Below are 144,179 nucleotides of genomic sequence, written 5' to 3' on the forward strand. Positions count from 1 at the left end.
ATTACTGAGGAATTAATGAAAAACTAATGAGTAGAGTAGTTACTGAGGAAGTAATGAGGAAACAATGACAAACGTACATACATTTAGAGTAGTTACTGAGGAACTAATGAGGAAGTAATGACCAAGGCACATACATTTAGAGTAACTACTGAGGAATTAATGAGGAAACAATGAGGAAATAATGACAAACGTACATACATTTAGAGTAGTTACTGAGGAACTAATGAAGAACTAATGAGGAAATAATTATTCAAGTGCATAACACTAGAGTAGTTACTGAGGAACTAAGGGCTACGGCAAATACATTTAGAGTAGTTACTGAGGAACTAAAGAAGAACTCATGACTAAGGCCCATACATTTAAAGTAGTTACTGAGGAATTAATGGGAAACCAAAGAGTAGAGTAGTTACCTAGGAACTAATGAAGAACTAATGAGGAAATAATGACAAACGTACATACATTTAGAGTAGTTACTGAGGAATTAATTAATAACTAGCGAGGTGCTGATGGCTACAGCAAATACATTTAGAGTAGTTACTGAGGAACCAATTAATAACTAATGACTAAGGCACATACATTTAGAGTGGTCACTGAGGAACTAATGAAAAACTAGTGAGGAACTGGTGGCTATGGCACATACATTTAGAGTAGTTATTGAAGAACTATTGAGGAAGTAATGACTATGGCACATATATAGAGTAGTTACTGGGGAATTAATGAGAAACCAAATGAGTAGAGTAGGAACTAATGAACTAATGAGGAACTAATGACAAAGGTACATCCATTTAGAGTAGCTACTGAGGAACTAACATAGAACTAGAGAGGCACATACTACATTTAGAGTAGTTACTGAGGAACAAAAAACAACTAGTGAGGAACTGATGACTAAGGCACATACATTTAGAGTAGTTACTGAGGAAGTTATTTATGAGGAATTTATGAGGAATTATGAAGAATTTATGGGGAACTAATGAGTAGAGTAGTTACAGAGGAACCAATGAAGAATTCATGAGGCGCTAAGGAGTAGAGTAGTTAAAGAGGAAGTAATGACGATTTAATGAGGAACGAATGAGTAGTGGTTAGAGTTAAGTAGATTAATTCTTACTACTACTGTAATTGTGTGTACCTTCTAGTAAAGTGTTACCATTGTTGTCCACTTCCTGCTGTGTTCAGTGATTGATTAGCTGTGGCGACCTCTGAAGGGTAAAGCCTAAAGAGATGATGTCATCTTCTCTACTGTATTAGTACAGTTCTTTCATGTCTTTGACAAGCCGTATGTTTGAATCTTGCCCCCCCCTCTCGGCAACTGGAGGATGTGTCACTTTGGCTCTGATTCCACTTGATGTCTCGCTATCAGTATGCTTGTTTGCGTGGAAGTCCCTTGTGAAGTCAACAAGCGTGCTAATAAGGACTTATCAGGACGTTTACTACCTTCTGTGTTTTCTTTGGTCGTCTCCGGCTAAATTCAATTAATGTGTCAGCGTCCGTATTTTAATAAAGTAGAAGGTCTTTGATAAGACTTGCTTTTAATTACTAGCAATAAACCCTTGGACTTTTGGAACAAATTGATATTGCTAACCAAGGTAAAAGAATCCAAGCATGGACTGTACATGGTTAGATTCCATTTGTGCAGCTTTTGTGTGAATAATATGTCAGATGATGAAACACTTTGACTGTACAAAAAGAGTTTTCTTGCTAAAAGCTACAGCGGCGTGTTTGCTGACTGAGTGTCATATTTTGTGATTCATGCTAAACAAACATTATGAAACCCTGCTTGTGTTTCTTCATGGATAATCATCCAGTGACTCCATGCAGGAGCTTCTTGTATTGTTTAGACAGCTACTGAATAAAATTATTCATTCATTCATTTTCTACCGCTTTTTCCTCACGAGGGTTGGTGCGTAGTTATGCCATAACTACTTACATACATTATTTCATTAATTCATAACTACTCACTTACATTCTTTCCTTCATTTATAACTACTTTGTCCTAGATCCATAGCACCCTATATAGTTTTCTTAAATTATAACTACTTACATACATTCTTTCATTTTCTACCGCTTATCCTGACGTGGGTCACAGGGGTGCTGGAGCCTATCCCAGCTGTCTTTGGGCGAGAGGCGGGGTACACCCTGGACTGGTGGCCAGCCAATCACAGGGCACATATAGACAAACAACCATTCACACTCACATTCATACCTATGGACAATTTGGAGTCACCAATTAACCTAGCATGTTTTTGGAATGTAGGAGGAAACCGGAGTACCCGGAGAAAACCCACGCATGCACGGGGAGAACATGCAAACTTCACACAGAGATGGCCGAGGGTGGAATTGAACCCTGGTCTCCTAGCTGTGAGGTCTGCGCGCTAACCATTCGTCCGCCGTGCCGCCCTGAATAAAATTATTCATTCATTCATTCATTTTGTTCCGCTTTTTTCTCACGAGGGTCGCGGGGGTGCTGGAGCCTATCCCAGCTGTCTTTGGGCGAGCGGCGGGGTACACCCTGGACTGGTTGCCAGCCAATCACAGGGCACATATAGACAAACAACCATTCACACTCACATTGAATAAAATTATCTTCTTCCAAAATAATTCCAAGGTACTACCAACCGTCACTGGATTTTATGGGGGGACAAGTGAAAAACCAAAGCATCTGAAATGGTGTCCTAATTAGCGGACTCTTCTGCAGCTGTTCCAGGAGGACATACCAGCTCCACAGTGTCATGACCAGTTGTGTTCCAGTCCTTAAAGACAACGATGACAACTAATAAACACTTCATTCATTTAAGCAAGACCGAGTCCTGCTGCGTGCGGTGAGAGTCACTTCTCAAGCCCAGGAGAGACCATGTTCAAGTGTCTCGGTGCTGTCTCGTATCAGTGACTCACCGGGGGCCCATGCGCCCCCCCAGGCTGTCACTGGCTTGTCTCTCTGGCTCACACACACACACACATACTCACATCAGAAACACACACTCAAGCCTTGAAAAGCTTCAAAGCTCCCCAACGCAGCCCTTTTTACGCCACAATGTTTTCAGATATTCATGAAAAAGGAGACATCAGACGTGGTGCACATACATACAGCATCACTATCGCAGTATCACCCATGCATTTGCCTAAAGGACCACAAGTTTTGCCGTCGTGTGACAGTGTTAAGTGACCCAGTGGCCGCTGCAGGGTATCAAATATTTAAAATGATAACGCGTGGGTGTGTAAATACAGCAAATGAAGTAGGGTTAGATTTCTGATCCATATAGATGGAATACAGTGTGACAGTATTTTACAGAGCCTCCCTCGGGGATGAAGGGATATAAGTGGAATCATTCTCTGCATATCTTATATCAAATATTCAAGTTAGATGTTGAAGCTTTGTTGAAGCTGTGACCATTGAAACAGACCATTTGGACCTGATTCATTAAGGCCGGTAATGAACGGGTCTTTGGACAAGACTACGTGAATCACTAAATGTGTTTTTGTATCCACTGCTGAGCTGTTTTCAATGCATAGTTTCTGGATTATGCTTACCATCATGGCGGCCAATAACTCTAGAAATCTTCATATGCTGAATCATGCTTCAAAATTTAAGACAAAGTCAACATAGTGAGAAAAGACCAAGGCTCCACCACTGTCTCCTGGGGGTCTCCTGTTCCTGTATCCTTGATTATTCCCTTATCCATCCTTTCAAGCCAAAATGGCTGCCCAGGAGTGCCCTTTGCTAGGACTTGTAGTATAGTATTAGCAACTGCATAGAAAGAAGTAATAATCCGGCCCAAAGGAAGCCTTTCTATTCATAATGAGCCATTTAAAAATTCAGTAGGCAGTGTGTGAGGAGGACTAGCATGAAAGTATTAAAGCTAAAATGTCAAGGAATTTGATTTTCTGCCTGCCGTCATCCACCTGTCAGTCTTTTTGACGTCTGAACTGCAAAATCTCATTTGATCCTTTATTGTGGATTCATTGCTCTTGTCTGACTCTCTTTGATACATTTTTCATGGACTCACTGACTCAAGGCTGACAATCTTTTCCACGGAAGACATGAGCTTTCCCGTGGATGAATATGAATGGATATGTCCATCTTTGGCTTTGAACCACTGCCGAGAATACGGAGACGCAACAAAATTTGGCAGAGGGGCCGTCTATATACATAGATGGCATCAAACAGAATTACATACTTGCTCACTGTGCAACAAAACGACAACACAAGGCATCCACAGCAAGTTAACGTATCACATAAATCAACAACAAAGCACTAAGCATAACACATAACTTAAAACTGTTATTTCCAAATGCCCACAAGGCATGCTGGGTAGCCCAGCTGCAATAACAATATGAACTATGATTGGATATCATATATAGATAGCATATATTCATATTAACTCCTTGTTTACTTTGCTGACGACCTCCTTGACATATTTTACAATGTAACACAAGCTACCCAGCATGCCTTGCGGCAGAAATATATGAATGTAGAGATTTGCTTATATGCCCATATGGTGCAGTAGGGTGCTTACATTGTACATCATGTGTCGACATGTTGTGTTTGGATTACTTTTTTGTACAAGCTACAGATTCCATCTGACTATTTTGGTAATCCAAGCAAGCTTATATTGAATGCATCACTTTGCCAGTGTTTTCCTGTCTCATGATGTGTCCATGAGTGACTTATTGCATATTTAATAAGCCAACAGCCATGTGGTCTGAACTGTTACTCTTAGTGGTTCCCACGTCCAGCAGCACCACGGCCATTATATGCAGTAACTTGACACATTTCACATCTTAATGATGCTTAATGAAACGTCTGCAGGAAAATCAAACATGCGCTCACCTAAAAGGCAGGCGGAGGTACTTTGAGGGGAGTGGCGGAGGTGGGGGGGGTATAACGTCACTGTGGTGCTTCATCTTCCTCTGGCGCCGCCAAGATGACCACGGTGTCATTATCCTGAAATGTACGCAAGGCTTTTAGGGAGTGTCTGCGTGCAAAAAAGAGGAAGGAGGAGCAGAACAATTCCCTTATGTCATTGAGCTAAAATGATGAATACATCACTGCATATCATAGCAGTCCTCAGATACCATTCAAATATGGTATCTATCCTGGCTGCATAGGGGATGACAGCAACCTGATTGGACATAAAGTCCTCCCTTGTTTACAGCCGCTAATTGGTTACAGACTTCAGCTTTTTCCTGATTACGGAGTCGCTACAGCGGATCTTTTTGATCTGCATACTGATTTTTGGCTTAAGCCCTTTAACGAATACCAATGATGCTTACTAGTGGAGATTCAAACCCAAGGGTTCCGCTCCAAAGTCCAGAACGCTAACCACTACACCATGGCAGGCTGGTTCATTTTTTAATATCATTAGAGCCCTCCAGATGTGAAATAACACCCCTATAGTTACCTTTACACCCATATCCTAAAAGCTAGCTCTAAACCAGCATGCAGAACGTCCATGACATCTGTAGCCCAGCAGTTCAACTACTATTAGTTACACTTAGTGACCAGTATAGTGTAGAATACTACATACTTTGAAATACTACATATTTGTACATTTGAATGTGCCTTCTGAATTGTATTTTTACATATTTAGCCATTTTTATTCTTGAAAATGATTGATTTAGGACAACAATATGTACAATTTGCTTAAATAAATGAAATATTTGGGATGTCTGATGATTATCGGTATCCGATATCAGCATAAAAATGCAATATCAGGAACCGCTATTTTAAAAATGCTGTACATACACAACACATATGTCATGTTACACAATTTTGTCATATCATATCATTATCCTCACAAGGGTCGCGGGGGTGCTGGAGCCTATCCCAGCTGTCTTCGGGTGACAGGCGGGGTACACCCTGGACTGGTGGCCAGCCAATCCCAGGGCACATATAGACAAACAACCATTCACACTCACATTCATACCTATGGACAATTTGGAGTCACCAATTAACCTAGCATGTTTTTGGAATGTGGGAGGAAACCGGAGTACCCGGAGAAAACTCCACACAGAGATGGCCAAGGGTAGAATTGAACCCTGGTCTCCTAGCTGTGAGGTCTGTGCACTAACCACTTGACCGCCGTGCAGCCATATCATTGGACATCCCTAGAAAATATGTTCAACTACGCTTTATCAATGGATGTTTTTTTTGCAAAGCAGCCATATTTTACATATAGAAACGTTAGAAACGATGAGACGAAAACATCAAGAACAGGATTAAGATTGGGAAACTGGTCTTGGACTACATTTCTATATATTTCTTTGTCTGATTAGCAAGAATACTGTTGTCATTAAATACGTACATTAAAGACATTACACAGGTTGTAGAAAATCATGGAAAAAAATACTTTTTAGTTATCGTGACAGGCGAGGCAGCCTCCCCCGACCACACGGTTCACAGCGTCACATGTTCCAATATAATTGTCTGAAATATCCATGTTTTTTTTTTTCGTCCAAGAGTGTATGACCCTCTCAGTGTAAAATCAATGAAAGTTGCTTTAATGGCGACTCGTCATGGCCTTATACTGCTTGTATGAGGTTGATGAGGGTGTGAGCGACCTTCAGGTAGTGTGCTAATGACCCCTAGTCAAAGTTGCAGCGGTGATGTGCTGCATACGTCATCCAGCCCTGCTCACCCTCACCGCTCAAGCCTTGCAATGCTAATTCAACATGTATCTAATTCAATAGGGATTGAGCTTAAAAATGTACCCTGAAACACTAAATGTGTCCCAAATGGATGATAAATAACAACAATGTTGTTTAGAATCTTTATTAAAAACCTAAAAAGTGCTGCATGTTCTTAGTCCTCACTGGCGGACTGAGTGGGCTCATCGGCAGTCGTCCAGGTGAAATAACTCGTGTGCTGAAATCGAAGCACCTCGTTGCCCCAGCTTGTCCAACCCGGTTGGAGGCTTCGGGCAAACAGTTCTAAGCAAATGGCTTCCGTTCCAATGTACGGCTTCAGCACCTCTGTGGAGGAAAAATGCATCATCAACCATGAATGTGTGAGAAGCTTTCATAAATCTAGTGAACTTTTATTCCTTCAGCTTGATGACCATCTGCTGAGGATGTGTCGTGCTTGGAACAGAGAGAGACGCCCCCCTCCCTCCCCTCGTGGCGAGCAAGAATGGCAGTGACAAGAAGCCCCATGTGAGAGGGAAGGAGAGTTGGGTCAAGTCTGCCCACTGGTGAGCATGTGGGAAAGTTGAGAGATGCTGCCCCCCCCACCAGTGTGCCAACAGTACAAATGATTCTATGACAGCACTCAAACAGAGCATGCAAAAAGACACAGCCTTGAGCCACACAACTTTTTAACCATGATCTAGAATAAAGAGCAGCATACTTAAATGGAGTTGAAGTGCAAGCTGAGGCTGTCCGCTTATATGAATTATTAATCAAGTCACTGACTTGATTATATTTGACATTTATTAACTCAAAAGAAGGGGATGAATTGACGATAAAAAAAAGGATCTAATCCACTGCAGAATCAATACGCAGACACTTTCTTTATAGCCGAAAGGCAAACTCACCATGCTTAATAAATTAGATTCCCCAGAGAGGAGGCAAAATGACGTCAAACCTCTTCTTTTTCAAAGAGGCTTTTGTAGATCATAAGTATAATTAGTATAAAAATAAGTACAAGTAGGAAATGTACACAAATATATGCTGGGACTAAATAAAAAAAACTGTCCACCTGCAGTGAAACACTTAAATATAAATCTGCATTTTGGCAATATCCACCAGACACAGCTATCAGTTCAATGACGCTGCAGCAGCGCCCTCTAGTGCTAGTGTCTGGAAACTACACATTCACCTGACAATGAGGGCTTATGGGAGTGAAGAGCTGACGGGACGCTGACAATCAGGCGATGATCCTCCACGGGGGCAACGAGCGACTCAGACGAGCTGCTGACAAGACAAGCGAGCGGATGTTTGAACACATTCCATTTATCCATCAAATATTTTCATAGTTACAGCATTGTCTTTTTTCTACAATTACCAATTAAACCACATAAAAATTGGAATTGGGCCTGAATCACATGATTGACAATTAGCGACAACAATATAACTATAGCTGGTTATCCATTTACTGATTACTATGCCTTTATTAGTCTCACGAAACGGAATTTATATACACTATTTACAGCTGAGTACACATCTTTATTGCACGGATATGGCACAGTTTATTGCACAGTTATTGTGCTGAATTTTTGGAGCACTTTTTGTCGTTACGTACATGCCATCATTAAGTCATTCAAAACTTAATTTTGGCCCATGAAACACTTTTTACAGCTGTGTACACAGGTTTATTGCACAGTTATTGCACGTTTTATCGCCGTTATTGTACAGAATTTATGGAGCAGTTTTTGTTGTGGTGTCTGTTGTTTTGTGGTTACATACATGCCCCCATTAATTAATTCCATATTTAATTTTGGCCCATAAAACACCTTTTACAGCTGTGTACACAGGTTTATTGCATAGTTATTGCGCAGTTGTTGTACAGAATTTAAGGAGCATTTTTTGTTGTGGTCTCTGTTGTTTTGTGATTACGTACATCCACCCATTGATTAATTCAAAACTTAATTTTGGCCCATAAAACATTTTTTACAGCTGTGTACACAGGTTTATTGCACAGTTATTGTACAGAATTTTTTGAGCAGTTTTTGTGATGGAGTATGTTGTTTTGTGGTTACGTACATGCCCCCATTAATTAAGTCCAAATTTAAGTTTGGCCCACAAAACACTTTTTACAGCTGTGTGTACAGGTTTATTGCGCGGTTATTGCACAGTTGTTGTACAGAATTTATGGAGCCGTTTTTGTTGTGGTGTCTGTTGTTTTGTGGTTACATACAAGCACCCGTTGATTAAGTCAAAACTTTAGTTTGGCCCATAAACACTTCACTCACCGGAGAACTAGTTACAATGGAAGAATACACTTCACACTCCTCTCACCACCGGACTGTCGCGACCATCGTGAAAGATAAAAGAAGGTATTTTAACGTCTAGCCGGATGCTGTAAAAACGACGAGTTGGTCGTCCATCAATCTCAACAATGTCTTTTTATTTCTATGTTGTTACTTTATTATAGCTTTGTTTAATTCTTGCATCTAGTGATTTACTGTATTTGATGTCCTTCACATGTTCTGTGTAATGTATGAGTGATTTAGGAGTCGGTATAAGATCTGACTTGTACTTGTACCTAACCCAAGGACCACCTGTAATGCACTTGCACATGTTATTGCACAACATCGGGCGTAGCTTGCGTGCTCAAAACAGGAAGATAAAAGCGAGTTTCCCCACCTCGTCTGGGAGCAGCGATATCGGCCCAGGACCAGCACCTCATAAGGCTTCTTGTGTGGTGAATCCAGTGGGAACACAAAGTGGCCTTCTGTCGTAACCTGGAGGAAAAAGAACCAACATAGAATAAAAAACATTGTCAGTGCTACCCCCCCACCCCCATCACCACCATGTAGTAATAACTACAGTACCTTAACCCAGAACCATTCAGCCACAACCTCCACTCCCCAGTGTGGGTACAGCTCATCTCGCACGAATCGCAAGTGCCTTGCTCGGTTTGTAACCCAGGTGACCACCAAACAGTTTGGCCTTGCCAAGTAGGGCAGGGGGAGTCTTTTCAGCTGCGATGAAGGCAGACTACGATATCTTCAAGGAAACAAAAAAAAGGATTGACTTTTTACGACAGCTCATGAAGCTTGCACAGGTGTGAAGGAAAGTCACCTGCGACTCCTCTTCACAGACTTGTTTTCCCACGGCGGATCCATAACAATGACATCAAACTTGCGTCCATCTGGGTGGAAAACAAATCAATGAATTTGACAGCAGTGATTTCCTGGTGATTTTCCACAATAGTGGAAATTTGGAATGAAACATTTTTGCAAAGAAAAGGTCAATCTGCATGCGAGCGGTCAGGATGGAGACCCTGAGCTGAGGGTGGTACCATCATTCATACCCGAAGGTGTCAAAAGATCTTTCAAACTGTCTTTTGGAGGGGGGGGGTGTCCTTCCTTTTTTTTGGAGGTTTTGGAGCTTTGAGCGACTCCCTTCTGCATAAGGATCTGTTTTTTTCACAACACCTCCATGGGGGAAGGAGAGACCCTTTACATTATAATAACAGTGGGGGTTCAGTGGCAGACATGCAAATACTGAGAATTTTTAAAGTTCCAATTATGGTGGGGGAGGTCAGAGAGTGTGAATACAGAGACCTTTTCAGAATTTACTTCCAGCAGGGGGGGTAAGATAAAGAAATGATAAAACTGCCATTCCACCACCAGCACTCACATTGGAGCAGAGGCTGCATTCGGGAGAAATCAGAGAGCAGGAAGGCCGCATGTGGAGGTATCACGTATTCTTCTCCCATAAGCGGGACCACCGCCGCCCAGTTTGACGTGTTCTCCGTTACCCTGGAGAACAAATCCAGATGTGACGTGCAGCCATCCTCATCAAGAAGTAACTGGGCATGGTCTTGCTGGTCCTCGCCATCCTCGTCATCCACTCCAACCAGGTCTTTGGCCATGTCACAAAGACTAGCCAGGTTGCACTCTTGACCAGGAAGAGGGTTCTCTGATGTCGCCGGCCCTCCTTGCAGGTACCCAAGAAGTCTGGCAGACTCCACAAGGGATTTGGTTCCCTCCGAAATGGCACATCTGACCTAAATGATCACACATTACAGCTTTTGTTTGTCCAAGTTAGCTTATTATCAGCATGGGAGATATGACAATAATAAGTTTGAAACAGGAATGTACATAATATACCTTCTCATGAAAAGCATGCGAGTCAATCTCTCCCTGATTGAGTTCACTGTGCTTTCGTTTCCGCTTCTGAAAGTCAAGAAGTTGTAGTTTTCAGAAAATTTGGTAAAAATTACAATATTACAAAGTCAAAAAATATCATGAAAAAAATAATAAAAAATGTTACTGAATTAAAAAAAAAAGCAAAAATTATCAATTGCATTCAATGTGCAGGCCACACAGCCAGGAGAACCAGGTTTGATTCCCCACTCAGGCATCTGTGTGGAGTTTGCATGTTTTCCCTGTGCATGTGTGGGTTTCCTCCCACATTCCAAAAACATGCTAGGTTAATTGGCGACTCCAAATTGTCCATAGGTGAGAAAGTGAGTGTGAATGGTTGTTTGTCTATATGTGCCCTCTGATTGGCTGATACACCCAGTCCAGGGTGTACCCCACCTCTCGCCCGAAGACAGCTAGGATAGGCCCGAGCAACCCCCGTGAGGATAAGTGGTAGAAAATGAATGAATGAATTCCATGTAATTTTGAATGTTCAGAAGGTCGAAGCAGGTGAGTGATGGGTCATTCACAAACGAATCCAACGAACAGATCGGTTCGCTTAAGTGAATGACGTAGAGTCAAAATGTGTTTAGTTTTAGTTTTGCACATTTTATATTTGGGTGTACAAAAATGTTTGGTTGTGAAATTCACTGATGTGTTGGAAATTTACAAATCATAGAAACAATAAGCATAGACCTTTTTTATGTTTGCACTTAGTTCCCTGAAACCAGGACGCTTAAAAGAGCCGAAATTCCTATCAATAAAGAAGATATTTACCTTTGCCGGCCTTTCTATGTCGGTTTGTTCCTGCACAGCATCAGCACATGCTTTCACAGCACAATGGCTCTTCATAACATTAAAACATTGACTTTTGAAACAGCCTTTCAGGTTGGACAGCGGGTTAGCTTTCTTTGTCAAACACCTTTCATAGCCCCGATCGATGAGCGCGCATGCGTCTAAAAACCATCCATATTTTCCCTCCACGACCACCGACATCGTCCGTGTGCAATAGAAGGGTCGGCAGGTTCAAAAGGACTCAACCCACGTGATCGATTGAGTTTCGACACTACCAGTCTTCACATTTCCTGGTTGTGTCACGTGATCTTATGTTTACCGTGACGTCATGACGGAAAGCGATAACTGCCTCCCGGACCTCAAAGCAGACGGAAAAAAAGAAAAACGTCGTGAATTTACGTTTTTATTGCCGTAAATTTACGACTTTATTCTCGAAATATCTATTTTTGTTTCAAACGTTTAATAAAAACGTGACATTAAAGAAGCAATGTTTTTTTGTACTTTTTTTTGTACTTTTTTGTACTTTTTATTATTAAATATAGAGGCTTGGAGAAGGCATTCGATTGTTCCTTGAGGAATTCTGTGGGGAGTATTACTGGAATGTGGGCTACCAGACCACTTTACTCAAGGCGGTTTGCTCATTGTTTACTGGACTTCTAACATGGCCACACTTGCCCGTCTACTTCTTGAAGAAGAGACAAATTTCAAAGGAATTCTGGCAAGTATGGACTGTGTGGAAGTGCATGTTGTACATGTTCTCCTTCAGATTTGAGGACTGACAAGAGAAGGTGCTTACGTAATGTCTGTTCAACGTGGCTGAAGACAACACAGGACAGCTTTGACTTCTTAATACACACCAAATGTAAAAAAACAAGTAAAAAAAACAAAGTACAATTTTTTCTATGTTTTGTACTACTCTGCATCCGGATAGGCTTCTTGGTACAGTAGTGTGTACATTTTGAATTTCGCAGCATCCCTTTTGTTCTCTGGGACTTTTTTCAGTAAACTCGCCACAACAGAGGCAAACCTAGTCTCCTCTGCTTTTTGTTGGTCAATGGCCTTGAGTCTCTTTAGAATAGAACCCTGAAGCTCCGGTCCTGGCAAATGCACGCTCCTTGGGCACTCTTTTGTTCTGAGCAGAGACGCAAAATTGATATAAGCATTACAATATTAAATATAAACCAGTACAATACTGCATATCATTTGAATAAGTTGCCTGTTGTGAGCTACTACATATTCATATGCCTCATGTTTACATTGCACAAAATACGATTCCAGTATGGATTTACATCATAATTACTCAAATGAAAAAAAAGAATCACCTATCACCATTGACTTCAGGAGACCTGTGTTCCTCAGCTGCTACTGGGGTGCAGATGTAGTCCAGGGATGAGGAGCCGTTTGTGGACAACCCGGAAGATGGGGAAGGGCTGGGTGAAAGGGTTGAGGCCAGGTCAGACACAGTCATTAGGCCATTAGGGATGGGTTATTTTTGTAATCGGTTAGCATAGAAAAACTTTTTTCAATACATTGATTAATCTAAGGTGGCACGGCGATCTAGTGGTTAGCGCGCAGACCTCACAGCTAGGAGACCAGGGTTCAATTCCACCCTCGGCCATCTCTGTGTGGAGTTTGCATGTTCTCCCCGTACATGCGTGGGTTTTCTCCGGGTACTCCGGTTTCCTCCCACATTCCAAAAACATGCTAGGTTAATTGGTGACTCCAAATTGTCCATAGGTATGAATGTGAGTGTGAATGGTTGTTTGTCTATATGTGCCCCGTGATTGGCTGGCGACCAGTCCAGGGTGTACCTCGCCTCTCGCCCAAAGACAGCTGGGATAGGCTCCAGCACCCCTGCGACCCTTGTGAGGAAAAAGCAGTAGAAAATGAATGAATGAATGATTAATCTAAGGAATCATTTTTTAATCAGATTTGATTCGATTATCTCCCCATAATTTGACCAATATAGCAATAATTGCTAATTTATCTCCGTGAATAAAACACAAAGTTGAAAATGTACCTTACTTTATCCACAAAAGGGTGCTTCCTCTAAAGGTGATCGCGCATTGTGGAAGTGCTTTTATGGTACGCCATTTCCATTTTGCACACGTCACAGACCGAGGAATCGTTATCTTTAATACTAAAGTACTCCCATACTTTTGACATCCTTTTGCGAGGTGTTTTGTTCTCCTCGCTGCTACTTGATGCCGCGACTGTTAGGGTTAAACCCAAAACATCATCACCAACTGTGAAAGAAGACACAAAGACGTGAGATATAAGCTTGCAAGGAGAGTGTTCAGAGACTGTTCAGTAACATTCATCCGACCCACTCTGAAACAGTCTCTGCTCTCCATCCTTTTATTAAAAGTTAGGTATGCCCTATTACATAAGTCTCAACCTTCTAAAGGGAGGGGGAGCAATACAAATTGGTTGAGCCTTTTCAACATTAAAGCATATCTTCAGATAACAGAAATAAATGGTTCAAAGAGACATCCTGGTACTGGGTGCCTACTGGGTGCCTCAAGGAGACATCCCGCTATTGTGTGCCTGTATAAACAAGATGAATCATACAGACGTGTGATCTATGTGTGTGCAATAGTAACTTGGATAATATAAGGCGATATAATGTAATTAAATGATATATACAGCTTTTATTCCAACATTTCCCTCCTGTTTATCCAATTTACTCATCGTAGAACATCATTTATTGATCACTTCACAAGGATTTTCGATCATAAAATCATAAACACATGAGAAAAGTTACACCTAGAGGAAAAAGGGTGTCAATCATAATCACCTGGATCTGGAAAAAGATCAGGAATGTTAAAAGATGTTTCATTGTCATACACTATCTTATTAATGTTAACACTGTCCTCGTCGTCGTCATGTTGTGGAATGAGTGTGTAAAGCTCCTGAACGTGTAACTGAATAGGTGAAATAGCAGAAGATATCATCTGGGTGCAAATCCTGCGAATAATGGGGACACAAATACATCCACACACTGCCAGAATGCTGACAAAAACTGTCACTGCCAATGCAATTGTCATTAAAAGTGGCTTCCACTTACTGAAGAAATCAGCAAACCCAGACCACATAGAGGTATCAACACCTGAATGCTCTTTCATCTTCTTGTTAAGGGACTGAAGCCCATCCAAGGCCCTGGTGAGGCTGCCATTTGCTGCTGTATTGTTCGGAATGAACGTGCAACACTTCTCACCAAAAAGGGCGCAGACATGTCCTTTCTCCGCCAACAACATGTCAAGAGCAATGCGGTTCTGGAAGGCCATCAAAGATGTCGCTGACAATTGCTCATGAATTGCTTGAAAACCATCTTGAGTATAATTTCCTAGCCTCTGCACATTGTAGTGGATGTAGTTGATCCTGTCTACATTTTTATTTATCGTTATCCAAGGTACAATAGATTCCCACCCAGCTGCTATCTGATTAACCAGTTTGTAATCATCAGGAACACCTCGTGGAACACCTATGGCATCAATATAAGTTGGATCATTATCATTCCATCCCAAGCCTCTTTTAGTCCTAGTCCATAAATGTGGGAGTATGGTATCGAATGCATTTAATAATTCTGTTGCTGTAATTTGGAATATCTGTACAGGTAAGATTAAAGTGACTGAAGCACAATATCCTGTGGTATTGAAAGGTAATCTATCATATATGGCATTTTCACCACACCACCACCATATGTCACTCCGTGATAAGGGTGTAAAATATTCATCCACAATTTCAGTTTCAAAACACTGAGAAGCACTTAATGAACCCAATATTGTACCAGTTCCAATCCTGTTGATACACGTGAAATTTCCCCTTGCAACTTTATTAGAAAACAATGGTTTCTTCTTCTCTGGACCTGTAAGAGGGAATGTTTTATCAAACATGGCACAACTTCCTGTAGGATTGGTCTTGGCCATGACCTGTAAGAGACAACTTTTATTCAATACAGAAGGAACTATTTGTAGTAGTGGTCTTGGTCCCATGCAAACCACGCAGTCCTGGTCGGTGGTGTTTGCAGCTTGTTCTGCCATGAGTAACCAGTTGTTGTTTTGGCCAGACACGCCAGTAAAAACTTGGAACCAATCATCATTAGTTTGAAGCATTGTCACTTTAACTCCTGCTCTAATTGCCGCTTTAGAAAGTTCTGGCTTTTTCAGCTTAGCCGTATAAGTTTGACATAATCATACAGACGTGTGATCTATGTGTGTGCAATAGTAACTTGGATAATATAAGGCAATATAATGTAATTAAATGATATATACAGCTTTTATTCCAACAGCGACTGCCGCCATTTTTTGATTCTGAATGACGACACTTCCACCTGAAGTTCTTGCGTCAACGTCGCCATGTTTGCAGAGTCCTGCAGTGGTGGAGATGGGACGTCCCTGTCCAAGTCATCCACAACAATTTTTTAAATAAAAATGATTCGTTTTACAGAATATTTACATTTGGTCAATAAAGGCTGGTCAGTTCTATGAGGATACTGAGGTTTGTGTGTCCTCCTGGGTCTCCAATTTGCCGGGTAGTGCATTTCTTGGCTTTAACAAATCTGTCACTCAAATTTTTCCAAGCTTTTTTTTTCAAACCTATTCCTAGCGTTTTCCCAGCGTGTCAAACTTCGTCCGCTTTGGTTTAGTAACGTGGGTAGACGTGTGTTTTTGATACACTGCCCCCTGCAGTTTGGGAGCAGACGCCACGGAGGCGTGTCTCGAGCGGAAAGTAGGCATAAGCAATAGTACTTTTAGACTTTGCAGTAACTGTAACTCTTATCCAGAATAAAATTCAAAGTAATTTTAAGAATACACTCCCTATTTTTTAACCCCTGCAACTAAGTCAGTAGATTTCCGGGGTTCATCGATGAACACACAGGGGTTCATCGGCAGCAGCAGCATTTTCAGCAATATTCATATCGTAAACCTCGGATATATCGGATTCAATTGTTCCCACTGGTTTTGTCCGATATAAGTGAAATCCGTTATATGCGTATACCGGAAAATGTCCGTTTTACACATATCAGATTTATATCCAGTATATGCGTAAATCAGATTTTATCCGTTATAAAAAGGCACTTCCTTGACTATGTTTCCAATGTACCTGGACTGGGCAATGAAAAGAGACGTAAGGTAATGAGAATTTAACTTTATTGGACTCTGAGCATAACAAATTGTTAATTAAGCTAGGCCCTGTTACACCCGTCAGGCCTACATTATTTCCAATAGTGAGGTTAAGATCTCATTCACTGCTGTGCTAGTATTATTGCCGTCACTCACTTTTATATTTGTCCAAAATCTGAGTAATAAACGTGAATATAAATCGCGCAGGCAACGCTGCAAATGACGTTGTATAGCGGCCTGTCACGATTCGGCGAATCGGAGCGACGCGATGCGGCCATCCGATATATGCGAGGGAAATTTAATGGAAATGCATTGGAACGGGACTGGAGATTTTGTCCGAAATAGGCGAAATCCGTTATAAAAAAATCCGATATATGCAATGAATTTTTATTGGAAATGCATTACAGAAAAATCGGTTCTTTTTTATCTGGCCGTTGTGAGCGAATTTCCGATATATCCGAGTCCGATATATCAGCATTTTATTTGTCACTCCTATTTCCTCCAAATTCTACAAACATTCTGCTAAATATTCAAAGTTTAGCCACATAATTTCCAAATAAAACATGACGTACACAAACAAATCTTACTTCACTTTGTTCCATGTGTGTAGGCACGTGCAGTTAAAGCATATCCGTTATAAAAAGCAAACTATTGACAGTCATAGATTCGAACCTTATTTGTACAACAGGCTTACACAAATAAATCGACACAACAGACTTACACAAATAAATCGACACGTACAAATAAATCAATACTTAAGATTGCACAATAAAAGTGTTGACATTTTTCAGAGCTGCATGGACAGCACCGCGCATAGGTTGTTGGGACATGTTGGCCAGTGAAGGATGGTCTGAATTCACAATGAAAAAAAAAACAAGGAAAACACAAACAAGTAAAACAACATGTGTCGTGAAGGACTTCATATATATTTGTCTCCTATTCTTTGTGTTTCATATATGTTTGTCTCCTATTTCTTGTGTCTCACTCATATAACTATGCACTACATTTAATCAAGTAGAACCAAGCAGCCTTGGGCAAATCACAGGACACATAATCGCTTTCAGGCACATACAGTTCCGGAGCTCTCCTACACATCCACAATTTTAACTAACTACAGATAACGGGAGAACATGACGTCGGCAGCCATGGCCTGTCGATAACGGCTGGCTCCACCGCTCCACCCCGCCCACCCTGCGTTGGTGAGAAGACAGCGGCCGAGGAAAGGAGGGGGGCCACCTGTGATGCGCCAGAGATCTACCGACATTTCTTAGCATAATAAAAGCCGGGCAGGGACAGTTAGCTGTACTCATTTGTTCTGACCTGTAAGTAAAGCCTACGTCACTGCAGGTGTTAGGGGAAAACGGGCCCGGAGCTCCGTGTAATCTGACTGGTCTGAGAGTAAACCATATAACTGACAAGTTCGTTGTCATCTCTTGCCTCCAACACGACACCCACAGGAATCACTGACCTAAGAACAGGTGGTCAAATTCCAACAGTCGGCACAGTGAAGGATGCAGACACTGCATCTATAAACAGTTGTGGCCAACTTTGTCGAGTGAGTGAGGTTACTTTCGTTTCGCGTTAAACCGGAAGTACCCGGAGGATACTAAATTGGGACACGCCCTCCGTTCTTGTTGTTTTAATGAAGCAATTGGAAGTAACACTACGACCCGAACATGTCCAACTCTCACGATAAATGTCTCCCGGAGGAAAAGGGGGTCCATAAAAGGATTAACGTGTACGACTGTCGCCAAGGATCGACGCAGGATAAACACACAGTCATTGACGCTCGTAGCTTGGATTACAAACACTTTCTACTGGCGTTAAGGAGGGTAAGGACACCCATGTAAACTCTTCAATATACACATAGTACACCCCTTACATATTTTATAATATTTTTTAATGGTACAAGATAAAACTAACGACACTTTAATACATTCTGTAGTATTCCGTGCACGGCTTGGATAACGGTGTACAATAGCTCACCACATATGTCAAAACCGCTGGTCACAAAAGTTAATAAACTCCAAATGGAATGTCCGAATTGGGTCCAAAATGTCAATATGGTGTGTGGATACCGTTTAGGTTTCCAACACTGCATTAACTGTCTTGGATTTGGAGTTCATTTGCGCTTGGCGGGTTGCCACTGGAATTTACTTTCTTTCCTCCATGACGGCATAACGGGAGGTGTTGGATGTTAGAGACCGTGTTCTTCTCCATCCTGAGATGCTTTAGTGTAGAGTGTAGAGATGTTTGGATTCTGCCCTCATGCTCAGCTTCAGTATGTCACAATACATGTTGGCATTCATACTTCTTTAGTGAATTGGATCTCCCCAGTTCAGGCAGCACTCATGCAGCCCTAGACCATGACACTTCCTGAATCGAAACCAATGTGAAGGAACCAATGTGATGGGAAAATATATTTAGTTGTTCTGATATGACCTGTGATATGTGAAAGTCTACAGAAAACACGTATATAACTTGTATTTCCTGTGATTGGCTGGCGACCAGTCCAGGGTGTACCCCGCCTCTTGCCTGAAGACAGCTGGGATAGGCTCCGGCACCCCCGCGACCCTTGTGTGGATAAGCGGTACAAAATGAATGAATGAACTTGTATTTTGAGAGGCGCCTCTGAGTCCTTGGGAATGTCTTCCCGTACAATATAATCAAAGAAGACTTGTTTTTGTGGAGATAAGCCTTGGGAGCGCTTTATTGTTTTGGGAACATGTTGTATGGGAATGTTTTCCTGTTTTAAAAAACATGTCGGGATGGGCAACTCACCGCAGGCATGACTGTTTTCGGGGACTGGACCTCCTCGCTTGCACTCAGGTCTTGTGAAGGAATAAAAGGGGGAGAAGTCCGGCAGTTAGGGTAGAGTCTCCTGCGGGTTGCGATCGAACGCCCAGCCTGGTTGAAGCTACTCTTCCCAAACTGACAGCTCTCCAGTCCTGTGAGATAAGAGATTATAACTTGTGCCTAAAGTGTATCGCTTCCCACTGTTTGATTGTATGTTTGTCACTGTGCTATGTGGGGATTAAATTGACACAATATTCTAGCAAGCCAGTGCGTGTGTGAGTGTCTGTGAGTCATCTCTCAGTGTGCTTATCTCCTGCGAACCTGAAAATATTACATTAAACAGCATTCATGCTTTAGTGAATTGAATCTCTCCAGTGCAGGCAGCACTCATGCAGCCCCAGATTATGACACTTCCTGAATCAAACCAATGTGAAGTGAACAAATAATAATAATAATACATTTTATTTGTATAGCACTTTTCAGAGTACTCAAAGACACTTTACAGCAGAGAAAAAGAAATAAAAATAGAGTTGAGTAAAAACAGTAAAAGATGCATTAAAATACAATATCCAAACATTCATTTAGATCTAAAACAAGGCTAAAAGTGGGGCGGGGCGCAGCAGTCATGTATAAAAAGTTAGACATTAAAAACGTATTTAAACAGGTGGGTTTTGAGTTGTTTTTTGAAGGAGGGAAGGTCAGGGCAAGCACGGAGTGAATGGGGCAAAGAGTTCCAGAGGGTGGGGGCAGCGATGGAGAAGGCTCTGTCTCCCCAGGTTCTGAGCTTGGTCTTACAGGGAAGTGCCAGGAGGTTAGAGTCTGAGGAGCCAAGGGGATGCGGGAGATTGTGTGGATGAAGGAAGTCTGTGAGGTATGGAGGGGTCAAATTGTGGAGAGCTTTGTAGATGATGAGCCGGACTTTGAAATGGATATGTTGGAGGACGGGAAGCCATGGAGGTTTTTAAGGACATGGGTAATGTGTTCACGGGAGCGGGTGGAGGTGAGGAGGCAAGCAGCTGAGTTCTGAATATATTGTAGTTTGGTGAGGGTTTTGGATGTTGTACCGTAAAGAATACTGTTGCAGTAGTCGATTCTGGATGTGATAAATGCATGGATCAGGGATTCAGCGGCAGAGAATGGAAGTGATGGACGGAGTGGGCTATGTTCTTAAGATGAAAAAATGCTGGCTGCTTCTCTACACAATCTACCATCTTGTCCCTGATGTCTTTATGCTATTGGTATGCTATTATTACAGTAATAATGATGTCAAGCAGTGAGATTTTAATTACTGTAATTGTATGGCTGTAATTGTGTTTACTATCACGGTTCATGTCTTCATTGTTACTATTTACTGTATTTATTGCTACTGGTAAGTTTGACTGTTTCAATTCAGTGATATCATCTCCATTGTGACGCTTAGCCATCATTGACATTTAACTGATGCAGTTCTGTTTGTCACTGTTGTTGTTATGGGAATTGTTGTTGCTGCTGTTTTTGTCTCTCTTTCTACTGTGAGCGGGGATGGCCATGTCCAGTTTGAGTTATGGGCGGATTTTGTGATGTTTTTAAATACACTCTACTGTTTACAAAAAACACAATGGCAGATAAATTGTCTGCTGTTTTGGCCCCTGATTGGGTTTTGGTTAGCCTACCTGTCGACATATCATGTTCCTGTGTTTGTTTGTTTTTCAGAAATTTTCAATCACCTCGCCTGAGTCGTGCGTGCTCACTGACACAGATCGAAATAATCTGAATTCTGACAAATTTGGTAAGGAAAAACATGCTCTGAGTTGGTCTCTCGTGTTTACCATATTGCATTCGAGCAGATGATAGTTGAGCATTTCCTGTGTTTTTCTTAAAGATGAACTTCGAGATGGAGGTACCCTCCTCTTATTAGATCATACCAACCAAGAACTTCCATTGCCAACTGAGGAACGCATCAATTTTCAGCCTCATTACGACACAGTGACCAAGAGTGGGGCGTATGAGTACTATGACAGCGAGGGCCAGAAGTCCTTACGTGAGCGTTCTTATGATGAAGACCTTCCGCTGTTGGTCCAAACACATTAAACCTCCAAATGTTTGTCTTCCAGCCTACGCACTGGCCGAGTTGCTGGACAACTCCATCTCAGCCACAGCTAAAAACACAAGTGTTCGAACGATTGAGATAAGAATGGTTTGTCCTGTTTCTGTACACCCAGCCATATTTTGCTCCTTTGCTTTGTGTCTGTAATGCATTTTATATTCCTTTTCCCTCCAGCTGCTTGATGAAACTCACGGGAAGCCTTCGGTTGTTGTCATGGATAACGGCTGTGGGATGACCGTCAAGCAGCTCAACAACTGGGCCGTATTCAGGCTCTCAAAATTTAGGTAAATATTGGGGAAAAGACATTTGAAAGTCTGAAATTAGCCACTAATATGTGGTCCTGTGTTCTCATCTACAGCAGCAAGCGTGAAGGTTATGTTCCACCGGAGCCCACTGCTTTTAGTCTCAACAGTGACATATCCTACTTTGGAGTCGGAGGAAAACAAGCTGTTTTCTTCATTGGAGACACCGTGAGGGTAAGGCCTCCTAGAATTGCAGTGCATTAAACCAGTGATTCTGAAATTGTGGGTCGCAGAGCCCGATGCACAATATCAGTATAAATGTTGTGTGATATGTTGTTATTGGTATCAGATTTTGCTGTATACAACACATGTGTTCATTCCAACACAGGAGTTATGTCATGTTAGACATACCGGTATCAGAAATTGAGAGTTGGGCAATATCAGCATAATATATTGGCATTTCATTCATTCATTCATTCATTCATTCATTTTCTAGCGCTTATCCTCACGAGGGTTGCGGGGAGTGCTGGAGCCTATCCCAGCTGTCTTCGGGCGAGAGGCGGGGTACACCCTGGACTGGTGGCCAGCCAATCACAGGGCACATATAGACAAACAACCATTCACACTCACATTCATACCTATGGACAATTTGGAGTCGCCAATTAACCTAGCATGTTTTTGGAATGTGGGAGGAAACATTCCTTAACATTCATTAAACTTTCAGACCGTTTTAGTGTAGTAAATACATCTGCATCTTATACTTTTGATGATGTGTGCCTTTATTTGAGGAGCCCAGAGAGGGGCTAACGTCATTGCAGCGCCCCAATGAATGCGTTGCTCAGATGCAATACAGTATGGGAAAACTTGGTTTTTTTATATTCATATTGGTACATGTTTGTATATTTGAGTGTGAAGTTGCTGTATGATGACTTTAATGACTGTTATATTGTTGTATACAATATTTTTATATACTATACTGTTATATACAATCACAGGGCACATATAGACAAACAACCATTCACACTCACTTTCATACCTATGGACAATTTGGAGTCGCCAATTAACCTAGCATGTTTTTGTACCCGGAGAAAACCCACGCATGCACGGGGAGAACATGCAAACTCCACACAGAGATGGCCGGGGGTGGAATTGAACTCGGATCTTCTAGCTGTGAGGCTTTCGTAATATCGGCATGTCAGTTTTCTGAAAAAAAAGCCAATATTAGACATCTGTAGTCGTGGGTCTTTGACAAGGGGGAAAAAAGTAACCACTCTGTCATGTATTTTGTGTAATTCAGGCTTCCGTGGTATTGCGGGACGAAGGCAATATGGGTATTATCACGCAGGAAGTGGAAGTTGTGATGCTCGCTATGTGCAAGCTACATTTAGAATGCAGTGCAGGTCACTAAATGAGAATAGTGAACATTTTGTACTCCTGGAAACGAAGGGACTCAGATACCATCTGAGCGCCTGTACCTCACATGAGAGCGGAAACCTCACCTATTCCTATTCACGCCTCAACCTACTCCAAAATAGGGGCAAAATTATGTTGTAGATTATGTCGTAGAGCAGTGGTTCTCAGTCAAGTCATGTGCTTCACTTGTGTAGATGATCACCAAAGCAGTAGGATCTCCAGATGTTCATGAACTGGTCCTGTCTGAAGAGCAGTTTGTTCAGAAAGAGAAGAACCAAGAAGAAATTTACAGCGATGTTATCAGAAACAGGAAGGTAAATGCTGTCATTTCTTTAAAAAAAAACCCAAAATGCTCTGACACTTGAAAATGGCTTCTTCTGCCCCTGCAGCCTTGTGACTCTTCACACATATATAAAAGTGAGGAGCGCTTCCTTCATGCCATGATTGCTGAAGAATCTGAGAAAGAAAGCTTCACGGCCGTAGTCATCACAGGCGTCCGTCCACAGCATATTACTTCCCTGAAAGAAGACTTTGAAGGATGGACAAAGCAGCTTGCGTGAGTTCAGCATCCTAAACCGTCTCATCCAGAGGCCAACATTTCAAATTAAGGAGTGTTTTGTCAATGTCTCAGTCACACATACCACTATTATATCCATGGAGATATCGGAAACATGAAACCTTCAGGTCATCACCCTGCAATTGAAATACAGGTGAGATGCTTGCACCTTGCTGGGCTTTATTGTTAGAGTTGACTCACTCCCATAAATCGCTTGTAGATCTCTCTACAGGAGAAACTAACACGATGTCCTCGCGTGATGAACCTCAAGGAAGTGGATGACGACATGCAGGCCTTGTACATAAACGCCGCTGCTGACAAGTTTTTCTTTCAAGCCGAGGTGTCCGGTGTCATGGTGGAGGGAATCATTCGTTATCATCCCTTCCTCTACGACAGGGAGACGTACCCGGAAGACCCCTACAGTGCACAGGGTATCCACACGTCAGGGAAATCTCGCAAAGATCACCAACACAAGTGTTGTCAGTTAATATTGTCACGTCAAAGAGAATAATCTCACACCAGCCAAGATTGTCCCACTCTTCCGTGCTCGCTCCTCTGAACTGTGGAAACTTCGCTGTCCTTGTTCGCTTTTTATTGAATTAAGCAGCAAGTAAATCATGAGGCAAGGGCAAAACATATCGGGAGTTCATTTCCTTGAGGTTAGCTGAATCGCACAGTCTACAGCAGTGATTCCCAAAGTGTGGGCCGCGGCCCTCTGTTGGGCTGTGGTGGTACTGCAGGTGCAAATCTTTTATATTGCAAAAATATTGCATTTTTGCAAATATTCATTCATTCATTTTCAACCGCTTATCCTCACGAGGGTTGCGGGTGATGCTGGAGACTATCCCAGCTGTCTTCGGGCGAGAGGCAGGGTACACCCTGGACTGGTCACCAGCCAATCACAGGGCACATATAGACAAACAACCATTCACACTCACATTCATACCTATGGACAATTTGGAGTCGCCAATTAACCTAGCATGTTTTTGGAATGTGGGAGGAAACCGGAGTACCCGGAGAAAACCCACGCATGCAAACTCCACACAGAGATGGCCGAGGGTGGGGTTGAACTCGGGTCTCCTAGCTGTGAGGTCTGTGCGCTAACCACTCGACCGCCGTGCAGCCCTTTAAAAAATATATTTATAGGCCCAAGGATTAATCTGTTGAGTGTTATTGACCTGACACAACATTTTAGGAACCTTATATAGTTTATGATTGGAACATAGCTCTCTGGCTGGGGGGTCATTAACGGAGGAGCACGTAGTATGTAGTGGTGAGAAAAATGGAGCCCAGGTGAGAAAAAAAAGTTGAGAATTAATTCTGTCTTGTGTGTACACCACAGATTCAAAGTTTGGGCTTCCTTTACCCCTCTGCTTTAATTTCAATCCTGAATCTTTATAATAATAATGATAATAATAATAATAAGTTAGGGTGGCATGGCGGACGAGTGGTTAGCGCGCGGACCTCACCGCGAGGAGATCAGGGTTCAATTCCACCCTCGGCCATCTCTGTGTGGAGCATGTTCTCTCCGTGCATGCGTGGGTTTTCTCCGGGTATTCCGGTTTCCTCCCACATTCCAAAAACATGCTAGGTTAATTGGCGACTCCAAATTGTCCATAGGTATGAATGTGAGTGTGAATAGTTGTTTGTCTATATGTGCCCTGTGATTGGATGGCCACCAGTCCAGGGTGTACCCCGCCTCTTGCCCAAAGACAGTTGGGATAGGCTCCAGCACCCCCCGCAACCCTTGTGAGGAAAAGCGGTAGAAAATGAATGAATGAATAATAAGTGCCCTGAGAACGCAGTATTTCGCCTATGTATATAGGACAAAGGTGGGCCGCGGACATTTTTAGATTTTCAAGTGAACCCTGTGTTCTTAAAGTTTGGGAACCCCTGGTCGACAGTATTGTTTCACTTCCCTGTCAAATGTGCTGAATACCAAGTCTGACATCTTACTTTTCCTGTTTTCGCCCGGGTTATTCTTCGAGCAAGGTTCATGCCCTTAAGGCCATCTGGATGCAACACATTTTCTCACAGGGGAAGTGGTTAGGTGCTTGTGAATTTTCACAACAACTCTGTCTTACAATACAATGGTTTAGTCACATGATGCAATAGGTTCCTAGTACAACTGTTAGGGATAGTTAGTTAGTGATAGTGCTAAAGCTTTTAATTTCTTTCACACCACGCTATGTAGTAACAGACAAAATCAATCCATTCATTTTCCACAGTGTTTCCATACACTATAGAGTCTCCAATTAACATAACATGAATGTTTCTGTAATTCGGGACGAGATTGGAGAAAACCGATACATTGCGAGGTCAACACACTAACTCCATAACAGATTTTTAGCCAGATCTGAGGCTACTTAGAGGCTACTTGCGTCACTTGATGCATGCCGTGTAAATCCAGTCTAAGTACTACTTCACTCTGTCAAGACGATAAGCGTACATGTTTTGCTTCTTTGCTCATCCTCAGCACCTTTTGACGAGGAAGATGACTACAATGAGTCCGGAACCCGAACTCAAGCAAGAGGGAATAGACCCATATTTGAATGTTTCTGGAATGGGCGGCTCATCCCATACACCACAATATCAGAGTACTACTACTATTATTGCAGTATTATCCCTGTCATGTGCCATGGAAGCAATTTTCTCATTTTCTCTTTGCCGTTGCTGCAGGTTTGAGTGGTGTGCCTTTCCCAAAGGCTCCAAGGTGCCTGCAGAGTGCTACAGTCGCTTTTCAGGCGTGCTCTTCACCAATGACAAATTTCAGGTGACCATGAACAAGCTCACCTTCATAGACCTGGAGGTGAAACTAAAGAGCAAGGACACCATCTTCACGTGCACGGTGAACGGACAGGTGCCTATTTTTTTGTTGCGCCTCTCATCAGAAGATTGGAATTGCACAAGGTTGAGAATAAATGGCTACATAATGACTAATCAATTAATGAGCCCTAACATTAAGTGGCGGCAAAGACCAAGTTTTAAAAATGTCAGCTGTGGAACCTGACGGTAAGTCTCTTCTGTGACTCCCTCAGACACGGAGAAGAAACATCCAGAAAGAATTCACGCAGTGGCTCCTCCACTGCCATGAGAAATTTGACAAGCAGGTGAAGTTCCTGAACTACACAAACGTCATCACACGGACAGATGTGGCCGTCAAGAAACTTCAGCATCCTTGGACCACCTTCACTGCTATCCAATGGGACAACAGAACCTTCATTAAGGGTCAACTGGTGAGAATCTACATGGACAAGCACTGAGATTCACACTTATGCATCATGGACTTCACGCAGGTGAAGACGCAAAGAACGGTGCCAATTATGCATGGTAGTGTTGTGCGGTTTTTGCTGTATGGAACGTACGACAGCGACGTCTTTGCCACAGGAGGACACATAGAAATCCAATTGGTAAGTATGTGTGTGTGTGTTAATACACATGTATTAAAGGCTATCCATTTAATCAATAAGCAAATATTGCTCCTAGGAACCCAAAGAGCTGTACGACCAAAACAAGATCATACCCATATCCAAAATCGACAGGACTGCCACAGATGAGGCCATCCAGATGAACATCAACAATGACCTCGCCAGGTCCGTAATTGACATTCATTTATTCATTTTCTACCACTTATCCTCACAAGGGTTGCGGGGGGTGCTGGAGCCTATCCCAGCTGTCTTTGGGCGAGAGGCGGGGGTACACCCTGGACTGGTCGCCAGCAAATCACAGGGCACATATAGACAAGCAACCATTCACACTAACATTCATACCTATGGACAATTTGGAGTCGCCAATTAACCTAGGTTGTTTTTGGAATGTGGGAGGAAACCGGAGTACCTGGAGAAAACCCACACATCCACGGGGAGAACATTCAAACTCCACACAGAGATGGCCGAGGGTGGAATTGAACCCTGGTCTCCTCCGTAATTGACATTTTACCAAAAATCACTCAAATCTTCACAGTCTCTAACGTTTCTGTCCCATATTCCAGGGTTCCAAACAAGCTGAAAGTGGAATGGGAAAAATGCAAGCCCTGGTCACAAAACTCTGTGTTCCCAGCTGGGACTCAATTAGGTATACGATCCTGAATGTGTGCGTTCATAAACATCTATAAAACTCTAAACAAGCTTTTGATTTTCAGGTCCACTCAATGTGCAAATTGTCAACCAAAGGGAAGAATCTCTATCCAGGATGCCGTCAATGCGACAGAGATCAGTGAAAAGACTCAGTATCATGCTCAGACTGATTTTCCATGGTAAGTGTGATGTTAAAATAATGAAATATTGTTTCATCTTTCACAATAATTACTCAAGCCGGTTAATTTCTCACTGGCAAAATTAACTGTTTATACTTCCACACAGATCCTAAAGGAGAGGAAGAGATGGCGTCATGTGTTTGCCAGTATGCTCAGCAGTGGGGATTCTGGTTCAATGCAATAAGTAGGTATTGTTAGAGGAAAATACTTTCCCATCTGACCAGAGGAGTGTGCATACTACGTACTACTCACAGAAGGAAGTCATAATATATCACATTGTTGAACACGTGTACCCATAGTCTAGTCAAGGACAGCACTCCGACTCATTTTTTTTTATCTTGAGCACATAGTCTAGTTGAAGGACATACCTCCAGTGTTTTGAGGAGAGACAGCAGTATCTGGTTACGCTTGAGGAAGTCGATACAAAAAACCCAATACAAACAACACTTATTATTGAAACCCAGCACCCACTGGGGAGTGGAAAGCGGAATATGAAAATCGTCTTCCCTCCAGTGCGCCGACATTATAATTGCTTTGCTCTAATCCAGGGATCTCAAAGTCAATTTACTTGGGGGCCACTGGAGCTAGGGTCTGGGGGAGGCTGGGCCGCATCAGGTTTTCAAAAAAAAAACAAAAACACTTTTTCAGTGTTTTGATCTCAGTCATGGATGATGAGAGAAAAAGCACAACAGGCGGGCTCGTTCGCTTGCGTATTGCCAGGGCAAAATCGCGTCAATTGTGTGCGGTGTGCACACAACTTTAAGCTGTCATTTCTGGGTTCATGAAACCATATGGCATCCATATCAAACTAGGCGGGGGCCTCAAACTAGCATCTTGCGGGCCGCAAGTTTGAGACCCCTGCTCTAATCCCTGTACAAGGACCAGTCCGGACAGTCAGTACTATCATCTTCATCACTTATTATTTTGAGAAATTTGTTCATGTTCTCCTTAGACAATCTCATGAAACTGGGGGAGTACACACTGTTTCTAAACACCATCTTAAGTGAAAATAACTCCAGCACCTTTGGAGGCCAAATGCTTCCAAGTTTCACACTCAAGTTCCGTATCAAAGGTAAGACACAAACACAAAGCATATAAGACAACTTCTCCAAAAAGTACTTATTGTTGTGTCTTGTACTCTTCTTAGAGGGAGAAGCTGAACGTTTCAGAGTTGTGGATGTTGGCGACTCCACCGTTCATGTTGGAGAGCCGTTTGACATCTCTCTGCAGTTCAATGATGCCTATAATAATCCAACTGTGCCGCTGCCCAATCTCAAGCCTGCCCTTGAATGCAGGTGAGACTTGGTGTTTGTTTACTCTTTTGCACACATGTTGCCTCTGCATTGTCCCACAATTTCAATGCGTGTCATTTATTTATTCATTTATTTATGGCACAACTGAAGCGTGAAGACTAATTTGTGCACAGTTTGCAATTTTTTTGCAATTGTTGTTTGTGACTGAAAATGGTGCACATTAGCCAAAAAAAGACAGTGCTTTCACACGACTTACTTCCACCTTACTGTTTACATCTGGTACACAACAATAGCATGCGCAACACGCATGTGTATGCATTGTCACAACCACTTCCTGCATCCGTGAAACACTCACGGCAGTATTTGGTCCCATTTTGTCCCGCTCTATTTACAAGGGACCTACAAGATGTTGAATTCCAGAGAAGAAATCCATGCAAAAAAGAAAGGTAAGTCTATATTAACTCGCAAATGCAGAAAATGAATGCGCAAAGAGCACAAAGGAAGCAATAAACTAGAAAAAAAAGAGGCACTGACAGTGTGGGAGAGGGAATTGCTGACTAGAAGACATCGCTTTCACGACAAAGATAAACATATGCCTTTATTCGACCCACAAAGGGAAAAAAGCAGAATTCAAAAGCACAAAAGTGCAAAATCTTAGTTATAAGATTAGTTAAAGTTATATACAGTACACTATTTGCAGCTGTGTACATGGTGATCAAGCCACGGGTTTGTTGCATGGAGTTCACAGAAACGATGCATGCCACAAATTTGGAACGTTTCGGGCAGTTCACACATTCTTCACACCTGTTTACCACCAATTCACTCACTGACACGCAAAATTGGGTTCCACTACGGGAATGAAATGCATACAGATTTAAATGATATATTGACTGCAGAGTGTATCTCCATTTACACATAGGGATCTGGAACTGACGTACGACTTTCTGGACTACAGTGGGCCCCCTTTCATCATCAGAGGCGTCAAAGCATTCGGGAAAATTCAGAATCACCACCAATATAAGGTTAATATCTCATTTGGATACACTTTCTTCAACTGTATTCATTATTATCATATCTCATGCTTATCAGTGTGTGATTATTTCTGCAGACATTTGAACTGAAAGTGACCCTACCTGGCCTGAAAGAAGACTCACAGACTCTAAAGTTGAATCTTCTCCCTGGTATTTATGCTTTTTCTACCCCTATTGAGACTTTCATTTCATGTGGGAGGATTGAAATATCAAGAAGAGGATCTCATCCTGCACATTTAGGGTTTTGGTTTTGTTTTGACTCACAATATAATATCATTTTTTGTGTGTTTCAGGCAAACCACATGTTCTCCGTGTGATGCCGGAAGATGAGGTCATCACGATGGAGAATGGAAGCCCCATCAGGTTTAGCGTTGAAGTTTGTGATGTGACCGGAAACGTCACCGCTCACCCCAACCAAGTTGTTCACTGCCAGGTAGCTTCTGTTTATACAGTTAGTACAGTGGATCCTCGCTTTTTGTATGCCAACAATTATTGTAAAAAAATATGTCACAGATCGATAACCATACATTGTTTTAATACCTAATATCTGTAGATGTACTCATAATGGATGAATAGGTAAATTGTGATTCTGTTACATTTGGGACACTATAGACAGACTTGCTGGACATACTCCTTTAATCATCTTTAACATGTGTGTGAGTTGTTTATTTGTTCATACACATACACGGCTGCACGGTTAGCGCGCAGGAGACCCGAGTTCGATTCCACCCTCAGGGATATATGTGTGGAGTTTGCGTGTTCTCCTCGTGCATGCGTGGTTTTCCTCCCACATTCCAAAAAACATGCTAGGTTAATTGGCGACCCCAAATTGTCCATAGGTATGAATGTGAGTGTGAATGGTTGTTTGTCTATATGTGCCCTGTGATTGGCTGCCGACCAGTCTGGGGTGTACCCCGCCTCTCGCCTGAAGACAGCTGGGATTGGCTCCAGCACCCCCTCCTGAGGATAAGCAGTAAAAAATGAATGAATGAATGAACAACACACACACAATTGTGTTCCTCATGCATGCACAGGGAGAACATGCAAACTCCACACAGAGATGCCCAAGTGGAGAATCGAACATTATTTCCATGTATTTTGCATTATTTCCACATGTAAAACTATTGTTATTCTCTATAAAATATGTGTTTTGTTAATATTTCTGGGTGTCTGACATTATTGCTTATGGGGAAAAATGGCTTAGGTTTTTGTGTTGGACCTTTGAGAATGGATTAATGACAAAAACCGAGGTTACTATAGTACTGTAGTTTCCATCAGTGATTGCTTGCTGTTCCGCTCCATTCCTGTAGGTGGTAATAATAGACTACCAAACAGGTAACAAGTGTTTTTCACAGCATCACTGCTAAACAAGAATGCTGTCATAGCACAAAGTGGAAAAAATAAACTTCCATGCATGTGACTGAAGATGCTTGATAATTTAGTGCAGAACTATTTATAGATGTGTGATGGATGTGTTTGGGTTGCCAGGTGGAGTCTTTTCCAACAGCTGTGATTGACTGCAGCAGCACTGGAGCTGGACAGATAGTGACAGAAACCATCAAGCTCAAACTAACTCGGGGAGAGTCTCAACATCTGAAAGTTACATTTCAGATTCCGGTTGGTAGAAAATCGCTTTGCTTATAAAGTCTTCTTTTTTATCTTTTGGCTTTTCCCTTGAGGGGTCGCCACAGCAAATCAATCTCCTCCATCCAACCCTGTCTTCTGCATCTGTCTCTCTCACACCAACTACCCTCATGTCCTCCTTCACTACATCCATGAACCTCCTCTTTAGTCTTCCTCTACGCCTCCTACCTGGCAGCTCTAATATATTCACTATCTCTCCTCTGGACATGTCCGAACCATCTCAGTCTGGCCTCTCTGACTTTATCTCCAAGGCCTCTAACATGTAATGTCCCCCTGATGTACTCGTTCCTGATCCTATCCATCCTGGTCACTCCCACTGAGAACCTCCGCATCCTCATCTCTGCTACCTCCAGTTCTACTTCCTGTCTGGTCTCACTTGCTTATACAGTATGTACAGCAAAATTAAAAATCACTCTTGCTTTTCTCATTTGTGTTGTCAAGGGCCAGAAGGACACATTGAAGGTTGTGAAGGAGATCGTGGTGATACCTAGCACAAGACTGACACAGATAGAGGTCTGGAGCCAAAACAACGGGAACCTGATTTTTAGAAACAACGACAAGATAGAATGGCCAGCTGGTGGCCTCCTGGATCATCTGTACTACAGGCTGTATGACGAGGGTGGAAGAGAAGTATCTCCCACGCCTGAAATTGCCTCCACTATCAAGGTGTGTAATATCAACATCAATAACTTTCTTCAGCTGTTTATTATTCACAAATGTTCTTTAGGTGAATTGGACAGCAGATGTCTGTCTTGAAGATCTGGTGAGGGGCAAGCTGCCAGCCATAGAGGTTCCCACACAGGTTCAGGAGGGACGATTCTATCAAGTGTCTTTGCAAGACCAGAGCATGTCTATTTCCTTTACTATAGAGTATGTCACTTCTTTATTTGAGACTTTGAAGCATCCCCCTTCTCCCCCCGATCTATTAGTTTCAGGAAATGTTGTCTTTTTGTACAAAGTGTTTGTCCAGGCAAGCCAGCACAATTAAAAGTGAAAATGCCACAAAGCACAGTGAGGCTTGGGGAAACTATCCTTGGAAGTATCAGTGAGTCCCAAAAGGAGGATGGAATATTACAATGGTGGATGTGCTTGCAAATGAATACATGGCTTTTTTTATCCTGTAGAGATGGTGCTATTGGACGAATATGGCAACATGACCAAGGCACTGAGCCCCACCAGTGAGAATGACATCACTGTGGAAGGTGAGGGTCTGGTCAAGTCAGCCCTCGTCTACACATGGAAGGTTTGCTCACTTTCTATTTTACTCTTATATGCAATAATTACATTTAATCATGATTGACATTACTTTGTGTCGGCTCCAGGAAAGCAGCCAATGTGTTTGTGTCACGGGGGTCCGCTTCCAGTCTGGATACCCGGGTTCTAGAGAGTTGTGCTTCACCTACACAACGTTTGTGGAGCGTGTCATCATCAAAGTGACCACTGGCCTTCCTGCACAGCTGGTACTCCTCAGTGGACCCGAGCAGGTAGAAAGGACCTTTGTGTGATGCACAGAGAATATATGGCTTTATTTCATTTGAACATGCATCAGATTACAATTGAATGCATCACATAATCAGTTCACATTTCCACATGTCCAAAAGGAGTAGGAAGAAGCAAAGCTTATTAAATCCTACCCCTCCATCTGGTACTTGTACAAGCAGTAACATTTGTTCACTTCCTGCTTTCCATGATACAGTTTTATTTTTAATATTTTTATTTTTAATTTTTGTCCCGTACCGAAGTACGAGGTGATATGACCATACAATGACATAATGGGTACCATAGTAAGTGTCAATATAGTGATATGTATAGCACATCATGACTGCTATGGCTTTTTAACGTAGTCCTAGCATATAAGTGTTTCAAATTCAGTTCTAGATCATATTTCTCCTCTCTTGTAGAGAAGTATTGGATGACATTTTTAGGCAATTGGTTGTTTTTAGCATTATGCATTATTTTAGCTGTTTGAAGATGAACTATATCAGCAAGTTGAAGTATTTGTGATTTTAGAAATAAGGAGTTAGTATGTTCTCTGTAGGCGGCATTATGAATTATCCTTACAGACCTTTTTTGCAGTACATTTAGCGAGTGAACATTGCTTTTATAGTTATTAGCCCATATTTCCGCACAGTAAGTAAGATATGGTAGAACCAGAGAGCAATAAAGAGTCTGTGTGTATATATATATATATATATATATATATATATATATATATATATATATATAGTCTTTACAGAGAGGTTTAAACAACATTACAGTGTATACCAGTGTATACATTTTGACCCGCGGGCCACACAATGTACTTATTATGCAACAAAGCGGAAAAAACAACATGGCTGACAACCTACGTACAATCCACAAGCTACCCAGCATGCCTTGCGGACGGAATATATAGGTGTAATGTAATTGTGTGCAGACATTTATATGTATGATAGGTAGACTATGTTGTGCATAATGTGTGTGTTGACGTGTTCTGTTGTTTGGGTTCCTTTCTTTAGCGGAAATTCACTTAAATGAACTGTTCTTTGGGAAAGCCATTGCAGGTGTTGAATGAACACGGCATCAACACAAAGTTCGTCCTCCAACTGTGTGACAAGTGGAGGAACTGCTCCACGGACCAGAGGGTTGTGGTTCACATCAAGCCCTCTACCGATTTACTAAAGGTGAGCTTGGGCTCAATACAGACACATGTTGACTTTATGGCAGGAAATGTGACCAGTTGGTATTATTATTTTAGGTGGCAAATTCCGTTACTTCCCAACCAGTGGATGTGAACGGCCAGGCTACTTTTGATGTGAACCGAGTGAGCGGACCAAAGTGAGTACCACCATAATCCCATAATATCCATCCAAGTGTGTGTTCTGTGAGTGTTCTTTCACTGCTCGTCCACTAGGGGGAACTACCAGCTAATGTTTAAAGGTGTCTTCAATCTGAATCCCATTCCTGGTCCAGTTGTGGATATTACAGTCATCCCCGATGGCAGCAGACCAGTGGGACTGTCAGTCCACTATGACAAGAATGTCAAATTTCCAGCTGGGGGCGTCTTCTCAGGTTAGTTTTAGTACTTTTAACTTGCAGCTCAGTGGTATGATATGTTCCTGTTCTTTGTATGCAGTGTTTACTGTGACCGTGGTGTCCGAGGAGGGCATCCCCATTACAACCTGCAACCCAGCTGCTATCACCATGCTTCTGTGGAGCGGGGGGCCATCAGGACCAGAACCTCCCGCGACAGTGAGTGACAAAGGACGTGTTTAAATGTCTGCACCACGGATACATGATGAATGATATCTCTTCTTATGTCTCCAGGCAGACCAGCTGACATGTAGTAAACCCCCGGCAAACCAAAAAAAAGATTGCTTTCACTTCAGGTAAAGAACAAACAAACCAAACAATAAATTGTTATTTCTGCTCTGTTTTGGTCGCAATAATTCTAAATATCTTTGTGTGTACATTACAGAAATAAACCCATCCCACAGCAAGTTGGACAGTACAGCATCCAGTTTTGTCTGTGTACTAGTCGAACCACAAAACTGTTCAGCGATCAGGTTGGTTTAATGTTAAAGTAGTCACAAGCGGTATTCCGGAATGCATTAACCTTCCTCTTGTGTTAGCTTTCTGGTATCATCTCTTATGTTACCGGGGCTGTTTTGACCCATGTATTAAATCAGCTAGAAAATACACTAAAAACAATAAGTTACCATCAAATTTGCTTCTCATGTCTTGGTTACCTTCTTAGGCTTCCTCATCCATGAAAATGTTGGTTTTAATACTTTTGGTGTGGGCATACAGGCCTTTTTTGTCACTATACCCCTCCATTTCAATTTCCAAAAATGGTAAACTGAACCTCAAAAGAATCATATCAATACATTGAAGGTTCTTTTGTTACCTTTGGTACTATTACTGAGGGCTATAGAACATATCTCTTAAATCAATTAGTTTTATTTATTTTCTCATTTTAGTATTAATCACTAAAGAAACATCTATGGTGTTCGGGGGAATTTTGACCCATATATATTAATGTCAAGAAAAGGTAGAAAAAGTTATTGCTTTCAGCAACAGAACTTTAGTATAAACTGAAATCAAAGAAGAACAGGTCCAGATCTTGGTTCACTGTACTTCTTGCCATTCTTTCCATGATCCAAATTGTAAATGTGAATTTTACCGGTCAAAATGAGAATCCCCTGAAGCTTACATGATGAGAAAATGAGCTGGTTGTCATTGTGTTGGCTAATTGTACACTTATGATTTCAGTTGTGGCTCAAAATATTGCTTTATAGTCATATTATTATAACCGGGTCGAAACCGACCCTAACAATACAGTGGTCATAATTTCAACCAGACCATTTTAAAATTGAGTAAAAACAATTTTTTTGTTTTATTTTGTTGAAATAGAGTTTCCTGACAAAATCAAAAAGCCTTGATGCAATAAACAAATGTCATGTGATTCTTTTTATGCATTAAAATGTAAAACGGGTCGGTGCTGACCCTAACACAAGAGGAGGGTTAACAGCTAGAGCCAAACAGGGAAAACGTAGACGCTACTAAACAAAACAATTAATCATGAAATTGACATATAAGATGCTTATCTTAAAGGGGACCTATTATGCTCATTTTTCATCCCTTTGTATTGAGTTGTGGATTCCTAAAGAGCAGATAACCCGAACAGAAAGCTTTCTAGAGCTTCCAGAATCTGCACCTATTCCTTGGATTCTCCAAAACGGTCCATTTTAATTTATTCCACCCACGGCACGCCCACTCCGCTGTGATTGGTCACAATTCATCATGAATGAATTAATTTGGAATTGTTTTTTTGTGATTCCTTGAAGATTCCAGTAAAGGTGGTGGCCAATCACCCTACCAAACTGGGACCTGACATCCAACCGCCCACACCTTTGGTTTTCCACAGTAAGGACATCGCCAACCGAACCCTGGTGCAGAATATGACCCTGAGGATATTGGTGAGCTGAACATCATGCCAGAAGAGCATCATGCATGTTGTTCAGCTGGACTAACAGTCACCTTGATTGATGCAAGGATTCCTATGGGAACCCAGCAGGAGAAAACATGGAGGGGACAGTGAGGGTTATCATAAAGAACTATGAAGATAACTCCAATAAGGTCCTTCCTCAACTTGAAGGCGAAAGCAGCTGCAATGTAAGACTGTCAGAAGGAAAAGCTCATATCAACGTAAGTAGATGAATTCCTAAATAAAACAGCACCCCCACAGATGGAACAAGGCTGTTTCTCCTCCATAGATGCTGGCCATCATGGAGAACAGCCCCGGTGAGGACGGTGCCTCTTACATCCTCCTCTTCAAACCTCAAGTCCCAATCAACCCCACTCCACTCGCCCCCTTTCAGCTCCGGTTCCATTTTTATAACGGTAGAAGAAAAAACACACTCAAGATGCCGTGACCATGTGATAGATGACCACGTGATAGATGACCGTGTGATATTTTTCTTAAGATGCCGAACATCAAACAAAAATGTCTGAGCTGTCCAGGAAGAAAGACGAACTATCTACGGCCATTGAGACTTACCGAGGCCTGTTGGCGACATACAGTGAACTCTATAATTGCTTGACAGGTAGGATTTCATTTTCTTGGTAAAAGTTGCTTCTAATCAGTTATGGTATGTCTTTATTGTGATATATTTGTGATATATATCCCTTGCCACAATGCGCTTGGAATTTCACAGCCTTACTCTGTCACAGGTTTTATATGTCATGCAGTTTTGTGGTTGACTACTGGGTACTATCAGTCCAAGATTATGCATTTTTAAGCACCTTTTTTGCCTAAATTTTTTTTTTGCCTAAACATTTTCAAGCATAAAAAATTGATAAATGAGCTTAGACTAATTCGGACATGAGCTGTTGTATTCTACACTGACCACTAGATGTCAGTAATTCTACTGTAATATTTGATGTGACAAACAAGCGTCACACTGTAACCCAGGGCAAGGCTGGGGGGCTCTAATAACGTTAACTGTATTTAGAAGGTTGTAACCAGGTTTTCTATGCTCTAACTACAAAAATATTAATTAATTCATTCATTCATTGTCTACTGCTTATCCTCACGAGGGTCGCGGGGGTGCTGGCGCCTATCCCAGCTGTCTTCGGGCTCTAATAATGTTAAATATATTAAATATGTATATTAAATATATTTAGAAGGTTGTAACCAGGTTTTCTATGCTCTAACTTCAAAAATATTAATTAATTCATTCATTCATTTTCTACCTCTTATCCTCATGAGGGTCGGGGGTGCTGGAGCCTATCCCAGCTGTCTTCGGACGAGAGGCGGGGTACACCCTGGACTGGTCGCCGGCCAATCACAGGGCACATATAGACAAACAACCATTCACACTCACATTCATATCTATGGACAATTTGGAGTCGCCAATTAACCTAGCATGTTTTTGGAAGGGAGGATGTTGGAGTACGTTGGAAACCCACAGATGCACGGGGAGAACACACAAAGATGGTCCAGGGTGGAATCGAACTCGGGTCTCCGAGCTGTGTGGCCTGCTCGCTAACCACTCGTTTCGCCATGCAGCTTACAAAAATATTCCATTTTATAAATAAGGAATGCTACATTGCGGAAATTCACTTATCACTGTCAGGTCTGGAACCAATTGACCGAGATAAACGAGGGATTACTGTATATAGAATCATGCATATTTCTGTCACTGTTGGCTTTTGTTGCATTTTTACAATGTGTTGTTCTTTCTCACCAGTGCGATTCCAAGATGCACAAGACAAAGAGGCTATTTATAGAAGCCAACTTAAATCGAAAAACATAAACCTGAGTCAAACAGTCACTGTAAGTATTATTAAGATATTATTATCTTATAGCCACACTTGATTTACTCTTGTTCATGGTGTGCACAGTTTTTATGCTTGCAAGTATTTAGAGCAGGGATATCAGTTTGGATGCATTCTTGTCACTGGGGTGCATCTGGTTTCCCAGCATGCTTTTCATCACTTGCAAGTTGCTCAAGTTGCATGTTTAAAGTTAACATAATTATTTCTTTTATGACATCATGAGTAATAATGGATTTTTGGTAGAGAGTGGAATTCATGGATCCATTTATCACACAAGTCTTCCAGGTCCTGAAGCAGTAAAACAGCATCAGGCCATCACACTACCACCACCATGTTTTACTGTTGCTATGATCTTCTTTTTGTGAAATTTTTCTGAGCTATAATGGGACACACACCTTCCAAAAAGTTCAACTTTTGTCTTGCCAGACCACAGAGTATTTTCCCAAAGGTCTTGGAGATCATCAAGATGTCTTCTAACAAAATTGAGACGAGCCTGAATGTTTTTTGTTCGGCCATTTTTCCCCAGTGTCTTTCTTATGGTGGACTCATGAACACTGACCTGTAAAAGGGACCTGTTGTGCTCATTTTCAGCTTTTTGTATTGGCCCATATAGGCCCAGAAAGCTTTCCACCTTTCCAGAATCTGCACCTATTCCAGCTGTTTACTTGGATTTCCTGCTTCCAGCCAAAACGGTCTTTTTAATTTATTTCACCCACACCCTATCTGCTGTAATTGGTCACACTTCCAAGAGTCCAGAGGACTTCCGAACAGTTGCGAACCCCACTTTCTAATTTTGTTGGTATAGTAGTTGATAATAAATTAATCAACCTATCGGAGATCTTCATAAAAAGTGGTTAGGAGCTACGGGTAGCTTGCAGTTCTTTGGGTGTTTTGGGGGGTTTTTTGTGACCTCTTGGATGAGTTGTTACTGCGCTCCTGGGGTAATTTTGATTGGCCGACCACTCCAGGGAAGGTTCACTACTGTTCGATATTTTTGTGGATAATGGCTCTCGCTGTGGTTTGCTGGAGTCCCAAAGATTTAGAAATGGCGCCATAACCGTTTCCAGATGATAGATCTCAATTAATCTCAGTTATGTTTTCACAGTGGAGTACAATCACTTGTTCACATAGGGTCATGTGTTCAATTGTGTTGTCATTTGCTGATCTGGAACATTTAAGTGTGACAAATCAGGAAGGGGGCTAACACCAGTGGTTTTTAATCATGCTTAACTAATCATGGTGCAAACAGCGTAGATAAGTACAAGAAAACGTTTGTGTTATTCTCTATAGATCAAAGCAGTTGACCAGCTGCTGAGCCGAAAGCGGTCTGAAGCCGACCAGATTAAGAAAATGCCCAGAAGAGTCTGCTCCATTCCTAACCACTTGGAGGGGCAGCAGGATGTTTTGGGAAAGGTAATGGGACACCGGTTTCACTGACTCTTAAACAGTCCTGACACCCTGGTCTTTTTGAACGCAGGTCGGCCACCTGGCCTTTGTGCAGGATGAAGATGAAGCCAGGGTAATTTCCTGGCACATCAGGGGCGACATGGACTGCGTGGTCGCCAAGACAACAGCAGCAGCCAAGAGGCTCTACGACGCCACGGGAGGCATGCAGCAGGTCTTACCCCTGGACAGTATTTATGTAGCACCCGGGCGCAGGTATCTTTTCAATAGTCACTTCTTCTCCAGTCTTAACTATACCCTAACACAAAAGAAGCTCTCTGAACAGTCACATGATCTATTTACATGATGATCACATACTTGCAGCTCACTACCACACATCCGTAACGGCCATCCTCTGTTCCAACCCCTTGGGAATCCTGTTTTTGCAAGGGAATGCCTTATTTACCCCCAAAGCAACATCAACTATAGCATGGGTGAGTTCTTCCTCCACTTCTCACATGTTGGATCATACTGTATTATTTTCTCTTTGTAGCTTACTTCTTACTTGACTTAAATTAAGTTCATTTTTGATGCTTTGAAATGATGGCAGGCTCTGAAAGTTGATGATTGATGGGCAACAATGCGTTAAAATAAATTCTACAGTAATCCCTTATTTATTGTGGTTAATTGGTTCCAGACTTGACCATGATAAGTGAATATCCGCAAAGTAGGATTCCTTCATTATGAATGGAACCTTTTCATGGTTGGTGTAGGGATGTAACGATATGGAAATTTGATATCCTGATTATTGTGACCCAAATTTATCAAGGTTGTCATCACAATATTGTTGAATATTTTTGAGAGTAAAAGCATTTGTGTATCATCACTCTTGGTGCTTTGAGGGAGATAACTAACTAACTAACTAACGTAACTAACGACTGCTTCTCCAAGAAATGAGCAGTGTCACTGGTCCGTGAGTTTATCAAAGTATGGTTATCAATCACAAATTAATTTGAAACGGTAATCGCTGAGAGTTGTATCGCAGTTAATCATTAATACCGGTAAACGTTACATCCCTAAGTTAGAGCATAGAAAACATGTTTACAAGCTTCTAAACATTATTAGAGCTCTCTAGAGCTATAGTTACACTTTACACTTATATCACCCAATATAGTAGACATAATTTATTTATTCGTCCCTCAGTGGGGAAATTTGTAATAAATGCAAATAAGCCATTTAAGACATTATAAAAAGACATGCGTTTGTGTTTGTTTTTATAGTAGAACTGGAGATAGCAGAGATGATGCTTAGTTTCTCATTGGGTGTGACCAGGATGGATAGGATCAGTAACGAGTACATCAGAGGGACATTACATGTTAGCGGCCTTGGAGATAAAGTCAGAGAGGCCAGACTGAGATAGTTCGGACATGTCCAGAGGAGAGATAGAGAATAAATTGGTAGAAGGATGCTGCGTTTAGAGCTGCCAGGTAGGAGGCGTAGAGGAAGACCAAAGAGGAGGTTCATGGATGTAGTGAAGGAGGACATGAGGGTAGTTGGTGTGAGAGAGACAGATGTGGAAGGGTTGGATGGAGGCGAATGATTTTCTGTGGCGACCCCTCAAGGGAAAAGCCGAAAGAGAAAGAAGAAGAAGAACCATCGGGAGTTTTATCGCAGTTAATCATTAATACCGGTAAACATTACATCCCTAAGTTAGAGCATACAAAACCTTTTTGCAACCTTCTAAATAGTTTTTTTAAACATTATTAGAGCTCTCTAGACATTAAATAACACCCCTATAGTTACACTTTACACTTGTATCACCCAATATAGTAGACTTAATAAGTGCAAATATAAGCCATTTGGCCATTTGTATGCTTGGACATGCTTCATTTAGGTATAAAAATATGTAAAAGTCGAATATTAACTATCATAAACAATGCAGGCCGAGTGGTTACCGTGCAGGCCACACAGCTAGGAGACCCGAGTTCGATTCCACCCTCGGCCATCTCTGTGTGGAGTTTGCATGTTCTCCCCGTGCATGCGTGACTTTTCTCTGGTTACTCCGGTTTCCTCCCACATTCCAAAAACATGCTAGGTTAATTGGCAACTCCAAATTGTCCATAGCTATAAATGTGAGTGTGAATGGTTGTTTGTCTAGATGTGCCCTGTGATTGGCTGGCGACCAGTCCAGGGTGTACCCCGCCTCTCGTCTGAAGACAGCTGGGATATCCTCGTGAGGATAAACGGTAGAAAATGAATGAATAAACTATGCAGTTTCAAGAGGACCCTATAAATACCTAAATAATATAAAATACAGTGTAGAAAGCTTCCTTCAATCTGTCACACAGACTCATGCTGCACCGTACATAAACCCCCACTCTGGTTTGTATTGAAGCCTCATCTTCCTTGAACTGCTGTGATGTATTCTTTATGATCATGATAATTATAATAATGAATAATGGCCCTCATGCCATAGTTTTCTTGAGTCTGGTCTATATAATTCTGTTAAGTAAACAAAAAAACAAACTTGTTCCCTCTCAGTATTCAGAAATCTTCTCGGGGACACGATTGTGATGGACGACTTGGACGCTGCAACCAACTACAGACGAATCGTGAGTACCGCCTTCTTTTGGTCACTCCACATCTTTTATCCCAACTCTGAGTGATCTCCTGCCGTCGCCAGTTGGTCGAAAGTAAAATCCCCTGCCCCACCATCCTGACGAGACAAGGGGAGCGCGTAAGTAACAACGGCAAGTTCGGAGGCGCGCAGAACAAAGCCCCCATAATCTCAAAACTGCAAGTGTTTGGAGCCCCCCTCCCGCAGAGTTTCCACACCCTGAAGGAGCAAATAGGTATGATTTGACATTTTGTTCCTATTACGGAGAAAGCTTGTGTTCATGTTTGTTTTTTTTTGCTCCAGAACTCCTCACCAAGTACCGCTTAGCCCTGCAGAACAAGTTGGAGGCACAGGAAGAATACGAGGAACAGATGAAGCAAACGGATGAAATGCAGATAAAGCAGCGAGAAATGGATGAAAAAGTCATGGAGCTGCGGGAAGTTGAGAAACAACTCGGTAGGTTTGGTCACGTTTGTTCTTGTGTTTGATTCCTCATAGCCTGTCTCCTTTCTAGCGTCCACATCGCAGCAGCCCAAGAAGCGAAGCCTCCAACATGCTGGCAGGCCTCCAGGGACAGAGAAGAGACACAAAAATGTCTAAGTTCAGAAAAGGTTGGGTTTTCTATACATATATATTTTTTATTACATTTAATTACATTTATTTTAATTAAATTGTCAAAGAAGGCTTTATTTTCTATGCAAATATATCTTTTTTGGGTCATTAATGCAACTTTTCAAAACACATCATTAGGTACACTTGTGTTATATAGGAATTCCGTATGTAATAAATATGTTTCTATTAGTTTGTTTACCATATGGCCACATGAGTGAACGTTACTATCCATGTCAATTTCACAGTTGTACCTAATGTTCATTCACATGTATTGCTAAGCTTTAGTGGCTTTTTGGCGAAACCAACAGGACCCCGGTGTGATTTAGTACACGGGGAATACTGCCTGGAGGAAATATTCAAGCAAGCAAAAAGTAGGAGAAAAAGGGAATATTCTCTGGCTTCACACAGGTTGAGTTGATTCTGGTTGCACATGATGACTCACAAATAAACTTCAATGATGTATACACCATTCAATCATTTGTGCATCTGTTGAAGGGTGCTTTATTTTAGACAAACAAAAGACACAGTTTTTCATTCCATAATGCTCCAAAAATCATTATAAAACGCAAAAGAATACATTTGATTGTTGCCAACACCAAGAAAAAGCAACTGTTTCAACTGTTGCTTGCACAGCACCATTAACTCTCTTTAACCAAAAAAAATGGGTGGGGCTTACATCGATAAGTCTGACGTTACTCCGTGTGTACTGTGTATGTGTGTACATGATCTGTAATACTTTAACATTGAATTATTCATTGAATTATTTTTTTAATGAGCGGTGTGGCGGTCGAGTGGTTAGAACGCAGACCTCACAGCTAGGAGACCAGGGTTCAATTCCACCCTTGGGCATCTCTGTGTGGAGTTTGCATGTTCTCCCCGTGCATGCGTGGGCTTTCTCCCGCATTCCAAAAACATGCTAGGTTAATTGGCGACTCCAAATTGTCCATAGGTATGAATGTGAGTGTGAATGGTTGTTTGTCTATATGTGCCCTGTGATTGGCTGGCGACCAGTCCAGGGTGTACCCCGCCTCTCGCCCAAAGACAGCTGGGATAGGCTCCAGCACCCCCGCGACCCTCGTGAGGAAAAGCGGTAGAAAATGAATGAATGAATGAACTTGCTAATTGCACCGTGTATGTAAATGAGGCACCATTCAGCTCCTCTGCATTTTCTTTAAACACGGCTATGGATAATGACAAAATGTACTCGTTTCATACTCATATCTGGCAAAAATGCCTTATCCATAACGGATACTCTTTCATAACAAATATCCGGCTCATGTCTAGTATTTACTTATGTACACGGAATTACAAAAAACTAAATACATAACATCAATAGACGCTGTATATCTCAGCTTGTAGAGTACTTAATTCTTAATCTGGAGGTTACGAGTTCAATTCCGGTATCAAGCTCAGTGTCACGTTCCGGCTTGAGAGCTTTACGGTTCAACCCCAGGATGCAGAGATGAGGACCCAATTGCAGGTAGAAATATATTTAATGGTGCTATGCAGCAGAACAACGCACTCGCATGTCCAAACAAAAAATGACAATGACCCAACAAAGAAAGAAACGCGCACCTGAACTAAATCGGCAACACAAATGAAGAGCTTGCAACCAAAAGGCGCTAAATCCATTTTGACTGATTTCGAGAAAATCAATGATTTTTAATTACGCACATATCAATCTATTTGGCCATCAAGTCTATATTGCAAATGAAAGAGCTATCAATATAGGTCATAAAAATGCATGCTATACACCACACACCATGTATTTTATATATTTTTTTTATTATTTTTTTCGGATTTAGCGCCTTTTGGCTGAAATAAATTTGAAGTCACCTTTAACTTCTTCAATGGCATTGTTCAATGGCATTGAATGTAAGGTGCTTTAATGTGCTATGCTAATAAAATAATTACAATATTATAGCACACGTTAACGTCATCCACATTCCATGATGATCAGCTTTAACACAACTCAACATACCCAATTATACAAGAGGCATAAGGGCATGAACGAGGAACAGAGGAAAAGAGGAAAACTAAGAGCTGTCACAAAGTGAAGCCGGATCGTGACACTCAGATACCAAACTAATTAATATGGTACTATGAATAATATTTTCCTGTCCAGAGGCAGGCGGGAGAGGGGGTCGTCAGCAGGGATGGGACAACCAAGCATGATTACGGCATCAAAAACATACTTTTGCTTACTTTTTTGTTTTCATAATCAGCAAATGTACAGCAAATTATTGGCAGTCATTCTTTTATTGTAGAAAATAATGGCTAGTAAATACTATGGACACGTGAACTACTGAAACAAGTCGATTTAACACATTTAAATGAAAATAATTCCACGAATAATACACACATGCTTTCATAGAAAGAAGTCATATCGAGAGATATTCAGAGTGACTGAATGGCATAAAAAAGGCAGAAAAGATGACCTGATAGTAGACTTTATTGAATGTGAAGTGTGGTTCCAGACCTGCTCCATTTGTAAAGTGCTAAGGTGACTTTTGTAGTGAATTGGCTTCAAAAACGGCTTAAAATTTACTGTTGCAACGACACATCATCAGTAGGGTAAAACTAACCTGTCTCACGACGGTCTACTTGAGTCCTACTTGAGCTGGTCGGGCCAATAAGTCGATTTAAGAGTCCACTACTCCTGCTTCTTCTGTAGCCTAAAGCAGTTCCTCCAAACACAAAGGGGGAACGGGCTCCCTCCAATACGAGAAGGCGCTATACTCGGGGCAGCTGAAGGCGGCGCTGTGTTGGCATGTCCGCAGGGGAAAGACATGCTCAACCAGTTCACTCAGTCGACTGTATCTGCCAAAACACACGATGAGTGATCCCGTCGGACTGAGGCGTTGCTGTTATATACTCAATAATATTAATAAAAATACATTTTATTTGTATAGCGCTTTTCAGAGTACTCAAAGATGCTTTACAGTAGAGAAAAAAAAATAAAAATAGAGTCAGAGTCTGCAGAGACTTGATATTTTTAAAAAAAGGTTAAAGACGCACCTTTTTAATCAGGCTTTTAACTAATATTTTTAAACGTTTCTTATGTTTTTATCTTTTTGTCCTATTTTATGCTCTTAGTCTTCAGCTTTTAACTCCAGTGTTATGTTTTTATCTTTTTAGTCCTATTTTATGCTCTTAGTTTTCAGCTTCTAACTCCAGTGTTCCCTAAGGGGGGTCCTCCACACTGGGGGCTGTTCGGGTCTGCTGAGGGGGTTCCATCCTTGGGTCCCTTCGACACGGCCGGCTGGGGATTCCTCCCTTTAATGTGGGGGTCCGCCCGTCTGTTGGAGTCGGGGGGCCCGGGTGCTGGTCCTCTGATGGCACGGCCTGCAGCTCCTCCCAGTGTGGACGGCCCCAAAGGTGGCGTTTCCTTGTTCCTCAGTGCCATGCCATGTCTCCCTACTGCGTGTGATTGTGTGCTTGCGTGTGTGTGTGCGTGTGTGGGTCTAGTATGGAGGGTGGGAAGGAGGGGCTTTCTTTTGTTTCATTGTTTTTTCCTTTTAATTGTGGAAATTGTTTTAATTCTGTAAAGCACTTTGTGTTGCATTTCTTTGCAGGAAAAGTGCTATACAAATAAAGTTGATTTGATTTGAGTAAAAACAGTAAAGGATGCATTAAAATACAATATCCATACATTCATTCAGAGCTAAAACAAGGCTAAAAGTGGGGCGGGGCGCAGCAGTCGGGTATAAAAAGTTAGACATTAAAAACGGATTTAAACAGGTGGGTTTTGGGTTGTTTTTTGAAGGAGGTTTGAAGGTCGGGGCAAGAACGGAGTGAATGGGGCAAAGAGTTCCAGAGGGTGGAGGCAGCGATGGAGAAGGCTCTGTCTCCCCAGGTTCTGAGCTTGGTCTTACAGGGGAGTGCCAGGAGGTTAGAGTCCGAGGAGTCAATGGGACGCGGGGGATTGTGTGGATGAAGGAGGTCTGTGAGGTTGTGGAGAGTTTTATAGGTGATGAGGAGGACTTTGAAATGGGTACTTTTGGGGGACGGGAAGCCAGTGGAGGTTTTTAAGGACCGGGGTGATGCGTTCACAGGACTGGGTGGAGATGAGGAGGCGAGCAGCTGAGTTCTGAATATATTGTAGTTTCTTGAGGGTTTTGGATGTTGTACCATAAAGAATACTGTACTTACGATGTTTTGTTGCCTCTGGCCTGCTCCAGAATTAACTCCCCCTTTGGGTTCACCGTGAATATACGGCACACGGTCACGCCCACATGCTTGTAGGCCAACACGTCCTTAAAGACAACAGAGCATCAAATGATGTTTTTCCCAACAAAAACATCCATGATGATACAATCTACTCACGCTTTCTCTGTTGCCAAAAGCTGCATAAAAGGGACAAATGCTGGGGTAGAACAGATTCCTGATGTCCGTGAGACATTCCACTTTGAACTTCTCAGGTTTCTTTTCTATCATTTCTCTAAGGAGACATTAAATCAGAACTTTTTGTAACAAAAAAACACAAAGAGAGGTTTTTAATTGAGCAAAATGCTAATCTTTGCATGCCTGTGAAAGGCTGAGAAAAGGCTGCTTGGCGAGAGCATGAGTGGTCCTCGAGGCAGGAGAGTCCCGCGGTCGTTCACCTTGTGCAGATATCCACGGGTCATGTCTGCCATGCCAATGGCTCGGGCCGAACAATACAGGAACTTGTAACCATTCCTGGAGCCAAATTCAAGTCTGTGTTAGCTCTTTGTGATATTCCTGAATTATCCATTTTCTATGCCGCTTATCCTTACTCGGGTCGCGGGTATGCTGGAGCCTATCCCAGCTGTCTTTGGGCGGGAGGCTGGGTGCCAAGGACTAGTACTATTGATAGTGCCACAAATAAAGAATTCCATGTTGCTTACTGGGGCGGCACGGCGGTCGAGTGGTTAGCTGCGCAGACCTCACAGCTAGGAGACCAGGGTTCAATTCTACCCTCGGCCATCTCTGTGTGGAGTTTGCATGTTCTCCCCCGTGCATGCGTGGGTTTTCTCCGGGTACTCCGGTTTCCTCCCACATTCCAAAAACATGCTAGGTTAATTGGCGACTCCAAATTGTCCATAGGTATGAATGTGAGTGTGAATGGTTGTTTGTCTATATGTGCCCTGTGATTGGCTGGCCACCAGTCCAGGGTGTACCCCGCCTCTCGCCCGAAGACAGTTGGGATAGGCTCCAGCTCCCCCGTGTGAGGAAAAGCAGTAGAAAATGAATGAATGTTGCTTACTCATGCACGGAATGGTACAGCTTGGCAATTCCTTGATGAGTCCAGTCTTTTCCCAACTGAGGAAGAATCTGACCAAACACGTCTGATCTGAAATCACAAAGTCATGACAAGAATTTAGAAATCTGAAGATCAAAGTAGAAACCCATCATAACGAAAAAGAGCGCCATACTTGGTGATGGTGCCATCAATATCCGAGATGATAACCTTGTCATCCCAGTTCCATAGGTAGATGGTGCCCTCACAGCGACACGTGCCCTGGTACTGAGTGGTGATGCTGAAGGTGACATCATTCGGACCCTCCCTCAGCTTCAGACCCTCCTGTCAGATGTTTGTAGTAGGTTTAAGGAAGTGCTTCAAAAGCAATTTGACTTGCATTTTTCTGGTTGAAGTTTCAAGTTAAGGTGAAGTTCCATAGTAATCCACAGTGGTCTTACTATCTGCTCTGATGACAGGCGGAGGGACTTCTTGTAGGCGGGGCAAGGGGCGGGGTCTTCCCTCTGCAAACGCTCACTTGAGCACTGGTCGCCATTCGTCTCTTTGGGTTCATCATCACTGGACCACTCCGATGTTCCTTGTCTGAAGAACAGAGAAACTGAGAACATCTGGGTTGTTTGAAGTCAAATCATTCATACTGAATTCAACTGAATCCAGAATCAAGCAGTAGAACTTCAGAGACTCAAATAGTTTTTCAAGTTTTAATCCAGGATGAGGAGCAAAGAGGACTCACTGTGTTTGTGTGTCGAGGTCTGGACTGTCCTGTATTGGCTTGGTCTCTGTTGACGACTAACACAAGCAGAGCAGTCATCTTCTGGTTGACAAAGCACACAGGTGGAAGACCACTACCTGCTTCACGCTGCTCTTTCGCCAGAACCACCATCGGCCAGACTTTTTTGGCATCCTGTCCTTCACCCACGCTTCTTCTGTGGCCTGCAGTGGTCCACATGTCAATACAACAGCCGGTGCACCATTGAACATCAGTCAAAATACCTTTGGGAGCGTCTTCTGGAAAGCCTGCATGCTCAGGATGAGCGGCGCTGCCAGAGTCCAGTTGTAATATCTAAAAAGAATATACTCATTTTAATGCCATCACTTTTCGGACTTATTTACGCTCACCTGTGCCCAATCCGAACCACCAGATTGGGATTATCAATAATCGCTGGGTTTTCTGCGAATTCATGATAGGTGACGATGTAATCCAGGAATCTTTCTGGAAGAATAAGGAATAAGGAATCAATGTATGAAGCTTGCAAATACTAAAGATGATTACTTACCGTTGTCGATTTCCGAATTGTCACCGACTCCGCCACAGAGCGACAGCGTGATGTCCGGCATGTCGGTGGCAGAATCGGACAGACAATCCGTGCCACTGTCTGCGGCACCACTTCCCATCGACTGAGGCGACTGTGAGCCTGACTGTGTGTCCGTCTCGACCCAGGGATTCGGAACCTGATCTGAGTCACTGACACAAAGATGCCCCATTTCTCACTTAGTCAGCAATCTCTATTCTTAGTCATTATTATTATTCATTTAATTTATTTAAGACTGTTACTATTAACAGCGCGCAGACCGGGGTTCAATTCCACCCTCGGCCATATCATGTTCTCTCGTGCATGTGTGGGTTTTCTCCGGGTACTCCGGTTTCTTCCCACATTCCAAAAACATGCTAGGTTAATTGGCGACTCCAAATTGTCCATAGGTATGAATGTGAGTGTGAATGGTTGTTTGTCTATATGTGCCCTGTGATTGGCTGGCGACCAGTCCAGGGTGTACCCCGCCTATCGCCCGAAGACAGCTGGGATAGGCTCCAGCACCCCCGCGACCCTCGTGAGGAAAAGCTGTAGAAAATGAATGAATGTTACTATTAACTGTTATTATTGGAGGATGATTTGAACCTTTTGGGGAAGTACAGAGCGACAACATGGGGCTCAAGGACATTCAGGTCATCCAGATAGATATCTTCTGGGCCCTGGTGTTGGCTCCTCTTCCTCACACCTTGTTGAAGAAGAAGAATAAGAGACTGGAGCTGCAGAGGTTATCATGTCAGTTTGAGTCTTACCCTTTCTTTTTACGGGGGCGTTTGCAGACTTGGATGAGGTTCTATCTGAATCTCTGCTCACGCTGTCCTTGCGACTGGGTGGAGAAGATGTCCACCTGGTTTTGCGTATGGCTTTCTCACCGAGGTTGGAGTTACCTGCGCATGGCTGAAAAGCTTTTGGTTCTGGCCAGTGCTGGGTCATGTGCTGAGATGAAGAGACGTCGGTGGGTTTGCAGTCGCCCTGAGGCGACGGGACATTCCGAGGTTCAGGTTTAACAATGTCGCAGAGATTATTTTCTGCTTGCTTGTCGTTCTGTGACTCCGGGCATGTGATGACCCTGAAGTGTGTGCTGTCTGTGGGGGTGATGGTCAGAACCTTTGACTCGGACCGCTCCTTTTTGGTGACCTGCTTGCAGGAAAAAACACAAAAAAAGGACATGCACTGATGTAACCTGGCGTTCCACCCTGGACTAAAACCAAACCCAAAGAACAGGAGTCGAGAGCGCAAGCTGTCTAGCTAAAGACCCGTGCCTCGACGAGGACTCGGGTTTCACTGACTTATCGGTGCTCAACAAGGTCTCTGGTTTCACTGACTGACTGGTGCTCTACAAAGACTCGGATTTCACTGACTTACTATGTGTGGTCAATGAGGACTCAGGTTTCACTGATTTATATGTGTTCAACGGGAACTCGAGTTTCACTGACTGACTGGTGCTCAACACAAGACTTGAGTTTCACTGACTTATAGGTTTTCGAAGAGGACTCAGGTTTCACGGACTTACAGGTGCTCGACAAGGACTCAGAACTCAATACTTCAATAATACTCAATACTTCAACTTCAATAGTTGACTCATAAGACCTCCAGCCAGTGAAACAAATTAAGTTTTCCCATTACTGTCAAGTTGACAACGGGGACTCGAGTTTCACTGACTCACTGGTGCTCGACAACGACTCGGGTTTCACTGACTTATGTGTTTGACAAAGACTCGGGTACCCAATACTCAAGTTGAGTACTCAACTTCAGTGGGTGACTCAGAAGACCTCCAGCTAGTTAAAGGAATTAAGTTTTCCCATTACTGTCAAGTTGACAACGAGGTCTCGAGTTTCAACAACTCACTGGTGCTCGACAAAGACTCGGATTTCACTGACTTAATGAGTGCTTGAAGAGGACTCAGGTTTCACTGACTTATAGGTGCTCAACAGAGACTCGAGTTTCACTGACTGACTGGTACTTGACAAAAGACTTGAGTTTCACTGACTTATGGGTGTTCGACGAGGACTCTGGTTTCACTGGCTGACTGGTGCTCGACAAAGACTCGGATTTCACTAATTTATAAGTGCTCAACAAAAGACTTGAGTTTCACTGACTTATAGGTGTTCGAAGAGGACTTAGGTTTCACTGACTTCCGGGTGCTCGACAAGGACTCGGAACTCAGTACTCGAGTTGAGAACTCAACTTCAATGGTTGACTCATAAGACCTCCAGCCAGTGAAAGGAATTAAGTTTTCCCATTACTGTCAAGTTGACAACGAGGTCTCAAGTTTCACCGACTCACTGGTGCTTGACAAAGACTCTGATTTCACTGACTTAATGAGTGCTTGAAGAGGACTCAGGTTTCACTGACTTATTGGTGCTCAACGAGAACTCTGGTTTCACTGACTTATAGGTGCTCAACAGAGACTCGAGTTTCACTGACTGACTGGTGCTCGACAAAAGACTCGAGTTTCACTGACTTATGGGTGTTCGACGAGGACTCGAGTTTCACTGACTTCTGGGTGCTCGACGAGGACTCAGGTTTCACTGACTTGTGAGTGTTCAACGGGGACTCAAGTTTCACTGACTTACAAGTGCTCGACAAGGACTTGGATTTCACTAACTTATGTGTGGTCGACGAGGACTCGGGTTTCACTGACTCACTGGTGCTCGACAAGGACTCAGGTTTCACTGACTTATAGGTGCTCAATGGGGACTCTGAGGGAGTGAGGTTTACCCAGTTTACCCAGCCTGCTTCGAGGTCTATCCTGGGATTGAACTACCATCGAGTTTAAAGCCCATACTGCCAACTTGGAACTACCTGGTTGAGCCAGCCTCATGTTCCGACCTGGGTCTTCCAACCAAGGTCGGAAGAATGATAGTCAAGACTGTAAACTCGACTTACAGTGCCAACATACGTACATCCTAGAAGCCACATCCAGTATCTTTGAACGCGCAGTGCGAGTGTATCTTATCATTCTTACTCTTGTGGATTCTGGAAACTCCCCCCAGGTCCACCGCATGTGTGACTCGGTTCTGAGCATGCTCTCTGTGGGTTCAGAGTCACTGCTAGGCAATGTGGCCTCGAACATCTCCCTGCTGGACACAACAAAACCAAACCCAACTTTGGACCACATTGGAGTCTATGGACACAAGTATTGGGGAACCTACAGCAAGTCAAACAGGAAGAAAATACAGATCGACTCCAACTAAGACAAATAAACTAAAGGCTAAGACTAACTCAGGGTGTCCCCACAGAAGTTGTCTATGATACTCACCACTCGGTGCAGGGGGACCAGTCTCCATCAGAAAAAGGGTAGCTATCCCACTCAAGGGTCGGGAATATGGAATGTCCAAAGGTGTCTGTTTTGTCCTTAACCGAGGTTGAGCATGTCCTGAAAAGAAGAACCAATCCAAGACTTCAGGAGCAAAAACATTAAAGAGTGACTCACCGTTCTTCATCTGAACTGAACCCGAAGAGGTCCAGCTCGCTTCCTGCTGGCGGACTTTTCTGCTCTTTGCGGATGTCAGCTTTGTGCTTCCTCCTCCTTCTCTTCCTTTTTTTCCCGCACGGATTGGGATTGAGATGGACGCTTCCTTGCTCTTCCGGACCCAAGAGACGCTGACGGCTCTCGACTGCTGAGGTGCCACTTCTTGGCTCTCGATTTTTCATCAGCGCGTCATCCGTGTGGATGGGCGAGGTCAGCAGGCGTGCAGGGACGACCTCCTGAATGGGTGCAAAGGTTCTTACAATAAAAATCCTTGAGGAGAACCCTTGGCTTGTTTTTTTTGACCTACATGATCTTCTTCTGTCTCCTGAACAAAAAAAGCCTCCCCGTTGTCTCCAAGTTTCATGTGCAAGTCCACCGCTTCTCCGTTGATTTCAATGTCGATCTGCAGGATCACATTTCTTTGGTTGCTTTCAACACTTTCATTTGGATCTCAGTTTTGGACTCAAGTTGGGACTTTTGTGCTTTTTTTGGCTCACAGCTCCAGGTTTCCTACCTCCCTGGTGTCCTGGTGTGTGTGATCAATTGCAATTTTTTTACAGACTCATTTGAGTTTGAACCTGATTTGTTGTGGGTTTTTTTACAGTTTTACATCAAAATATCAACACATGATGGTTGCCCATGTACTTACTGCAGGAGTAGACCCGCAGCGTTACTAACCACTTTCTCCCTGGAGCGAAGGACTCCCAGTTTGCCAAAGCGGACATGGAAAGGGGAGCACTGGAAGGTCCCGTCTGGCTGTCGGACCACAATGACGTCAATGCAACCCGACAGTGTGGCCCGGTTGATTCCCTTGTAGAGCTCCTTCACCGTCACCAGAACCTGGCCTGCCAGCTGGCCTACGTAGTTCATGATGTCCACCTGGAAGGTACGAATCACACCTGATTTTATTTCATTTTATTTTATTGCAATAGACCCGTTTTTGTAAACTTGATGGTGTATTAATACCTCATGTGAGCTAGATATTCAAAATATATCAGCTGGAAAAGCCTGATTGAATTTTTACATATGGCATGACACAATATGTATGTGACCAGGGTTGCGAGTGGTTAGCGCGCAGGCCTCACAGCTAGGAGACTCGAGTTCAATTCCACCCTCGGCCATCTCTGTGTGGAGTTTTGCATGTTCTCCCCGTGCATGCGTGGGTTTTCTCCAGGTACTCCGGTTTCCTCCCACATTCCAAAAACATGCTAGGTTAATTGGCGACTCCAAATTGTCCATAGGTATGAATGTGAGTGTGAATGGTTGTTTGTCTATATGTGCCCTGTGATTGGCTGGCCACCAGTCCAGGGTGTACCCCGCCTCTTGCCCGAAAACAGCTGGGATAGGCTCCATCACCCCACGCGACCCTTGTGAGGATATGCGGCAGAAAATGAATAAATGAATAATATGTCACCCAAACAGTTATATAATACTAATTATCATTACCTTTTAAGTAGCAAAAAAGAAACTTTATTTAGGTATATATTTATTTCTATTTCTATTTTATATGTTATAAGTTATGTATATAGATACATGTTAAATATATTTAATTACATGATCATAAAACCTTGAAATATTCATGATGGTTATTACATTATATGTTGGTGTAAAGCATAAATAATCCATTAATAGATTAATACATAATCATTCATTCATTTTCTACCGCGGGCCGTGGGGGTGCTGGAGCCTATCCCAGCTGTCTTCGTGCGAGAGGCGGGGTACACCCTAGACTGGTGGCCAACCAATCACAGGGCACATATAGACAAACAACCGAATAAATAATCAATCTTATTTTAAAAAGTTATGGTAATCTAATGACTTGGATCGAAACAATATTTTTAACCAGTTCCACAACGCTTTGGAGTCAAAATTTGGAACCTAAAGGTGGAGCTTGACTTCAAGGAATGCATTAGCACTTTCACAAAGAATGTACATGTCATTTACCCCAGCAGCAGCAAATAGGAGAAGCAGGATCTTGACCAAGAAATATCATTCAAGCTGTCCGTGGAGGTAACCCACCGCTTCTTCCTTTCCAGCCAGGTCCGCCATCGCACCCAGTGACAGCCTAAGAAGGTAATCCTGTTTACCAGATTAGGACAAATCTCGCTTTCCCCGTCTCGGCACGTCCATGTGTTGTCCAAGTGGCCCACGTGATCGCAGTCACCTCCCAAAATGATATTCGGCAATGAATATTAACGTCTTTATGTGCAGATGTAAAAGCAGATAAAGAGATGCTGAATAACATAAAAAAGGATTCCACCTGCACATGATTTGCTGTAGAAGCCCATGAGGCATTCAGGGACAAAACACAAATATTTGTTACCCGACACATTCTCACCCCAAATGACATTTCATTTAGATTTTGCAAGCACTTTAATTGTCATGAATATGGTGAAAAAACAATTCTTCCTTTATTTGAAGCACAAGGTGAAATAATTAGGGATGTCCGATAATACCGATATCAGCATAAAAGTTCGGATTTTGAAAACCGATATTAAAAAAACAACACATATGTTTTCATTCCACCACATTAAATTTGTCTTGTTACACATCGGTATCGGCTGATATTGGTATCAGAAATCGGTTTTCGGCAAAAAAGCCAATATCGGACATCCCTATCAATAATATGAATATTTATGAGTATATTCAAATATGTCAGTCACTATTAGAGACTATTTGAGAATTAAGTTGTACATTTACGAGAATGAAGTCATACATTTGCGAGAACAAAAGTCTGAGATTTTTGACTTTTTGCTTGTAAATTTAGGATAATATGCTCGTTAATTTATGACTTCATTACTGACATCTCGGATATATATTTTTTCAATGTGGCCATAATACTCATGAGTCATAAGTCACAGAACAAACACTATTTCTTTGTATTGTCTTCAAGGTCGTCTTTTTCTTGTGAATTTTTGGATTCCACCTTGACTTTGTCTTTAAACTTGTCTTCTTCTGGTTTTTGCGTTTCATGACGGCCCTTCAGGTTCTTTTCCGCTGGAATGAAAGATTCTTCATGTGATGCTTTGCTATTTTTCACATCTAGTTTGAATGCCAGCCTGTTTACCTTTTGTCTTCTGTATTTTCATGGCTGGAACTGCACTTTGCTTTTTCTCTGGAGTGTTTGGACCAAACACCACGTTACCCTCTGAGTCTGTCCAGTAGGAAGTCACGCCCAAGTCGGGCGTTCCCTCAGTCACTTCCAGCTAAGAAGAGACAAAACGAATACGTATAAAGAAAGAATATTTGAAAAAAAAACAAATCCCATAATCGACAAAGAGGTTCCATTACTTACCTGTCAAGTCCAATGCCGTCAAACTTGACCACCCAAAACCATGAATGATGATTTAAAAACCTACTTCAGGACATCTAATCTTTACGTACGAATGAAGCCGTGAAGAAAGGGTTTGGATGAGTCATGTACAGCGCTACCCGGCTACCCGGCTACCCGGTTCCCGTTACTACTGAGGTGGAGTCACACAATATGTGGTGTATAGCTACCAAACTAGCATGATTTCTTACAAAAAGCGTCAATGACGAGAATCAAACAGAGTAGAGATGAACGATGTGTGTCGTAGCTTCTTAGACAAAGACTCATGTTTCACTGACTCACGGGTGCCCGACAAAGACTCAAGTTTCAGTGACTCACTGAAAAACTGTTGTTTGACAAAGACTCGAGTACTCAATACTCGAGTTGAGTACTCAGGTTCAGTGGGTGACTCATAAGACCTCCAGCCAGTTAAAGAATTAAGTTTTCCCATTACTGTCAAGTTGACAACGAGGTCTTGAGTTTCAACGACTCACTGGTGCTCGACCAAGACTCGGACTTCACTGACTTAATGAGTGCTTGAAGAGGACTCAGGTTTCACTGACTTATGGGTGCTCAACAGACACTCGAGTTTCACTGACTGACTGGTGCTCGACAAAAGACTTGAGTTTCACTGACTTATGGGTGCTCAATGAGGACTCAGGTTTCACTGACTTATGGGTGCTCAACGAGGACTCAGGTTTCACTGACTTTTGGGTGCTCAACGAGGACTCAGGTTTCACTGACTTTTGGGTGCTCAACGAGGACTCAGGTTTCATTGACTCACGGGTGCTCGGCCAAGACTTGAGTTTCACTGACTTATGGGTGCTCGACGAGGACTCGGGTTTCACTGACTTATAGGTGCTCAACAGAGACTCGAGTTTCACTGACTGACTGGTGGTCGACAAAAGACTTAATTTCACTGACTTATGGGTGTTCGACGAGGACTCGCGTTTGACTGACTTACGGGTGCTCAACGAGGACTCCGGTTTCACTGACTCACTGGTGCTCGACAAAGACTCGGGTTTCACTGACTTATGGGTGCTCGACGAGGACTCAGGTTTCACTGACTTATAGGTGCTCAACGGGGACTCGAGTTTCACTGACCCACGGGTGCTCAACATAGACTCAAGTTTCACTAGCTCACAAGTTGATAAAGACTCAAGTTTCACTGACTCACAGGTCCTCAATGAGGACTCCACTTTCACTGACCTATATGTGTTTGACAAAGACTCTAGTACTTCATAAACTTCAGTGGGTGACTCATAAGACCTCCAGTCAGTTAAAGGAAGTAAGTTTTCCCATCGCTGGTACTACAAGATGACAATTATAAATAATAGCTGGCTTGTTCAGGTGATTTCTCCCATATAACACGTCTTTCTTTCAGTGACATCACAAAGAAATAACCCAGTGAACAAATATTTGGATCAGGGTTGGCGTACGCCGTTGCCGGGGGGAGGGAGTGGGGATCGTATCCATGCTGGTGGTGTGATCCTCGGGACGTCCGAGTCTACAAAAAATGTGCATTGAGGGTGAAGGAAATGGTGAATGGGTCACAAAAAACAAAGGTTGTGGGGTGGGTTTCATGCTGGGTTTGTTTATTAGTCTCACAGGAAGTGGTAAGCAGTCCTTGTCACATGATGGTGACAAATAGACGCAAAGATGAGTGACGGTGAAGGTGGAAGCCACTTTGGGATGATCACATGGATTCATGTTTACTCCATTTTCATTCAAGATTGACTTCTTCAAATGCATACATTTGATATTTACACGTGAATTATAGCTAAGGTTAGTAGTTCAACTTTGCCAGATTGTTGCCATTAGCATTGATGAAGAATTGGATGAAAATGCAGACAGAGGAATTTGTTGTTGTAGCGACACCTACAGGACTGAGGTGGAACAGGATGGCTCGTGTTTGGGATTATTAACGCCTTATTTTTTCTTGCCACCCGCCTCTTCAGGGATGAAGACACTTACAGTGAAGTCCGCGCTCTCCGTGCCGTACTTGTTCTTCACCAGGATGCTGTACTTGCCCGTGTCCGACGTGTTCACCGCTGTGACGGTAAAGCTGGCGAACTTGCCCGACTCGAACTTGAGGATGCAGTGCTCGTCTGACGTCAGCTCCTTCTCGTTCTTTAGCCAGGTCACCTCCGGCACAGGGTCGCCCGAAATATTACAGGTGAGATTGAGGGCCTGACGAAAGACAACACCACATTTAAACACCGGCTACAAACCACAATGGAATGAAACTTTTATTTTATTGTTTGTCCGCTACCTTGCCCTCCTGGATGGTGACCACGTCTGGAAGGCCTCCTGCCACTCGAGCACGGTCTAAATGAAACAACAAATCAGACCTCCACTTTCAAACAGACACAGATGGACTCTAATTAACTCCCAGAAAAACTTTTTGGACATACTTAAGCAACATTAACTATCCAGCCCAGAGAAGAAACTTTTTCCAAATTTTCTATCGCCTAGTAAATCCCACATAGTTTCAAAAACAAAAATGGGCAGGGAAGTGTCCTAGTTGATGTTGGAACGGTTTTAATCTGTTGAGAAAGGCGGAAGTAGTCGCAGAATGCCTTTGCTCTAATGAGATCAAAGGCATTCAGTATTTTGTAAAAATAGGAATGTCGAGAAAAGTGGCAAAATACTGTGATGCCAATAATAGCACAAATACCCAGATGCCTTTGCTTTAATTAGATCAAAGGCATTCAGCATTCCGGCATTTTTGTGCTGTGGATAATAGCACGAATGTCCTGACTTAGTTGAATAAGTTTGAATCTGTTGAGAAATACGTAAGTAGTCGCTGAATGTCTTTGCTCTAGTTAGATCAAAGGCATTCAGTGTTCTGTAAAAATAGGAATGTCGAGAAAAGTGGGGAATACTGTGATGCCGATAATAGCACAAATACCCAGATGCCTTTGCTTTAATTAGATCAAAGGCATTCAGCATTCCGGCATTTTTGTGCTGTGGATAATAGCACAAATTGAGCCTTGAGAAATGAATGTCTTTGCTCTAATTAGAACATACTTTAGCAACACTAGCTATCCAGCCCGAGTAGAAACTTTTTCCAACTTTTCTATCATCTTGAAAATCCCACGTTTCAAAAACAAAAATGGACAGGGAAGTGTTCTAGTTAATGTTGCAACGGTTCAAATCTGTTGAGAAATGTGGAAGTAGTTGCTGAATGCCTTTGCTCTAATTAGATCAAAGGCAATCAGTATTTTGTCAAAATAGGAATGTTGAGAAAAGTGGCAAAACACTGTGATGCCGATAATAGCACAAATGGCCAGATTCCTTTGTTGTAATTAGGTCAAAGGCATTCAGGATTCTGTAAAAATAGGAATAAGAAAAGTGGGAAATACTGTGATGGCGATAATGGCACAAATGGCAGATGTCTTTGCTGTAATTAGATCAAAGGCATTCAGCATTCTGCTGAAGTAGGAATGTCGAGAAAAGTGGGAAATACTATGATGTCGATAATAGCAGAAATGCCCAGATGCCTTTGCTTTAATTAGATCAAAGGCATTCAGCATTCCGGCATTTTTGTGCTGTGCATAATAGCACGAATGTCCTGACTTAGTTGAATAAGTTTGAATCTGTTGAAAAATACGGAAGTAGTCGCTGAATGTCTTTGCTCTAATTAGAACATACTTTAGCAACACTAGCTATCCAGCCTGAGTAGAAACTTTTTCCAACTTTTCTATCATCTTGAAAATCCCATGTTTCAAAAACAAAAATGGGCAGGGAAGTGTCCTAGTTGATGGTGCAACAGTTCAAATCTGTTGAGAAATGTGTGCTCTAATCAGATCAAAGGCATTCAGCATTCTGTAAAAATAGGAATGATAAGAAAAGTGAGAAATAATGTGATGGCGATAATGCCACAAATGCCCACATGCCTTTGCTCTAATTAGATCAAAGGCATTCGGTATTCTGTAAAAATAGGAATGTCAAGAAAAGTGGGAAATACTGTGATGTCGATAATAGCACAAATGCCGAGATGCCTTTGCTCTAATTAGATCAAAGGCATTCAGCATTCCGGCATTTTTGTGCTGTGGGTAATAGCATGAATGTCCTGACTTAGGCTAATAAGTTGATGTTGGAATGAGTGCACCACTGCACCAACGCATTCTCTCTAAGTGCCTTATCTGAAGAGGTCACAAATCTCTGTTTGTAGCTTTCAAAATTAGCTACACTTATGGGAATCCTCATCATTTGCCTTAAGAACTACAATTATTTTTGTCAGAACCTTAAACTTCCTCTAACAAGGGCTACAAGTCTAGCTTGGGATTGCGATATACTATATTCCAAGCATTAGGTCCTCAAACCTCAATGTTTCTTTTACCAAGTTCAGTTCAAACTGTTGGTCCAGATTTCCTTCTTAAGTCTTAAGAAAGAATGATACCCAGAACGGTTTTATAGATGCATCCTATATTTCTAAATATTTGTACATTCTGCATCACACCATACAAATGCAAATGGATGCATATGACTTACTTCTTTCTGCAATAGCAGCAGCTCTGGATGAGGGACGCAACACACAAATTCAGAGGTTAACTTGCAGAAAGACCGACATGTGATTTTGTATTCAAAGCTTAACTCACTTGAGTCTCTTGAATTCAGCAAAAGCATCGTCATACGCTGCAGGGAAAACACATGTTGTGAGAAAAGGAATGTCGGTTCAGCGGCATAGAGAGAACTCTTCCCAACCTTGACCCGACAGCTCCACTGTCCGCCTCAGGCCACCCTTGCCGTCGCTGAACTCGATAGCGTACTTGCCCATGTCCTTCTCAGTGGGCTCGGTGATCTGCAACCACAGCTGATCGCCCACTACACCGCTCTTGAGGCGGTCACAGAAGGCGATGGCTGAATCTCTGTTGGAAGACGGACCGCATTGTATGTTTGGGCTGAGATGAGATTGATTCTGTTAAATACCAGAAGGAGTCCAACCCACTTGTAATGCCATGTGACCGGCAGCAAGTCATTGTAGTAGCTGACAAAGGTGTAGAGACGGATGCCTTCATCTGTGCTGGTGATCTTCAAAGGTGTGGAAGAGTTAGCTGGGAATTTCAAAATAAACACTCAGACGGGTTCATTTGGGTGAGACAAATTTGCCAAAAGTTCATGTGAAATCTTTTCATCTCACCAATATAGTCAAAAACTTCATTCATCAGGTCTTTGAAACCTTAAACAAAACAAGTAAGTAAGTAAACAATAGGGTACAATATTTAGGATAGGATATTTGGTTTAAAAGAACAGATTTGATACATTTTTCCAAAATGTATAAATTAATAAACCATGCAGTTTTGTGGTAGAATAAAAATATTTTTTACATATATTTTTTTACAATATTTATATATAATAAATATTAATATATTAATATGAAATATATATTAATATATACCAATATATTAATATTAATATATATTAATATTAAAGTTACATATTTATGTATAATATTTTTGCCTAAATTAAGAATTTTCAAGCATAGAAATGGCTAAAAGAACTAAAATACATACTCTGTATATAGTAAGGCATTCAGAAGACTGATTCAAAGACGGTGTGAATGGTATGTAATATTCTACACTGGCCACTAGGTGCCAGTAATGTTACTGCCGTGTTCGGTGAGACAAACAAGCACCAATTTTGATCGCAGAAAAAACAGACTTTTTACTAAGAGAAAGAAAGAAAATTATTATTATTAGTCGTATTATGTCTACTATATTGGATGATACGACTGTAGAGGTGACTATAGGGTTGTTATTTCATGTCTAGGCGGCTCTAATAATATTATTAACTATAGAATGTTGTAAACAGGTTTTATACTCTATAATTCTAAAATCTAAAAAACTATTTGATAAATCAAGAATCCTACTACGCGGACACAAAAACAGTGTCTACAAACAAAGCTAAGTACAATTTGGAGCCATTGTGTGGCTATGATAGGGTACACATGGAATTAGTTAATATCAGTAGCAATAGCAGTGTGGGGGTTATGTTGGCGTACTCAAAGCAGGAAGAGGTGGGATATAATGCTAGCTCTAATTATTATATCGTCACCCGGCTAAAGCGTCAGCCAGGAAATTTGACTATTGGAAAAATCTATCCATCAAAAAATAAACGAGCTGCAGGATCACCTTGGTCGGTCAGGTTTAGCGATGAAGTGTCCTTTCCTCTGTCGTCCTTCAAAACAATCTCATACACGCCAGCATCCTTTTTGGAAATCTGTTCACGAGACAGCCGCCACAATATGTTAGAGATGTAGAACGCCAATGATGTCATTAAAAAAACTACGGGATTTCTATTGGTCAGAAAAGACTAGCTTTTCTCTTCTGCGCTGGGTGCTGCAGAACTCTTGTTCAACACAAAGCAAAAAAGCCAGCAAGCAAGGATTCAAACACTCCATCTAAATATAAACAACAGCATTCTCAAGCGGTAAAGCAAAGGCCGGCAACTGATCCCAACTTTCAGCCTTCTCCGGATATGGTCTGCGGCAATGTCTGCTGTGTCTGCGGGCGTGTCGCGCTGAAATGGGACACATGTGACAGCAGCCTTGTTAGTCACATTAGCAGCACATTGGCGTGTCAGTCTGCGGCACAGACATTTAACGTCGACACAGGAACGACAAGAGGTCGAAGAGATTACAGGAGGTCCTCGGTCTACGTACCAGTTCCTTTCCTACGACTACGGAAGTGGAGTTTTAGTGAACAGATAAGTCACAATACACAGAACACATGAGAGACGTACAATTTAGTCAACTCATTACTTACTAATCCCTGTGGTCGTCTTCCACACTGGAAGGGGCGTTGCAAAGGGGGGAGAGACAGACTTACTCTCAATAACTGCTTAGATATTACTGTCCATTTTACTTCCCTTTTCCAGAATGGAAAAAAAACGAAAAAAAAAAACGGCCCAAACTCCATTTACATAATGTCACTTGCATAATAACCAAACAACATTGTTATTATTATTAGCATTTTTAACGCCAAAGAACTACACCACTGGTGTAGTGACACCTTACCTTACGGCTGGCGACTAGCCCGACCACAAATTCGTTCCCAAGCCAATGTTACATATGTAAATACTGTAATTACTACCTGTTGAATGAATGTAACTGTTATATAAATAAATAAATATAAATATAAAAACATAAAACAAGCAAAACTTGTTCTCAATCAGAAATCACTTCACACTCTTTATTGCTCTCTGGTTCTACCATACCTTACTTATTGTGTGGAAATATGGGGGTAATAACTATAAAAGCAATCTTTACTCTAAATGTACTGCAAAAAAGGCCAGTAAGGATAATTCATAATGCCGCCTACAGAGAACATACTAACTCCTTATTTCTAAAATCACAAATACTTCAACTTGCTGATATAGTTCATCTTCAAACAGCTAAAATAATGCATAATGCTAAAAACAACCAATTGCCTAAAAATGTCATCCAATACTTCTCTACAAGAGAGGAGAAATATGATCTCAGAGAAGAACTACATTTGAAACACTTATATGCTAGGACTACGTTATGCTAGCCATAGCATTTCAGTATGTGGAATCAAACTATGGAATGGATTGAGTAAGACCCTCAAACAATGCACAACGATGAGCCAATTCAAGAAACAATACAAGCAGTTGATGTTTGCTAAATACAAGGATGAAGAGTCTTGAACCAGTCATGATGTGCTATACATATCACTATATTGACACTTACTATGGTACCCATTATGTCATTGGATGGTCATATCACCTCGTACAAGGTACGAGGTGCATTATTACAAAAAAACAAACAAAAAAAAACCTTAAACTGTATTATGGAAAGCAGAAAGTGAACAAATGTAACAGTTACTGATTGTAAAAGTACCAGATGGAGCGGTAGGATTTAATAAGCTTTGCTTCTCCCTACTCCTTTTGGACATGTGGAACTGTGAACTGATTATGTGATGCATTCAATTGTAATCTGATGCATGTTCAAATGAAATTAAACCATTACCATTTTAGGTGGAATACGTGTGTTCAATTATGTGCCTCTTTTTATCTGTTTTTATATCTTTAGAATGCACATAAAGGTCTCACATAAGGATGGATGTGGATGATGGGTAAAATTCCCCCAAAAGTGCAGTTTTCCTTTAAAGTTAAAAAGCCAACTGAAAAGAGTGAAAGAAACCTTGTCCTTCCTCATGGTAGTGACGTTCGACTACGTATTAGTCCGCTTATGTATTCTTCCGCCGTACACACATAACTAGTTCTCATTCATTCATTCATTCATTTTCTACCGCTTTTCCTCACGAGGGTCGCCGAGGGTGTTGGAGCCTATCCCAGCTGTCTTCGGGCCAGAGGCGGGGTACACCCTGGAATGGTCGCCAGCCAATCACAGTGCACATATAGGCAAACAACCATTCACACTCATATTCATACTTATGGGCAATAACTAGTTCTCTTATGTAAAAACAAGGACCACCTATAATGGAAATGAGAACAAAGAAACCAAAATATCCAAACCAACCAAACCAAAATATGGACATGATAACCCCCCCCCCCCCCCCCCTCTTTTATTGCTGCTGAACCTTCATACCTGAGCAATTTCCAGTTTGAGCACTCCTTCCGTGAATCCCAGATTTTCATCTGCCTTGATCTCCCGTCCATCCTTGTACCACAGTGCCGAGGTCTCCTTCTTTATGTTTCCCACCTTGAATGCAACACAGTGGAGTGTTGTAGTTGTGTTACAAGAACCCAAATAAACAAGTCTCACCTTGCACTTCAGCATAACACAACATTCCGGTGTCACCTCGTAACCCAAATAATCGATAAAGTGAGGACCTGGAAACAAAATGATGGTCAAAAAAGTCGACATGGAGATTTCAGCGCAAAAGGTGAATACAAACACCTTGTTTTCGGAACCATTCTTTCCTCTGGAACTCAGATTCCTTCTGCAGATCCTTGAAGACTGTAAACCAAAACACATTGTCCACAAGTGACAAAATCTTGAACACAGTGTCTAACTGGACCTACCGTCCCCTATCAGTACCAGACTGGACTGGTTGGTTGCTTTTCCATCTTGCATCTTAAAGGTGAAGGTGCCTTCATCTGCTGGTGTCAGAGACTCCATGATCATCTCAATCACACCGGTGTTCTTGTCAAAGTTCATCTTGTATTTCTGCAACAAAAAGGGTGAATTTCATTGTAGACAGAACGCCAACTGACAATATTGTTTTGTTGCTTTACCTCCCCCTGAGACACGACGTTGTCGTTGAAAATGTAATCCACTTTGCCGTTGGCTGAAATCTTGTCGGCCTGCAGCCAAAAGCGAACTCTGCCCTTCTCCAGCAGCTCCACGGCCAAATCGGACTTGAGGGGAATAGCTGGAAGAGTGACGGCAGGAGAACATGACAGGAAGCACTTTAATGATGTAGACTTAAAAACAGAACAGCGGTGCTGTGGGTGCACTTACTGGGGAACTTGTGATCATGGCTGATCTCCAGCAGCCTCTTCAACTCTGAAAATAAAAGAGGATTTCACCATAACTTTTTTTTAGAACACGTTTCATAACAGTAATTCTTAACTGGTATTTGAATGCACCTCGCATTCTTGTCTGTGCTAGAATTTTCCCCTTTTGAGAGTTGAGAACCAATGTTTTATAACAACACTTGATGGTTAGAAATGGTTGAAACTAGGGGTGCTCCGATCGATCGACCGCCTATCCGTATCACCTGATATCAGTGAACAAGGACAGTATCAATATCGGCAGGGTGGAAGAAAGAGTATGGTGAATTTGAGGATTGTGAGTGATCATTTGTCAGGCTCTGGTCCCAACCAAGTGTGGGCAAAATTTGGGGATCTCGTGCAGGAGGAACTTTTGTTGTGTGTGGAGCTGCGACGGACTCCAGATGATGCGTGACACGCAACGAGTTTGACGTGTGACAAGCGAGCGTTTGCGCTATGTTTGAAGCAGGCATTGTGAACACTGATATCACACTGATACTTTAGCTCCTCTCCGGGCACTGTATCTGCGCTTCAGAAGGCAGCGAATGCAGCTGGAGGGACCCAGCATAGGTGGATAAACCTGATTTTCATTCAGGTTCATTCATTCATTCATTCATTTTCTAACGCTTTTTCCTCACGAGGGGGGTGCGGGGGTGCTGGAGCCTATCCCAGCTGTCTTTGGGCGAGAGGCGGGGTACACCCTGCACTGCTCGCCAGCCAATCACAGGGCACATATAGACAAACAACCATTCACACTCACATTCATACCTATGGACAATTTGGAGTCGCCAATTAACCTAGCATGTTTTTGGAATGTGGGAGGAAACCGGAGAAAACCCACGCATGCACGGGGAGAACATGCAAACTCCACAAAGAGATGGCCGAGGGTGGAATTGAACCCTGGTCTCCTAGCTGTGAGGACTGTGCGCTAACCACTCGACCGCCGTGCCGCCCTTCATTCAGGTTTTCAGTGAAAAATGTTCTTCTTTCTATTTGGTCTTTTCCCTACAGGGGTCGCCACAGCAAATTAATCTCCTCCATCCAACCCTGTCTTCTGCATCTGTCTCTCTCACACCAACTACCCTCATGTCCTCCACTACATCCATAAACCTTCCTCAAATATATTCATTATCTCTCCTCTGGACATGTCTGAACCATCTCAGTCTGGCCTCTCTGACTTTATCTCCAAGTTCTCTAACATGTAATGTCCCTCTGATGTACTCGTTCATGATCCTATCCATCCTGGTCACTCCCAATGTGAACCTCCTCATCTCTGCTACCGTCTGCATAATGTAAGCCTAGTTAATGGTAAAACAAGCATATTGGCTTTGTTTGGCTTGGTATACCTTCCTGTGAGATGGTGTAGCTGGATGAATCGCCATCAGCGTGAGTGACAAGACATGAATAAATGCCAATGTCTTCGTCTCCAGGACTGCTGAAGGTCACCTTTGACCTGTAAACAAACAAACAAATCATCATCAATGAGTGAGTCACTTAGAGTGCCCATCAAAGATCATCTCACTTGTTTCCTTTGGTCTCCACAGTCAAACGTGACGAGTCGGAGATGTCCTCGTAATTCTTGCACCACAGGAATTTGGAGTCGGGGGTCATGTTGCCACATTCAAAGTTCAGGGAGATGTTCCCATCATCGTCGACGTCCACAACTATTTCCTTAGTGCCTAAAACCACGAGGAAGTGAACTTGAAGTAAAAAAAAATATCATGTTTATGCTATTTATCAGCAGTGTTGTCTCCTACCTGGTTTGGTCAGAGCTTGGACCGCCTCTGAGATGTCTGAAGTGTTTCCTACACCGGCTTGGTTCTGAGCTCGCACACGGAATACGTAGGTCTCTCCCTCCTTTAGATTCTTTACCTGCAGAACAAAGAAGATGAATAAGCAAGCTTTTGGAACATGGGAACGCCGTCACAGAGACACCGCAGCGACCTTGAAGAAGGTATTCTCTGTGGCCTTGGAGTTGATTCCTTTCCAAGCTTCTTCTGGGGCTTCAGCTTCTTTTATATCGATGTAGAAGCCGTTGACAGGATCGCGGCCCTGGTACACCGGTGGTTTCCATAGCAGCGTCATGGAGTCACATCGTACCTCCCTGAGTTCGAGATCGTGAGGAGGTCCTACGGTGCGAGAGAAGGTCCATATAAATGTCCATATATAAATGCTGATGCCAAGTCAGGTTTTAAAGGTCTGATAGATGCTGAAAGTCCACCTGGAACAGCAATGGTCCACTCCTCGCACAGGAACGTGTCGCTGGGAAGTGATGGGATGCCCACGCCTGCAATATTAGCTGCCCGAACCTGGAACTGATACTTCCTGTTCTCTTTCAGGTCAGTCACCTACAGACATGAAAACGGTGGTGCTTTACTTAGCTTCAAGAACTGCTCGTCAGACTTGAAAGGAATGAAGACTCACTCTGTACGCCCGATCGCTGACCGCCTTGATGTTGGCCTCGTGCCACTTGCCCGGTACGCCGTCGATGACGTCACGGTAATCCACAAAGTATCCGGTGATGTCAGCCCCGCCGATAAAGGCCGGCTGTTTCCAGGCCAGCACCATGGAGTCACGTACGCATTCCAGCACGGTGATGCCAAACGGTGGGGCGGGGGTCGCTAAGATGACAGACAACTCAAATGAACCCTGAATGCATCACAAACTGAAACTCAACCACTAAGGGACATATTTAATTCTGAAGGCCCTTGACTTCCTAGCAAAAATTAATTTTAAAATTATTTTGTAGCTCAGTAAAAACTGACAGATTGTTACTTGGTCCTTTTATTAGGAAATATTGGATATGGAAGCAAACAAGCATTATACTAAGCTAGGAGGGGGACCATATTTCTATTAACATAAACGGCCCAATCAAAAGCAATGAAAACCACTTTGTCAACAATCACAACAACAAAAAAACTAAGTGAAAACATGGCATTTTCTGGGAAAACAGGGCATTTGGTCACACTATGCTAAGCTATTCATTGCTAAACATTTAAAAAATAACTTCCCATAATATCGGCTGACCGATATTATCGGACATCCCTACGAAAGGGATTGGAGTTTGCCGTGCTGGTTGCATGAAGCCATGTTCTGGTGCTTATGTAACTAACATCCTTTTGGGGGGGGGGGGGGGCGGTGGTGGTGAGAAATGTTTTCAGGGTGACCTGACCATGAGTGAGAAGCTTGTGGAAAGCCGGGACAATATCTGAGCGTGGCTGTCTGGAGTTAGATTCAACCAGGAAGTGTATGAGAGTGACTTACCTGTGAGGAGAACGCCACCTGTTTATTTTGTGTCAAAAGAACCTCGAGTACTTTGTGTTTTTAGTACACAAGGTATACAAACTGGTTTCGACTGTACATGTAAATGGACATCTCTGCTCTCTGGTTCTACCATATCTTACTTATTGTGTGGAAAATATGGGGTAATAACTATATAAGCAATCTTCACTCGCTAAATGTACTGCAAAAAAGGCCAGCAAGGATAATTCATAATGCCGCCTACAGAGAACATACTAACTCCTTATTTCTAACATCACAAATACTTAAACTTGCTGATATAGTTCTTCTTCTTAAGTATAAAAACAACCAATTACCTAAGAATGTCATCCAATACTTCTCTACAAGAGAGGAGAAATATGATCTCAGGGAAGAACTACATTTGAAACACTTATATGCTAGGACTACGTTAAAAAGCCATAGCATTTCAGTATGTGGAATCAAACTATGGAATGGATTGAGTAAGACCCTCAAACAATGCACAACGATGAGCCAATTCAAGAAACAATACAAGCAGTTGATGTTTGCTAAATACAAGGATGAAGAGTCTTGAACCAGTCATGATGTGCTATACATATCACTATATTGACACTTACTATGGTACACATTATGTCATTGTATGGTCATTATTAAAAAAACAAAACAAAACAAAACCTTAAACTGTATTATGGAAAGCAGGAAGTGAACAAATGTAACAGTTACAGATTGTAAAAGTACCAGATGGAGGGGTAGGATTTAATAAGCTTTGCTTCTTCCTACTCCTTTTGGACATGTGGAACTGTGAACTGATTATGTGATGCATTCAATTGTAATCTGATGCATGTTCAAATGAAATAAAACCATTACCATAAAAATATGTGATTGGGGAGGCTTGTTTTTGTACCTCCATCCTTAGCCGATGCTCACCTGATGACTCTGAACGGGGCCTCGCTGTCTCCTGGTTAGCAGAAGCATCTACTGACAACTCACATGCCTGCTCAGCCTCGGGCCCCTCGGCTGTTTTCACATCGTGAAACGAGCCTAAATGTGCTTCTATGTCAGTAAGCGGTTCACAAAGTGAGCCCGGCGCAGACTGTGAGAGATGATCTTTTACCACATTCTGGGCCTGAGACACATTGCTCTTTATTGCCCCCTCGTTTTCTCTCTCTGCAGGATCCGGGGGCCCTGAGCTAGCCGCCCTGGGCCCCTTCCCCTGCCCGTGTTCGGGGTCAGCCTGAGCTTTGCTCATTTGCAATGTGTCAGGGGAGAATCGGACAGTGTCATGCGTGCCCGTCCAGTGTGGCCTGTGCGGGGTTAGTCGGCCTGCTTTACCCCCCGGCCCCATCTCCGGCAACACACCATGAGGGATGCCGCCCCCTACAGGAGTTAGCAGAGAAAATCAGAGTTGTTTTTAGAACAGACAGCTGCAAGTCATATAAGCAGAGTTTACAATGACTAACAAATATGAATAAATAAATAAATAAATAAGCAAAAAAGATGTCTTTATCTGTCCGGGTTGGAAAGATGAAGACAAGATGGCCAAAAGGTGACATCCATGTGAGGACATGATGAGAACATGCAGCCAAACAGCAGGATCATGTAGCAGCGCTTCAGTCACAATGCCAATGCATTTCATCAACGTTACCACATGCATAAATGAACAGATTTTAAGTACTTCCTGTAGAGGAAGTTGTACATGGTGTGAATCAGTACAGTATATTTATTTGCACATTAAAATATGCTAAACTGAAGACCTCACTTCCTTCTACAGCAGCACGGATGCTATGATAAACCTCCATTGAAGCTGTAGCTTCAGCACATGGAAGCTCAATGTCTATGGAGAATGGCGGTCCTTGATTACGACCGACAGCAACCAGATGTATGTACCTCATACTACACTTTTATACATACTACATTGGAAAGTAAATGTCCGGTAAACAACAAAATCCCAACATTATGGAGTTTTGTTTATTCATTGATTCATTTAATCATATGGTGGGAGAAGTAGCTTGCTAGTTAGCTTAGCCGCCATTACTGGAAGCAGCATTGCTAACATCATATTAGATGTTGTCAACCCATGGGAAATTGCAGGTCATTATATATAACATGGCTGCACGGCGGACGAGTGGTTAGTGCGCAGACCTCACAGCTAGGAGACCCGAGTTCAATTCCTCCCTCGGCCATCTCTGTGTGGAGTTTGCATGTTCTCCCCATGCATGCGTTGGTTTTCTCTGCGTAATCCGGTTTCCTCCCACTTTCCAAAAACATGCTAGGTTTATTAGCCACTCCAAATTGTCCATGAATGTGAGCGAGAATAGTTGTTTGTCTATATGTGCCCTGTGATTGGCTGGCGACCAGTCCGGGGTGTGCCCCGCCTCTCGCCCCAGGACAGCTGGGATAGGCTCCAGCACCCCCCACGACCCTCATGAGGATAAGCGGTAGAAAATGAGTGAATTATATATAACATAGTCTGACTCACATCTTACTGAGAACACTAAATTCATCACACTGTAACTTAACACTTAACAGTATACTTTTGAAATACACAAACATGTACTAATACCAAGTTATTTTCTTAAGATGTTGGAAGCCATTACTGTAAAACATTCAAACAATGCAAGCGTCATTCAAACAGCATGGTTAATTTGCTTTGGAAGCAGGAGTTGGGGGATCTGTTTGTTGGTACCTTGAACACTGGGGGTGTGGTTGCTGACAAGGCCTTAACGCCCGGACAAGTGAGGGAAATGGAGGGGTAGAGGGGGGTGGGAGGAAGGGAAGGATGTTGGTGTGTGAATCTTGGGCTGGTTTGTAACGACCGCTGAGTTGGATCGCACTGACCCAAATTAGAGGAAGTCTACAAGTCCTGACCCTGTCCCCGCCTCAGGCTGTGCAGGGAGGTGGTGGGTGGTTGGGTGGATGTTGGTGGACGGAGCACACAAAAGTGACAACCATGGTGGAGAACAGTGTGGGAGTGCAAGATGGCGAACACAGGTGATCAGATGCCACATCCTGTATATAATCATCCTAATTCATTTTAAATATCATTATACATATCATTCAAAGCAAGACTATTTACTGGGATTATACTTAAGTCTGTGAAAAAGAAGTGGACCTTATCACCAGGATTTGTTGCCTTAATCGGACAAGAACGCATCTTCAGATCATTAGCTTGTCTTCCTTAGAAACTACATCCACTTCCTTTAAATCTAATAAAAGATCATCAGAATGTCGCTCACCGATTGCAGCCTTCACCTCCACAGCTTCTGATTCCTGAGAGAACTGACTGAGTCCCGCGGCGTTCACAGCCCTCACCCTGAACACGTACTTCTCTCCTGTCATCAGACCGTGGCAGATGAACCTACAAAAAGGTCTGGGACTTAAGACACTACATTTAAATACATATTAAGAAAAAAAGTGATGTTTACCTTGTTGCGTTGACAGGTTTGTTGTTGCAGGGTTCCCAGATGTTGCTACCCACAACGCTCGCCTCGATGTAGTATCCCACCAACTCTTGAGCATCCCGGGAGGCTTCCCAGGATACCACAACGGATGTAGCAGTGTTTCTTGTAGGAACAACTTTGCTTGGAGCAGCTGGGGTGTCTACGGATTCAAACATATGTCTCATATGTCACAACCGAGAATACGTACTTGGAATTGTGGTTATGGACTTCTCTGACCGAGCTTGTCTCCAACCGTGGTGGCCTCAGTTGGGTCGGATGGTTCGCCGACGCCAGCGGAGTTGCAACAACGGACGCGGAAGCAATAGGAGTTGCCCTCGGCGAGGTCAAACAGAGCGAAACGAGGTGATTTGACGGGGATCTCCGTGTTCACCCTCTGCCAAGTGTCTGTGCCTGACACACACTGAGGGACGAAAAATGGTCAAGAACATCACCTTTACCTCCATCTTCACTTTGGTTGACCCTATTGAAAAGTTAATGGGTTCAAAGGGTACCAAACTGCCAACCTGATCTGGTATCCTACCTTACGTACCATAGTGGTAGGATTCCTAAAGGGTGGAACTAGAAAATGGATTAGAATGATCTTGGATTGGATTCTAACCTTTGGTATTTCATATTTAAGTCTATACATAGGACTGTACCATGTCACTTAAGAACTGAACTGTACTGTTTGGTGGTATTGGAAGTAAACCTGCTAAATTACCTTCTCCACGTAGTACATGACACCTTCCAGGCCTTTCTCACCAGGGGGCTTCCAGCTCAGAACCACATAATTCTTGGTTGCTTCTGTAACCTGCAGAGAACGAGGTCTTCCAGGGACGATACCCTCTGCCAAAAATACACCGTAAGTTACAAATAATGTGCAAATAAACCTATGAAAGTTGTATGAACCTGCAGGTTCTTCCTCTGTGACGATGATTTGGCCGGTCCAAGGAGCAGAAGTACCTGACAACAAGAAGGAAGCTGCGGTTTAAAGTTCTCCAACATCACCCGATGAAGAATGTTCGAATGATAACCTCTCATGCGAGCGCGGTCAGCCGGGTCCATGGCGGCCACAGGTTCGGACACCCGTGACGGACGGCTCATGCCGCTCTTGTTGACAGCACGCACACGGAAGATATAAGACCGGCCCTCGACCAAGCCAGTGACGGGAAATCGGGCGAACTTGACGGGAGTGTCGTTGCACTGGATCCAGTGGTTCGTTCCAACCTCACATCTGCATATATTTTGCTAGCATAGTTACCACTTGTAGATAATCTACTATATGACATCTTTAGTACTGAAATTTCCATAAATAAATATATAATTTTACACTCTCGATGTCTAACCTGTCCACAAAGTAACCCAGAATAGAGTTGCCGCCATCGACTGCCGGTTGCTTCCAAGTGACAATGATGTAATCCTTATTGGCATCCAGACAGCCCACATCTAGGGGGGCCCCTGGTGCTCCCTCCACTTCAGCATCAGCATCTTGGACATACACAAGGACGTTCAGTTCAGTTCAGTTTCAGTGCCAAAATAGTCCAAAACTCTTTCGATCTGAAGTCAACGTGACCCAACAGTGGCTGATGAATGATGAATTCCAACATGTGCCACCTGATAGAGGATGGAAAGATCAGATGACCTCTGGGGGCTGTAAAGATAAGCTTCACTGACCACTTTTTCCATGGTGTTGTCTCTCTATTGGAGATATTTAAAAACCAGTAGCTCACATGCTTTGAATGCTACGAGTGCCAGAGGTTCTGTTATTGTATTTGACCTTGACTTAGTGGCATACTTGGCAGAGACAAAGAAAACAGCATGCTGGAATTCATCATAGACTGACTTCACTTCCTTGTATTTAGAAAATGATGAGCCAATTCAAGAAACAATACAAGCAGTTGATGTTTGCTAAATACAAGGATGAAGAGTCTTGAACCAGTCATGATGTGCTATACATATCACTATATTGACACTTGCTATGGTACCCATTATGTCATTGTATGGTACTTCGATACGTGACAAAAATAAAATAAAAATAAAATAAAATAAAAAACATATATATATATATATATATATATATATATATATATATATATATATATATATATTCATTCATTCATTCATTTTCTACCGCTTTTTCCACACGAGGGTCGCGGGGGTGCTGGAGCCTATCCCAGCTGTCTTCAGGCGAGAGGCGGGGTACACCCTGGACTGGTCGCCAGCCAATCACAGGGCACATATAGACAAACAACCATACACACTCACATTCATACCTATGGACAATTTGGAGTCACCAATTAACCTAGCATGTTTTTGGAATGTGCGAGGAAACCGGAGTACCCGCAGAAAACCCACGCATGCACGGGGAAAACATGCAAACTCCACACAGAGATGGCCGAGGGTGACACTCTATTCTCAACTATTCTCGCTCACATTCATGGACAATTTGGAGTGGCTAATAAACCTAGCATGTTTTTGGAAAGTGGGAGGAAACCGGATTACGCAGAGAAAACCAACGCATGCATGGGGAGAACATGCAAACTCCACACAGAGATGGCCGAGGGTGGAATTGAACCCTGGTCTTCTAGCTGTGAGGTCTGCGATGTCTGTGAGGTCTTTTTTATAATATATATTTTTTTAATTAAACAAAACTATATTAGGAAAGCAGGAAGTGAACAAATGTAACAGTTACTGATTGTAAAAGTACCAGATGGAGGGGTAGGATTTAATAAGCTTTGCTTCTTCCTACTCCTTTTGGACATGTGGAACTGTGAACTGATTATGGGATGCACTCAATTGTAATCTGATGCATGTTCAAATGAAATAAAACCATTACCATAAATTGCATTATTTTGTTACAAACAACAACAAACAAATAGAAAATGACAGCATTTCAGGTTTAGAGAAGCTGACCTCTCACAAAGACATAGGCAGAATATGTCTCATATCCAGACTTGGTGGTGACCCGCAGAGTGTAAAGTCCTTCATCCTCTTTGTTTAGGTGTGTGAGAGTCAGTGCAGCTTTGTCCCCACTCCAGTGCATGTGGGTCCACTTAGACGGAGACAGTAGTACATCTAGGAGGGTGCATGACAATGAAAACTTCTATAAATTGCCAAGAAGAATTTATACAACATGGAACTTGGTACTTGCCATCTCTGTACCACTGGATCTCTGGCTGGTAGCGGTGTAAGGCAGGGTAGATGATGACCGTACATCCCAAACTCATGGTCTCACCCTCCCTCCCAAAGGACACACCAAACTTATCCACGATGTGAGTTTGGAAGGTGATGCCATACTCGGATACTGGGCCATCTATACATGGACATAACAAGGTACCGTGAATATTCTCATTCGTCCAGGTCATTGTATTCTCAGGGCATTGAATCCATCGTAACTGGACTGTTCCGAAGAAGAATTCAACACTTCATGCTCAAACACTAGTCAAACGGGATAGGAAGGAACGTACCGATTTTTACAGAATTACCAAATTCTGGTCAGAGAATACAGAGGATTTGAGTTTAGGTTGAGAAGCCATCTATGAACTGAAGGGGAGGTCTGCGGCACCAGTGGTGGGCAAAAACTGAATTTCCGGTTCATTCAGTAAAAAATATCCGTTCATTTCGGTCACATGGTCGTTAGCCTGTGATCTCCCCCTGTGCATAGATCCGGTCAGTCGTGTCGAGTCAGTCCGTCCACTCATGTTCATGTTCGTTCCGACTCAACAGTATGAAGTATTATGACAGCCCTCCGGATTCGAGCATCTCAGCTCTGCGGTCCGGCGTTACGACCCCCCCCCCCCCCCCTCACACACACACACACACAGTCTGACGCTGTGATTGTGCTGCAACCCCCTCCCCCCGTACAACACTATGATCGTATTGCACTCCTTGTAATATAAAATTATAGTAGAAATAACAAAAAATATAAGGTTTTTAATGGTTTTTGATGGTTCTTGAGATGCATTAAAAACAATGCTAAAAATAGTACTGTGTCCATCATGAATGAACGGCTGACGAGTGTCGGTCAATTAGTGGTGTGTGGGTCATGAACGAATGGGTCAAAAGAACTAGTCAGAAAGACCGAGACTCTCAGTCTTCAGAAAGACCAAGACACTTGTTCTTTCCAGTCAGAAAGAACTGAGACTGAGAACTGATTCTCGGTCTTTCAGTCAGCTAACCGCACCCACCCACAGAGCGAGGCGTGACGATAGGACAGCACGCAGGTAGTCCCGCAGTTCAAAAGGAACGATGAACTGACTCTACGGCCAATCAAAAAAAAAAGCATTTGCAACTGAACGGACTGAACGGATATTTTAGGGGCGGTGACCTCGTTCATTCCATTCACAAAAAAGAACTAGTTCTTTTGACCTTCTGAGAAGATTCAATCATTTAGCCAGGTGGGTCCATGACCATAATTACATCTGAATGGAAGACTAATCCTGGAAAGTGACCATTGTACGCCAACAACTGACATTTGACCCCACAAAAGACCAAAACCTCGACAAGCATCCCCCTCAAGCTCTCAAACTAGACCTGTCCTACAGTGAAGAAAATAAGTATTTGAACACCCTGCTATTTTGCTATTTCTCCCACTTAGAAATCATGGAGGGGTCTGAAATTTTCATCGTAGGTGCATGTCCACTGTGAGAGAGATAAACTAAAAAGAAAAATCCAGAAATCACAATGCATGATTTTTTAACAATTTATTTGTGTGATACAGCTGCTAATAAGTATTTGAACACCTGAGAAAATGAATGTTAATATTTGGTACAGTAGCCTTTGTTTGCTATTACAGAGGTCAAACGTTTCCTGTAGTTTTTCACCAGGTTTGCACACACTGCAGGAGGGATCTTGGCCCACTCCTCCACACAGATCTTCTCTAGATCAGTCAGGTTTCTGGGCTGTCGCTGAGAAACACGGAGTTTGAGCTCCCTCCAAAGATTTTCGATTGGGTTCAGGTCTGGAGACTGGCTGGGCCATGCTAGAACCTTGATATGCTTCTTACGGAGCCACTCCTTGGTTTTCCTGGCTGTGTGCTTCGGGTCGTTGTCGTGTTGGAAGACCCAGCCACGACCCATCTTCAATGCTCTGACAGAGGGAAGGAGGTTGTTCCCCAAAATCTCACAATACACGGCCCCAGTCATCCTCTCTTTAATGCAGTGCACTCGTCCTGTCCCATGTGCAGAAAAACACCCCCAAAGCATGATGCTACCACCCCCATGCTTCACAGTAGGGATGGTGTTCTTCGGATTGTACTCTTCATTCTTCTTCCTCCAAACACGCTTATTGGAATTATGACCAAAAAGTTCTATTTTGGTCTCATCTGACCATAAAACTTTCTCCCATGACTCCTCTGTATCATCCAAATGGTCATATGCAAACTTAAGACGGGCCTTGACATGTGCTGGTTTAAGCAGGGGAACCTTTCGTGCCATGCATGATTTCACATCATGACGTCTTAGTGTATTACCTACAGTAACCTTGGAAACGGTGGTCCCAGCTCTTTTCAGGTCATTGACCAAGTCCTGTCGTGTAGTTCTGGGCTGATTCCTCACCTTTCTTAGAATCATTGAGACCCCACGAGGTGATATCTTGCATGGGGCTCCACTCCGATTGAGATTGACCGTCATGTTTAGCTTCTTCCATTTTCTAATGATAGCTCCAACAGTGGACCTTTTTTCACCAAGCTGCTTGGTAATTGCTCCGTAGCCCTTTCCAGCCTTGTGGAGGTGTACAATTTTGTCTCTGGTGTCTTTGGACAGCTCTTTGGTCTTCGCCATGTTACAAGTTAAAGTCTTACTGATTGTATGGGGTGGACAGGTGTCTTTATGCAGCTAACGACCTCAAACAGGTGCATCTGATTCAGGATGATACATGGAGTGCAGGTGGACTTCTAATGGGCAGACTAACAGGTCTTTCAGGGTCAGAATTCTAGATGATACACAGGTGTTCAAATACTTATTTGCAGCTGTATCACACAAATAAATTGTTAAAAAATCATGCATTGTGATTTCTGGATTTTTCTTTTTAGTTTATCTCTCTCACAGTGGACATGCACCTACGATGAAAATTTCAGACCCCTCCATGATTTCTAAGTGGGAGAAATAGCAAAATAGCAGGGTGTTCAAATACTTATTTTCTTCACTGTATGTAGTCTGAGTAGTGTTTGTGAGCATGAACTGATGAAGCAGTCCAGCTGAGATCAATTCAATACCCTGAGGACATCAACAAGATGGGGTTTATTTTTGGATGGGAAACAATGGCAATGTTGTGCAAAGTTAGCAAGATGGTGACAAAAGAAAAACTAAGAACTAAATAGTGAAGCACAACAAACCAAAGCCTTGTTGAAGCCAAGATGAACTAAATAGCCCTTTGCTAAGATTACCGATGTTATCAACAGAAACCTAACAGAAACCTAAAACCTAAACAACATACATCAGCTACTTTGCATATGTGCTGAAAATGGGAAAACTAATGGTTAAAAATAACTAATGTGAACTACAACAAAATGGATAGTCATGCACGGTCCTGGTTTGTGTGCTGTTAACCAAACCAGAACCATATGACCCAGTTACCTTTAAAACTGGTCCCTGCAGTATCACAGAAACAAACACGCATTCAAATAAGGTGAATATCACAACATTAGGTATTCATTTAGTAATATGATGAATATACCGTATTTTCCGGACTATAAGTCGCACTTTTTTTCATAGGTTGGCTGTTACTGCGACTTATAAATGAAAAAAAAAATTATCTTACATAAAGACTGGACACCTTTTCTGTTCATGTTTATTTTTTGTGTAGCTGAATAACCATTGTGTTAGCATATCTTACAACTATTCAGCCTGTTCTCTATTCTTTTATTGTTAGAACTTGCCTTCCAAGAGGACGTAATGTCTGTTTTGGTCAAGTAGTTTGGAAAATACTAAATTACCCGCAAAAAATTCAACTTATATTCCAGTGCGACTTATGTATGTTTTTTTCTACCTAATTATGCATTTTTGGCCTTGGACTCATACTCCAGTGCGACGTATGTATGTTTTTTTTCTACCTAATTATGCATTTCTGGCCTTGGACTCATACTCCAGTGCGACTTATGTATGCTTTTTCCCACCTAATTATGCATTTTTGGCCTTGGATTTATACATGTTTTTTTTCTACCTAATTATGCATTTTTGGCCTTGGACTCATACTCCAGTGCGACTTATGTATGTTTTTTTCTACCTAATTATGCATTTTTGGCCTTGGACTCATACTCCAGTGCGACTTATGTATGTTTTTTTCTACCTAATTATGCATTTATGGCCTTGGACTCATACTCCAGTGCGACTTATGTAGGTTTGTTTTCAACCTAATTATGCATTTTTTCGGCCTTGGATTTATACTTTTTTTTTTCTACCTAATTATGCATTTTTGGCCTTGGACTCATACTCCAGTGCGACTTATGTATGTTTTTTTTCTACCTAATTATGCATTTTTGGCCTTGGATTTATACTCCAGTGCGACTTATGTATGTTTTTTTTCCACCTAATTATGCATTTTTGGCCTTGGATTTATACTCCAGTGCGACTTATGTATGTTTTTTTTCCACCTAATTATGCATTTTTGGTCTTGGATTTATACGTTTTTTTTTTACCTAATTATGCATTTTTGGCCTTGGATTTATACTCCAGTGCGACTTATGTATGGTTTTTTTTCCACCTAATTATGCATTTTTGGCCTTGGATTTATACATGTTTTTTTTTTTACCTAATTATGCATTTTTGGCCTTGGATTTATACTCCAGTGCGACTTATGTATGTTTTTTTTCTACCTAATTATGCATTTTTGGCCTTGGATTTATACTCCAGTGCGACTTATGTATGTTTTTTTTCCACCTAATTTTGCATTTTTGGCCTTGGATTTATACTGCAGTGCGACTTATGTATGTTTTTTTCCACCTAATTATGCATTTTTGGCCTTGGATTTATACTCCAGTGCGACTTATGTATGTTTTTTTTTCTACCTAGTTATGCATTTTTGGCCTTATGCGACTTATACTCCAGAGTGACTTATAGTCCAGAAAATACGGTAATAATAATTATATTTTTTTCCAATAAATGATAACAGACACACTGTAAATAGATCACACGTACGTCTTGGAGCAGGCAGGGACTCATCGACTTCACCTTTGAACCCTGCGTGATGAGCAGAAGCAGTTACCACGGATGCAACTTGATATGATGTTGTTCCATTTGTGTCGAGTGCCGCATGCCTTGCGTGTACGCCACACAAAGGGTCTCTCTAATCATGATGGCATCTAACAGATGTGTATTTTGGTTCAGGTTGTGTGTGACGTACTCTTTACAACAATGGATGCAAAGGCGGACAACTCTCCCTTGGAGTTCATGGCAGACACGCGATACTGGGCAGTGTCGTCAAAATCGCACCTGAAAGAGAAGATTCATATTTTGCACATTCCCTGAATAAAGATGTAAATCACCATCTCTCAGGGCCGTCCGGGAATACTCTGGCGGTAAATAGACATTATGGTGATGTCATCGGCATCAGTTGCTCTCTAAGCTGTGGTTATGACTGTACTGAGTAATGGCCACTGGCATTTATAGTTATTAATTATTATTTTATTCATTCATTATGGGGCATGCTTTGTTTGGGACAGGAGATACCTACCTGTTGATCTCCAGTGAGTGCACGCTGTATTTGCTCTCAATTTTGTACTTGCCGGCATTGGTCAAGGGGTCAATAGCCACGTTGTTTTTGTACCTTATGGAAGGAACAACAATAGGGATTTTGAAAATATTTTCATCTTATATTGTTCAGATGTCCAACTGATGGTTTTGGAGTGTCTTAGATGATGTACCACACGACCCGAGGGTCAGGCCAACCGCTCACGGTGCAATGCAGACGCACGCACTGCTTCTCCCACACGGTGTGAGAACGAGGCTTGATGACAAACTCCGGAGCGTGCATCAGGCTGTCTTCATTCATGCGCTTAAAGTGCTCCTCGTGCTCGTGGATCTGAAGGCGGGAAGGCCGTGACATCATACTGCTGCACAACAAATGAATTCATGATCTGGCAAAGACAACTGTAAAAAATATAATAATTAGGGCTGCCAATAGATTAAAATATTTGATCGCAATTAATCGAATCTTTGTACATAGTTAACTCACAATTAATCATATTTAATCGCAGATTGAAATAAGTTTTTAATCTACAATAAGTAGGAGAAATCTCTTTGATGTGCAACTACAACGATAATTACATCAAATTGTATGTAAAGGGATATCAATTTGGGAACTTTATTTTAAAAAATACAGTCAGCAAGCATATTTTTCTTTCTTATTAGCATATTAGCTCTTAAACTCGCCCACAAACGTTCAGCAAATACAAAATGTGAGCAAGTGAGACCTCTCACACTGACATGTCTTTGTTTATTTGTGTCAGCTCAAAAAAGATTTGTTTATTTACCATACTGGTTTTATTTTTTTAATTTATTAATTTTTTATTTTTTTATTTTTTTACAATACTGGTTTTAAATTCTAAATGTTTGAGAGTAAAAAGCCTATTTAGGAACATTCAGAAAGGATTATTATTAAAGAATTTCCTCATTGCACCTTTCCTTCATGAGATATACAAATGAAAATACCTAAAACATAGCAATAGTCATAAAACATTTCATCCAAATTGCAACCCTAATGTCATTTCTCTTTTAAAACACATTGAAATACTTAGAAATTAATAATTATATTAAATAAGTATTACTTTTGTACAATACTCTTAACTATTTCCACAGTTTTTGAACGTTTAATGTGATTTGCGATTTGTCATACTTTTTCGACGGTCATTGAACGCACCGTTGTCCGATGCAAAGAGGGCTGTATGGATGTATTTGGATGTATTTTTCCCCCTTTTTCTTTCACCTCATACTTGCTCCCGCATGCCGATACTATGTGGGAATGCATAAAGGTAAGATTTGATGACTTTGAGTGCTAATGTGCATCATTGTGGTAGTTCGATGCTAAATGGCTAATGCTAGCAAAACACTGGTCTTCAGCCAAGATCATCACATTGACAGCCCGTCAATAGCAACTGTAACTCCAATTTAGCTGGCAGTTCAATGCAAACATCATCAGACATGTAAAAATGTAAAAACCACTGGTTAGTTGGGCCACTCTTATGCCAAGGTAGCACTGTATATGACAATAAAAACAATACCTGCACTGCTCCAGTCTCTGGCAGGCCATGTAATCCGTGATAAGTCAAACACAGCGACAGTAGATACAAAAAACTGCCAGGGCTTTGAAGCTAACTTTACCAATCTAAATACTATTTTCTTTCTCCATTTCCCATCAATATTTGTTCTAGCTTGTGGCTACAGAGTTACCGTGGTTCAATCAACCTACGTTGGGGGCCGAGGGTCAAACAGGAGAAGCGCGCGCATCAGAACATTTGCCGCCAGTAAAGGGAACTTCCGTTAACGTGTCATTAAGGCGTTAACTTTGACAGCCCTAATAATAATATTCATTAATTTTCTACCCCTTATCCTCACCAGGGTCACGGGGGTGCTGGACACTATCCCAGCCATCTTCGGATGTGCCAATCACAGGGCACATTATAGACAAACAACCATTCACACTCACATTCATACCCATGGACAGTTTGGAGTCGCCAATTAACCTAGCATGTTTTTGGAATGAGGGCGAAAACCCACGCATGCACGGGGAGAACATGCAAACTCCACACAGAGATAGCCTAGGGTGGGATTGAACCTGGGTCTCCTAGCTGTGAGGTCTGTGCGCTAACCACTCGAGCGCCGTGCAGCCCCTAATAATAATAAATATATATAATAAATATAATAATAAAATGCATCCATTTACCACAGGGAGTCTTCCAGGTCCTGAAGCAACAAAACAGTCCCAAACCATCACACTACCACCACCATATTTTACTGTTGCTATGATTTTCTGCTCAAAGTTTCATTTTAAAACTACATTTTATGTTCAGTGGTGTTGTCATTGACTAATATTTAAATTTTTTTAATTTCTTTGATGATCTGAGTGTAAAACACAGTAAATACTTTCTGGATGCAGTAGAATCATGCTATGTAGCGTCATCACAAAAACACGCATGGGATAAATATTGTGAGTTCTCCTTGTGTCCCATGGAAGCCTGAGGAATTTGTCGCCTTCTTTGTCACGCATAAATACACTGAGGGTCATGTTACGAATTGTAAGATATACAGTACATGTCTCCCTTGTGTGTGGGCTGAAAATAAATACCACTTTGACATGTTATTTAGTAGTACGGGCTTCTAATGTTTTGTTCCTTAATATACAAAAATGCTAAATCAGAGTTTTTACAACAGCCCTTGCATTGGGTCTCATTAAACATATGTACCTAATAATAATAATAATACCTAATAATAAATGCTACAGCACCCATAGTATGTGGAGGGTTTGATGTCAAATGAGATTTTTCCACTCACAGTTTTGTTCAAGGAGATGCGCTCGGCTGACTCTCGCATGGCTTCCTTCCTGGAGACCTGCTCTGACCTCTCCATCTCCAAGTTGCTGGTAAACAGATCTCTGTGCTCCATGTTTGAAGAAGTGTTCCTTCGCCTTGCTTCTTCTGTGTCGGAATATCCTGCAGCAAAGTCTTGACTAGTAGAGAAAGGTGTGTACACATGAGAAGCCTCAAGAGCGCACATTACGTTAATTATCGATTATTACCTGCTTCTGAAGAGGGGAACCACGTAGCCAATGATGTGGTTCTCTTTGTCCACAGCCAAGTAAGAAGGCTTGGGTCTCTTGAGCAATGGGCTCAGTCGGCTCTTGTCTAGTCCAGAGGATGAGGACCAATCAAGTCTAAGACCGGAACAGAAGGGTACAGTCGGTACAAGGTGCTGTACCATCTTTTTGGAATGTGGAAATATTGTTACTTTGAAGTTCTTGGATGTGTGGAATGTTTTCATGGTGGTTTGAATCAGTTGAGAAACTGGTGGAATGGTGGAAGTTTGGATACTGACCCTTTCATTTTGGATTTTTTGGAAAATCAGGATTTTTTGGCCAAATCTGAATAGATAGCACACTATTCCCGAATGGAATGAACAATTTGATGCTTGAATGGTTAAAAACTGAAGGAGGAGTTAAAAGACAAAAATAAAACGGTGGAATAAATTGATGAAAAAGGTCTGACAATTTGATATGTATGAATACATTGGTAGTACGCATTCACACAACAATCATATTACAACCTCATATTATAACCTCATATTACAAATATACAACATAAGGTGGCTAGAAATATTTCAATATTGAACAAAGCAAAATTTGTTCTCAATCAAAAATCACTCAACACTCTTTATTGCTCTCTTACTTCTTGTGTGGAAATATGGGCTAATAACTATGAAAGCAATATTCACTCGCTAAATGTACTGCAAAAAAGGTCAGTAAGGATAATTCATAATGCCGCCTACAGAGAACATACTAACTCCTTATTTCTAAAATCACAAATACTTAAACTTGCTGATATAGTTCATCTTCAAACAGCTAAAATAATGCATAAGGCTAAAAATAACCAATTACCTAAAAATGTCATCCAATACTTCTCTACAAGAGAGGAGAAATATGATCTCAGGGAAGGAGTACATTTGAAACACTTATATGCTAGGACTACGTTAAAAAGCCATAGCATTTCAGTATGTGGAATCAAACTATGGAATGGATTGAGTAAGACCCTCAAACAATGCACAACGATGAGCCAATTCAAGAAACAATACAAGCAGTTGATGTTTGCTAAATACAAGGATGAAGAGTCTTGAACCAGTCGTGATGTGCTATACATATCACTATATTGACACTTACTATGGTACCCATTATGTCATTGGATGGTCATATCACCTCGTACGAGGTACGACATGCATTATTACAAAAAAAACAAACAAAAAAAACCTTAAACTGTATTATGGAAAGCAGGAAGTGAACAAATGTATCAGTTACTGATTGTAAAAGTACCAGATGGAGGGGTAGGATTTAATAAGCTTTGCTTCTTCCTACTCCTTTTGGACATGTGGAACTGTGAACTGATTATGTGATGCATTCAATTGTAATCTGATGCATGTTCAAATGAAATAAAACCATTACCATCACCGTAGCTGAATACTTTGATACTTTGACATTTACTAAAAGTATTTTCAAGTCATCAGACTAAAGTCCGAGTCAAGTCCTGAGTCACTGATGCCAAGTATCTGATTATACTACTTTAGTTGAGTCTAAAGTAATAAAAAATTATGACTCAAGTCTGACTCGAGTCCAAGTCACGGGACTCAAGTCTGCACCGTTGTGTACTACTAATCCCTTTTTGGGTACATTACTTCAGGAGATAGCAACTAACGAATTTTCCAGTCACTCTGGGTCAAGGTTGAGTTCTAGTCAGAGGTTAATTCTTGGGATGAACCACTTACATCCTTACAAAAAATAAAAGCTATGGCTTTTGGATGGAACCAGCTGGTGGTTACATCACCGCTGCATCGTTATCATCCTTTCCTTGCCTGAGCAGGGAACGTTAGTTTGTGCGGTCGGCTGGTGGAGCGCCAGGCAAAGATCAACTAACAAAACCTAAGCCCTCTGACCTGTTCACACGCTCGGAGAAAGTGTATTTAAAGATGTCCGACGCACTGTACCAGATTGGGTTGCTGTGTAGGTTGTCAAAAGTTGCCAAACAATCTGAGATCTCACATTTTTTCACACCTTCCTTCTTGACTATGAAGGTTAGTAGACTTCTTTGGTTTCAACACCGAGCAACATGCGTGGAAGCAAATGACGGAACATTGGAAAATCATGCAGGAAATAAACAGGCAGCAATCCCCATGTGGGAACGGTTACCATGGTTAAAGTGGATGAAGAGAGTCAATCATCCATTGTGAGGATGATAAATGGAGGTGGAAATTAGGAACTCCTTTTATCCATCTTTTCCTTACCCCCTGGTGCTGTTGCTGCTGCTGGCGCCAGCAGTGTATCTGCTGCCAGATTGGTACCGGTAGCCACGGTCATAGTGGCGGCGGTGCTTCTGGTAGAAGGGTACTGATCCAGACATGACAGTATCCAAGGTCCTTCTTGACTACCTGATTGTCTGTCTGGGGAGTTAGTGTTCAAGAGGCTTTTGTTGATTAACGTTGGTTAGAATTCTGCATTTGTCAACATGTTCCTTTCAGTTGAACATGTTGTGTTAATTTAGCAGGCAAAATAGAAGCAAAAAACATTTACTATAATCAAACATGACGTCATATCCAAGCAATCATGATGCATGAAAATACCGAGAAGAAATCTCTCACCTCTTATTTCTGCAGGACACTCGCCACTTACCCACTGCGGCCTCAGAGCTTCCGTTTGTGACCTCTAAGGGAAAATTTGCAAAGAGTCCACAATCCAACAAAGCTTGAAAAGCCAAGTAGGCAGGTAGGTAGGTAGGTAGGTTCGGGACTGTGTCCACACAACAAAAATAACATGGGGCCTGGCCAGAATGTCCGAGCGGCAGCCACAGCCATTTATGGTGAGGGTGGGGGTAAATATAGCTGAGAGGGGGCAGGAAGGGGGGGTGAAGGTCTCAAGCTGATGTGCATCCCAATTGATAAACAGGAAAACATGCCTTTTTCACTGTGTTCCATTGGTGGCTGTAGAATACCAGTGACACTTTAATTCTTGTTTTTGTGGTGGTAGACGTTGCTGGTTCCATCCTCAGTCCTCCTGTGAAGGATCCTTGGCCAGGATACTGAACCCCCAGTTGCTCCTGATGCTGCGTCATCACTAGGTCAATGAGGAAACCAGTTGAAACGTGGCGGCGCTTCTAAGTTTAGTCATTGCTGTTGTTACTCGCATGACAAACAAACCGTGCCAGCCAGACGCCGCCTCATTGTCACTCTCTCTTTCACCACACGATCAGGTTTCACTCTTGTTTGTGAGAATAATCCACATCTTGATGTAGAAATTATGAATACACATTCCATATGCACTTTGCAGACACTGTTTTGAAAGCTTAATATCATAACAAAAATAAACAGGATTATTGTAACTGTCCATAAGGAATATATATGTCAATATAGAGTATTTATGGGATTATTTCAATCTAGTTTGTATTTATATTCATTATTTAACAAATTAATTATATAAACCGGAAATACAATTCATAACAATTCAAATAATTCAAATATAATCACAAAGACACTATGAATCACAAACAGGGATAACGCTCATTCTGGATATGCTATTTTTTACACATTTTCTAACAGAGAAGACTTGTGTATTATTTAAATGGAATATGCTTGTTTTATTGCATAACATTATGGAGGAACTTCTCTTGAACGTCCATATATGGATATATCCAGGAACCCGACCGAACGTAATGGAGGATTTGGGGAAAGTTCATTTACCTGTTTGAGGGTGAACAATTCGTAATTATTTATTCAGTGAAGAATAATAACATTGTTTGACACGTAATTTTATAATCGCGTATGAAAATACATTTGATTCAATTGCATTAATCTATCTTAATAGCGCTGTGTGTACTTTATCGAAAGAAAATATTTTCCTGCTTGACAATGCCCCCACTGTTTTCAGTTGGTTCGACCCGGGAGGCCTGACGACGCTGACACTACAAGTCAGGAAGTGAAGGGCGGTGGTTGAGAAAAAAAACTAGCTAGTCCTTGTCTGCTTGTTGTCGTCAGGTAAGCCACTATTTTACATCTTTTATTACAGTCCGTGATATTTACCTGTGACATTATGGGCGCTAAACATTAACGAAAAGCGAACATACGCGTATTGTTTTAAAAGCGTATTTTAAAGACAGTTTTCGCGGCACATAAAATCGGACGGTTAGCTTAGCTAACAACAGCTAACTGGGCCGACAACATAAATGTTCGCACACAAGATTACATTTAGACGTAGAAATGTGCTGCTAAATTCGTAAATATGATGCAGATGTATGGATTATTGCCTGCAAAGCTTTGTGCCTGTGTAACGTCAGCTGGTTGTTGGTGTGGCCCGGACTCGCATTCCAGTAAGATTGCTAGGAACGTCGTTTTGTTCGTGTCAAGACAAATGGCGATCAGGATAAGGGTTCAAGCAAGCCATTTGTAGCTGTTGTATGTATGAAATGAATTACTCATTAATCTGTATATTTATGAGAGCTACAGCTAGCTACTGGAATTACGGTATTTTCCCTTAGGCTGCTTAAACACAATCGTGAAGATGATACTGCTGTATGTCGCCTGTAAGAACCCATTCTGTTGATATTAATAAAATGTTTTGACTTGCGTAATTGTTATCAACTGGCGAAAACAGGCTGTCAACCATGCCTCCGTCCCTTCAGCGTTTAACCATCGGAGACTTTGCCTGATAAGGGCATTAGTGCGTACATCACTGACTTTTCTCCCGTCAGTGACGCAGTGATCTAGAAAGAACACTTCCATGTATAGCTCACAGGGGGTTGGGGGGGGGGGGGGGGGGGGTGCCACTCGGGATTAACAGGCTGGGATGACATTGCTACGGAATATCATCATGACTCTTGGCTTCAAATTAGATATGCTGATTTTTACTTATGGAATGTTTATTATGTGTCGTTAAAATGTGCTGTTTTTTTCCCCCCAGGAACCAATCCATCAAAATGTCGAGCAAAAGGGCAAAGGGAAAGACCACCAAGAAGCGCCCCCAGCGCGCCACTTCCAATGTTTTCGCCATGTTTGACCAGTCCCAAATCCAGGAGTTCAAGGAGGCCTTCAACATGATTGACCAGAACCGTGACGGTTTTGTCGACAAGGAAGACCTGCACGACATGCTGGCCTCGCTGGGTGAGTAAAATGGGATATCATGAAGAGCAGAGCTTAAAAACGCGTTGACATGTTTGGATAGAAATGTAGTAAGCAGACCTGCCAAAGTTATTTAGGGGCCATGTTGTGGAATTGTTGTAGTGATTGTGAGTTCACAGCATTTTATCCTGTGTGACTTTAGCAAGACAAGTGCACAAAGTGTGCAAAATACCAAGTTCCACGACCGCGGTTCTTTGCAGCACAGCTGTTCAAGAACGAGTTCTGCAAGCTCTTGTTTGGATTTCTCAGGTGTAAATTGTCAGACATTGAAGGTTTGCCGTTTGTGCGTCTGCATTCACAGGGAAAAATCCAACTGACGACTACCTGGAGGCCATGATGAATGAAGCTCCCGGGCCTATTAACTTTACCATGTTCCTCACCATGTTTGGAGAAAAGCTCAACGGCACAGACCCTGAAGACGTGATCCGAAATGCTTTTGCTTGCTTTGACGAAGAGGGAACAGGTAAAAAAAAAACACATACATATATAAAACATAAATGTTTTGAAGCAGTCCAGAAAATATTTGGGCTTTGTCACTGCAGGTTTCATTCCGGAAGATTACCTCCGGGAGCTGCTCACAACAATGGGTGACCGCTTCACAGACGATGAGGTGGACGAGCTCTTCAGAGAGGCCCCCATCGACAAGAAGAATAACTTCAACTATGTGGAGTTCACACGCATCCTTAAACACGGTGCCAAGGATAAGGACGATTGAGCAGATTGTTTTTCACCTGTATCAGACCGCTGTTTTGCCAATCTCGACTCTCCTGTAATAAACCTTTTTGTAAAGCAGACCAAAGCAATAACTCTCTGCTGTAATGGATGTCAGCATCCTACACTGCCAAAACCTACGCATCTCCTCCTATTAAGAGAAAAGAGTTGTCATGTCTTTGTCATTTGGGATATGACCTAGCACCATGTTGGAAGATCTTAAGGGATATGTCTTTGCAATTTGTGTGATTGGATCTAGCTGAATTTTTGCATTTTATAATAGAAACTTTTTAAATAAAGCCCTCTATCATATTGTATCTGGCTATGTGCTTTACTTACAGGCATATTCAATTCATTTCTTAACATTTCCATGGAGCGGGAAAACTCACAAGTAATGGTTTAAAAAAAATTATAACCATCAAATTATGTAAATTTGAGGGCTGGGCGCCTGTGGTAGACTTTTTGATACACACCTAGATCCACTAGTTATGACGTGTTGGCCCACAGAGCATTTCCAAATACCTCTTTTTCATCCTTCAACATTGCATCATGTTGTTGCTGGGCTACCCAGCATGCCTTGTGGGCATTTGGAAATAACAGTTTTAACTTGTTATATGTTTAGCACTTAGTTGTTCCTTATCCCCCACGCAGTAGAAGCAGTACTTGTTTCGTTGCACCTTGAGCAAGTATGTCCCGTTTGAAGACCTCATATATATCTATAGTATATATATATATATATACACTGCTCACAAAAATTATAGGAACACTTTATCACACACATATATATATATATGTATATTTATATATGTATATATATATACATATATTGGAACTCTTAAAGTAGAAACTGACATTAGAAATTACACCAATATGGATAAAGCAGACTATGATATACAATATATAACATCAATACAAAACAGCAGTGCACTCTGACGCAGAGCATTAAAATGATTATGTGGTCTTTGGAGCCCTTTAGTGGTGAAACTAAGTCATCATACTCTCAGAGAATACCACGACCCACAAGCAGCAAGTGTCTCCAAAAGATTCTCCAGCTGTGGTGACGCTGATAGGATGATAATGCATAGACTGGGTCCAAATGACTTGGTTCATGGATGGATCTTGAGGTAAAAACTGGTGCAGGAATACAATAAAGGTATGGACTTAGGATGACATACTAGGTATTTCCCATCAAAAGTTCTTCTGTCTGTGCTCCACCCCCTCCTCAGAGTAGACCTTGCACAGTCACCTCTTTGCACGTGGTTGTCGGAAACATTAATTTGTTAGCAAAACATGGCTTGCGGTCATTCATCTGCAAGTTTCAGTAAGTAAATCCATATGTTTCATCTATTCTAAGAACCTTAGCATGGGGTTTCATTCCAGGGCTGTATAAACACTGATCACTGCCCTCTTATTTTGCAGCTATCAGTGCCACTTACTGACAGTCAAAAAATATATTTGTGGCTTGTTGTGGTTATTCATGGCTGCATGAACGCTTGACAGCAGTATGTTTTATGAATTGAGTACTTTCATTAGTTTTTTCAAAAACTTGATGTTGTCATGAGCACTTTGTCAGCGTCCCTATGACCTCTGACACTGGTTGCCAGCTGTTGGTCCATCTGTGTGTGCTATCATCAACAGGTACTGTGCCATCCTGTAAAAAGGCCACTGTTGAACCTTAGCTAAAAATAAAAACAGGTCTTCATCCTTCAATTTTTTCGATTTATCGGCCAATCTCAAAACTACCTTTTATCTCAAAGATTTTAGAAAGAAGCGTTCTTGCACAGATGCAGCCTTTTTTTTTTTTAGATGAGAATGGGATTTTAGACACTTTGAAAAAAGAAAGCCATCAGACCAGAGAATTTTGTTTCTCATGGTCTGAGAGTCATTCAGGTGCTTTTTGGCAAATTCCAGACGGGCTGCCATGTTGCTTTTACTAAGGAGTGGCTTTCGTCTGGCCACTCTACCATACAGGCCTGATTGGTGGATTGCTGCAGAGATGGTTGTCCTTCTGGAAGGCTCTCCTCTCTCCACAGAGGAACGCTGGAGCTCTGACAGAGTGACCATCGGGGCCTTGGTCACCTCCCTGACTAAGGCCCTTCTTCCCCGATCGCTCAGTTTAGAAGGCCGGCCAGCTCTAGGAAGAGTCCTGGTGGTTCCAAACGTCTTCCATTTACGAATAATGGAGGCCACTGTGCTCATTGGGACCTTCAAAGCAGCAGAAATTTTTCTGTATCCTTCCCCAGATTTGTGCCTCAAGACAATCCTGTCTCGCAGGTCTACAGACAGTTCTTTTGACTTCATGCTTGGTGTTTGTGCTCTGACATGCACAGTCAACTGTGGGACCTTATATAGACAGTTATTATTATTTCCAAATCATGTCCAATCAACTGAATTTACTGCAGGTGGACTCCAATTAAGCTGTAGAAAGATCTCAAGGATGATCAGTGGAAAAAAGATGCACCTGAGCTCAATTTTGAGCTTCATGGCAAAGGCTGTGAATACTTATGTAAATGTGATTTTTTTGTTTTCTATTTTTAATAAATTCAAAACATGTCAAAAACACCTTTTTGACATTGTCATAATGGAGTATTTTGTGTAGAATTTTGAGGTAAGAGATTAATTTAATACAATTTGGAATGAGGCTGTAACATGACAAAATGTAGAAAAAGTGAAGCGATGTGAATACTTTCCGGATGCACTGTATTTTAGTTTTATTGCTTTGCTTCTTGTTTTTAATATTTTACTGTCTTAAAGTCTTTGTTCTTATTTGGTCAGTTGGCGTTCTTGCTGTCAGTGTGTTTGTATGTTTGAATGTGAGAGAATCTAATTCGTCTGTGTTATTTTTAAATAACTGGTTTGTAGAACCAGTGAACACTAAAGTGATGTTTGTGATATAATGAATTTTGCTTTATTCAGTATTATTCAGTATAAGTATTTCTTGCCGGTTCATGTTGTACATTTTTAATGTGGGATTTCCAACTCATTTAGTTGAGTTTTATATCACTAAAATTTTATATTTTCATTCACCCTGTCGATGTCTTGTATTTTCACATAGATGTCCAAATAGGATTATTTTAGTTTTATTTAAGTTCAGGGATAATGTGTTCTTATGAAACCATCCTTTTAGTGTAGTACAGCCATTTCATACTTTCTCCAGAACAAAATGCAGTCGTATTACATTGAGTTATAAAAATACCTTCTTTGTTTTGGTCGTAGTGATTTCAGGGTAATTATGTGCCTTAATATCATTCTATTAGACCTTTATTAACTTGTGTCATCTTCTTGAAGCTGCAATGAAAGGAGAATAATCATGAAAATATTTGAGTTACAGTATGTAATAAAGGCATAACTCACCTCCCGTTCTAGTTTCTTTATTTTAAGGTCCAATATTCTTATTGTCCTCCTTTTTATTTCAGAGTCCAGTGCTAGGTCTTCCATCTTTCTTTTCTTATACTCCATGTCCATATTGGCTAGTTGTATTTGTTGCCGCATATGTTGGGCATAGAGCTGTTTGATAGCTTGGGAGTTCTGTAAACAACATGATAATGAATAGCATAAATTTAGTATGTCCTTCCATTAATACTCACTATGTTGCCAGGTTGGCTGTCTCCATCTGGGCCCTGTTACAGAAATGATATTTTGTGTAGGCACCAAATGATGATAGTTCTCCCACAAGCTTGATATGATACCTCATGTTTCCTGGAACCCAGAGAACTGGTCTCATCATCAATAGCATCAGTTTCTGCTGCATTGGTGCCTTCACCCTGTCCCATTAAAAATGATGAATATTGACGCTAGTAGACGAGACATGCCAAGCCAACAGAGTACTCACTGGATCTGCATCGTCTGGTATTTGTGGCTCCAGTTTGACGATGCTGCCGGAAACTGCAAGGCAAACCAAAGATAGTCCAAATGAATGTAAAATGAATGTGATTATGGAAAAATGTACCTTTTATGAAGCTGTTGGAATCTTGGGAGGAACATATATTTGTGTCTGTCCCCTCATTGATCCTGGCTTTATTCTCTGCCAATGCTATGTCCTCTGCTGGGGTGATGTCAGCTTTTGGTGACCCACCGGCACTGCATTTCTTGTGGGCTTTCTTTTTGACTGATAAAACAGTAGACGAGGTGTGAGCGATGTACGCTTGTCCAGTCTTAGGTATTAGTCAAGGTACTTACCATTCTGGAGGATGTTCTTGTATTTAATCTTGACTTGCTGCCACGTCCGTGGTGACTGAGTCATATTTAATCTATACACACACACACCATATACAGATATATTATACACACACAGCCTATATATGTATATATTTATGTTTTTTTGGCATGTTTATCACACTTAAATATTTCAGATCATAAACAAATCTAAATATTAATGATAACATGACTGAACACAATGCAGTTTTTATATGAAACTTCATTAATACTTCATTAATACTTCATTAATAACGGACAAAAAAAAATCCAAACCTCAATGGCCCTGTGTAGGAAAAGCGATTGTCCCCTCTTTTAAGACACAACTAAGAAAAGGAAAAGGTTATGGAGCCATTTCTAAAGCTTTGGGACTCCAGCAAACCACAGTGAGAGCCATTATCCACAAATGGCAAAAACATGGAACAGTGGTGAACCTTCTGGAGTGCCCGGCGAACTAAAATGAAGGCAGCAATGACTCATCCAAAAGGTCACAAAAGACCCCGCAACAACATCTAACGTTGAACTATTGGAAGATGTGTGTAAAAGTAACAAAAAAAAAAGCATACCATGAGTAAAATATGGTGGTGGTAGTGTGATGGTCTGGGGCTATTTTGCTGCTTCAGGACCTGGAAGACTTAAAAATAAATAAATGGAACCATCAATTCTGTTGTCTACCAAAAAAATCCTGAAGGAGAAAGTCCGGCCATCTGTTAGTGACCTCAACCTGAAACCAACCTGGGTTCTTCAGCAGGACAATGATTCAAAACACACCAGCAAGTCCACCTCTGAATGGCTGAAGAAAAACCAAAGGAAGACTTTGGATTGGCCTAGTCCAAAGTCCTGACCTGAATCCTATTGAGATGCTGTGGCATGACCTTAAAAAGGCTTCATGCTGGAAAACCCTAAAGGTGACCCAATCAGTTATTAGGTTGAGGGGACAATCACTTTCTCACAAAAATAATGTCTGAAAATAATGTAATTTGTATGACAACAAATGTTGTCCAGCAACATTTGTTATGTAACATGGCGACAAGTGTTTGAATAAGGTTCCCTAAACATCACCATGACCACTTTAAGGTGGAATTAATGACATAATGAGCAGTCTGAGTGTGTCTTTTTTGTGACACTTCTTAATGTGAAAACATTTAGATGTTTGTGAAACTTATATTTAATTTGTGAAAATGCAATAAAGGCAGATTTATACTTTTTGGTTTATATGATGCACACAGCAATGAATGTCATGCTCGTGTCTCCATCCTTCTGCCGTGAGGCGTTTTAGCGCACTCGTAATTGTGAGCGTTCCAACCTAAGTGCTTTTAATGTTTATTTTCATACCCCCATTACAATTGGAGATATGGGAAACACAGGATATAGAGTCTAAAAACATAGATACGCGTACCTTTATTGCATTTCCACACATATAATAAAGGTTTCACAACACAATAGTGCGTATTGGCATTTTAGGGTAATACCACCTTAAATGGAATCAGAGGTTGGCGAACAGGAAGCTAACTTTAGCGACGTGTTTTCGGAGATGTTAATACTATGTGAATTGTCATTGTGATGGCTCCAGCGGAGCAGTGAGTTGTGTATTTGAGCAGTACTTACGCATTCAGGCGGTCTGCAATACTTTGCCACGCTTTCTTTCGTTGTTTTATGATTGTGGCGGTGTTCCCTTTCATTTTTATTTGTTCTTTAACCTCCTCGTAAACCTCCATGAGGATTTCAGCCTCGGACGGGGAGAAGTAGGCCGCTCTCGTTGCCATGGTGAATCGTTGAATCTGTGATCGATAGCGGGGTCTATTTTAAGGAAGCCGCGTGAGAGCACTGATCCGGGATTGGTTTTCACCAATCACTGTTCTTCTCATCCTGGCTTGGTCTTTGTGCAAGAAGCTAAGCCGAGATGCTCGCTTCGGATTGGTTGAACTCAGCTCAGTCATTTATCCCGGATGTCTGAATCCTCCTGCATTGTCTTTTCATACCGTTGTCATTCTAGATTGGCGGTGCAGATCAACATTTAAGGAGTGGGTGTGTGGTGTCTAAGTAAACAAAAAATAACAATGAATGAGCATATCTGATTATACCGATAATTACATTAAAATCCCGCTGTGACCAGAAGAAACAATACTCAATTGTGGAGAAACAGCGCCCTCCGGCGGACACATCAACCAACTGCAGCGACGCAACCACAACTCTGAGCCCAGGGTAATCATAAACTAACCAAATTACGAACGAAATAATACACACAGGGTTAAATATGCCACATAAAAACGACAATTATTGTTGAATAGTAATTATTATATGTTCAATTGTGTCATCCTTGGTTTCAGGATAGTGGAATGCTACCTCCCCTTTGCCCCCACCGGTCAGCTTTTACTAAAACCACATGTGGCTATATTTTAGCGTCCTCAGCTTAATAGTCTGATTCAAACATTAACTAACATTCCTTGGTAATAATGTAACAATGACAGGGCGACTTACATCGTCATGAACGCACACACATGTCCACCAAATAAATATTAGGCGAGCGTCTCGTTCGGACCCTCCTCAGCTTCACATTTGTCTCTCTGCAAGAGATGTGAGGTTCGTGAACGAGTCGACTCCTTCGAACGGATCTTTTACCTCATAGGATGAAAGTATAGCTAACGTAAAAAAAAAACCAAAAACCCGAGTATATATTTTGCGTAGCAACAGCAAATGAAACCAAAACACATGAGCCATCTCAAACATGCCAAGTGTAAAAAAATGTATGTGCTTTCATGTATATGACAGAATACTGCACATCTCCAATATCACTCATGAGGTCTTTGAACATCCATGATTCATTAATGCTGTGCATTTTCTATGCTGTATTTTGACCTGTTTGTGAGTTGAAATATATCCAATAGCTTTACCAAGAGGATCCACAGCGCTGATTGATGATGTGTGCGTGAGCGTTGCCAGGATCTTCTGGACCCTGAGAGATATTTTCTTGATTGGGGGAAGTTTAACAGGATTTATTACATAAGGTCACAAAAACAGATCACCCTTGGGGAGGTAGTACTACTGCAGCCTGCAGCGACCCTTTTGTGGAGTGTACATTGTCGTCCACTTTCATCCAAAACAATAACAATTAAACATAACTGCCAACACATACCACGGAAACTCTTGTGTGATCGATAGCCAATTTCAGATCTGGGTGATCGATATTGGAATCGGCAGCATAAAACCCTGAACTCTGCCAACTCCATCTTGTTGACATGAGTTTGGCGTGATGAGCAGTTGGCTGCATGTGTGTGTGTTCATGTTTGTCTTTCCTTCCCTACACGATTCCTCCTCTCCTGCGTGGATCCTCCAAATAACTTATGAGTAATGTGTACTGATGTGTAATGAGTACAACTGTTATATAGTTATTATTCCACAAAGTAAGTCATCTGGGGTATGAATTGAACAAAAGCATTTTTAAATGTTTAACATGTTGCTTTGTATACAACAGGAAGTGGACAAATTAGCTATCAAGAAGCTATTCGATAACAGGTTGGACACGTTTATTAATAGGAATTAAATACTGGCAGATAGTCAGTACGGCTACAGAGCTAACATTTCAACCGCCATGGCATTGATTGAAATTACGGAGAAAATCACTAATGCTATAGATCGCAGAAATATAATTTGATACAATCAATCGTGACATCCTAATAATAAAATTAGTTCAAAGGATTCCGTACCGTTCTAATTTTGGGTCAAAAGGTAATTAGCTGACAGGAAGCAACATGTAAAGCTAGGAGAACATATATCAGCAAGTTAAATATTACACGTGGAGTACCCCAGGGGTCAATACTGGGACCAAAACACTTTTTGTTTTCCATTCAGAGGTGGACTTGTTGGTTTCAGCTTGAGCTCACCAACAGATGGACGGACATTCTCCTTCAGAATTTTTTTGGTCAATGGCAGAATTCATGGTTCTATTTATCACAGCAAGTCTTCCAGATCCTGAGGAAGACTTGAAGACCTGAAGAACCCAGGTTGGCTTCAGCTTGAGGTCACCAACAGATGGCCGGACATTCTCCTTCAGGATTTTTTTTTTGGTAGACATCAGAATTCATGGTTCCATTTATCACAGCAAGTCTTCCAGGTCCTGAAGAAGACTTGAAGACCTGAAGAACCCAGGTTGGCTTCAGCTTGAGGTCACCAACAGATAGCCGGACATTCTCCTTCAGGATCTTTTTGGTAGACATCAGAATTCATGGTTCTATTTATCACAGCAAGTCTTCCAGGTCCTGAAACAGCATAACAGACCCAGATCTTCACATGACCACCACCATATTTTACTCTTGGCATGTTTTTTTTCCTGAAATGACCATCAGACCATAATGTCTTTGACTAATCTTTTATTTTTACTTAAGTTCATCAATTTGTTTTTATTCTTGGAAATGCCGTATTAATGTCAAAAGGCAACCTTTTTTATTCTATTATTATTCAAAGCGGAAAGTAGCGAGGGACAACTGAAATGTTATTTTCAAGTTTGTTCCTTGGCTGCCTTTTTGGCTTCCCACCTGTTCTACATTACGTGTTCCGATGCATTTTCCATCCATCGTCCTTCCAGTGATCTTTTTCAGTCATATTAGCTTGATCAATTTCAACCCGTTTCCTGCGCACTGAGCTTTTACCATTCACCATGGCGATATGGTTTCTATGGTATGTACAGCTTTAATATTAAATCATGATTCTTTTCTTTGATAAAGTTAGGGATCATCCATGCCTTCATATACACGCATGGTATGTTTTACATAACGCGTCACTGAACAATGCAATTCAATTTTGTGACTGCTATTGATTAGACTTCATGCTGAAAGGCATATACACTTTCTGCAAGGCTTAGCTTGGTCTTAGGTTGGTAATGGTACCATCTGGTACCATAGTAAGCACATCATGACTGGTTCAAGACTCTTCATCCTTGTATTTAGCAAACATCAACTGCTTGTATTGTTTCTTGAATTGGCTCATCGTTGTGCATTGTTTGATTTCCTTACTCAATCCATTCCATAGTTTGATTCCACATACTGAAATGCTATGGCTTTTTAACGTAGTCCTAGCATATAAGTGTTTCAAATGTACTTCTTCCCTGAGATCATATTTCTCCTCTCTTGTAGAGAAGTATTGGATGACATTTTTAGGTAATTGGTTATTTTTAGCATTATGCATTATTTTAGCTGTTTGAAGATGAACTATATCAGCAAGTTGAAGTATTTGTGATTTTAGAAATAAGGAGTTAGTATGTTCTCTGTAGGCGTCATTATGAATTATCCTTACTGAACTTTTTTTCAGTGAGTGAAGATTGTTTTTATTATTATATTTCCACACAATAAGTAAGATATGGTAGAACCAGAGAGCAATAAAGAGTGTGGAGTGATTTCTGATTGAGAACAAATTTAGCTTTGTTCAATATTGAAATATTTCTGGCCACCTTATGTTGTATATTTGTAATATGAGGTTTCCAGCTCATATTTTCATCTATTGTGATCCCCAGAAATGTATTTTCCTTCACCCTTTTAATGTCCACATGGTCCAAACCGGGAGGTTTGTGCTCGTTTATGCCGTTAAAAATAGTCATTTGTGCTGCTTTTGTGATTATTCATAGGTTAATGGTCAACATTAAACAAAAATAGTCTCATTCCTTTGGTCTGTTTTGTGCCACAGAATAATTTTCAGTTTAAATGGAAAAAAATATGCACACATTTTGCGGTTTGTGTACGTTTCTGTGTTGGCGTTTAGTTGTTTTATTGATACATTGCTGTGTTCGTAATATTTCTATTACACAATCCTGTTAATGTTAGTATTAGGGATGTCCTGATTCGCATCTTTTGGCTTCCGATCCCATCCGATTTGTTTTATAGTCTTACCAATCCGACCTGATCTGGTACCGATTCTTATTATTTTATATCCTTATTTGGATTATATGACCTTTTCCCTTTCTCGCAATAGTCATTTATTGACAGTCCCTAGTATAAACAACTAACAGAAGGGGAACTACCGTTGTAGCTACAGAGCCAAATTTCATCATGGTACATCGGCCCGATCTCATGGTTGAAACCGATATCATCTGATCTTCAAAATACTGCAGATCGACAGCCAAAAATCGGATTGGGACATCCATAGTTAGCATGGTATCCTTGTCCCCCTCAGGTCTGTTGCCCGTTTATCATGCCATCAGCATGCGAGTATATCCTGTCATCATACTTCTCCCAGATAGTTGAGTTTGACACATAAAATAATATCCGAGAGACTCCTGGGTCGAACCTTTTTGAAAATGACTTACCTCAAAGTAAATCCCTTTTTTTGGAGCACCCGAGGGGGGCGGGGGGGGGGGGGGGGGGTTCTCTTTGGAAGACATTTCTCTGTGGTGAGTTCCTGTCAAGTGTCAATCCGTATAAACATTTCCTAGCCTGTATGTAAAGAAGAATTCCCTGCACATGTAATCCCTCGTGCAGTGTAGTAGTTAGTTATATTTTTATTGTATATAGCATACAGCATCAGTGAGCTTAATAAAACATGTAAACAACATGACCATATGTGGACAGCACTCCAGATTGTTAAAGTTTATTAAAACAGAAACACAAGATACACAAAAAAATGCTTAATGTGTTTTTAATTGGTGTTTAATGGATGTTTGCACTCCCAGTGTTGCCAATTTGGCAGCTTTGTCACTAAATCTGGTAACATTCCAAACCCTTTCTGGCACTGTTGGAGAGTTTTCTGGTATTTAAGGACTTATAAGTGAAAGTACGTGTTGTTGTACCCTTGATGTTGTTACGGAACTGCAACAGTTGCTGCTGAGAGGTCCCCCCTTGCACCAAAGCAGCCACAAGCCATCAGTGCACAGTCAGCTTCCGCGGCACACTGACAGCTTAATGGAGCGCTATGGATCAATGCTTCTTAATGTTTTTTCATCTTTTTTATATTACTACTTATTGCAGTCAAGCCTCATTTGAACTGCCAGTATGTCAGAACGTGTGATGGAAGAACATTGTGTGATAAAACAAGTATACCTAACTGCAAGAGTGAAGGTGGTAGATGCTAACGGAGATAAAATATCATCATATTTTTTTAAATTGATGACATGATAGCCAATTTTAAATGAACAAACCAAGAATCAAGTTTGTTGTAGTAAATAGAATTAAGTTGTTTTTACTCACTTTTTTTGTTCTTTTGAAGTTATGCTTAGCTGCACGGTGGGTGAGTGGTTAGCGCGCAGGCCTCACAGCTAGGAGACCCGAGTTCAATCCCACCCTCGGTCATCTCTGTGTGGAGTTTGCATGTTCTGCCCATGCATGCGTGGGTTTTTTCCGGGTACTCCGGTTTCCTCCCACATTCCAAAAACATGCTAGGTTAATTGGTGACTCCAAATTGTCCATAGGTATGAATGTGAGTGTGAATGGTTGTTTGTCTATATGTGCCCTGTGATTGGCTGGCCACCAGTCCAGGGTGTACCCCGCCTCTCACCCGAAGACAGATGGGATAGGCTCCAGCACCCCCTGCGACCCTTGTGAGGATAAGCAGCAGAAAATGGATGAAGTTATGCTTATAGCATTTTTTTTTAATTAGCCAAATAGCTTATTTTCTTACCAATGGTACAATACAGCCAAGTAAATTTCTAGTCATTACTGTACTCTGATGACTTGTACTGCATGGAATAAGCAAAATAATTGAGTTAAAGTATGTATCACTTTTACTGCATATAAATATAGGCTCCAAGTATGAGTGGGCTTGGTATCGTGCCTGAAATAAACATATCAGTCGATTTCTAGTTTTTTGGTAATTGTAGTAAATGCAGTACTAGTACTGCTAACACATTAATATCACATTATTATCATAATAACAAATCCTTATAAATGTAACAAAAGAACACAAAATAGTGATACAATATTGGTATTATAGTAATATTGTTCAGTTAATTCATGACATCATAGTATACTGTGCAAGAAGTTGCTTTTCACAAAAGGTTACATAAAGTCATTCAAATGGCCATTGACTATTTTAATAGTGACTTTGTGGGATGTCTGCAACAACACAACATGTGTTATCTATGCAATCCACGCTGTGTTTGCATGTGTCCGCTCCCACGTTTTTTGGGGTGTTTTTTTTATGTGTTTTTGCTGCACTGCATGTTTATCCTCCTGCAGAAACAAATGGCCTTGAAGAAATGGCAGTGGCAGGCAGAACAAGGCTCACAGCATCCTTGGTGGGGGATACAGCTTTGTCCCAACTGGGAACATACGGTGGTGGCTGGTTTTGGTGGTGTCTTGGTGGGAGTGTCGTCCTTTGGGAGAACTGGCATCCCTCGAGGCCTCTGGTGGGGGGGGGGGTAAATACAAGTTCTGGATTAGTCATGTCATGTCAGCTTTATGTTGTATGTGATGAAGCCTGTTGCTATTATTAGCATTATTGGGCCACACCTCTGGTCTATAGTATAGTAGACCAGTATCGTATACTAAACCAGTATAGTATAGTACAGTATAGTACCTGTACTATGGGTATTGTAGAATAAAATACCATGCAGTATGTAAAAATGAGCGAGTACACCACAATCTGTATCTGTAATCGGAATGGGCGGGGTGTGAACCGGAAGTAGGCGTGGTTAACCATAAATGGGCGTGAGTTAAATCACTACATTATTTTAAGTCTGAAATGAATGCTATATTTATTATTATTTAGCTATATGTGTACTTTGTATGTGTGTAAGTGATCCTTCTGAGTTTTTAGTATCAACTCTTCTATTTCTTGTTATCTAAGAAGTAAAATATACATTAAATATAGCACAAGTCATAGTATAGTATATCATATGTATAGTGTAGTATGGAACTGTTGTAAAGTACAGCATAGTGTAAGGAAACATACAGTGAGTTGTAAATAAAAATAATGCTATAAAGATATTGTATGGCCTGCCAGTATAACCAAATACCGTATGTATTGTATTTGATTGTGCTATGTGAGTGTGACTGAAAATGTGCTGAGCAAAGAGACTGACTCTAAAGGTGTAATAATAATAATATTTACTTTTACCATGTACATTTATCTATAATTTATCTGCCGTATGTATGAATATTACCATCATCTGAAGCTTCTGCTGCTCATATTGTCCTCGTCTTGCAAACAGCGTCCTTTGTCTGCTGCCATGCAGATGATGACCTGTTGAAAGATCAAATTTATTATATGGGGATGTAAGGTACATAAAAGATAATGTAACATGATTTAAAAAAACTGTTTGAAATGCATCAATATGTTTAGAGCATTTAAAAGTTGTAATAGTTCATGTCATACATATAAAATTCAGTTGTAAAAGAAAAAAAGACACCCTACTATTTTTTTTATGTTTGTTTCTAAAATAACCAAATCTCCATTGTTGACGTTTGGGTGTAATACCACAAGGTCCACTAGGGGGTGCTAACAGCGATGGTGGTACAGAGTCGGTGACAAAACGACAGAGGAAGAATACATCCTGAGGATGAATATACGTCAAGTCATCTTGGATTGTCTTCCTTGTTTTGTACAACAGGTTAGTACAAAGTAGAGATAATTGGTACTAATAGCTGTAAAGAGTTTAGAAAGTTGCTAGAGTAAACAGCTGACTGCAAAATGTTTGTTACAAAATGTGTTGTAGAGCATTTGAACATAAGCGAAATGGCTAATAGCAAGCTAGCAATAGCTAGCAAGCCTTGATGTAGAGCAGGGGTGCTCACACTTTTTCAGCATGCGAGCTACTTTTAAAATGGCAGAGTCAAAATGATCTACCCACTACAAAAATGCAAAACATCTATTTATTTTCAAATGTATTGAGGCTTATTTGTACGTACAATGTATGTTGATGTACCTTACATAACCAAATGAGCCAATATTGCAAAACACACATAATTAACTATTAACATTTTTTGTAATTACCTGAGTTTACTTTGATGACTTGCACTGAATTAAATCAGCCAGGGATGCATAGTCCGGACAGTAGCTGCTGATAGCCAGGTTAGCCAGGCAAACGCACTTCGAAAAAGACATTCTGAAAAAAAAAGTCCACCTCCCATTCCATATGGAAGTGATATGTTTTTGCCTCTTTACTTGGTCCAGCTACTTGACTCATTTTAGTGACCATAAACTTTAGCGAGGGCTTAAAATCTGACGCAATTCGCAGACTAGCTTAGCACTTTGCATCGCTGTTTACGCATGAGCGGTGACCTAAAGGTCAAAATTCAGTTGTCATCTGAATGGCTGCCCTGTATATCAATCAAGTGACGGCATTGATGCTAGGATGATATTTTTTTAATGTCACGCCGCGATCGACCAGAACCACCTCCGCGATCGACCGGTAGATCGCGATCGACTTAATGAGCACCCCTGATGTAGAGTTAATAGCATGAAACTGGGTAATTGAAATATATTATTAAATATAAATATTTAAAAAGTTGCTAGAGTAAACAGCTGACTGCAAAATGATTACAAAATGTGTTGTAGAGCATTTGAACATAAGCGAAATGGCTAATAGCAAGCTAGCAATAGCTAGCAAGCCTTAATGTACAGTTAATAGCATGAAGCAGGCTAATTGAAATATGTGAAATGTGTCTGGAAACAATGGGTAATTGTTGATGTAATCATCTTATGATATCTGATGTGTTATTTTTGAGAAGAAGAATAAATCCTGAGGGTGAATATACGTCAAGTCATTGTGGATTGTCTTTCTTATTCTGTACCACAGGTTGTGGAGTGACAACAAGAGTCATATTTACACTCATTTTGACTTGTTTTGCTTTATTCAATAGCGAATGCATCCAAAGTGTGTTCTCCTGTGCAATAAACGTGCAATAAATAGTGTATATACAGTACCTTATTTTCTACGCTCTTGTGTGCTTATTTTTAAAAATAACTCCCTTTTCTCAATGAAACAATCACTGTGCGCTAAGGTTGGACTCGTTCATGCACGTCAGACTTCTAGTTCCAACCATCTGTTCCACTACTTCCTTTTTATGTTCGCTGGAGGGCCTCAGTGGGATTTTCAAAGCATTTTCCAGCTCTATAATAAGCACCGTCATGTCGCACAATTCTTTGACTGTGTTCTGCTCATAAAAGACAACCAATAAGGAAATGCTCATTTGAACAACACAAACTACAGCCTTCGCGGGGCGGACCTCCAAAAAGTGTGTGTAACCCTTGTGGGATGACGCGGCAACAACCAATTTCCATAAAATTTAGTGAGGAGGTTGTCCACGGAGCAAGGAAGAACCCACAACCTGTCATTGGTGATGGTGAAGTTCTCCGGCATTCCTTTTAGTTCCTGGATCTCCACGGCCTACACCTCACGCCTCTTAAAGGTGTTTATGGTTCTCATTTATTCTTTTCCACGTCTATCCCAGGGAACAGACGTTCTTCCACGCCCCCCCGAGTTAAAATGTTGACAACCTGATAATATTGATTTATCGATTTGCACAAAACACACGAAAAAAGCTGGCATCGACGTTCTGCATTCAATCAGGTGAATAAAAGTAGCTGAGATAACATCTGCAATGACTTAAAACCATTTACAAGCTAAGTTTATGAACTCAATTTGTCTCATTTAAACTTCTTCTACTACACGGGTGTCCAAGTTTTTTCCACGCAGGGCCACATACTGAAAAATTAAAGGATATATAGATTTGGAGGACATTTTCAGGAATTATCGGTGGGATATGGGAGAACTGGGGTGATTCGGATCACCGTGTGGATCCAGGAAATGTTCTAAAGGATTCAAGAAGGACCATTTTTGTATATAACTCCTTCCAAAAAGGTTTGTGCACATGTTTCCAACAGGTTCTACAAATTATCAAAACTGATCCAAAATCTTTTCCATCCATCCATTTTCTATCCCAGCTGACTACGGACCGGAGGCAGGGTACACCCTGATACTATAAGATCCTATAAAATGCACATATTAACTTTCTTCCCATAATATTTTGACTTTATTCCCATTATATCATACACCCCCAATTTAATTTTCCAAAATCTGAGGTTTTCAAGGCACCTTGGGGAAGACCCAGGACTCATTAGACAAACTATGTGTCTCACCTGGCCTGGGAACGCCTCACAGGTAGGAGACCTGGGTTCAATTCCACCCTCTGAGTTTGCATGTTCTCCCCGTGCATGCGTGGGTTTTCTCCGGTTTCCTCCCACATTCCAAAAACATGCTAGGTTAATTAGCGACTCCAAATTGTCCATAGGTATGAATGTGAGTGTGAATGGTTGTTTGTCTATATGTGCCCTGTGATTGGCTGGCCACCAGTCCAGGGTGTACCCCGCCTCTCGCCCGAAGACAGCTGGGATAGGCTCCATCCCCCCGCGACCCTTGTGAGGATTTTCTCGGTAGAAAATGAATGAATGAATTAATTACTTTATTCTTATATATGAATATAATATAATAATAACATACAATTGAGACCGTTTCTCAATAGAATACCTTTTTCTTTTCATATTTTGACTTTAATTATTGATTATTTAATGAATTGGTCTCACATTACAATAAGGTACATACATTTAGAGTAGTTACTGAGGAAATAATGGGGAACTAATAAGTAGAGTAGTTAATGAGGAACTAAGGCCCATCAATTTAGAGTAGTTACTGTGGAACTAATGGGGAACTAGTTAGAGTAGTTACTGAAGAACTAATGAGGAACTAAGGTTAGTAAATATAGAGTAGTTACTGAGGAACTAATAAGTAGAGTAGTTAATGAGGAACCAAGGCACATCAATTTAGAGTAGTTACTGATGAACTAATGAGTAACTAATTAGAGTAGTTACTGAGGAACTAATAAGTAGAATAGTTAATGAGGAACTAAGGTTAATAAATATAGAGTAGTTACTGAGGAACTAATAATTAGAGCAGTTAATGAGGAACTAATGAGTAGAGTAGTTAACGAGGAACCAAGGCACATCAATTTAGAGTAGTTACTGATGAACTAATGAGTAACTAATTAGAGTAGTTACGGATGAACTAATGAGGAACTGATAAGTAGAGTAGTTAATGAAGAACTAAGGCACACAAATTTAGAGTAGTTACTGAGAAACCAATGAGGATCTAATAAGTAGAGTAGTTACTGAGGAACTAATGGACAAATAATGAGTAGAGTAGTTACTGAGGAACTAATTAGGAACGAATAAGTAGAGTAGTTAATGAGGAACTAAGGCACATCAATTTAGAGTAGTTACTGAGAAACTAATGAGGAACTAATAAGTCGAGTAGTTAATGAGGAACTAAGGCACATCAATTTAGGCTAGTTACTGAGGAACTAATTAGGAACCAATAAGTAGAGTAGTTAATGAGGAACTAAGGTTTGTATAGTGTAGTTATTGAGAAACTAATGAGGAACTAATAAATAGAGTGGTTAATGAGGACTTAAGGTACATACATTTAGAGTAGTTACTGAAAAACTAATGGAGAACTAATGAGGAGCTAATGAATAGTGGTTAGTATTAGGTAGATTAATTCCTCATTAACTACTGTAATTATGTGTACCTTATTGTAAAGTGTTACTTATGAATTAAAATGATTTTTTTGTACAAATGGCCCCCGGGGCAACACTTCAGCTGCCCCTGCTGTACTGGGTTGAAAGGTCCATTGTTTAGTTTGAGTACTGCTGCCATTCCGCTGAAGGCTTTGTATAGTTCAGGCATGACTACCTTGCATGAAGACACTCATACTGAAAAGCCAACAGAATGTATCAATAGTAATGTGAGCTTTTCCTCTCACATTGCCCCTTATTGTCCAAGTACGGTGTCATACACTCAAAGTTACTTCATTTTTCCAAAACAAGGCTTCAACTAAATGTATCAAATGTTGATTGTAGGCGCTAACTATCACAACCCTCTGAGCAGCGAAGGACGTGCGGTACACAGTGACTCATTTAATGAATGTGTTGCCAACGGTTACCTACCCCAGACATATTTAATTAGCGGCCACATGCGGGCCAGGAGCCATCTCCAAATGACCCGGTGCAACATTATTGTGAAAATTCCTTGAATGCAACACTGTGTACGGCTTTGTTGTGAGGGTGAGTCCAGTGAGATTAGATAATGAAAAATCATATGTTTTTATTTTACTGATATATTGCTTTGAGAAACTGTCTGTGACTGCAACAGGCCGGGTCTAGACTGTATGTGTGCCCGGGTGCTGAGAGGACGGTTAAATTTCCTGATGTTTTCCTGTGGTTCGGCAGACAGTAGCCTGTTTAGTTTTTGCATTAAAGTTATGATTCACCTCCTCGTCATCCTTGATCTTTGTCCTTAATGATGGTCACCATCCTTAATGACAGTCACCATCCTTAATGATGGTCACCATCCTTAATGATGGTCACAATATTGAGCTCACATGTGGCAAATTCTTCCAATTCTTCAAGAGTCTCATGTTACCGGCCCAAATTAACGTTTCAACAAAGGCGAAGCCGTGGAATTACGTGACGGGAACATTTTTGACAGGAACGCATGTGTTTATTGTCTTGTGAAGGCCGTACAACTGCCACCTATTTGAGCTAATTTGTCAGATGTAATCAAGGAATCAATGAATTTGAAACTTTTTTTTAATTATATGATATAATTTTCTCATTACCGCCGAATAACAGACTGCAGGAAATATCTGGTACTGACTCACCTCTATTGGTCAACATGGGTCTGCTAATGTGGTGTATTTACATTAAAATTCATGACATTATTGAGGCAGATATATAAACAAAAAAAGTGTGTTAATGATTCATAAAATAATGTATTTACTTTTATGAAGCAATCAAACGGAGGCTTTTTAAAATCTACATTTCACATTAATTGGAACGACAGCTCTGTTTTTACGCCCCTCTATAGTTAACAGTTAACTCGCTGCTCCTCACCGTGCCCTCCCAACCACAATGGGAGCCTCTGCTGACCAAGCCCAAACACAATGACAGCCAATCCATGCCCAGAATGCATAAAAACACATTTTTATAAAAAGCCAACTGCATACAGAAATGACAAAGTTAGAGATTAAAAATTAATGCACTAAACGATTAATGCAGTAATTTGACAGCTGTAACTACTACAATCTATCTATAGATTCTTCATATAGATTTCATCATATGGATGATCATATGATCATATAGATGATCATATAGATTTCATATAGATCTATAGATATATCACTCTCATACTACATGTCACCCTACTAATATACATATTAGTAGTATATTTTTATGCAATTCCGTCATGTTTGTTTGGGGGGGGGATCACATGGGTCATTTCTCACCTGCTTTCCTGGAGATCAAATTGCTGCCACCACTTTGGAGATCATTCCGAGTGAGTAGTCCTCCGCTGACGAAGGCCAAATGCAGGAAACAGAAGCACAAGACTGACAGCTTCATCCTGACTACAAACGGCTACTCTTCCTCCGTTGTCACAAGGTACCACCGAATACACACACACACACACACACGCGTCTCCTGGCCTTCTTAGCGGAGGTCCCAACTTGTTGTGTGTGTGTCTCACTCCTCCTTGAACTTATCTAAGAAGCGGGCTTCCACACACAAAGAACCCGCCCCTCTTGGTCCTCACGCCTCTCAGCCTTGTAAATACCACTGACCTTTATGAACCCCAAATCTCTCAGTTAATAATGTCTCTCATAAAAACATATTGAGTTGTCTTTCAGGAGAGATTGAAGGTATCATACGGTATTGTACATTTCATGCTTGGAAACACCGTCCTACCCACATATCACGTTTGTGGAAAACCGTTCAAGACAAAGAAAGCCGTGTGGGAACTGTCACTGACCTTCAAAACTTTGACAAAAATGTGGATTCAATATTGTTTTCTGTCAGGTACTCACAACGTTATGACATGTCGGTCCAAATGAAGGTTGTCCAATCGCCATCAGACAACATCGTGGAGAGAAGCCTTTTAAGAAGGCCTCGTCTAACAAACATGGGACATTGAAGGGTGGAAGAAAGTTTTATCATGATTTGAGGTTTTCTTCAATGGAACAATGGAGCTTCAGGTTGTGCAGGGGTGTCAAACAGCAAATGGTGTAGGGGGATGGATGGCAAGGGAAGTTTCAGTTCCAGACAGTGGAGGCCGTCTATTATGAGATAATGTCAAAGTTGTTATGGAGAAATACAATGGTATTATGAGGAAAAAATGACGTAATTTTTATAGCATAACGTTGAAAACATTAAAAGTCGTAATATTATAACAAACAAACAAAAAAGCCGCAAGAATATAAATTACAAAAAGAAAGAAATAGCTAGAAAATGACATCATTTTTATAGCATCACATTGAACTAATAAAGAAAAAAATTGCATTTTTTAAAAGTCGTAATATTATAACAAACAAACAAAAAAGTCACAAGAATATAAATTAGAAAAAGAAAGAAATAGCTAGAAAATGACATAATTTTTATAGCATCACATTGAACTAATAAAGAAAAAAATTGCATTTTTTAAAGTCGTAATATTATAACAAACAAACAAAAAAGACGCAAAAATATAAATAACAAAAAGAAAGAAATAGCTAAAAAATGACACCATTTTATAGCATAATGTTGAAATAATAAAGAAAAAAATGGCATTTTTTAAAAGTCGTAATATTATAACAAACAAACAAAAAAGTCGCAAGAATTTAAATTACAAAAAAAGAAATAGCTAGAAAATGACATCATTATCATAACATAATTCCAAATTGTCCATAGGTATGAATGTGAGTGTGAATGGTTGTTTGTCTATATGTGCCCTGTGATTGGCTGGCTGGTGACCAGTCCAGGGTGTACCCCGCCTCTCGCCCGAAGCCAGCACCCCCCACGACCCTCGTGAGTATCGAAAGTGAATGAATGAATATATGAAACCTATGTTGACATAAACTGATTGTAAACTGTTTCAGAGAAATGACCCTTTAGGTCTCAAATATTATGTTGACGAAACCGTGCTTTTTAGTATTTAATGACATAGCCGACATAGGCGAGTTGTGTGTGCGAACAAAACATCAACATTTTTTGTGTTATTGGTGACAAATGTCAAATACTTGATATCGGTATCAGATTTACCATTATTATAAGAATACGCAGATACTTTTGAGAGCCCTGATGGAGCAAAGGTGACAAAAACAGTCCTGCTTTTGCAGGTTTAACCCCGTCTTTGCTCCTCACAAAAACATAATTACCCAGCACTGTCACTCATAACTGGTTGTCTCGGTTAAAACACTCGACCTTCCAACATTGAAGCTTTACATTCCACTGGTGGTCAGAGGGACAGTTCTATCAAACATGTCCCGATGTGCCTGCAGACATGCTATCGCCCTCTTGATGAAGACAAGCACGCTTCCCGACCTTCACATCAAAGGACTAGTCATTCATGATAATTGATGTATTCATGGACTCTATAGTTAGCAAACCTCGGACGAGTCATAGCTACAATTTGAGGTTTCAATTCGGAGAGATGTCACATTCTTCACATTGTGGGCACGCGTGCCGATTTGGAAAATTGTGATTGATGGTATTGTTGGTCATTTCAGGAATTTGGGCCTTTTTTGGAATTCAAACCAGCTTTGTTTTGTAGTTGCGTATATTGTCGATATCAGTTCTTCACATGCAACATCCTCATATGTCTGAATATGAATTGAAGGATAATACATTTTGTATTATTGCAAAGACTGGTCTTTGACAAGTCTTGTTTACATAATGTCCATTATTCCAAAGCATTATATATGTTTATATAAACATATTTTGACAGCCATATGTTTACAGTGGCACTACATTGGTCACTAGGTCTATTCTATTCTATGTGTGAGTTATTTATGTGTAAGATGGCTAATTTTGAATTATTTTGTTTCCTAAAGTGGGTAATACTAATGTAAAAATAACTATAGGGGTGTTATTTCAGGTCTACAGGTCTCTGATAATGATAAAAACTGTATTTATTACTGTATTACTATAATATACTGAAACACAATAATTTAATTATTGATGAATATTTTTATTTAATTAATAGCACTGACTTTAAAAATTATACATCAAATTTTAATTTTAATTTTAATTTTAATTAATAATACATTTAATATATATTTATTATAACATTAATGTTAATATTTTAATATTAGAATTATTAGTATTTTTTAAGTATTAATATTCATATTAACAATATTCTTCCGAATATTACAAGCTTATTCTCACCTTGTCTTATATTATTCCCATAATATTTTGTCTGATACCGCTAATTATCTAAATATCTAGATATCTAATATATTAGCTAAATATCAGCATCATAATGCAATATTGGTTGATATCGATATTGGATTTTTTTCCCCGATCATGAAAACCGAATACAAATGTAAAAATAACTATAGGGGTGTTATTTCAGGTCTATAGGTCTCTGATAATGGTAAAAAAAACTGTATGTGTGAGTTATTTATGTGTAAGATGGCTAATTTTCAATTATTTTGTTTCCTAAAGTGGGTAATACTAATGTATAAATAACTATAGGGGTGTTATTTCAGGTCTACAGGGCTCTGATAATGGCAAAAAAAAAAACTGTATTTAGAAGGTTTTTTCGATGAAAATATTCCATTTATGAATGGAAATTCACTTATCACTGTACTAACCCATCTTGTATAAGTCATTTGAATATGCTTTGGGTGTTTGGTAAGTATTCTATCCTCTGCTATAACAAACTGTGGTACAAACACACGGAAAATCAAATAGTGAAGCTAAATGTAAAGTGGAAAATCTCAATATTGTTATTTTCCAATACCGAGGATGGCCACTACTCACTGGTTTTTACGGTCTTGAGGAATTTAAAAACGGTCATGAGTGCATCAAATACAGGTTTCTACAAGCCCGGGTCATGAGGGCCACATCCAGAGGTGACTGTGCCGTGTACCACTGAGGATAAAGTCTTGTGGACACAATGTTCTCTCCTTGTAACGTCTGGAACACTACCAACTAGCACAGGAGACTCCCCCTGCTTTAGTGCTTTTAAATGTCACCTGGAGGAGCGTCTCACGCCCAAACAGGTGTGTGATTATGTGATTACGCAGTTGGAAAAAGCACTGCTTAGGACCAGCCAGAAGCTATGAGACCTTATTCAATGTAGTCCTGTCCAAGGTTTCTTTCCCAGTGGGGGTTTTTCCTTGCCTCTGTCACCAAGTGCTTGCTCATGTGGGGTTTCATCTGTGACCTTCACATGTAAAGTGCCATGAGATAACTGCTGTTGTGTCACGAGGTGTCAGTCATGCTGCTGTAATATTTGGTGAGACACACAAGCACCAGACTTGGTCGTTGGAGAAACTACTAAAAACTAAAAAAAAAAAGGGCTACTGTAACCGCAGCCGTAACCTACCTAAGCTAAAACTGTACTCTGAATAAAAAATAAAAAATTAAAAAATAAAATAAAAAAATAAAAATAAAAAATAAAAAATAAAAAATAAAAAATAAAAAATAAAAAATAAAAAATAAAAAATAAAAAATAAAAAATAAAAAATAAAAAATAAAAAAAATAAATAAAAAAAAATAAAATAAAATAAAAAAATAAAAATAAAAAATAAAAAATAAAAACAAACTATATTAGGGAAGCAGGAAGTGAACAAATATCACATATTGACAGTTACTATGGTTATACATTATGTCACTGTATGATCATACCACCTCGTACTTCGGTACGTGACAAAAATAAAATAAAAAATGTATATATATATATACATATATATATTATAAATACAATTTTAAAAAATATTTAAAAAAATATAAAAACTATATTAGGAAAGCAGGAAGTGAACAAATGTAACAGTTACTAATTGTAAAAGTACCAGATGGAGGGGTAGGATTTAATAAGCTTTGCTTCTTCCTACTCCTTTTGGACATGTAGAACTGTGAACTGATTATGTGATGCATTCAATTGTAATCTGATGCATGTTCAAATGAAATAAAACCATTACCATTACCATTACCAACCCATGACATCACTTTCAGTCCACCTGCCACTCAGCTCCTCTACGGGACACATTTAACTTATTTCTCTCTTAAATGGCTTATTTACTCTTACTATGACTACTATATTTGGGTAATATATGCGTAAAGGTGACTATAGGGGTGTTAGTTCATGTCTGGAGGGCTCTAACAATGTTAAAACCGTATTGTAAACAGGTTTTCTATGCTCTAGCTATTAAAATAGTCTATAACTAATACCATTTTCTACAACTTACCCTGTTCAGGGTCACATGGAGTCTATTGTTGGGTTGCACTTGACATCACGTTCGGTTGCAGTCATACGAGCTCAAGCAGATTCAGGGGCAAAGAAACTAAAGTAATCATACTGAGAAGTCAAGTGTAATAGAGTTGAAATGCCACATACATGCCGTTCTTGCATGTCGAACGTCTTCATTTTGGGAAAAGTTATTGCATGGTGGATGTGGTTTGGTGCAGATGGGGAGAAAAACTAAGATCATCCATCATAAATGGGAAAAAAGCCAAAAAAAGCACAGAAGGGTGGCTTGCTTGGCATCCCAAAAAATCTAAACGTAAGCCAAACATTGCTGGAAATAGGAAAACACTCCAAAAATCTAACAAAACACTGATTTTTTTTAACATTCCCATTTCAAGTGTAGTACATCAACGGTGACTTTTCCCTCATTTTGTCCCGTGAGCTGAATTATGGTCGTTTTTTGGTGGAAGAAAGTAGTTCCGGCTGGTTGGCTACAGTCATAAAAGTAAAGCGTTTCTTTCATAAACCAATATGTGTTCAAAAGAGTAATACATTTATATCACTGAAGCGTTAAAACTGCTGCCCACATTTCCATCCCCTGTTTCCGTGTTTACATGGGCGGAGGATGACGGCTGTGACACAAGAGAAGTGAAATGGGAAATATATTGCAATAAAGGACCATTACTGTCGGGGACATGTAATTATCAAGTCTGTAACAACAAGAATGCACTAAAACACCCTATATATATGTATATATATCCTATATATATTCTATCACTTTCCTGTCAAGTACATTGCTGTTATGTAACTTGGCTTCTCGCCATTAGCTATAAAGTAAGAATCAAAGTGGCAAGGATTGAACAACTTTGTGTGTGTAGTGCACACGTAAGCAAGGACGATTCCTTTTTTTGCCCGTTCTAACTCCATCTTAAGGTTCATCAAGAAATCTTTTTGGCTTTGTGAATGTAGGAATGTAGGCAGTCGGGCATTTTTGGAATAGTCAACTAGTCAAGCCTCATTTGTATTATTAAAGAAAATGGCAAACCCCGTTTTTGTATCTATTATTTTGGTCTTTTCACAGGAGGTGAAAATGACAGTACATCTTATAAATAACACTAAATTCATCAAACACCAACTTAACACTCAAAAGGTATTCACGAGAAATGTACAAACATGTACCAATACAAGTTTAAAATGGTGGTGGTGGGGAGGGGGGGGGGAATTAAAAAAATAAATAAAATGAGGGGGGACTCTTGAAGTTTTCCCAGAATACATTGCGTCCGAGTAATGCATTCATTGGGGCACTGCAATTACGTCAGCCTCCCTCTGTAAAGACCGCATGACAGCATTAATCATCATTTTCTATGCTGATGAACTGCTTTGGTGAGTGTGAATGGTTGTTTGTCTATATGTGCCCTGTGATTGGCTGGCAACCAGCCCAGGGTGTACTCCGCTTCCCGCCCGAAGACAGCTGGGATAGGCTCCAGCAACCCCCACAAACCAGGCGGTTGAAAATGAATGAATGAATGAACTGCTTTGCTCAAACTAAGTGCATAAACTCGTATTGGTACATTTTTGTATATTAATTATTTATACCTTTTGAGGGTTCCAATGGGTTGACAAACTCGTTGGGAGATTTTTCATAGCTCACGATTGGCTCTCCTGCCAATTAAAGAGCCGACTGCTCCTCACGGATGATGTGGAACTGAACCATCCCTTTAACTTCATACCATTAAAGCAACTGCATACGTCAGATTATAAAATATGGAATCAGTTCCAAGCAAATTGCGTGACAACACAAGGATAAACAAAAATCTCACATCACGCATGAACATCCATCAACACGGGACTTAAACATGCACCATGTACAATAAGTCCAACATTGTCTTTCATGGCTGTTATGCCTCATTTGTGGACCCAACCAGATGTAAAGAAGGTTTGTGCCTCCATGCTTTTCTAATGAATTCCTTACGAGTGGAGAAGGAGAAGTGGGCCCCAGATTGTTTGAAATGTCGACTTTGGTGATGTGAAGTCTTTCTTCTTCTGAGGGTATGTATCCATGCATCACATTCAGATATTATTATATAAGATATCTGGCTCTAAAGCTAATACTGTCATCAACGCATCTCGGTGGTAACTGAACGCTGTATTGAATGGAGGTTTAGTTCAGGGGCGTCCAAACGTTTACCACCGAGGGCCATATACTGAAATAGGAAGGACATGCAAATACGACTTTGGTATTTTGTATTGCTAAAAAGTTACATAGATTTCAATAAAAAGATGCATCTGAGCTTTGTGATATCAGTTATTAGTATGAACTTTGGTTTTTGCTCTTTTTTTAAATGCTATTATATTATATATATATGTTATATATATATTATATATATATATATGCTATTATATTATATTAAATGCTATTTTACAACTTAATTTCACTTTCTTTCTCATAATACCTAAAAAACTATATTTTTAATTTAATTAATATTTTTTTAATTAATTAATAGCACTGACTTAAAAAAATCTATATCAAATTAATATTTATCATTAATATATTTAATATATTTAATATATTTAATATATTTAATATATTTAATATATTTAATATATTTAATATATTTAATATATTTAATATATTTAATATTATACTGTACATTTTATACATATATTATACATTATTGTTCTATTAATGTTAATATTTTAATATTAGTATTAAGTATTAGTAAGTATTAATATTAATATATTATTTTTTTATATTTAATTTAAATATTTTTTCAAGAATTAGTATTAATATTTAAATATATATTAATTAATATATATCAATATATATTTAATATTGGATATATGTTATATATTTTATATATTCAATTAATTTAATATATGTAATATTATAATGTTAATATTTTAATATTAGTATTATTGGTATTTTTTAAAGTATTAATATTAACAATATTCTTCCTAATATTACAAGCTTATTCTCACCTTGTCTTATTCTTATATTATTCCCATAATATTTTACCTACAGATGCCCGATACCACTAATTATCAGCCGGATATTGGAGTCAAAAAGTTGATATCGATATTGGATTTTTTCCCTGATCATGAAAACCGATAATAAAAAAAATGCTGTATACAACACGCATGTGTTCATTCCACCTACTACACATATCAGTATCGGTATTGGCTGATATCAGTATCAGAAATTGAGAGTTGGACAATATGGGTTTTCGCCCAAAAAGCCAATATCGGACATTTTAACTTTCTGTAACATTGTAACTTTTTCTGCAACCCAACTTTACTTTTGTATGCTTCTCATGTTATTCTGGCTTTTAAAAAATAATGTATGGTTTCTTTTGATGCCATTTTCCTCATAATATTATATCATTATTCTTGTAAAATTCTTAAGATAAGGCTGATTATAATAAATTATAATTTTACAACTTTTCTCTCAATATTTTGACTATATTCTTGTAAAATTACTGTTTTTTTAGAAAATATTTTATTTTTTTTAGCTTTCTTGCGCCACGTGCCAATAAAAGGCAGCTACGGGCTGTAAAGTTGGTAAGAATGTTATGGTGGATTTTATGGTGATTTAGAACTGGACCCTCGTTCTATGATTCCCTGTGGACATTTGGCATTTGGAGGGTGGATCAGGTCGAATCAGGCCATCACGTAGAGTGCAGCACGTTTATCTCTATGCCACTTTGGAACGGCTGACTCACAATGCTACTACATTGGGAATGGGGGAACGGAGGAAGATGGGGTTCCACTAGAAACTAGAAATCGGGTGAAAACATGTCTGTCCCTAAGGGGGAGCATTGATGGAAGCACTTGATTTACACTCTGGGCTTACTTTAAATGTCACCGTTTACTGGAGACACCACTTTAGAGTGTCTAATGTTAGGATCACCTGCTGTGTCTTGTGGCTCACTTTCTCTCCTCCTACAATTGGGCGCTCGGTGGGAGGTGGGACAACTGGCCACACCTGTTCTTCATTAGAGTGGATTTCAGTGGGGCAGCTGGGAGATGTTCCTCACCAATCAATCAATCAATCAATCATTCCCCCCACATTCCAAAAACATGCTAGGTTAATTGGCGACTCCAAATTGTCCATAGGTATGAATGTGAGTGTGAATGGTTGTTTGTCTATATGTGCCCTGTGATTGTATATAACATTATAGTGTATAAAATATTGTATATAACAATATAACAGTCACTAAAGTCATCATACAGCAACTTCACACTCAAATATACAAACATGTACCAATATGACAACCCCTTTATAGTTTTCCCATACTGTATTGCATCTGAGCAACGCATACAGTGGGGTGCTGCAATGACGTTAGCCCCTCTCTGGGCTCCTCAAATAAAGACACACATCATCAAAAGTATAAGATGCAGATGTATTTACTACACTAAAATGGTCTGAAAGTTTAATACTGGCACCATGTAAAAAAAAAATACAACATTAAATAAAAATACATTAACTGTCGCGTGGGTTTTCTCCGGGTACTCCGGTTTCCTCCCACATTCCAAAAACATGCTAGGTTAATTAGCGACTCCCAATTGTCCATAGGTATGAATGTGAGTGTGAATGGTTGTTTGTCTATATGTGCCCTGTGATTGGCTGGCCACCAGTCCAGGGTGTATCCCACCTCTTGACGGAAGACAGCTGGGATAGGCTCCAGCACCCCCGCGACCCTCATGAGGATAAGCGGTAGAAAATGAATGAATGAATGGTTCAAAGTTCGGTTCCCACAGTATAAATATGACTCGACCTGCATCTTTCCCATTATAATCAATGCTCGTTGCTGTGTTGCGAAAACACATGCACACGTGCACAAACGTGTGCACACACAGAGTTCAGTAGCAAATGTGAAAATTGTAAATACTTCATGATGTTATATTTGTAAAAAAAATACATATTTTCATGTTGTGTTTTGTTTACGTTGAGGCATCGTTATTCAGACATTTTGGCTAAATATATATGGCTAAATTTGTGTCAAAGTGAAAGTTTATATCTATATAACCCAACTTGTTCCGACTTGATCAACATGGTCAACATAGACAGTTGATCAACATAAAGGGGACCAACTTAAAAAAGGATCTACTGTCCAGTCATTCCTCGGCTCTTCGCACCCTATTGCATCTATTGCATTTTTTTCAATAATTAATGAATGATCGTTGTTTTGTGGTTTACTATGGCCTATTATTAGACATATATTATTCTAGTCGCTAGGTGTCAGTAAACATTACCTTAACACTGCATGTAGTCAGCCGACATGGGTGAAAAGTTATCCTCCCATAACATGTGGAAGTGGTACATTTTTGCCTTCTTTGTCTTTCAACCCCACTCCATTTGAAATGCTTTAAGTTTAGAATAAATAAACTGGAAGCTAACTAGTTAGCCTCTTATGGCTAACTAGTACATTGTGTTGTAAATGAAGAAAAACATGAGTGTAAAGGTGACAATAGGGGTGTTATTTCATGTCTACCGGGCTCTAATAATAGTAAAAAAAATTCATAAACAATAAAATAAAATAAAATAAAATAAAATAAAATAAAATAAAATAAAATAAAATAAAATAAAATAAAATAAAATAAAATAAAATAAAATAAAATAAAATAAAAGTCCTAAACAGGTTTTATATGCTCCAAGTATGAAAAATTCCAATAAAGGAACCCAAAACCTGTTTTTTTTTTCATCTTTCAAAATAATGTTTTTAAATGTCTTCATTGCCTGTCAAGGTTCTTTCTTCTCTGTCACAAGCGGGGTTATGGTCCAAATCCTGCATGGTACGAATCAGGCTAACATGAATCAGGCTAACATGAATGGGTCGGCTTGACTGTAAAACACTCAAGCAGACCTGCTGCGTTAATGCAGTGTTGCTTTCGCTTTAGGGACTTTGAGGAAACAACAAAACACATAAAACAGGTTCAGTAGAATCCCAACCATGTCTTTAACCTTTTAGAACCTGCATTTCAGCACAAAAACAAGATTGTCAAGACTACCCCATTCAGATGCCTCGTAAATATTGTGCGGTTTCAACATGTGAATTATGTGGTGAAAACATGGACAAAATGAAAGTGACAATATGGTCTAGACGAGTTTGTTAAACCTTTTTAACAGCCAATGTTTTTACATTTTTGTGGACAGTGAGGATGCAATTAGAGGTCCTTTGACGTGCTGCAGCATGAAAGACATACGTTTTCTACTCCGCCGCTCGTAAATAACACAAAATACAAGGTGGTGGTTTCCTTCATTAGCCAGAGGAAAAAAAACTGCTTTAAAAAGTTTGCCTTTTAAATGCTAATAAATGGCAGACTGTTTTGATTCTCATTGAACCTCTATATGTTTATGTAAAGCAGGGGTCCCCAAAGTGCGGCATGGGGGGCTTGTTTTTTATTGGCCTGCAGCACATTGTAGAAATAAAATTCAACCAAAAAATGTAAAGTTGATAAAAAAATGTTGCTGATACAAAGAACAACTAATAAAACCAAGGTGCTGTCCAATGCTGGAGCCTACCCCAGCTGACCTCGGACTGGTCCCCAGCCAATGGCAAAGCACATGGACAATTTACAGTTACCAATTAACTTAACATGCGTGTGTTTTTGGAATGTGGGAGGACACTGGAGTACCCGGAGAAAACCTACACATGCACGGGGAGAACGCGCAAACGCCACACAGAGATGCCCAAGCGCAGATTTGAACCTTTTGCTAACCATTAGGCCAAATAATCAAAACTGGGCCCTCGGTGTGTGAAATGTTCCCACCCCCTTGCACTAAACACACCGTGAATTTCATGTTTAATTTCTCTACCATAAGGGTAGATGGATACCAAGGGAGTTTCAGATTTGGCAGTACACCTAACCAGCCTCACAACTCCAGACCAGCCCAGCACCTCCACAATAAGCATCTTCATCTCCGAGATCCTCTGAGACCAGCTACCCAGACAGGTACTGCAACCATCAGTTTGTAAAAACCAAATAATCAGAACCCATTGCAGGAATGTTCATTTGCATATTGTTGTCCTCATCGGGGTCTCCACCTGACTGCAATGGACATTGGACAACATCTGGTACTTTGTAGAAGTGTTCTCTTCAGGGATGAATCCCAGTTTTTTTCTGCACAGAATTGTTCCTCGCAGTGCATTTTTAAACAAAAAAAATAATAAAAAAAGGTTTCTATGGACTCCTGATGATTAAAAAAAATGAAGCGCAATTGCAAGGTTTTTGCATTTTCAAAATACACAAAAAAGGTGTCTTTACTGGTGTCCAATAACCATCAGAAGTCAACAGCAAAAGAAGAACAAAACCTTCAAAGGTCTCATCTCAAATTGTCCATTTTCATAACAGCACCAAACATGAAAGTTTTATTCTCTGATAAGGAAAAATGTAATCTTGACGGCCCTGATGGCTTCCAACCTTGCTGACATGACAAGGAAATCCCACCTAAGATGTTTTCCACACGCCATCATGATCTGGGGTGCGTTTCGGGTTGGGTTATGCAGGGCCGTCAAAATACAGCTGGATATGCGGAGATGTTGGTATTGACTGCCTTGACTTCTTCTCGTGGAATAAGCTCACTCTTTTGGACCATCCTACGTGTGCCTGTGATTTAAATCCAATTGAAAACATTTGGAAATAGAAGGCAATGGAAATTCATGAAAATGGACATCAGTTCCAGACAGTGGATGCCCTGTCTCACAGTGAACACAGTCAACAAAAAAACTCTTGTTAAAAAAAAAAAGACACACATGAGTCCTCTCAAACAGGCCTACTGTAAAAAAACCATCTGTGCTTTCAACTATTCCGAGAACGCACCGGGCATCGGTAATATCACCCATGAGGTCTTGAACGTAGATGATTCATTAACGCAGTGTAGTTTTGACCTCACTGTCAGTTTTGGGGTTGTGAAAGTCATGTCTGTTAGCCTCATCAAAGAACAAAAAAAACCTCACCCAATGTAGTAAAACTGCACATTATTGAGTATTATCTTGTTGTGGCCAACCGAGGGTACACCTGTGCAGATGTCTAATCAGGATCTTGATATGTGGATGGGTTATTTCGGCAAAGATGAAAATTTAGACACAGATTCTTCTCCTCTATCAGCTGTAGAAATAATGCTAAGAGTCCAAAAAATAAGTATAACAATTTACTAAACTAGCATTATCTCCCGATATGCATATTTATGTGACTCCCCTCCCCGTTGGGTGATGGGACCATAAATAATATCAGATATATTCCTGCCACAAGGCATGCTGGGTAGCTTGTGGTACTCTTTTAACAAGGAGCGGTTAACATGCTCTTCATATGCAGGGTTTTATTGTTCATAGTTATATTGTCGTTACAGTGGGACTACCCAGCATGCCTTGCGGGCACTTGGGAATAAGCGTGTTAAGTTACGTGCTACATTTAGTGCTTAGTTGTTGATTTATGTGAAGAGTTAACTTGTTGTGAATGTGTCGTGTTTCCATTTTGTTGCACCATGAGTAAGTGTTTTAATGAAGGGGCAATTGTAATGGACAACCTACTTGGTTGAACACAAGAAATTAAGTGACTTATACCTGTTTTGCTCCATCTTTGCCGTTCGGCTGTAGCGTTTTTGCATCCTTGTTGATGCATGTTGCTCAATTTTTTTTAAAGCACTAAAATAGCACAAAAAAATCAGGGAAAGAGCAAGTATACCACAAATCTGAGGTGCAGTTCTTTAACCTTAATATATAACTTTTTTGTATATTTTCTTGTGTTGCTTTACAAAACATCACAGTGATCGTGTAATTTCCCGGCATACTTGAAGTTTTCAGTAATAGAATTCCATTGTTGAAGCGCTGAAGGAACATCACAATGCATGTCGTGTTTTCCCGCCACGACATCATCCATCACCAACACTGCCCCTCAAAGATGATCATTCCAGTACTCAGGCATTTGGGGTACGTTTGCACCTTCCGTTTCGTAACTCGTTCAATGCCCACCCATGATTTGTAGTTGTTTATGTTCCTTCATAGTCTCTATTGCTCAATCCTATTGAGGTTTTTTTCTGCCTGGAGATGGAAAGTGTATGACCAACATCCACAAATACGCATAGCCCTTCTCCGAGCTCTGGAAGACACATGTGGATTTGACGCCATGAAAAACGTCAACTTCTATAGCTTTTCAGTAAAGAGGATGCAGGTGCAGGTTTTTGACAGTACACTAAATGTAAAATTCCAAACATTTATCGATATAGTACATCACTCAACAATTTTGCCCAGTTTTTCAGAAGCGGCTTTAGCTTCACTGATCTTTCATTGCTGAAAAAAAAAAAATCAACAAATGATCATATCCGTGCTTGTGGTCAAAAAAAGACGTAGACATAGACAATTTTTTAATAGCTTTATTGGTGTAAGCTAGAACTAACTTATGCTCTTATTTTGTTACCACTATTAGACTGGATGTGTGCCGCTCTTGTTTTAAATATTTCCCTAAACTAATGTTCCTCCTCATGATTACAGAATTTCATTCACACTGTCAATTTCTGAAGAGATTCCGCGTTTAACAATAGATTCCGTTTATTTTACATCTGTGATTGTGATATGATAGCGCTTTCTTTGGCAGAATCACAAGCTATCAATGCACTTGCCACAAAGCTGGTCAACCCACTGGAAATCACAGGGGGTCAGTACATATCCCAGTATAACGCCATAACAGCGGTGAAAGAACACTTTACTAACACTAAATTCATCACACATCAACTTAACACAATGTCTATATACAAATATTAGTTTAATTAAAGTTTTCCTATAACACACTATGCATGAGCAAGCATTCATTGGGGTGCTGCAATGACGTCAGCTTCCCTCTGAGGTGTAACATTTGACTGTTAAGTTGCTGCGGGATGACTTTATGTTTTTTGTCAGATGAAATCGTGAATCAGACTGTTATTTTGAGTAATTACAATAAACCTCCTGCAATTTCCAATGGGTTGACAATCTGGTCATGATTATTTTTTGTAGCTCATGATTGGCTCCTGTCAAATAAAAAGCTGGCTGGCTCACTGACTCATGCAAAAGTACTTTAATTAAAAAACCAAAACAAATAATCTGTTTTTATGAGACGTTTGTGGGCCCCAGACAATAGCCTGTGTTAAGTCCGCCCCTGACTGTACTAATGGAAGTGTAACATTGAAGAAAAAAAGGCCTAAATCATTATAATGAATGGAGAAGAACTGTTTTCATTCTTCATAGTGTTTTCCAATGAGAACATCAGTGCACAACTTCCTCTTGGGAAATGCATTTAACGATGATTTGTGTGTGTCATAAACATAAAAGTAACATTGTTGTCAAGTTGTCAAGTTTCTTTGCAGGAGAAGTGAGAGGCTTTGACCGGTGTGTGTGTGTGTTTTAATTTTAATTTGAAAATGTGTGTAAACAATTGAGAAAAAACTGTAATTTGTCAGTGGTGACTTTCATCAGGTTCAAAATGATACTGTGTAAAATAGTCATTAGTCATCGAGACTGCATCGAAGCTGCAAATACTGGATGTCACATGGATTGTGTTTATTTTGAGCTGATGACATGAGAGATGCTATAAAGGAAAAATAATAACTGTGCTGTGCTCAGGCATCTAGGGTGAGGTGTCACGATTTGATTGATTTGAACAGTTAAACATTTCATTTCCCTTCATTTCATTTCATGTCACAATTCATAATTCCACCTGTTCAAAAGGAGTAAGAAGAAGCAGAGCTCTGTTTCCTATCAATTGCAAATTGCATAAAGTGCAGTTGCCATATTGGCTCAGCATAATATTTCACAGTAATTCAGGATTATTCTTTCTTGTATTTTAAAACATCAACTGTTTGTACTGTTTCTTAAAATAATAAATTTTGGTGCATTGTTTGAGTTCTTTACTCAATCCGTAATTTGCACATATCAATATGCTGAAGGTTTTAGTGTTGACAATCGACACAAATTAAACACTCAAGTAATGAAATTTATTTTTAAAAATGCATTCAGACCCTTTTAAATGCAATATGCCATAATTTCCAGCATATAGTAAGTCACACCCACTTAAATGGAGGCTTATATGTATATAAGCTGCAATGGTGTATAAACTGCATGTGTCCATGTCATAATATGTCACAAGTCCGTGAGGACCAGTCAGCTCTTTATTTGACATGACAATCATTACTCAATATGACTACATAGAACACTAAACTCATCACACAGCAACTTAACACCTAACATAAGGTATACAGTACCTAATAAATATACAAACATGTAACAATGAGTTTCCCATAATGCCTTTTGTTTGAGCAAAGCATTTTACTGGAGGACAAGCAGCATAGAAAAAGATATGAATCACGCTGCAATGCTGTCTCTGCAACAGAGGGAACCAGAGGAGAGAGGGAGGCTGACGTCATTGCAGTGCCCCAATGACTGTGGTGCTCAGACTCAATGTTGTTTTTTTTTATTTTAAACTTGTACATGTTGGTATATTTATTAGGTATACTTTTTGAATGTTAAGTCGCTGTGTGATGAGTTTAGTGTTTAGTGATGAGCAATTTGTAACTATTGCTTGTACAGGCAAGAGTTTTAATTATGCTCCAAGCACAAGTGCAAGTCCAAGTGCACCTGAACTCAAATAAAGACTCTTCTGTGGCCGTATTTGAGAAACTGGCTTAATTTATTACTGTCATCTTTCATGTAATGTATATATCATGGTCATGACACAAAGGAAACATTATTTTCACTCATGGATGACAACACTAGTGTGACTTCACCCCAAGCTTGTAAATAACGTCAGTGCACTTGAGATTGTAAAAGTCCAAAAGTAGCAATATGTATGGTAGTTACCATGCAGCCAAAAATAAAGACAGGGTCTACAAACCCACAGAGTGAATTTGTAAAAGAAACATTACATTTTATGAGTTCCAGGGCCGTGATTAAGGCCTGGTGTGAATTTGGTCTACTCTGTTTCCAGTAAGATGAAAGTTTCGGCTTTTAAATGCTCTTGTGTTTTGCGGTGTGAGTCGTCCTGTCTTTTTTTTTTTTTTTTTGGATGTACTTAGTTGTGTGGCTGCAATTGGAGGCACCCCCTAGCTACATGCTGCACCAGTTCAAGATGTATATAAAAAGATAATGAAAAACAGCGCCCAAATAACACAATATATTTTACATTTTGACATAAGTGCTTCATCTTCAGTGGCGTTTCACCATATGTTAAATAATATAGTGCATGTGCACTTCAGAGATAATAACGCAGACAGCAAACAGAGTCCCTGAAAAGTCTCCTTCTACCTATTACCAGGCTGTGACTTTAAAGGATTGTGGCTGATCATCAAACATGTGATTGCAGATTGCAGAAAAACAAACATCTGGCCTCCACATGGTATAAGAAGTCCCCATTTGGACCAAGTCTTCTGGGGACAGGTTACAGTCCAATACATGTGAGACCATGTTTGTAATTGGAGTACATTAGTACTAAAGACTAATAGGGCAAACAGGCTATGGAGCCGTTTGACACTTGACTTCCAAACAAACAGACCAACAGATACAAGGACAAAAAGTCTTAGCTTAAAAGGTCAGTTACAGTTTCAGTTATGTCCACAACTGCTTATGTCGACATGCAGCCACGTACAAAAGGTGTCGGGCTACAGTTTCTGGTTGGACTGCTCGGATCGCCAATCGTCCACTATCACCAAAAGGTTTCGAAAGGCTGGACTACTGCATGATGAAGAGCATCGCTCAAGCTAAAGGACTTTAAAATGACACCAAGAGCAACAATGAAAGAGAGAGACTGACAACATGTGTGATGAAAGTGGTTTTCTGGATGGTAAATGTTAAACTAGTCATGTTACATGTACTGTTCAGCACTGCTTGGAAAAAGCATTTATTTAATCGCTCAAGCTAAAGGACTTTAAAATGACACCAAGAGCAACAATGAAGAGAGAGACTGACAACATGTGTGATGAAAGTGGTTTTCTGGATGGTTAATGTTAAACTAGTCATGTTACATGTACTGTTCAGCACTGCTTGGAAAAAGCATTTATTTAATCGCTCAAGCTAAAGGACTTTAAAATGACACCAAGAGCAACAATGAAAGATAGAGACTGACAACATGTGTGATGAAAGAACTATAACTCTGTTCAATTCTACAATTGAAGAAGTTGACTAGTGGTTTTTCTGGACGGTTAATGTTAAACTAGTCATGTTACATGTATTGTTTTAATCGCTCAAGCTAAAGGACTTGAAATGACACCAAGAACAATGAAAGCGAGAGACTGACAACATGTGTGATGAAAAAACTATGACTGTTCAATTCTGCAAATGAAGATGATGACTAGTGGTTTTCTGGTCAGTTAATGTTAAACTAGTCATGTTACATGTACATACTGTTCGGCACTACTTGGAAAAGGCATTTATTTAATAGCTCAAACTAAAGGATTTGAAATGACAACAAGAGCAACAATGAAAGAGAGAGACTGACAACATGTGTGATGAAAGAACTATAACTCTGTTCAATTCTACAACTTAAGAAGATGACTAGTGGTTTTCTGGATGGTTAATGTTAAACTAGTCATGTTACATGTACTGTTTTAATCGCTCAAGCTAAAGGACTTGAAATGAACAACAATGAAAGCGAGAGACTGACAACATGTGTGATGAAAAAACTATGTCGGTTAATGTTAAACTAGACTGCTTGGAAAAGGTTTTGTTTATCAAAAATTATTTAAAAGTGTTTATATGTGTTTACCCATGAAAATAGCAAAAATTCTAACATTAGCATGCTAACAAAATGAGGTAAAATAAGGCAAAATGTCCCGAACAAACGTTTTTTTGTGGAGTTCTATACACGAATGGTGAAAATGAGTCTCGCAATGTTAAAAAAATCCTTTTTTAAAAAAAACTGCATCCGTCAGGCACCTAGGAGGTTAGTTATGTTTAAAGAGACCACAGGAAGCAACTGAAATTGAAAGCAGAAAACAACAACTCCAAAAAAAAATGTGTCACATTTTTTTCCCTCCCCTTCATGTTCCAGGTATTCCTAGTCAGCTCTTATGCTCCAAGTCTGCTGTATTATATCCGACTTTTCCACACACGCGTAACTAATCAGATGCTGTCGGCAGCTGCTTTTAAACAAGCGCTTTTAATCATTGTCTTTGCTTCTTTTATTTTTGTCTCTTAATGATATATTAGGAATTATCAAGGTCAAAATAATATGAAATATATGCTGTTGGTGAATCCTTTATATTCCCATTATGTCAGGTGTACTCATTTACTGGCAACCTCAATAAAATAAATAATAACAAAATATACATTTATTGACTATCATTATTCTCTTAACCGCCTTGTAATCGTCTTGTCTGGGGCTTCAAAAATTAGCTCGAAAAACCCCAATAAACAGAACAACTAACACAGGACAGATGCTGTGGCAATGACATCATGGTTCTCCTCGTTCAAGCCAGCCTCATGAAAAAAAAAATACTTCACTTTAAAGTCATTGATTATTGTTATTATTTGGGATTAATAGAAAATGCTAACATAATCCTGTTTTTAGAATGAAGACTTTTCCATCATTGTGGCGTTTACACATGGTCCTGATTGACTTAAGTGCTGTTTGTTGACTCTCAAAGACCACTTCAAAAGATGACCGAGAGTACAAGAACATCTTAAATCACAGGAACAAGAACAGGGACGGGAAGCGTAGCAAATGCTAGTTTGCGGGTTTTTACAAAACCCTGTCAACACATCTTAGAAATTATGCTTTTTTCTCAAATGAGATTTGATGATGTAGGAATGGCTTGTAAATTCTCACACTAGTTGACCAGGCTTGGAGGCATTGCTCATGAGAGATCAGCTGGAACTATTTATTATGCTGAATATGCCTCCATGTATTCATTCATTTTCTACCGCTTATCCTCACGGCGGTCGAGGGTGGTGCTGGAGCCTATCCCAGCTGTCTTCGAACACCCTGGACTGGTCGCCAGCCAATCACAGGGCACATATAGACAAACAACCATTCACACTCACATTCATACCTATGGACAATTTGAAAAAGTCCCCTCGACATATTGTTAAATGACAACAAAAGATGGAATGATACAGCACTCTACAAGAAGCAATGAAGTCTGTAAAATTGAATAATAATTTAAAAAAATTGTTACAACTATAATGATGAAAATGGTAATATTAATGATGATTATAATAATAACAATAATAATGGTAATAATGATTATACTTATACTTATAACAATAATGATAATAATGATAAGGATAATAACAATAATAATATTACAATGATAATAATAACAGGGGGGAAAAAATCTGTGGCATGAACATGATTATATCTTGCAAAAACGGGTAGGCATTCATAAGCTTTTGCTTCAGCCTACTCCTTTTGGGCTTGGGATCAGATAGTTGAATACTAATGTAAATAATGGAAAGTTACATTTTGATTGATGTAAGAAATGCACTGTAATGTTTCATATATTTGCCCAAATAAAATTAAAAACATATATATTATTCTTAGGGGTGATATGTTATGATTCAAATGTTAATTAAGATTAATCAGTTTTCAAGATCATTTATCGTGATTAATCACCATTTGTAACTATGTCTGAAATATGCAAATTTTTAGCATGTATTAATGCGTGTCTCTTTAATAGTAGCAGGACGTTTGACTCGCGCTTTAAAGTCACCAAAGCATGTTCATCTTGCTATTTTCTTTTGTTAGATTTGGGCTGAAATGTTGAAATATTTACTCTTTTTTTACACTTTTTGGCCTCGAAACCAGACTGGAGAAGATGGAGAAGACGTAAAAATAGGATTTAAGAAGAAAAATTTAAAACAAAACAAAAAAACTAAATGGAAAATCAGTAGTTATTTTATGAGAATAAAGTCAAAATATAAAAAAAAGTTTGTAATTTTATCAAAATAACCTCTTAAAAAAATATAATGCCAGTTTTGCAGTATAATGTTGAAATATTACACAAAAAGGATGAGTTTTTCTAAGTCGGGATTTTATGAAAAACAAAAAAATCACAAGAATACAATACATTTGTAATTTGGGGGGAAAATTAGGTTGTGGAAAAAGTTTTAATGTTACAAAAATAAAGCCAAATTATGAGAAGAAAATTGACAAGAAATTTTAAAGACTTGGAAATTTAAAAAAAAACCCATCAGAATTGAAAAATAACAACTAAATTATAAACAAGAATAATCTTGTAATATTCTAAGGAAAAATAATGTAATTTTTAGTAGTGTGGAGTTCAAATATTTCAATAAATATTTCAAATTTAAAATAGAGCATTTTTAAAAAGTTGTAAAATGGGAAAAAAATTTGTAAAATTTGGTTGGGAAAAAAGACAGTAGTTTTAGAAACTTTAATTAAATTAAATTTTATTTAATTTAGAAAAACAGAAAATGCCAAAAAGAATACAAGAACAACATGTCAGCGGATGTCAGCATGAAGGTAAGGTTTTACCTTTAGTCTGTTTTTTTTCCTCATTAAGCTTAATTTCATTAAGACAGTTAAGACGGAGCAGAAAGGGAATCTGTGCCAGATTTCAAAGGCAGATCATCTGCAAAACAATGAAAAGAAATATTAGATTTTGAGTTAATACACCCCAAAGGCAACATGTACAGAGCAAACCACGCTGGACCCGACATGGACCCTTGAGGCACACCTAAACTAAGACTAGCCACTTTTGATTTCAATTTTGATTTCAATTAATCGGACCGAAAGACAGTTCCTTTTAGACCATTGACCTTCATCAAAGGCTGCCGTTCAAGTACAACTTCTCTAACGCCGTAGAAAGAAAGTCATGAAAGTACGTCGGCCAATAATTGGACAACATATTGGCATCCAAATTGTGCTTTTTAATGATAGGCTGCGCTACATCCTGTTTAAAGCATGGAGAGACACAACCTGAAGCAAGTTGCATTAATTAGCCACGGAACAAAGCTTTTATTACCAACATGCCATCATATTCTTCGGGTATTATATTTGAGAACATTTCAAGGACAGTTGTTTTGTTCCCGGAGGCTGCTTCTACCATCAGCTGTCCCAGCTATCTTTTTACCAGCCAGACTGGGGAAAACAAGCATTCACGCGTATGGAAATTAAAAGTCAAAAACACAAAAGATGTTGATGGTATGATTCATGGATTTTGCATGCTTGCCTGTTTACTTGTATGTTTGCAATTGTATCCATGAAAAAAAAAATTATTGGACAAATTTTCATCCTTGAAGAAAATTGATTTTCATCAACTCGGTCATGTTTATTGATTTTACATTTAACGCTTCCACTCAAACCGTATCTGACAAGTGTGAAATTAAATATTTCTTCCAACTAAAAAATAAAAAAGCCAAAGTTGGACTTGAGGCAGTATCATCCATGATTCATCCCTCCATTAATTGGTTCCAGACCTGGCTTTTTGCGAAGTAGGATTCTTATTCCAAAAAAGGGAATAAAATTCATTTAATTCCAAAAATGAAGTAAAATGAATAAAGTCATAAATTCACTTAAATTAAAAAATTAAAAATCTTGAATTTTTTCTCACTCAATTACAACTTTAGTTCTCGTAAATTAAAAATTTTTCTCATAAATTGCCAAATGTATTGACTTTTTTCTTGTAATTTTACTATTTTTTCCCCGTAAATTCACTGCCTGTTTTTCGTAAATTTGTGACTTTTGTCACATAAATGTACTGAAAATGTACAACTTTATTCTCTTAATATTACTCTTTAATATTAATATTCTTTCTCAAGAATTTACTACTTTTTTCTTGTGAATTTCCACATTTATGACTTTATTCTCATAACATTACGACTTTTTTCTCTTGAATTTGCGACTTTATTCTCGTAATATTTACTTTTTTCCTGAAAATGTACTACTTTTTCTCATTGTTTTGCGACTTGTTTTTCACAAATTTACGACTTTATTCTTGTAATATTACAACTTTGTTTTTCCTCATAAATTTGCAACTTTATTGCCGTAAAATTACGATTTTATTCTCTAAATCTTTTTTTTTCAATGTGCCCCTAATACTCCATTATAGTAGATATAGTAGCTACAGTAAATGTACAACTTTATTCTCGTAATATTATGACTTTATTCTCATAACATTACGACTTTTTTCTCTTGAATTTGCGACTTTATTCTCATAATATTGACTTTTTTTTCCTGAAAATGTACTACTTTTTCTCATTATTTTGCGACTTGTTTTTCACAAATTTACGACTTTATTCTTGTAATATTACAGCTTTGTTTTTCCTCATAAATTTGCAACTTTATTGCCGTAAAATTACGATTTTATTCTCTAAATCTTTTTTTTTTCAATGTGCGCCTAATAATCCATTATAGTAGATATAGTAGCTACAGTAAATGTACAACTTTATTCTCGTAATATTATGACTTTATTCTCATAACATTACGACTTCTTTCTCTTGAATTTGCGACTTTATTCTCATAATATTGACTTTTTTTTCCTGAAAATGTACTACTTTTTCTCATTATTTTGCGACTTGTTTTTCACAAATTTACGACTTCATTCTTGTAACATTACAACTTTTTTTCCCTCATAAATTTGCAACTTTATTCCCGTAAAATTACAATTTTATTCTCTAAATCTTTTTTTTCAATGTGCGCCTAATACTTCATTATAGTAGATAGTTAGATAAATATTTCCCATTTCTGGCAAACATGTCAATGCAACATAAGAGAGATAAGACTAGTAATAAAAAACTTGATTCCTTTAACTGACTCGAGTTCTTCTTGACTGAGGTACTCCTTCTACTACAAGACCAGTATATATACATATATGTTATGAATAATTTCATAAAACAAAACACAAATGCCACAAACTTAGCACCGTTTGACCCTTCAAACAGTACATTGAGTAATACTCCTTTTTTTAGCTTTCTTAAGCTGTTTAGCAGAAAAAGTCTGTAGATGCAATTGAGTATTTAACAAGCTAATGTATGTCTACCAAGGCAGATTTATTGACCGCTGTGACATAAAAGCACATTTTATGTCACTAACAAAAGCTACAGAATTTTCCATATGAAAGAAGGACCTCCGTGTCCTTCCAACACAAAGTCCATCCTTCAGGACTTGGGAACATGATGATAACTTCTGGGTACATTCAAAGAGCCACAAAGACAGGAAGGGGAAAGCAGTTTGTTGAATTATTGAATGGATATAGCAAAAACACATAGTATAATCCATAAGGGTGGTTATAGAGAAAGGCCCTCTATTCCTTTATCCAAACAGATGTAGTATTCATACAAAACAAAACAAAAACGTTAGCATATCAGGATGTGGATCAAACCATGGAACAGAAACTCAAACAATGTGTCAATATGAGACACTTAAGAAACAGTCCAAACATATTGTGTTCACAAGGTAGGCTTAGGAATAATACTTGAAACCACAAAGTCTGATAACATTTATCCGCAATACATTCATTTATTATTCTTTATTGAGAACCATATGTGATATCATTTATCTGGAATTCAATTATTTGTTATTCTTTGATGACAACCACCGTGTCTGATAACATTTATCTGCAATTCATTTATTTATTATTAATGAAAAGAGTGTCTGATATCAATTATCCGGAATTCATTCATTCATGATTATTCAATAAAAACTGCCATTTCAGATAACATTTATCCCGAATTCATTCATTATTATTATTTAATGAAAACTACAACATCTGATAACATTTATTAGGAATTAATTCATTTATGATTATTCCATGAAAACTGCCATGTCTGATAACATTTATCTGGAACAGAAGAGGCCCGGGCCCACTGCCCCATGGAGGACCGGGCGGCAGAGATGGAACGCCCTCCGCCAGACCCCCGCAGAGCCCACCCCCGTATATACATATAATTATGATAAAACTAATAATTATTTAAGTTCTTAAAACAATAACTACATAAAATCAGCTCAGACAGACGCGCACACCCCATCCACTCAATATGCACACATGCAAGCACACATCGTGGACGTCCCCAGGTGGGGCGTCCAGGGCGCCATAGGGCGGGGGACCCAGACCCACAACCAGGCCCCGAGCCCAGGGAGACAACGAACAGCCAAGGGATAGCACCTCCAGATCCCCCTTGACCACGGCGTCGGGGCTACGGCAGTGTGGCAGACAAAGGAGCGGGCGAGGGGAGGAGGCCCGCACATGAGCAAGCGGAGGGGGCGTGCAGGCGAGTAGTAAGGCGCCCCACCATGCTGGCCGACACCCGCCGGGCAGCTCACCCCCATGAGGAAGAGCCATAGCTCCAAGCCATGGGGAGGCCAAGGAGTCAAGACCAGCGCAAGGCCACCGACGGACCTCACCATCCACCGGGAGGCCCGACCTCCCCCCTGCCCCCAGAACCAGCAGCACACCACCCACGTACCGGAGAACCATCCCTGACGAGCCCTAAGAAAGAAACCCCTCACCCCCGGCACAACCAGTTGCAGATCACCCCCCAAGGTCCTACATGTATGTGAGGTGGTGCAGTGCAGCAGGGCTGACCGGGGCCCCACACATGCCCACCCTGCACTACCGACCAACCAAGTGGGGCAAGCCAGTCGTCTGGAGCAAGCCGTGGGCCACAGGATCGGCCACAAGCCCCACCCAGCCCATCGTGGCAACCAGTCCTGCCCGCCAACTCCCCCCCGGGGATGGCCTCCGGCCACCCCACGCAGGGGGCCCCACCAGAGATTGTGCCAGCTACCCCACCCCCGGACCACCAGGAGCCACGGACAAACCACACGCCCCGAGGAAGCTCCTACAACCGCCAGAACAGCAGGGACCGCGCCCCGGCAACACATCCGTCACCATGGCAGCCCAGGGAGTGACCCCACAGAGACCACAGGAGAACCGGGACCCACATGGGGCAGAGCACAACCACGCCCCCAGGGCACGTGAGCCAAGAGTGCCAGGGCGGGACAGAGACACACTCACCACACAGCAGAGCCCACAAGAAAAACGACACCCCAAGCCCCCCCCAGCCCCACCCTCTGCCCCAGCGCCGACCCGTCTCCAACACATCTCCCATCCGCCCACCGAGCCGCCGAGTAGGACACCCCGGAGGCGGGAAGACCGCCACTAGACCGGAGACAGAGGGGGCCACTGAGACACCGGCCAGACCCGCCCCCCCAACCCTTGGTCGAGGTTCCCCTACAACCCAGAGCCCACCATCCTGCCCCCAAGCAAGCCCCCCGCCAATCCCGGTCTGCGCCTCCCCAACGGCTACCCGCCCCGGTACCCACGCACCCACAGCCAACCCCACATCCACCACAACACAGCCACCCCCCTACCGAAGGGAGAGAAGCAGGTAACCCCCCACCTCAGCACCGTACCTCCCCCACCTGTGTCTAATAACATTTGTCCAGAATTCAATTAATGATTCATTCATTCATTCATTCATTTTCTGCCGCTTTTCCTCACGAGGGTCACGGGGGGTGCTGGAGCCTATCCCAGCTGTCTTCGGACGAGAGGCCGTGTACACCCTGGACTGGTCGCCAGCCAATCACAGGGCACATAAAGACAAACAACCATTCACACTCACATTCATACCTATGGACAATTTGGAGTGTGCCAATTAACCTAGCATGTTTTTGGAATGTGGGAGGAAACCGGAGTACCCGGTGAAAACCCACACATGCACGGGGAGAACATGCAAACTCCACACAAAGATGGCCGAGGGTGGAATTGATCCCTGGTCTCCTAGCTGTGAGGTCTGCGCGCTAACCACTCGACAACTGTGCCGCCCACATTTATCCTTAATTAATTCATTTATTTTTATTGATTATATGTATGATATTCTTCCTACCCCTTTTTGGATATGTTTTCCAAGTGTAACCATGTGATGTCCTTGAATGTAACACAGTGCGTCACCGAGTCAGTTAAGCGATATGATTAGCCTATCATGTGAAGGACAGATAGAAATCTGCAGAGAACGGCATCAGATACATCTCCAGAGCAAATTGGCATGAGTCTGCCAAATGTGTTTTCTTGCTTCCGACAACTAAGTTTCCACAAAACAGACGTCAAGTAATGTCATGATTTGTGATAGTCTGTTGGTCTGATCGCATTCAGAAGCTGTTAAGGGTCCTAAAACCCTACAACCAAAACCTCCAGAGGTCAATTAAGCACTGATAAACGCTCCGTAAGAAGATGTCTCGTTGCCTGTTGTGTTGTTACAACCGAGCTGATACGAACACAACCAAACTCTCATATTAACAATGTGTTCATGCACTTTTATTGCATGGAGAAAAAAAATAAAGCGTCACGGGCTAGCGCTTCTCACAACAACAATGGTGTTTCAAAGACTGACAAACAACGTGTAAAAAAAAACATCAGTGAAGCATAAACACGTAAAAATTGTGGGTGGGTTTTACAGTGTATGTTACGTATTTATATATCATTACCGCCTTAGGGTGAATGAGAGGTGTGTTTCGTGGAAAAAAGGCCTCTTTCAAGGGAAGAAAAAATGCTGACTGGGGTCGACTATACTGCATTACATTTAAAAGCATACTTTGACTTTGGAATTGAACAGACTGTTTTCATTAATAACACTTGTGGCTGAGAATTCTGTTAAATTAGATTGTGGACAAAACCCACCACCACATTTGAAATGTCACGATATTGTTATATTTAGGGGTGTTTTAGAATCATCGATTTCTGTCTTTGTTTTGACAATTTTTTTATTAAAAAAAAATCCAGTCTCCAAATAACATGTGTGTGTTTAACAGAAGACCGATACTTACAAAAGACGGGGGTGAGTACTAGTGGTACCAAGTCAATACGGGGTCAGTATCGCCGTTTAAAAAATTTACATGGCATCATCAATGAATTATTTTTTATAACCTTTTTTTGTATTTGGAAGTTCATAAGCAAATATAAAATGCTTTATTAGCACAATAAAACTTTTCACTTTGTTTTTTTTCTTTTTAAATAAGACTACAAAATTATCACTCCACAACAAATATTATAAAAGATTTTAAATAAATTCTTTGTTTATGGATTTTTACACAGCCAGGTTGCAGCTTGAATGAAACCGCTGCAGTTGGGCAAGAACTGAAGCGTAAGTATCGATCTTTTTACATCCGTTGATATTGATACCACATTTGGGATCGATATTTGGATTGATGCGTCCACCACCAGTGAATACACACAGCCAAGCCCTGCATCTCTTCAATATCCATCTTCCATATAAAAGTGATTATAAAATTATTAAAAATTATAAAAAAAATTATTACAACATGTATAAAAACATTTAAATTTTAAAAAATATATATTAATTTAAATATCAAAAATTATTTAAAAATTTATAAAAAATTATACATTTAATTCATTTTCTACCGCTTTTTCCTCACAAGGGTCGCGGGGGTGCTGGAGCCTATCCCAGCTGTCGATGGGCGAGAGGCGGGTACACCCTGGACTGGTGGCCAGCCAATCACAGGGCACATATAGACAAACAACCATTCACACTCACATTCATACCTATGGACAATTTGGAGTCGCCAATTAACCTAGCATGTTTTTGGAATGTGGGAGGAAACCGGAGTACCCGGAGAAAACCCACGCATGCACGGGGAGAACATGCAAACTCCACACAGAGATGGCAGAGGGTGGAATTGAACCCTGGTCTCCTAGCTGTGAGGTCTGCGCGCTAACCACCAGACCTCCGTGCTGCCTCAATTATAAATTTATATTATAAAATTATAATAAGATTATAAAAAATTTGAATTGGTTATAAAGCAATTTCTAAAGCTTTGGGACTCCAGCAAACCACAGCGAGAGCCGTTAATCACAAATGGCGTAAAGATGGAACAGTGGTTCACATTCCCTGGGAGAGAACGCAGCGACCACTCATCCAAGAGGTCACAAAAGACCCCATAACAATTTTTTTCTGAACAAGAAGTCACGTTTCAATCTTGTGACACCCTGAGTTAAAACACTACAACTGTACAGTCACACATGATGTTGTACTCAAACCCACAGGGGCATTTGGCTTTCCCTGTCCTATTAATACATTATTGTAACATTCTTATAACATCCCATAATATAGCCTTGAAATGAAAACAAACTTATGTTCATAACCGCTTCAACCTGCTGCTGAATGTTCTTTGGCAGCAATCCTCGACAAACATAACATTAGTTCTTGTAGTCTCAATAAAGCAACACATTCGAGGGCGAACATCCCAAATAAGGCCTACAAACGTGAACCAGTCAAAGGTATGCGGAGCGGCTTAAGCAAAACACAGAGAGTTCATATATTTAATATTGCATCCCTCTTACTTGGCTTTAACATCAGAAACTCACCCAAGATGCCCGGACCAATCAGAATGCTGTGTATTTGGGACCTGAGTCTTCAGTAGGGAATTAACCGACTTCATCCGCCTCTTAATACCACCAGTATCACGTTGCAGTTCTACTAATACTGCTATACTAATCCTACATCATAACGCAATATAACAAGGTGTGGCATTACAGGATGAATACTGTAATGTCTGCCAGGGCTTTGGAAAGATGACAAAGGCTCAATCGGGATAAAATAACATCAGCAAAACTTATCCGTTCTGTCAACAAGCGGCTGTCCTCAGCACACACGAGTCTCCTAACGCTGTAGCTTTAATTGGACAAATATAATAACATACAAAAATACAAGTTGAATTTTTTGGTAGTCCAATGCTATAGCTATTGATGTAACAACTTTTGGTTATTATCAAAAAAAAACATGGAAGTTGATTCGCTCTTAAAGCTGACCTATTAAGCTAATTTTTTTACCCTTTGTATTGAGTGGTGGACTCCTATAGAGCAGCTACACACAATAACAGAAAACGGTCTACATTTTCCAGAATCTGCACCTATTCCAGATGTATTTCCTTGGATTTGTGCTTCCCGGTTTGTTTTAATTTCATCCAACAATTTATTATTGACTAGCGCGCAGACCTCACAGCTAGGAGACCGGAGTTCAATTCCACCCTCGGCCATCTCTTTGTGGAGTTTGCATGTTCTCCCCGTGCATGCATGGGTTTTTTCCGGGTACTCCGGTTTCCTCCCACATTCTAAAAACATGCTAGGTTAATTGGCCACTCCAAATTGTCCATAGGTATGAATGTGAGTGTGAATGGTTGTTTGTCTATATGTGCCCTGTGATTGGCTGGCGACCAGTCCAGGGTGTACCCCGCCTCTCGCCTAAAGACAGCTGGGATAAGCTCCTGCACCCTCCGTGACCCTCGTGAGGAAAAGCAGTTGAAAATGAATGAATGAATGTATTGAGTTGTGGACTCCTATAGAGCAGCTACACACAATAACAGAAAACGGTCTACATTTACCAGAATCTGCACCTATTCCGGACGTATTTCCTTGGATTTGTGCTTCCCGGTCTGTTTTAATTTCACCCACCAATTTATTATTGGTTAGTGCGCAGACCTCACAGCGAGGAGACCCGAGTTCAATCCCACCCTCGGCCATCTCTTTGTGGCGTTTGCATGTTCTCCCCCCAAAATGCGTGGGTTTTCTCCGGGTACTCCGGTTTCCTCCCACATTCCAAAAACATGCTAGGTTAATTGGCCACTCCAAATTGTCCATAGGTATGAATGTGAGTGTGAATGGTTGTTTGTCTATATGTGCCCTGTGATTGGCTGGCGTGTGTACCCCGCCTCTCGCCCAGAGACAGCTGGGATAGGCTCCAGCACCCTCTGCGACCCACATGAACATAAGCGGTAGAAAATTAATGAATTTATTTAGGTATAGGAGTTGATAATAAATGAATAAAGTCTTTGGAGAGCTCACTGAAAAGTGTTTAAACCCCTGACTTACCGTTTATGGTGCTCCTCCAACCTCGCCTGCCCGAGGAGGAGCACTCATTGTCGGTCACACTTTGTCAGAACTCAGGAGAAACTTCTTTCAGGGCTCACTTCCAAATGCGCTAACCTTATTATCTGAAAGTATGGTGTCGTTTTAACACGAGAATACAACATTCTAATGACATTTATAGGTCAAAAACATGGAAAAAGCAGAATAGGTCATTTTTAAATGAACTATTTTCGTTAGCATCATTATATCTGTGCAAACCTTTATTTGTGATGTGGCCTCGGGCAAGGTAGGATTCTCGAAATACAACGGTCCAAGTCCAAGCTTTTTCCACCACCGCCCACATACTGAAAAATGAAAGCATGTAAGGACCACTGATATTTTCTATTACATGTAGATATGCTATGAAATCAAGAAAAAATGCTAGTTGAAAAAGCATATTATATTATACTTACTTCCTGCCCTGTTCTGTTTTCCTATGTTCCCAATTCCTGTTGCCTATTTAGTTCAGGTGTGTTCTTCTCCCGTTTGTGGTTTCATTGTCATTTATTGGTTTGCTCTGCTCAGTTGCTGTTTCCTGCCGCTGGTTGAAGATGGAGATTTTACATTGAAAGGCAAAACACTGTAATGCCAAAAGTGTTTTATATAACAAGAAGATCGACTAAAGGTGGTTATAGAACCAATTGATTGAATGACAAATATTTACAACAAACAGGATGCCATTAGAATATAAATACAATAAGAGAAATAAAGACCTGTACTAAAATCCGAAGTAAAGTGAAAGGCAGATCAAAGAGGTGGGTCATGAGCCTTCATTCTCTGCAGCCCTGAGGACCTCCGGCAAACTTCTCCACAAATGGGGGTCATAATACTGAAAAAGTGTGTGTGTGTGTCCTGACTTTGGGGATGATGATGGTCCAGTGCCAGACGCTCTTAAAGTCCTCCAGGGTTCATATGATAAAAGTAAATCTAAAAGATAAGAAGGGCCAAAACCATTAAGACTCTAAAAACCATAATAAGAACTTTAAAAATGATCCTGAAACACATGAGGAGCAAATACAGTGAGTCTAAAAGCGCTGTCATGTGAGCCCACCTTCTGGTCTTTGCCAGGGGGGCTGAATTTTGGAGTAATAGTCAAGATTAAATCTTTTTAGGAAGACCAGAAAGCAGAGTATTACAATCATTTATACGACGAGTGATAAAATCATGCATTAGAGTCTGACTATATTTTATGTATGTAAACCACAATGCAAGTAATTGAGAGATGTCTCACTCTAAAATAGGAGTACCACTTGGTTTTGTGTCCTCGGAAAACATTGAAACACACAGCTGTGTATAAGCAGCAAAGCTGTGAAAATTAATTCTAATGACATTATAAAGGGGAAGCAACTAAAGGGGGCCTAAAATTGATCCCTGGAGGACACCACATATCATTTCATAGGTCTCTGAGTATCTTGTATGCATAATTACCATGAACTTTGATGTGCACTCTGCCATGCAGGATTTAATGTCTAAAATAGGAGCATTTATAAAGGGGAAGCAACTAAATGGGTTTTTTAGTTTACGTTAGAAAGAAAATTAGGTAAAAAGAACTAGGTCAGGGAAAGTGAATTAAGTCATAAGACACAAAAAAACATTTTCAAAATTTCTTAGCATAAGGGGGCCTAAAATTGATCCCTGGCGGACACCACATATCATTTCATAGGTCTCCGAGTATCTTGTATGCATAATTACCATGAACTTTGATGTGCACTCTGCCATCCAGGATTTAATATCTAAAATAGGAGTATTTATAAAAGGGGAAGCAACTAAAGGGGGCCTAAAATTGATCCCTGGGGGACACCACATATAATTTCATAGGTCTGTGAGTATCTTGTATGCATAATTACCATGAACTTTGATGTGCAACAATTTTTTTTAAATATTAAAGAATATTAGGACAAAAAATTACAAGAATAAAGTCAATATTTTGGGAACAAAATCATAAAGACGACAATTTACTAGAAAGATTAAACTGAAAAAAACAGCTTTACAGAAATAAAGTCAAATATTAAATTTTTTAGTTTACGTTAGAAAGAAAATTAGGTAAAAAGAACTAGGTCAGGGAAAGTGAATTAAGTCATAAGACACAAAAAACATTTTCAAAATTTCTTAGCATAAGGGGGCCTAAAATTGATCCCTGGCGGACACCACATATCATGTCATTGGTCTCTGAGTATCTTGTATGCATAATTACCATGAACTTTGATGTGCACTCTGCCATCCAGGATTTAATATCTAAAATAGGAGTATTTATAAAGGGGAAGCAACTAAAAGGGGCCTAAAAATGATCCCTGGGGGACACCACATATAATTTCATACGTCTCCGAGTATCTTGTATGCATAATTACCATGAACTTTGATGTGCACTCTGCCATCCAGGATTTAATATCTAAAATAGGAGTACCACTTGGTCTTGTGTTCTCAGAAAACATTGAAACGCACAGCTGTGTATCATCAGCAAAGCTGTGAAAATTTAATGACATTATAAAAGGGGAAGCAACTAAAGGGGGCCTAAAATTGATCCCTGGGGGACACCACATATCATTTCGCAGGTCTGTGACTATCTTGTACGCATAATTACCATGAACTTTGATGTGCACTCTGCCATGCAGGATCTATTATATAAAATAGGAGTACCACTTGGTCTTGTGTCCTCAGAAAACATTGAAACGCACAGCTGTGTATCATCAGCATAACTGAAAATTAATTTCATGTCTCCTAATGACATTGCAGAGCGGAAGCAACTAAAGGGGGCCTAAAATTGATCCCTGGGGGACACCACATATATTATAATGCATAATTACCATGAACCTTGATAGGATGTGAACCAATTGTGCACAGAATTAGAAAGGCAGACAGGTGTTTGTTTATTTAAGAGAATTAGCTCATTTATGCTAGCATCAAGACAGACACCTGAGATCATTCACGATCTTTAAAAGAGCTGTCCTTGTAGGGACATAACTATACTATGTATATACATATAATTAACTCTACAGTATTTTGTGCACCTCTGGAGGTAAACAAAGTTGGATTTGACAGACTTGTCCTCACCAAATACGATGACATCAGTACTTGACAGGGGCTGGTGTCTTTGACGATGGTGGAAGATATCCAATGACGCAAGCAGATCCAGTTTTTTTCTTTGCTGGTGGGATTTGCGGAGTTGATGTTGATGGTTGAAGCAAGGTTTGCCGACCCTTGTGTTACGGTCTTTAAGGCAGTGCGAAGGCCCCACACTGTATTTACTGCTACGAAGTAACATGATTTTTTTTTGCTGTTTTTTTGTTGTTATCAGGTATTATTCCGCATGTCGACCTGTGATGATATGTAGTATTCTACACTGGGTCACTGGGTAATCCTACTTTGTGGAAATTCGCTTATCATGGTTGGGTCTGGAACCAATTAAAAACAATAAACCAGGGATTACTGTATAT

The 144,179-nt window shown here is 40.5% G+C and overlaps 7 protein-coding genes across 14 annotated transcripts; 2 read left to right on the forward strand and 5 right to left on the reverse strand.

Annotated features, from left to right (window-relative positions):
* Positions 1–6,741: 6,741 nt before the first annotated feature.
* On the reverse strand, positions 6,742–11,877 carry mettl4 (methyltransferase 4, N6-adenosine). Of its 3 annotated transcripts, none has more exons than XM_058060208.2 (8): positions 11,580–11,877; positions 10,770–10,835; positions 10,297–10,666; positions 9,736–9,805; positions 9,486–9,660; positions 9,298–9,395; positions 7,811–7,902; positions 6,742–6,966 (listed from the first exon to the last, which is right to left on the reverse strand). In XM_058060208.2, exons 1-8 carry the CDS (start codon positions 11,796–11,798, stop codon positions 6,797–6,799), a joined length of 1,260 nt encoding a protein of 419 aa, XP_057916191.2. In that variant the 5' UTR covers positions 11,799–11,877; the 3' UTR covers positions 6,742–6,796. The 3 variants fall into 3 exon arrangements, with proteins under 3 accessions (XP_057916191.2, XP_057916190.2, XP_057916192.2); XM_058060207.2 differs by having other exon boundaries at positions 7,811–7,905; XM_058060209.2 differs by lacking the exons at positions 6,742–6,966; positions 7,811–7,902 and adding an exon at positions 9,101–9,212.
* Positions 11,878–18,273: 6,396 nt separating this feature from the next.
* On the forward strand, positions 18,274–44,013 carry smchd1 (structural maintenance of chromosomes flexible hinge domain containing 1). 4 transcript variants are annotated; one of them, XM_058059313.2, is made up of 48 exons: positions 18,274–18,555; positions 21,212–21,287; positions 21,381–21,539; positions 21,613–21,695; positions 21,780–21,889; positions 21,964–22,081; positions 23,455–23,574; positions 23,650–23,816; positions 23,892–23,970; positions 24,037–24,247; positions 26,293–26,413; positions 26,496–26,676; positions 26,855–27,052; positions 27,113–27,226; positions 27,303–27,409; positions 27,808–27,890; positions 27,958–28,071; positions 28,178–28,255; positions 29,024–29,143; positions 29,219–29,366; positions 29,720–29,770; positions 30,244–30,346; positions 30,433–30,505; positions 30,649–30,788; positions 31,844–31,972; positions 32,441–32,665; positions 32,727–32,869; positions 32,959–33,044; positions 33,124–33,242; positions 33,322–33,483; positions 34,534–34,662; positions 34,737–34,816; positions 34,893–35,050; positions 35,115–35,230; positions 35,306–35,367; positions 35,457–35,544; positions 36,826–36,957; positions 37,034–37,186; positions 37,255–37,381; positions 37,465–37,584; positions 38,731–38,816; positions 40,109–40,231; positions 40,296–40,477; positions 40,586–40,695; positions 42,743–42,813; positions 42,885–43,053; positions 43,122–43,274; positions 43,333–44,013. In XM_058059313.2, the coding sequence occupies exons 1-48, from the start codon at positions 18,400–18,402 to the stop codon at positions 43,416–43,418; spliced, it is 5,919 nt and encodes a 1,972-aa protein (XP_057915296.2). In that variant the 5' UTR covers positions 18,274–18,399; the 3' UTR covers positions 43,419–44,013. The 4 variants fall into 4 exon arrangements, with proteins under 4 accessions (XP_057915296.2, XP_078648385.1, XP_057915298.2 ...); XM_078792259.1 differs by having other exon boundaries at positions 21,967–22,081; XM_058059315.2 differs by lacking the exon at positions 29,720–29,770 and having other exon boundaries at positions 18,275–18,555.
* Positions 44,014–46,275: 2,262 nt separating this feature from the next.
* LOC131108416 (phosphatidate phosphatase LPIN2-like) lies at positions 46,276–55,512 on the reverse strand. Of its 2 annotated transcripts, none has more exons than XM_078792263.1 (20): positions 55,381–55,512; positions 54,115–54,315; positions 53,744–53,839; positions 53,398–53,672; positions 53,224–53,340; positions 52,930–53,044; positions 50,714–51,101; positions 50,550–50,649; positions 49,929–50,116; positions 49,771–49,864; positions 49,645–49,714; positions 49,501–49,584; positions 49,385–49,440; positions 49,092–49,233; positions 48,827–48,975; positions 48,658–48,744; positions 47,958–48,110; positions 47,757–47,871; positions 47,583–47,686; positions 46,276–47,013 (listed from the first exon to the last, which is right to left on the reverse strand). In XM_078792263.1, the coding sequence occupies exons 2-20, from the start codon at positions 54,304–54,306 to the stop codon at positions 46,848–46,850; spliced, it is 2,691 nt and encodes an 896-aa protein (XP_078648389.1). In that variant the 5' UTR covers positions 54,307–54,315; positions 55,381–55,512; the 3' UTR covers positions 46,276–46,847. The 2 variants fall into 2 exon arrangements, with proteins under 2 accessions (XP_078648389.1, XP_078648388.1); XM_078792262.1 differs by lacking the exon at positions 46,276–47,013 and adding an exon at positions 47,063–47,520 and having other exon boundaries at positions 50,714–51,098.
* Positions 55,513–55,823: 311 nt separating this feature from the next.
* Positions 55,824–87,413, reverse strand: myom1b (myomesin 1b). Its single transcript, XM_058059319.2, has 40 exons — positions 87,261–87,413; positions 86,907–87,062; positions 84,658–84,792; positions 84,414–84,588; positions 81,788–81,945; positions 81,598–81,690; positions 81,268–81,356; positions 81,063–81,104; positions 76,079–76,240; positions 75,841–76,002; positions 74,274–74,415; positions 73,962–74,161; positions 73,837–73,890; positions 73,649–73,773; positions 73,165–73,348; positions 72,913–73,087; positions 72,724–72,845; positions 70,415–70,864; positions 68,654–68,850; positions 68,451–68,577; positions 68,174–68,358; positions 67,987–68,101; positions 67,752–67,908; positions 67,576–67,682; positions 66,198–66,242; positions 65,972–66,108; positions 65,759–65,903; positions 65,634–65,693; positions 65,499–65,566; positions 65,322–65,435; positions 62,884–62,971; positions 61,893–61,931; positions 61,701–61,806; positions 61,457–61,620; positions 61,351–61,387; positions 61,244–61,266; positions 59,019–59,074; positions 58,721–58,936; positions 56,504–56,642; positions 55,824–56,433 (listed from the first exon to the last, which is right to left on the reverse strand). Exons 2-40 carry the CDS (start codon positions 87,020–87,022, stop codon positions 56,306–56,308), a joined length of 5,037 nt encoding a protein of 1,678 aa, XP_057915302.2. The 5' UTR covers positions 87,023–87,062; positions 87,261–87,413; the 3' UTR covers positions 55,824–56,305.
* A 1,114-nt stretch (positions 87,414–88,527) lies between these two features.
* myl12.1 (myosin, light chain 12, genome duplicate 1) lies at positions 88,528–90,815 on the forward strand. The gene is made up of 4 exons (XM_058059325.2): positions 88,528–88,649; positions 89,572–89,771; positions 90,091–90,252; positions 90,332–90,815. Exons 2-4 carry the CDS (start codon positions 89,588–89,590, stop codon positions 90,502–90,504), a joined length of 519 nt encoding a protein of 172 aa, XP_057915308.1. The 5' UTR covers positions 88,528–88,649; positions 89,572–89,587; the 3' UTR covers positions 90,505–90,815.
* A 2,176-nt stretch (positions 90,816–92,991) lies between these two features.
* On the reverse strand, positions 92,992–97,262 carry LOC131108912 (uncharacterized). Of its 2 annotated transcripts, XM_058060346.2 has the most exons (9): positions 97,176–97,262; positions 96,303–96,733; positions 94,680–94,750; positions 94,450–94,608; positions 94,333–94,385; positions 94,190–94,264; positions 94,088–94,120; positions 93,855–94,028; positions 92,996–93,788 (listed from the first exon to the last, which is right to left on the reverse strand). In XM_058060346.2, exons 2-9 carry the CDS (start codon positions 96,458–96,460, stop codon positions 93,765–93,767), a joined length of 747 nt encoding a protein of 248 aa, XP_057916329.2. In that variant the 5' UTR covers positions 96,461–96,733; positions 97,176–97,262; the 3' UTR covers positions 92,996–93,764. The 2 variants fall into 2 exon arrangements, with proteins under 2 accessions (XP_078648390.1, XP_057916329.2); XM_078792264.1 differs by lacking the exon at positions 94,088–94,120 and having other exon boundaries at positions 92,992–93,788.
* Positions 97,263–102,340: 5,078 nt separating this feature from the next.
* Positions 102,341–110,138, reverse strand: LOC131108920 (uncharacterized). Its single transcript, XM_058060355.2, has 3 exons — positions 109,960–110,138; positions 103,783–103,862; positions 102,341–103,023 (listed from the first exon to the last, which is right to left on the reverse strand). Exons 1-3 carry the CDS (start codon positions 110,072–110,074, stop codon positions 102,817–102,819), a joined length of 402 nt encoding a protein of 133 aa, XP_057916338.2. The 5' UTR covers positions 110,075–110,138; the 3' UTR covers positions 102,341–102,816.
* Between the last annotated feature and the right edge of the window lie 34,041 nt (positions 110,139–144,179).

The sequence above is a fragment of the Doryrhamphus excisus genome, linkage group LG7 (assembly GCF_037039965.1).
Source record: "Doryrhamphus excisus strain RoL-2023G ecotype Guam linkage group LG7, RoL_Dexc_Guam_v1.1, whole genome shotgun sequence".
Taxonomy (NCBI): domain Eukaryota; kingdom Metazoa; phylum Chordata; class Actinopteri; order Syngnathiformes; family Syngnathidae; genus Doryrhamphus; species Doryrhamphus excisus.

What these genes read in the sequence shown, in the direction of transcription:
- mettl4 (XM_058060207.2), bottom strand. Translation starts at nt 11,798, where the DNA reads ATGTCGGTGGTCGTGGAGGGAAAATATGGATGGTTTTTAGACGCATGC. An exon ending in TCTGTGAAGAGGAGTCGCAG is followed by an intron (nt 9,661 to 9,735) that starts GTGACTTTCCTT and finishes GTTTCCTTGAAG; the next exon opens with ATATCGTAGTCTGCCTTCAT. An exon ending in CTGAATGGTTCTGGGTTAAG is followed by an intron (nt 9,396 to 9,485) that starts GTACTGTAGTTA and finishes TTTTTCCTCCAG; the next exon opens with GTTACGACAGAAGGCCACTT.
- smchd1 (XM_058059313.2), top strand. Translation starts at nt 18,400, where the DNA reads ATGTCCAACTCTCACGATAAATGTCTCCCGGAGGAAAAGGGGGTCCAT. An exon ending in ACCAAGTTGTTCACTGCCAG is followed by an intron (nt 30,789 to 31,843) that starts GTAGCTTCTGTT and finishes TTGGGTTGCCAG; the next exon opens with GTGGAGTCTTTTCCAACAGC. An exon ending in AGCTGGGGGCGTCTTCTCAG is followed by an intron (nt 35,051 to 35,114) that starts GTTAGTTTTAGT and finishes CTTTGTATGCAG; the next exon opens with TGTTTACTGTGACCGTGGTG.
- LOC131108416 (XM_078792262.1), bottom strand. Translation starts at nt 54,306, where the DNA reads ATGAACTACGTAGGCCAGCTGGCAGGCCAGGTTCTGGTGACGGTGAAG. An exon ending in GCTCTGTACTTCCCCAAAAG is followed by an intron (nt 50,117 to 50,549) that starts GTTCAAATCATC and finishes TCTTTGTGTCAG; the next exon opens with TGACTCAGATCAGGTTCCGA. An exon ending in CTGTACCATTCCGTGCATGA is followed by an intron (nt 48,111 to 48,657) that starts GTAAGCAACATT and finishes ATTTGGCTCCAG; the next exon opens with GAATGGTTACAAGTTCCTGT.
- myom1b (XM_058059319.2), bottom strand. Translation starts at nt 87,022, where the DNA reads ATGTCTGGATCAGTACCCTTCTACCAGAAGCACCGCCGCCACTATGAC. An exon ending in TGCCTATGTCTTTGTGAGAG is followed by an intron (nt 74,416 to 75,840) that starts GTCAGCTTCTCT and finishes TGTATGTCCAAG; the next exon opens with ATGCTGATGCTGAAGTGGAG. An exon ending in CACGGTTGGAGACAAGCTCG is followed by an intron (nt 73,088 to 73,164) that starts GTCAGAGAAGTC and finishes TTGAATCCGTAG; the next exon opens with ACACCCCAGCTGCTCCAAGC.
- myl12.1 (XM_058059325.2), top strand. Translation starts at nt 89,588, where the DNA reads ATGTCGAGCAAAAGGGCAAAGGGAAAGACCACCAAGAAGCGCCCCCAG. An exon ending in CGACATGCTGGCCTCGCTGG is followed by an intron (nt 89,772 to 90,090) that starts GTGAGTAAAATG and finishes CTGCATTCACAG; the next exon opens with GGAAAAATCCAACTGACGAC. An exon ending in CTTTGACGAAGAGGGAACAG is followed by an intron (nt 90,253 to 90,331) that starts GTAAAAAAAAAA and finishes TTGTCACTGCAG; the next exon opens with GTTTCATTCCGGAAGATTAC.
- LOC131108912 (XM_058060346.2), bottom strand. Translation starts at nt 96,460, where the DNA reads ATGGCAACGAGAGCGGCCTACTTCTCCCCGTCCGAGGCTGAAATCCTC. An exon ending in TTCCAACAGCTTCATAAAAG is followed by an intron (nt 94,386 to 94,449) that starts GTACATTTTTCC and finishes TTTGCCTTGCAG; the next exon opens with TTTCCGGCAGCATCGTCAAA. An exon ending in TACCAGACGATGCAGATCCA is followed by an intron (nt 94,265 to 94,332) that starts GTGAGTACTCTG and finishes TTAATGGGACAG; the next exon opens with GGTGAAGGCACCAATGCAGC.
- LOC131108920 (XM_058060355.2), bottom strand. Translation starts at nt 110,074, where the DNA reads ATGAAGCTGTCAGTCTTGTGCTTCTGTTTCCTGCATTTGGCCTTCGTC. An exon ending in TTTGATCTCCAGGAAAGCAG is followed by an intron (nt 103,863 to 109,959) that starts GTGAGAAATGAC and finishes ATCTTTCAACAG; the next exon opens with GTCATCATCTGCATGGCAGC. An exon ending in AGCAGAAGCTTCAGATGATG is followed by an intron (nt 103,024 to 103,782) that starts GTAATATTCATA and finishes CCCCCCCACCAG; the next exon opens with AGGCCTCGAGGGATGCCAGT.